A 144,179-nucleotide genomic window follows, 5' to 3' on the forward strand; every position below is an offset into this window, starting at 1 on the left:
GAGAAAATCAAAAAATTCCAAAATTCGGAAATACAATAATTTGAAAATTCGGAAATCTGAAATAAACAAACTAATAATAACTAACTATTAAATTATAGGTATTGGAATTTCCTTTCAAATTTGGCTGTTAGTGAAAGTAATAAATACAAATTTTTCTGAAGTTACGAATTATCCGAAATAACGAATGCTGCATCCAAACGAATGGAACGTAATGAATTAATAATAATAAATAATAATAATAAAATGTTTTTATTATTATTATTATTATTACTACTATTATTTATTATTATTAATTCGTTACATTCCAGGACACGACTGTGACACACTATTTGTTTTTATTGGAGGCTTTATTTATTTTTTACAAAAGGCGCTGATGCACAACCCCCCAGGGATCTTTGATTTCCTCCATGTTGTCCAGGTAGATCTCAACCTCTGATAGGTTGCCTACACCTGATTAGAAGATATTCTCCTGCCCATCAGCATACAGACCCTATACTCAAATTGCAAGCCTGATTCCAACTTTCAGTTGGCTTGTGGCTTTTCAAAATAAAAGCAGGAATCAGTTAATTCAGTTAATTTGAGTAACAGAAGTAACAGAAGAATTGTTTTTTTAGCTGTTTTAGAAATACAACATTGTACATCCAAAAACAAAAAACATGAGGCGATGTCAACCATCAGCATAGGGCATGCCTACAAAAACTTCACAAAGTTTGGAAGGCTTGGGTGAACTCACCCAAGCCTTCCAAACTTTGCAAAGTTTTTGTAGGCATCCCCTATGCAGATGGTTGACATTGCCTAATCGCCGGCTCACTGTGTGATATGACCAGACCAGACATCTGAAGTCTTTGGAGGAAAAGGCCCTGGCTGGGTATTAGCCACAAGTGTCTAAACTTGTGCAGCCAATAAGCGTGCGCTCTGTGTGGTGGTGGATTCACTTTGTTCGTTTCATAAAGTCACAAGATTTTCACTTTTGGCTGCTGGTCCGTTCTCCATTGGAGGAATCCTTAAGGCTTTCAATGCTTATTGGAGGACTTTACAGAAGTCACATGCTTCACTGTTTGGGACTTTTTTACTTTCACAAATGATTTTTTCGTTCACTTTTTATTCATTTATTTTGTTTTATGTTTGCATATTTGGCTAACATGTCACTTTAAGAGAGCAGCCAACTTTTTTATCTATTGCTATTTGTTGTGTATTTCACTTTGAGTTGCTGCTATAATTACCGTATATACTCGAATATAGGTCGACCCGAATATAAGTGAAGGCCCCTAATTTACCACAAAAAACTGGTAAAAACTTATTGACCCGAGTATAAGACGAGGGTGAGAAATGCAGCAGCTACTGTAAGTGGAAAAAGAGGGTCAACAATGCCCATCTGCAGCTGCATGCCTCCCTGTGTCCTGTGCATGTGTCCCTGTGTCCTGTGCATGTGTCCCTGTGTCCTGTGCATGTGTCCCTGTGTCCTGTGCATGTGTCCTGTGTCCTGTGCATGCCTCTGTGTGGCGATCTCCATCCTCCGCTCTGCACCAATCAGGGTGTGATAATACCATTCAGCGGCCATCATTCCACTATTCAAAAGCTGCGCCTCCTCCTCGTCTGTGATAGGCAGAACACTCCATTTCCCAGCAGTCAGCGGTCAGCCTATCACGGACATTCTCTCATCCTCATACCATGGCCGAGGATGAGAGAATGTACGTGATAGGCTGTACACTGACTGCTGGGTAATGGAGTGTTCTGCCTATCACAGATGAGGAGGAGGCGCGGCTTTTGAATAGTGGAATGGCCGCTGGATGGTAATATCACACGCTGGCCGCCGTCTGTCTGCATGACACGCTGATCATGTAGGCAGACGGCGGTGACTCGAGTATAAGTCGAGGGGGGCACTTTCAGCCTAGAAAAAAGGGCTGAAAATCTCGACTTATGCTCGAGTATATACAGTATTAGATTTGTTTCTTTTTATATTTCTAATCTTTACCTGATGCCCTGCAGTCAAAACCTGGCATGGGGTGTGTACACCGGCTTGTTTGTCTTACATTATTGCCGGTCAGGCGGCATTCAGGAATGTAGATGATTCACGCAAATTCAGAGAAATTTTGGAAAGTGAAGATTTCATACGCCAACAGCAACAGCTGATGTACCGCCAAGATACACACATGGCTCTGGTTGCTGAGTTCCGGAGAAATGAAAAATAAAATGAAAATAGAAAGTTTCCCTCAGGCAGGGTCAACGAAAATAATAACCATCTAGAGAAGCCTTCTCCAACCTTTTTAACATGGAGGAATCCTTGAAATAACTTTTAGGTCTTGGAGAACCTCTGTTAATAATTATTATAGCTACAGCTCATGAGACATTAGAGTAACAGTAACTCGTACATATAAGAATACATTAAACAGTGAGGAATGTGGCCTACTTAACGTATTGGACAGTACTAATAATGAAGTTAAACAAATAATAATAATAATGTAATAGTTATCCCCGCAGGAGCCACCAGATATGATGGATTCTCTGTTCTGTCACTCTTTAAGCTTGGTCCCTACTGACACTATTAACTGATGCAAACAGGGTTAAAAGTATCGGCATTAACTAACCCAAAGATAAATGTCCATGTGTGCACACTACATATACAACCCTAATAGTGGGTGGGTGTATGCGTTCCTGACAAAGGGGTACCCCTGGAGGTGGCTCCAAAGTACCTGGCGCTTAATTGTTAGTGTTAGCCAGCTATCATTGGGGCCCTTCTGTAAGGTGATGCACGTGAATCTGTCCCAGTAGATGGCTGATGGGCTGCTATGTAAAGAGCAGTTTCTATTGTATTAACTGTGTGCAGCAAGGGACTAAGCTTTGTGTTTCAGCTCACCACTCCTGTCATGCAGCAGGTCCGGTCACCTATTCTTGGCAGTCAGTTGTCCCAGTCCTCACAATCAGGTCCTCCCAATCAGGTCCACACAGCAATGGGTCTCTCCAGCTCTGGTCCCAAGATGGAGCAAATCTCTGTGGCTCAGTCTCTAAGCTCTTTGGGTGTTTAGAACACAGCAATAGATCTGCACACTTTGATTCCTGTACTGCTCTGTCTCTTCTGTAGCGGTCTCCCTGGTGGGCACTAGCGGGTCCAAACGGCAGGACTGTACACTCCCCACCCTAGACTGCCCCAAATTGGTAAATTGCCTGGGAAAAGTCCTGCGTCTCTCCTCCTGGGTGTCCAGGGACATTTTGGATCTTGTAGTTCAGAACCCATTAGCCTCCACTGTACAGCGCTCTTCAGGAACTACATGTCCCATGATCCCAGGTGGCTGTATAGTAAGTCCACTCCCCCTCAGGCTGAATGCTGCTGTTAAAAAGAAGGGGGAGGCTGAATGATGGATTTCGGAGACTGCCCACTCCAGCAGCACGGCAACGGTGAGGAAAGAAAAGGAGGACAGGCACAGAGCGCTGCTCTGCAATCACAGTTCACATTGGCTGGAGAAGGAGAGGAGAGGAGGAGAGTGGAGATAAGAGCGCTTAGCCTGCTTCTCTAGTTGTCTACACAAATAAAGGGCAAAAAACACAGGCTGTCAGGGAAAATTGTATTGCTCCCTTACATTCAGTTAAAGTGATTGTAAACGATCACCTTGTAACACAACCTATTCAGTTTAAATTAGAAATGAAAGACAAAACATTTGTGAATAGATATAAAAAAATTATAAATACTTTTTGTTGTCCCTTTCTTATAAGTGATCACATTCCCTCTAGTCTCAGCTGCATAAAAGCTGGGGGAGGAGAAACAGCAACACACTGAGCTTCCCAGTGAATGGCTGTGTAGCAGAGGCATATCAGGACAACTCTGATCATTGGAGAAGAGCAGGATGAGTTCCCAGCATTGCTAGAGAAATGACCATGCTGTGCTCTCCTGCTTAGTGTGGTCAGTTTGTAATAGGAAAGCAGAGGGACTGGCAGGATCACCAGGGATTTCACACAAAGGAAGCAATACAAAGAGAACAGGAAACTTTCTCATACAGCAGGCACATATCAGGAATATGAAGTGTTGGAGTAACAAATGCTTTAAGTGAAAAAGGGATCCTTTATATTGAGAGTCAGTGGAGAAGTTTAACTTAAACAAGTGGTTAGGGATCAACTGCCGCTTTGATCCAAAACAAGGTTCGGACCGAACTTAGGTTGTTTGGACATTTGAATGCCCGAACTTTAGCCTATTCAGCCCAATGCTCAGCAGAAGCTGTGCATTATGTATAGAAGTGGTATTTCCACCTCTTCTATCCTTATGACAGCTTCCCAATATCACTGGTTCCTAAGGAAGCTGCAGGTGCTCGCACCCATGGTGTCTCTATAAACTACTGACATCATGGGGAATCCCAACTTCTTTTAAGGAAACAGGTGAGAATAGCAGTGACATCACTGCCAAAATATGGCTACTGACCATGTTTTGGTCATTCATGTCACTGCCCCTTCCCTGCCCCTTCCCTTATATAGCTGATGACCTTTTTTAGGGAGCTTTCATTCGGCTTGTGTTACTGTCAGGATCGGTTGGGTGCACCAGGTCATCGGGTTGTTTTTTATTTATTTTTTGGCATCTTGATTGACTATGGATTTACAAACGAGGCACTTTTTAAGGATTTTTTTTTTTTTTAATAAAGGACTTGGCAAATGTTTGGGTGTCTTTTTTTTTGGTGAATAAGTAGGGGTACGATGTACCCCATACTCATTCACATGGTGGGTGTTATGTGGGGGCTCCTTATTAATAATGGGCACTTACAGATTCTGATAAGCCCCCCACCGGCAGACCCCCACAACCACCAGGCAAGGGTTGTAGGGAAGAGGCATTTGTCCTCATCAAACTGGGGACAAGATGCTTTGCTTTCTCAGGGTGGGTCCCAAACAAAACACCCTTAAAATGTCCTCCAAAATACTTAGTAGATTCTTGAAGAGGTCTGTGTGCTGTCTTTTTTTTTTATTCAAACAAAGAGGCTGCCAATGACATGTCATTTGCCGGAAATTTCAAACACTCCCTTACTTTGTAAATGTTGGTGCTGCTGCAGCACTTTCTGTACATCATAGAGATGTCGGCCCCTTCACGGGCAAGATTAGGACCCCCCACCCGTTGAATATTATTTAAAAAAAAAAAAACAACCCCAATCCATAATCCCCCCTTCACCAAATGATTTGGACCAGTCCACAAAGCAAGGTCCATAAAGACATGGATGAGCAAGCTTTGGGTGGAGGAACTTGACTGGCCTAAACCCGATAGAACAGCTTTGGGATGAATTCGAGCGGAGACTGCGAGCCAGACCTTCTAGTCCAACATCATTGCCTGACCTCACAAATAATCTTCTGGAAGAATGGTCAAACATTCCCATAGACACACTCCTAAACCTTGTGGACAGCCTTCCCAGAAGAGTTTAAGCTGTTATAGCTGCAAAATGTGGGCCAACTCAATATTGAACCCTATGGACTAAGACTGGGATGCCATTAAAGTTCATGCGCGTGTAAAGGAAGGTGTCCCAATACTTTTGACAATAAAGTGTATCTCTCTGTCTCTGTGGGCGGACTGATCTTGTATTTGGCTACATTTTCTGGCTTTATCAGTTCCTAGTTTTAGGAATAAATATTATTCTTCAGGGTTTTTGTTTTTTTTATCTGGAAGGTCTGGAGATGTCAAGGTTATCCTCATATTTTGGAAAGTTTAGCTCTGTATACAATGGCTCAGAGTCAGTTTGTGCTCTCTTTTCTGCCAGTAAACCTTGATTATAAGAGTAGAAAGAGCCCCGTGCAAGCTGCAAGTTGGAGCTCACACATGACTAAGGAGATGTCACCAGGGGCGGACTGATAACTCATGGGGCCCCCGGGCAATAGGAGATTATGGGGCCCCCAGGCAATCAGAGATTATGGGGCCACACAGTATACAATCACACAGTATACACATACATGTACATACAGCATACACAGACTGATGATAAAAAAAACAGATTTATACATACTGTCCCTGGTTTTACTGAGGCTGGCAACCCTGATGGGGCCCCCTAGTGGCCCAGGGCCCTCGGGCAGTGCCCGAGTGGCTCAATGGTCAGTCCGCCCCTGGATGTCACTCTTGTGACAGTAGTCAGGCCTAGAGACTGTCCAATCAGACAACCAGAGGTGATTTGTGGGAGAATGGAGAGGCAATCTCATGCTTCCCCATACTTAGAAATACAACTTATTTTTTAGGTATGCTCCATAGCAGCGAACTGGGTGTTAGGGCCGTGAGTATAAGCAAGGGATCTGGTGGGGGGGGGGGGGGAGCGTAGGCCATCAAAGTGAATCTTGCATCAAAATGCATTCCAAATCTTCCAAAAAGATACTCCAGCCCGGCATGAGCTAATTTCATTTCCCTCATCTTATTTTATACTAAAATGATTAATTTACAGACCGGCACTACAAGGTTCAGCAGCTCTCCACCCCCATGTCTGGTGCGTTATGGAAGGCCAGGCTTTTAAGGACTTTGTACAAATCCTCTTTTCATCTGCGTGGGCTGAAACTGGCGCAAGTTGCTGAGTTCACTAAACATTATCTAGTGTTCCTTTGTGTTGACCTTTTTCCTCTTTGTTTTCAATTTCTAGAATTTTTGATATCAAAACTATGGGTCATGGTGACCCATACCATAGAAGGGGCCCCTTACCTCTTTATTGCACAACTCAAAGGCTCTTCCGCTAGTTATACAAAATACTGTTTTTATAGGAATATGTATTCATATACAATATAATTATATACAGTATGTTCATTTCATCCAGATTTGTTTCCAGGATGCTACTGCTATCTTTCTTTCGCTGTATTGCTTCCCCCGGCCAGTGTATTTGGGCCCCATAGCAGTTATGTGGTCTGCTATGTCTATAACTCTGTTCTTAAAGCTGAACTCCAACCAATCAGCTAAACACACAGTTGGAATGCCTAAAAGAGTTTTTTTGCCATGGCTTGTATCTGTTGGACTTTTTACAAATAAAGGCTATATTCCGGAGTGCGGCTGTCCAGAACTTCCTTTTTGCCTCATGTTGCTATATACTTAGCTGGCACCTGGTGTTCCAGTTCCGAGAAGAGTTCTATATCCACATTTCCATCTGGAGCGGTGATCCCCTTTCCTCAGTGTGGGCTCTGGGGTGCCGGTACAAGGTACTGTTTGAGTTTTTCTTTAATCTTTTCTTTTTATATTGGAGCAAAAAAAAAAACCATTATATATATATATATATATATATATATATATATATATATATATATATATATATATACACACACACACACACACACTATATTGTCAAAAAGTATTGGAACACCTGCCTTTACAGCTCTGCTCCTCCAGAGATACAGTACAGTAAGTGACTGTTGTCTCCCTAGGCCAGCAAGTGTTACCTGCAGGATCAGCAGCTAACAAAAACAGAAAACTTCTGCTGCCAACACATCTAAGAACTGGTAACCTCAGATACACTATGTTGCCAAAAGTATTGGGACACCTGCCTTTACACGCACATGAACTTTAATAGCATCCCAGTTTTAGTCTGTAGGGTTTAATATTGAGTTGGCCCACCCTATGTAGCTAAAACAGCTTCAACTCTTCTGGGAAGGCTGTCCACAAGGTTTAGGAGTGTGTCTATTGGAATGTTTGACCATTCCTCCAGAAGTGCATTTGTGAGGTCAGACACTGATGTGGACGAGAAGGCCTGGCTCACAGTCTCCTCTTTAATTCATCAGGTTGAGGTCAGGACTCTGTGCAGGCCAGTCAAGTTCCTCCACCCCAAACTCGCTCATCTATGTCTTTATGGACCTTGCTTTGTGCACTGGTGTGCAGTCATGTTGAAACAGGAAGGGCCCATCCCCAAACTGTTCCCACAAAGTTGGGAGCATGAAATTGTCCAAAATGTCTTGGTATGCTGACACCTTAAGAGTTCCCTTCACTGGAACTAAGAGGCCAAGCCCAACCCCCGAAAAACAACCCTACACCATATTCCCCCCACCAAAAGTCCGTAGGGTTCAATATTGAGTTGGCACACTCTTTGCAGCTATAACAGCTTCAACTCTTCTGGGAAGGCTGTCTACAAGGTTTAGGAGTGTGTCTATGGGAATGTTTGATTATTCTTCCAGAAGTGCATTTGTGAGGTCAGGCTCTAATTCATCCCAAAGGTGTTCTATCAGGTTGAGGTCAGGACTCTGTGCAGTCCAGTCAAGTTCCGCCATCCCAAACTCGTTCATCCATGTCTTTATGGACCTTGCTTTGTGCACTGGTCCAAATCATTTGGTGGAGGGGGGATTATGGTGTGGGGTTGTTTTTCAGGGGTTGGGCCTGGCCCCTTAGTTCCAGTGAAGAGAACTCTTCAGGCATCAGCATACCAAGACATTTTGGACAATTTCATGCTCCCAACTTTGTGGGAACAGTTTGGGGATGGCCCCTTCCTGTTCCAACATGACTGCCCACCAGTGCACAAAGCAAGATCCATAAAGACATGGATGAGCGAGTTTGGGATGGAGGGACTTGACTGGCCTGCACAGAGTCCTGACCTCAACCAGATAGAACACCTTTGGGATGAATTAGAGCGGAGACTGCGAGACAGGCCTTCTCGTCCAGCATCAGTGCTTGACCTCACAAATGAGCTTCTGGAAGAATAGTCAAACATAGACACACTCCTAAACCTTGTGCCTTCCCAGAGGAGTTGAAGCTGTTATAGCTGCAATGGATGGGCCAACTCAATATTGACTAAAACTGGGGTGCCATTAAAGTTCATGTGTGTGTAAAGGCAGGTGTCCCAATACTTTTGGTAATATAGGGCGTATACTCGCGCACAGTATATATCTCCATAAGATTCAGGGATTTACCAGGTTGCATGCACTGAGATTAATTTGTGTCGGTGTGACCACCACCCATATAAACATGTAGCACACTGAAATGCATTGTAACATTGTTGTGTTGTGCTGTGCATTGGGCTGCTATTTTTAATGACTGGAGCAGCAACACACCACACATAGAGCAGGTGCACTTCCAAGCTTTGTGGAAACATGCGTTAATTCACGCCATTTACCGCGCACTGGCATAATGCACCAGTGTAAGTGGGACCCTCAATGTACAGTATATCTAATCTGGTAGATCTCACATGACATAATTGGTCATTCCAAAGGCTCATTCACACCAGCATCCCTGCTGAAAGTGCAGCCACTGGTGTGCACCGGAAGGAAACAGAGCTGATGCACCAACCCTGACGCATTGAACCATTTACTTTTTTTGTAAGAACTTTACTGAAACATCACAAATAGGGATGCATCAATACCATTTTTTTTTTTTTACAATTAGTACAAGTACCGATAATTTTTTTTTAGTACTTGCCGATACCAATTACCGATACCTACCGCAACTGTTTTGTTTTAACTTCAGCAGTCAGCAAAAAGCATTGAAAAGTTATTTACAAAAGGAATAAATTGTTTTTTTTAATTAATTTAGCGCTTTTTCAATGTGAAATGTGTAAATATATATGTGTAAAAATATTCACTAACAAAGCAAACAAAATAAAAAAGTTTTAATTGTTTATCGTTTATGAAATAGACGTGAACAAAAGAAAAAAAAGCAGGAAAATAATAATTAAATGGAGGAGTTTAGGGAGTTAATCCTGATTAGAGTAAATTAAGGGTTAATAAGGGGTTAAACAGAGGAACATTTGTTCATCCCTTTGATCTGCAGATGAAGAAACAGAAATATACAAAAAGAAACAATGTTTTTTTTGGCTGAGCAATGTTGTTAATAAACATTGCCGGCTGCTTTTTTTTTTTGTGACAGCTCCAATTACGGGACTTCTTTAACACTTCAGCTGTCAACAGGGGAGACCCCACTGACAGCTCAAAGAACCGAGCCTTAAAGTATTGGTTTCAGGAATCGGTGCATTTGCACGAGTACCGATACTTGTGCAAATACTCGGTATCGACATCCATACTAGTATCGCTGCAACCCTAATCACAAATGACATTCATTAGGTTCCATCAGCTACAGTGTGATCTGATGTGGTGGTTTGCTTTGCTGGGCTGAAAAAAAAAAAAGTACTTTATTTTAAGCACACCACACCGCAACACAAGGCTGTGAACTGACCCTCATAGGGATCAAGTCTTGTCTTGTCTTCCTGGGAACTGCACTGTGCAAGGCTGACTCAACCCACCGGGTGTGAATGAGCCCTTAAAGCGGATCTCCACCCAAACGTGGAAGCTCCACTTGTTCGCACCCTCCCCCCCCCCTCCTCCACCACATTTGACACTTTTTTTTTGGGGGGGGGGGGGAGCAAATACCTGTCAAAACCAGGTACCCACTCCCACTTACAGCTAAAATCGATGCGGCAACCTACAAAATTTCCGGCCCCTCCCCACACTGCCTTCTGGGAGACACACAGGTCCCAGAAGACAGCAGGACCATTCAGAAAGCGCAGTGCAACTCATGCATGCGCAGTAGGAAACAGGCTGTGAATGCTCTAATCGGTGCTTCAAGAAAACAGCTCCTCCGCATTGGAATCCATGCGCCGGTGTCCTGAAAGGGGCCGGACACATGCATGGGGGAGGCGGCGATGGATGTGGGGGCAGCGCCCGTGCGCCCTTAATGGACAGGCTGCCCCTGGTCTAAGGGCTCATTCAGAGGAGCGCTGCAACCGCCTGTTCTGCGTGTTAAGCTGCTGATTTCTGCGTCTGCATTCACCTTGGAGTTGCATGCAGGCAGCCTATAGAAGTGGATGCAGATGCAGCGGCTGCGTTGATATGCGTGCAGGAGCACGGATCTGAAACACATAACTTTCTGCATTCGGATCCATACAGACAGCGCTCTTTTGAATAATCCCTTATTGAACAATCAAATTTATTTCATACATGTGTTCCCTATGTACAAAATTCAGCATATGAATCTGCAGGCTTGTTGATAACTACTGTACAATTTTTATTTAAGAAAATAACAGAAAATAAGCAGCTCTTGTTATTGCGTAATATTCATGTTTTTTAGCAAATCCGGTATAATGTTTTGTCCATGTAGAGAAAAGTTTATATACAGCTGCCTTTGCCACCAAGAAATGGTCAGTGTGTTACCACCCACCCGAATGGGTCTTTTTAAAAAAGCAAATCAGTTCTTCCAAAAAACAAACCCTGGTTGATGTCTACCGCCCCCCCCCCCCCCCTTATCCATGCATTTGCGCTGTGGAGCCTGGAAATAAAAGAAAAACGCTGACAAAGAATAATCTCACCCATGTCTCACGCCACCTAAAACTGGCATTCTTGGGCATTGTTTTTTACTTAGGGTTTGTACAAACTTCGGTTGATATAAAAACAATGAGCTTTTTCAGTAGCTATTTGGAAGCTTTAAAGCACACTTTATCTCCTATATGGAAATATTTAAAGCAGAACTTCAGCCAATAAGAGCAACATGTAAATGAAATAACAAAACCAGCTTATGCTGCTTCAGTTTCAATCCAGAGATATTTTCCTGCAGTACCTTTTTTCTGCCACTAGGTGTTCTCAGTTTGATGGTCAGTATCATTCAACCCAGGTCATCCCGGACCAGCCCCCAACCTGTTACTGGACAGTGAATAGAGAAGCAGCACAGTGATGAGCTTGTCTCTCTGCTCTCCCCTCCTATTACTATGATTCTTGTCAGAGCAAGATCTAATTGGCTGCTTGTGCTGCTTCTTCCTCTCACACTCCAGCCCTGCTCTACAGGGACAGCAAGACACTGATAGAGAGCCAGTCACAATCTCCTGTCATGCAAATTGGATGCGAGGAAACCCACATCCAATTCGCAATAGTGTGAACCCAGCCGTAATAATTACAGAGGTACATTAATTTTTGTCTTTCATATCTGCCTGGAGTTCAGCTTTAACCGCTTGCCGACCAGCGCATGCCAATTTACATCAGCAGAATGGCACTGGTGGGCAAAAGGGCGTACAGGTACGTCCCCTTTAAGAAGCGGTTTGGGCTCCTGTTTATTTTTTATTTGTGCCCCTAGTGGGGAGATTTAGCTTTACCTACCTGCCAGGATGTAACAAGAAATCTCTCTGATAGGTACAAATACAAAAGCAAATACACATAGGGAATAGTTAAAAAATTCGGACAATGTTCTTAATGCTATCCTTGACTTTCTGTTTCATGGACAACTGCACTCCACCATTTCTTGATAGACATGATCAAAAGAAATCTATTGTTAACCTACTTAACAACTAAAACACCATTAGAAGGACTATTTTATGTAAGAACTGATATTTCATGATGATGGTAAGATCAGTCATCTGCTAGTTTCTTGCAGGTTTGGTGGACCTCAGTGACAAAATGTCCACCCAAAGTTCCTAGAGTAGCCATCATGTTGCCCCAAGCAACCAAGTTGCCCTTTCAATCAAGTTCTATCCTTCCTCTTACAACTCAATGTGTGATTTTTATCCTATAAATTTAATGCAAAACATGCAGGTTGGGGCAGCATACTGTCTATTTTGTATTTTGAGCTTCAACTGGGCTATACAGTTTAACAGTCAAGAGCCCATGGACAAAGAGCAAATAGCTGTGAGCTATCTGAGCTCCAGAAAATTAAAAAAAACTCTTTTCAGTGTTCCCTCTACTTTCATTCACTTCAAATGAGAGATGATTCCACATTCTAACTAATTTTATAGACATGCTATATAAAAACTGTCTCTACATAGATGAAAAAGTAGAAAGTTTGTTCTTGCGATTCAACCATTCTTTTATTTTGCCAAGTAGCCAACTCAATATTATCAGGGGCAATGAGAAAAGTGTTTATCAGTCAAATCCCGCAAGTCCAGGCCTACAGCCTCAGGAGGACTGGCACAGGTGATGTTGTTGTAGATGTAACTTGGAGGACTGTTGTCATCACCCTCTGACATAGACTGCACCAGCCGTGGGACAATAGTGGCATTTCTTAAGCAAAAGTTTCGGAGTTCTTTAAGGGGGCAGCTGCAATCCCAGTGATTTCCATTTAACCACAGCTGCTCCAATGGGGAGTTTGTGAGCAAGAAACTAACAGAAATGGTTATCAGGGGGTTCCGTTGTAGACTGAGATACCTCAAGTGAGACAAAGGCTGGAACACATCAGCAGCTATGGAATTCAGTTGGTTATCCGAAAGGTCAAGCCAATGAAGCCTCTTAAAATGACTGAAAGTCTCTGAAGGAATAGTTAGCATTTGATTATTGGCAAGAAGAAGGTAAGAGAGGTTGTTAAGCCCAGTGAAAGATTTGGCCGAAAGCTGGGTCAACCTATTGAGCCGAAGGTCAAGTTCAAGCAGATCTTGAAGGTCAGACAAGCTGTTATCATCTATAACCGAAATTTCATTCCGCTGGAGAAACAGCCTCCTGAGATTTGAAAGACCTGAGAACATGTGTGGTTTTATTTTGCTGAGACAACTGTTTTCTAAGTGCAAGCTGTGAAGCTTGCCAAGACCGCGAAAAGAATGTTCTTGGAGAGTTTTGAGACAGTTCCCAGAAAGGTTCATCACTGCCACATTGAGAAGTCCAGAAAATGCCCCAGGACGAATCTCTTGAATGCTGTTGTGGTTTAAAGACAGAAACTCTAGTTGACCCAAACCATCAAATGCCCTTTCTGTGAGACTTTTAATTTTATTATGCCCAAGATTTAATTCCTCTAAAAACTGGAGATCTTTGAAGACCCTAGGCCTAAGACTTGTAAGGGAATTGTTGGATAATCTCAAAACATGAAGGCTCAACAACCCAACAAAGGTATCTTCCGATAGAGCTGACATACGATTATGAGACAAATCCAGCCACCGGAGCGATTTCATGCCTACAAATGCTCTTGGAGCAATCGTAGAAATAATGTTGTGGTTAAGATACAGTTTTTGGAGCTTGTGTAGCTTTGTGAAGATGTGAGCCTTTATTCCTCTCAGAAGGTTTCCACTTAAATCCAGCTCTTTGAGCTCAACCAGACTCAGGAACAGAGGAGGATGTAAATAGGTCAAGCGATTTCCAGCCAATATAAGCTCTCGTAGATTTGGCAGGTCATGAAACACTGTGTCTGGGAGAACTACCAGTGAATTCCAGCCCAAATTCAGGTACCAAAGGTTTGAAAGTCCAGAAAACAAACCATCTTCGATTTTTGTGAAGTAATTGTTGTTAAGACTCAAAGACACCAAATTCTGAGTGTGAAGAAAAGTATTGGGAGCCAGAAACTTCAACAAGTTCCTTTCCAAGTGTAGGTGGGCCAAAGACTTCAGCCCATGGAGGGCATGTTGTTCCAAACTATTCAAGTGGCTGCTCTGCAGGTTGAGAAAATCGAGCTGAGATAAATTTTTGAATGCCTCCTTTGGCAGCATGGTGAGGTTGTTGCCATCAAGCCATAAAGATCGAACGTTAGTGGGAAGTTGATCGGGAATCCAGGAAAGATTTCGGGAGCTGCAGAAGATGTTGTACTCATCATTGTATTCATAGCTGCACAGACAGGGAGTCGGACATTTGGTCTCTGAACCTACTAAAGCTGCATCTCCAACAGAAGCCCTGGAATCAGAGGCCAAAGCATTCCTCGATATGAAGGAACAGAAAATGACCGATGTCACAAAGCCTGAATGGATGAGAAATTTGGATCATAATTAACAGGGGGGAAAAGCAGCCAAGAAAACAAGCTTATCATGTACCTGAAATCAATAAATAAAACTCTTGTGTAATATTGCCCCATGCAAAGCAAGATCACAACATTTGTAGATTAAACGGTTTGTAAAATCACTGTTTTTGCCGCGTTTATTGTAAGGTTTTAGATACAACCATTACCAGGACATGGGGCATAGCAACCACAGAAAACTGACTGAGGGTTTAATCATTTCCTTATTCCTTTTTCAACCTGGTTTCTTCCAGAGGTTTCTAGGGATTCCTCGAGCAGTGGGCAGTGGCAGGTTGATTTCTCGCCTAACCATCAATGTAAGGGAGAAGTACTTCGGCCATCAATGTATGGGAGCACGTCTTTACTGATCACCAATGTAAGGGGTTTTTCTTCACTAACCACCAATGTAAAGGGTACTTAACTGACCATCAAAGCAAGGGGAACTTCTTCACTCACAACCAAGTTGTATAAGGCCGAGTTCACACTGGTACAACAAACGCTCCAACATTGGGAGCACATGTCGCATGACTAGAGTTGCCACCTCATCCCTTTAAACCCGAACACCTTTGAATTACCCAGGTTCTGAGGCTAATTAAATGCAGATAAGGCACCAAGTGAGTTTAATTACCACCTTAATCAGCCACAGAACCTGTGTAATTAATATGTGTTCGGGTTTAAAAGGGATGAGGTGGCAACCATACGCATGACATGTGAAAATCAATGTTTCCCTATGGGTGCCGTCTTAACTGGTCCGACACAAGTTGGTCCGACTTTTCAAAAATGCTCCCTGTACTACTTTGACTTTGATCCTACTTCAGCTCATTGAATATCACTGAAGTCGGATCAAAGTCGGATCGCCGTCCTAACTGATCCGCCTTTGGCATGCGACTTGTGCTCTGATGATCTTGAAGGGGAACTCCACGCCAATTTTTTTTTTTTTTTTTGAAATGGCATGGGTTCCCCCTCCAAGAGCATACCAGGCCCTCCGGTCTGGTATGGATTTGAAAGAAAACCCCCACGCCAAAAAAAGCGAGCAAAAGGGTGAGAAGATAGCGGAGGAGACCCAGCAGAAGACAGCGGACAGAGGGAGAAGAACCAGAGAGAGAGCGGAGAAGAACCAGAGAAGGGAGAAGAACCGACAGAGGCAGAAGACATCAGTGGAAGACACAGAAGAGCTGGAGAGGGGAGAAGAACCGACAGAGGCAGTAGACATCAGTGGAAGATACAGAAGAGCCGGAGAGGGGAGAAGAGATCAGAAGAGACGAAAGAGCTGCCATAATAAATTACTTTAAAAATATGTGTATTGTGTTTCATTTTGGACTTTTTTTTTTTAGGTGAATGGGTAGGGGTAATCATTCACATAGGGTGGGGTCTGGGTGCCCCCTTGTTAAAGGGGGCTTCCAGATTCTGATAAGTCCCCCGCCCGCAGACCCCGACAATGGCCAGGGTTTTCGGGAAGAGGCCCTTGTCCTCATTAACATGGGGACAAGGTGCTTTGGGGTGAGGGGGTACACGGCCCCCTTGCCACAAAGCACCCACCCCCCCATGTTAAGGGCACGTGGCCTGGTACGGTTCAGGAGGGGGGGGGCGCTCGCTCGTCCCCACCCCCTTTCCTGACCTGCCAGGCTGTGCTCGGATAAGGGTCTGGTATGGATTTTGGGGGGACCCCCACGCCATTTTTTTATGGTGTGGGGGTTCCCCTTAAAATCTATACCAGACCGAAGGGCCTGGTATGCTCTTGGAGGGGGAAACCAATGCTGTTTTTTACTTTATATTTTGCATGGAGTTTCCCCTAAAGATTCATATCAGACACAGTGCTTGGTATTGTCGGGGATCAAAGTCGGATCCCTGTTCATTTAAGTCGGATGCATGTCAGACTTCAAGTCGCAGGGCAAAGTGGGATCCAAAGTGGTACGACTGTCGTGTCGTACCAGTGTGAACCCAGCCTTATGCCCCATACACACGGTGGAATTTTCCGATGGAAAATGTCCGATCGGAGCGTGTTGTCGGAAATTCCGACCGTGGGTGGGCTCCATCGGACATTTTCCATCGGATTTTCCGACACACAAAGTTTGAGAGCAGGATATAAAATTTTCCGACAACAAAATCCGTTGTCGGAAATTCCGATCATGTGTACACAAATCTGACAGACAAAGTGCCACGCATGCTCAGAATAAATAAAGAGATGAAAGCTATTGGCCACTTCCCCGTTTATAGTCCCGACGTATGTGTTTTACGTCACCGCGTTTAGAACGATCGGATTTTCCAACAACTTTGTGTGACCATGTGTATGCAAGACAAGTTTGAGCCAACATCTGTCGTAAAAAATCCTAGGATTTTGTTGTCGGAATGTCCGAACAAAGTCCGACCGTGTGTACGGGGCATTAGAGTTCACTATAATGTCTGTTTCTTTTTATTATTAAAGTGTATCTATAACTTTTTTTTCAGCTTTGAAAAGAGTGGAAGATGATAAGAGCGTCCGTCTGGCGGTTATATATACTCTCTTGCTTTGTCCTAATGACCATTGTCACTGGGACTGAAAGTGAAGAAGAAACCAAAATTTTAGGTTGCCACCAGAACCGGAAAAGAGGGGAAATGTTACAATCGGTTCACTTATTATTTTCTATCACTATCTGGTCAGTCCACAAAACAAGAAGAGAAGGAAAATCTTCCCAATTTGGTACAGATTTAAAAATATATATATATTCTACTCCATCTCCATCCAAAATGACAAAAAAAGTTTGGGCTTTGGTTATCCTTTTTTTTTTTTTTTTTTTTTAATTGTTATTACTGTGTACAGGGTTTTATACATAAATAATGTGAACTAATATTTTTTTCATTAATATTATTGTGTATGAGGTTTTATACGCTAATAGTGTGGGCTGAGTTTTTTTTAAAATTAATTATTATATTTTATTAATAGTACAGAGTTTATACAATTAACACAATAATATGAAAAAAGTTTTTTTTTTCACTGAAAATAGAGACAGAAAAGTGATGTCAGAAAAAGGCAGAGTATGCCCATTTTCTTTTTTGTTTGTTTTTTTGTTTTTTTCTTTAACTTTATTGAGTGTAGATCTAGGTTTGTCCCAAGCATGTTTGAAGCCATTTACTGTGGACTGTCTCACTACCTCTGCTGGTAGTTTATTCCAAGCATCAACTACTCTTTCAGTAAAATAATACTTTCTAGGATTAGTTTTGAACTTCAGTTAGTTTAAGGTCATGTCGCCATTTTTGTAAGGGTTCCCCTGGGTTGAGAAAGGCTGCCTTAACCCATCCAAAAAGAAAAAAAAAAAAAAAAAAAAAGCTTTATATATTATTTTCACAGGTATAACAGAAAACATAAAAAGATTCTCGGTCCCCTTTAATAAGTGTATTGCACTTTCTTTGGAGGTCAGATTACCTTTCAGGAATTTGCTCCCCTGCGGGTTAACAAATAGGGAACAGCTAGACACAGTTTGCCAATTTCCAGGAATTCAGAATTTAGCAAACTCATAAAATCCAAAGTGGGCAATGTTTGTCCCTTACAAAGTAAAGAAGAGAAGGACAGATGTTGTTTAAATAGCCAGGCGGCCATATGAAGAGCTACCACTAAACATATCAGTGCTAGTTATTTTTACACCAGTGAGACAAATAGATTTTATTAGCAGACAATATGACTTTTATTAAGTTTGAGTTTTGGGAAGGTTTAAAAAAAAAAAAAGCTGGCATCATGCTGCATGCTGCTGACTCAGCAAGTCATGTAAGCTTATGGGAAGGGTCATTTTAAGTCTTTTGGAAGAGAGAAAAAATTAAAAAAAACTTAATGCCCAACTAAATGTTATTTTTAAATCAGCTCAATACATCACAAGTGCATAAAAAAAAAAAAAAAAAAAACACGTAAAGTCTTATGCTGCGTACACACGAGCGGGTTTTCCGTTGCAAAAATCTTGGATTGTTTTTCCAACGGAATTCCGCTCAAGCTTGGCTTGCATACACACGGTCACACAAAAGTTCGCTGAACTTACGACCATCAAAAACGCGGTGACGTACAACTCTACTACGAGCCGAGAAAATGAAGTTCAATGCTTCCGAGCATGCGTCGAATTGTTTCCGAGCATGCGTAGGAATTTTGCGCGTCGGAATGTGTACAGACGATCGCATTTTCGGATAGGAACTTTTTCCGACCGAAAAATTGAGAACATGCTCTCAATCTTTTGCTGGCTGGAATTCGGCCAGCAAAAGTCTGATGGAGCATACACACGGTCGCATTTTCCGTCGAAAAGCTCTCATCGGTCTTTTGCTGGCCGAAATTCCGCATGCTGCACAGAAGGACCTTTGCTGTCTAAGGGGAAGCAGCGTTCTCTCTGCATAGGTCTGACATGCCCCCAGCTGAGTCAGAGCTAGAGTTCTCCAATCAGGAGGAAGCATCAGCTTTGCTGATTTCAGAGTTGTAGGTGTGACTCAGTAGAAGGTTTAAAAGGAAGGCATTTAGACTACAGAAGAGCTTCCCTTCTCTCCATAAATAGAGGGAGGTGTTCTATAGCCCACCAGAGGAGAACTGAGGCAGGGCTGACAACACTGCTCAGGATTTCAGTGCAGCAAGAACAGGGTTGTCAGCCCACTACAGGAAGCTAGCAGCTCATTAGACTTCTGGCAGTTCAGCAGTCATTTTCCTGTACTTGCAGTGTTTTTAAAAGGAATAAATCATCAGGAGAAATGTGCATGTATTGCAGAAATGTACTTTCCATCTACAAAATTTAAGAAAAAAAACATTTTCAAATTATTCATATAACAGTAACCCCCATTACCCTCACCATTACCCTCACCCACATTCGTTCTCTTAAACTTCCCCGTCCTCCACTCTTAATAATATTAAAAGGAAAAAAACTCAGTTCACACTATTTGTGTATACAACCCTATACACAATATTAATAATAATTTAAAGAAAACTCTTCACACTGTTTGTGTATACAACCCTACTGTATACATAATAATAAAAAATAAACTCAGCTCACCCTATGTGTATACAACCCTATTCATATTATTATTATTAATAAACTCAGCTCACCCTATTTGTGTATACAACCCCAAACATAATAATAATAATAATAATAATATTTATTAATATTTTTTACTTATCTTCTTTATTTAACTTTCCATTTACAAAATTTAAGAAAAAAAACAAACCTTCATATAACAAAAACCCCCATTACCCTCACCCTCCCCTCCCTCACCCTCGTTCTCTTAAACTTCCCCCCGTCCTCCACTCTGGTACTATTAATAATAATAATAATAATAATAATAATAATAATAATAAAGAAAAAAACTCAGTTCACACTATTTGTGTATACAACCCTATACATGATAATTATAAACTCAGCTCATCCTATATGTGTATACAACCCTATGCACAATATTATTATTATTAATATTAAAAATAATAAAGAGAAAAAAAAAACTGTTCATACTGTTTGTTTATGCAACCCTATACACAAAATCTAAATTCACACACTTTGTGTATAAAACAGCCAGAAGATATAACATCATAACTCATATAAAAAAAGTACATTTTATAGCGACTGCATATAGTTATATTGGCTTTTTGCAATGTAGTTCTCTGAATGCAACTATCGGTGCAAATTTAAATAAATTACTTTCTTGTCTGACCCCCAATCTTAACATGACCTTAACATTTAATCCCCCCACCCCCCTCTTCTAACGCCCGCAACCTAAAGTGTATGTCACGGTAAAATAAAAGATATATATATATATATATATATGTATATATATATATATATATATATATATATATATATATATATATATATATTTAAATATAAAGAAGTTAAGTAAAAAAATTATTATTAATAATATTATTATTATTATTATTATTATTATTATTAGGGTTGTATACACAAACAGTGTGAACAGAGTTTTTTTATTATTAATAATTTTGTGTATAGGGTTGAGTTTATTCTTTCTTTTTGTGTATGATGTTTTTAATAAAATAATAGTCTATGCTTAGCAAAAAAAAACTCCCGCAGACTAACACGAGGATCTATATGGACCATTTATTCCCCAGGCACACCTTACGTGGCGCAGCCTTAGTAACTGCAATGAGAGCATCATTAACTCTTCCCATCCTGCACTCTTCAAAGGTCACCAAGTAGGTTTTTTAAAAAATTACATTTTTTTTTCCTTGAATTTGTTTTCTAGGTATTTAAACATCTGCCTCCAGTCTGTACAGTTTTAAGCCCCCCCACCCCAGGTGTGTTATAATAGACAGAGAGGGTCTCTTACCTGCACCTATGGGTCCCATGGTGGCTGTCACATAGCAGGACTGGTGTCCCCAGCGCTGGCACTCAGGACAATGCTGGGAATAGGCTGGGTGATATCAGAGGCAGAGAGAGGAAGGCTGCACCCTGCACAGAGCTCGCCTTGTTAACCCCTGCACTGCCAGGGATCTCTAACAAAGGTTTTACATTAAACTTTGCAGAGCTGGAAGGGTCCAGCGTGACTTTTATCCCTTCACCAAACAACGATCGGTCTGAGACCTCGCTACCTCTACGGCAAATAAGGGGTAGCGGGGACACCGGACATCTACGGTGTCACCACTGGCAAAGGGATGGACCATTGTCTTTTAAAGTTATTACCTACTAGAGCGCTGGAAATGAGCCTAACCTTTTTTCTTTTTAACCCATTCCCTGGCAGAGAACAGTGCCATTGCCTTTTTTTTGCCCATTTACTACTAGGGTGGTGGCAGAGGAATACACCATTGTCTTTTTTTTTTAACCCATTAACTACTAGAGATCTGGAAAGGAGTTGGAACTATTCTCCTTTTAACACATTCACAACTAGAGAGGTGGCGTTTTTTTTTTTTTTTTTAACCTATTCACTACTAGAGGTCTGGCAGAGAACTGCACAATAATCTTTTTAACCCATTGATTTAGAAAAAGACTGGGAGAACGCTGAAATATTGTAGTTTTAACTCATTCACTACAAGAGAGATGGAACAGGGATGCATTAAGTGATTTTTCAGCTGGAGGAAGCTGGAGGAGGTTTTGTCTTTTTAACCCTTTTACTACTAGAGAGTTGTAAATGAGCTGCCCCTCCCCCCCTTTGCCTTTTTTAACCCTTCCTCTGCAGGAGAGCTGGTAGAGAAATGCACCATTGTCTTTTTTTAAGTCAATAACTACTAGAGCTGGAAATGAGCTGAGCCACTCTCTTTTTAACCCATGCACTACCAGAGAGGTAGCATTGTCTTTTTAATCTGTTCACAACTAGAGTGTTGGGGTGGGATGCGTTTGTTGTCTGTTTAACCCATTCACTACTAGAGAGGTGGCATTTTCTTTTTAACCCATTCACCACTGGAGAGCTGACAACCAGTTGCACTGCTATCTTTTTTAACCCATTCACTTCTAGAGAGCTTGGGAAGGGCTGAGATATTTGTTTTAACCCATTCACTACTAAGGGCTGGTGGAATGCTGAGTTGTTGTTTTTTTTTTTTTTTAACCCATTCACTGCTAGAGAGCTGACGGAGGACTGTGCCATTTTCATTTTAACCTATTCACCGCCAAAGATGGCTTCATCTTTGTAATTTTAAAGCCATTCAGTAATAGACAGTTGGAAGAGAATGGAACCATTTTTTTTTAAACCCATTCAGAGCTGGAATAGATATCCTCATTAAAAGTCATGTTAGGGTGTTGTCATATAGCACTTTTTAGTTGGAAAGTGATTGAGGATCTAGTCGCTTTTCTGTCTTCTTGCAGCAAAACTTATTTATTTAGCCACATGAAAATGAACTTTAAGTAGAAATTCATTACTTTTCTATGTGACTGGTTCACATCTATGTGATGCCATAGCATCTGTTACCACCACAATGCAGAGCTAAAGTGTGAATGTGCCCCAGATGTTGCACTATAATGCCAAGTAATAATTCTCTCCAGCATCCAGGCACAGGGAAGTCACTTTCAAAAAAACGAATAGCGTGCTGTGAGCTCACCTCACTTGTGATCAATAAATTTCAACATACATGCAGACATATATAGCATGACTCTAAACCTATGCACTCAATTGCACTCAAACGTATGACGAAACGCATAGTGCGGCGCCTAACATGACGTCACCACATACAGCGGCCTCCAGAAACAGCTTTATGATGCTTGTCTTTTTCATCTTAAATGCGAGTGGTTTCCTTATGCTTTCATACTTTCACATGAATATACTGCATTTTATATCCACATTTTATATGTCCCTATATATTGAGAGTGGAGTGGAGAGGCAGAGGGTTGTCTTTTCAATCATTGTGGATCTATTTGGAGTTTATCCCCTAAAGTGCTTCCGACTTTTTAATCGTTTCGAAGCCAATAATCTCTGGTAAGCGCCCATCTTTACCTTCACTTTCACTGCACTTTTGGGGAGTCTTCTTGCCTTCTTTTTTGGAACTGTGCCTTCTGGATTTTGATTGTGGGAAGCACCATACAAAGTTACCCGACCACTTTCTGATAAGCCAACCGCTCTGTGAACATGAATGCTTAGCTGAGGGTTTGTGGTGTTCTGGTGCTTCCAACACCCATAAAGCCTGACTCTGGGATAAACAAATATCACCTAAATCAATTCATTGTTTGTATTCTTCCTTGAATCTCGGTGTACTTTGTGTATTTCTTCCTGATCTGTGCAGTAATCCAGTGTGAGACTTCCTGTAATAAAGACCGCTCACTGCTGCTCTCTCTCCTTGTGCAGGGTGACTGGTCTGGTCTCCGCCCCCTCCTGTAGTTTTCTACAGACAGACTGTAGTGGGTGGAGCCTGTTGGGTCCCTCCCACAGCTCTGCTGGCTGCACAGGCTATGTACAGCACAGTAAAGTGTCCATTGGATTTCCATAACATAGAGGGGAGGTGTTCTGTAGTCCACAGAGAACACATAACACAGATATCACATATAAAGGGATGAAATAAGAGAAGTTCATCATTAAAGTTTGCATATAGTGCCTTGCAAAAGTATTCACCCCCCTTGGCTTTTTACCTATTTTGTTACATTACAGCCTTTAGTTCAGTTTTTTTTAATCTGAACTATATGTGATGGATCAGAACACAATAGTCTAAGTTGGTGAAGTAAAATTAGAAAAATATATATACATAAAACTATTTTTCAGAAATAAGATTCACCCCCTTTGTTATGAAGACCATAAAAAGCTCTGGTGCAACCAATTACCTTCAGAAGTCACATAATTAGTGAAATGATGTCCACCTGTGTGCAATCTAAGTGTCACATGATCTGTCATTACATATACACACCTTTTTGAAAGGCCCCAGAGGCTGCCACACCTAAGCAAGAGGCACCACTAACCAAACACTGCCATGAAGACTAAGGAACTCTCCAAACAAGTAAGGGATAATGTTGTTGAGAAGTACAAGTCAGGGTTAGGTTATAAAAAAATTTCCAAATCTTTGATGATCCCTAGGAGCACCATCAAATCTATCATAACCAAATGGAAAGAACATGGCACAACAGCAAACCTGCCAAGAGACGGCCGCACAAGGTAATCCTGGATGAGCTGCAGAGTTCCACAGCAGAGACTGGAGTATCTGTACATAGGACATAGAGTTGGGCTTTATGGCAGAGTGGCCAGAAGAAAGCTATTACTTTCAGCAAAAAATAAAATGGCAGGTTTTGAGTTTGCGAAAAGGCATGTGGGAGACTCCCAAAATGTATAGAGGAAGGTGCTCTGGTCTGATGAGACTAAAATGTAACTTTTTGGTCATCAAAGAAAACGCTATGTCTGGCGCAAACCCAACACATCACATCACCCAAAGAACACCATCCCCACAGTGAAACATTGCGGTGGCAGCATCATGCTGTGGGGATGTTTTTCAGCAGTCGGGACTGGGAAACTGGTCAGAGTTGAGGGAAAGATGGATGGTGCTAAATACAGGGATATTCTTGAGCAAAACCTGTACCACTCTGTATGTGATTTCCAGCAGGACAATGACCCCAAACACACTGTTAATGCAACACTTGAGTGGTTTAAGGGGAAACATTTAAATGTGCTGGAATGGCCTAGTCAAAGCCCAGACCTCAATCCAATAGAAAATCTGTGGGCAGACTTTAAGATTGCTGTTTACAAGCGCAAACCATCCAACGTGAAGGAGCTGGAGCAGTTTTGCAAGGAGGAATGGACAGAAATCCCAGTGGTAAGATGTGGCAAGCTCATAGAGACTTATCCAAAGCGACTTGGAGCTGTGATAGCAGCAAAAGGTGGCTCTACAACGTATTGACTTTAGGGGGGTGAATAGTTATGCACATTGAGTTTTTTCTGTTATTTTGTCCTATTTGTTGTTTGCTTTACAATAAAAAAACATATTTAAAGTTGTGGGCATGTTCTGTAAATTAAATGATGCAAATCCTCAAACAATCCATGTTAATTCCAGGTTGGGAGGCAACAAAACACGAAAAAATGCCAAGGGGGTGAATACTTTTGCAAGGCACTGTACACATTTATAGGCACACTAAAAGCAGTTAATGTGACTTTCACCAAACATTCACTAGTGATGAATGAATCACTGCCATTTAAAACACAGGCAGTTTACCTGTAGTGTATGTTTGATCAATTACAACAACAGAGATGGAGTCTAGATAAAAAGGCGTCATTTTTTTCATGTCACCACTCATATGGCACTGCAGATTGCTCTCATGTAAAGTACATTACCTTATACATTGCCTTATCTGTCCGTCCGGTCATTTCAGTCAAATGTTGTTTGATGTGTTGGAATTCTTGGCCCTGTCTCAGTTATTGCTGCATCTGCCAATACCTGCATGGTCATTGACCCGGGCGAACGTGATTAACCCTGAATGCTGTCCTCAATATTCACAATAGACCGCTGAAAATATTTACAGTGAATAAACACATTCTATGCCCCTTACATTGGTGATCAGTGGGAAGAATGCTCCTTACATTGGTGATCAGTGGGAAGAATGTTCCTTACATTGGTGATCAGTGGGAAGAATGCTCCTTACATTGGTGATCAGTGAGAAGAATGTTCCTTACATTGGTGATCAGTGGGAAGAATGCTCCTTACATTGGTGATCAGTGAGAAGAATGTTCCTTACATTGGTGATCAGTGGGAAGAATGCTCCTTACATTGGTGATCAGTGGGAAGAATGTTCCTTACATTGGTGATCAGTGGGAAGAATGCTCCTTACATTGGTGATCAGTGGGAAGAATGTTCCTTACATTGGTAATCAGTGAGAAGAATGCTCCTTACTTACATTGGTGATCAGTGAGAAGAATGCTCCTTACATTGGTGATCAGTGGGAAGAATGCTCCTTACATTGGTGATCAGTGGGAAGAATGTTCCTTACATTGGTGATCAGTGGGAAGAATGTTCCTTACATTGGTGATCAGTGAGAAGAATGTTCCTTACATTGGTGATCAGTGAGAAGAATGTTCCTTACATTGGTGATCAGTGGGAAGAATGTTCCTCACATTGGTGATCAGTGGGAAGAATGTTCCTTACATTGGTGAACAGTCGGAAGAATGCTCCTTACATTGGTGGTCAGTGGGAAGGAGGAGGAGGATGACACACCCAAAGAGCTCTCTGAGAACCAGTCTTTTTTCAAGCCTGGGCCTTGCCTGTTAGCCCAGGAATAATGCCTGATCCTTGGCGAAGCCCTGGGAGGGATTGCCCTGATGATACGGGGCCTAGTGAGGAGGAGGTGGAGGATCTGACTGTGGGTCCAGGCCCTGGTGAGAATGTGGATGTCTACAGTCAGAAGATAATTGATCGCTTTTGAGCAATTGGAAGAGCTGAGGAGAAACTGAAATGTTTAAAAGCTGAACATAAAAACTTCAGGGCTAAGTTTTTCCAGGCCTGGAGTAAGAATCGTTTGGCCATGAAGCCAGAGTTACAGCAGATGGAGGAGAAGGTAAAGAAACAATCTTTATTTTTGAAGAAATTGAAAGATAAAAGTGGAGCTTTTGCAGAAAAGTTTAACAATGAGAGAAGATTTGCCAGCCAGGCATTGGTAAGTTCTGAGGATAAGCAGCCGCAGGTAACAGACATCCCGGCTTCATCTGCCTCTGCACCTCTCCCCCCATGTCAGGCTGGGGAATCGCCAGTGGCAACCAGCCAGGGGGTTGAGAGTGAACATGGCACCCTAAAGTTCATCAAGCAGATGGAGTTACCCCTAAGGGCAGACAGGTCTGTTGGTGAACCATCGGAAGTCCCTGAGGATGAGCAGAGGGGTTACAGACCGGCAGAGCCAGCACTGGTGTAGAAATCCCAGCGCAACGTACTGCCTCCTTCCAACATGTCTGCCCCACTGGCTGTGGTGGATGGTGTCCCGGCTGTGGTGGATGGTGTCCCGGCTGAGGAACAGAGAGAGAAGGAGCTCTGCAAACAGCTGCCTGTTGGAGTTTGTACTACAGAGAAACCTTCTGCAGACATGGAGGGAAAACCCCTGGCAGAGGTGTCATCAGCTCACCAGAGCAATGTGGATGGATCTACATCATACACCCCGGACATGGATTTTGCTGCTCCTGCTGAGACCTGTAGTTCTACAAACAAGATGGCTGCCAACTCCAAAGAGACTGTTTCACCTTCACCTGGGCTGATTGATGCAGGTGGGGGAGGGGAGCAGCGTAGTGCAGCATGTGAAGTGGAGACAGGCATGGAGGTCTCTTGCAATGATTCACCTGTTGCTGTATTAGAACAACCTTCACTCTGCTCAGCTGATAGTCCTGTCTTGATGGAGGAGAAGAGTCTGCCTGGAGGTGACGTGTGTATGGGGACAGCAGTGAGTGAGGACATGGCAGGAACTAGGAATGTGACAGAAAATAATGACAGCAATAATATTGATAAAGCAATGAATATGGTGGGTGGTGATGGAGGGGTTAATATTGCTGGGCAAAATAAAAATGACATTCCTCCCCCTGCTCAGCAGAGGAAAGACTCATCGATTGTTCAGACCAAATCTGTACAATCGATATTTGCTAGAAATGTGTCAGATGGTTCAAAACACACAAATGTTTTTTCTGCTGGGAGAAACGTGGGAACACCTTCCCTGTTCAGCCTTTCTGGGGAGGGATAGGCTGACCATTTTTTACCAGGGTCAGCCTAAGGTCTGTAATAAATGTGGAGACAAAGGCCATTTTGCATCTACCTGTACCCGTAAGAAATGTTCACTATGCCAGGATTTGGGCCATTTGGCTAAGGATTGTACCGAAATTCGGTGTAATTTGTGCCAAAAGCTCGGTCATGCTTATAGTCAGTGCCCGGAGGCATTACATAACTTGCCAGGATTGGCGGCTGAGCTACAGAGGCTCGATAAAGAGGATGAGGCCGCTAAAGTTAGGGAGGAAACTGTTACTGCCCCTCCTGTGTCTGTTACATCTGTTCCAGATTCTGTTTCCCCTAGTGATGTGGTCCTGGAGTCTGTCCCTCTTGTGTCTGTTACATCTGTTGTTTTGGATTCTGTTTCCCCTAGTAATGTGGTCCCTGAGTCTGTCCCCGATGTGGTGGTCCCTAATCCTACTGTACGTAGATCCTCCAGACTAGCAGAAGCTGCTGGGGGGCAGTTTTAGCGGATCTTCCCTCTCGGCCTCCAGTCCCTGTCCCTCGACAGCGTAAACGTGGTCAGGGGAGTGTGGGGGTGTTGGATGGGGGAGGGGTTGAGGGAAAGGTGTCCATATCCTATGTCTCACCCTCTGTTGAGGGGGATTCGGATGATGAGGGTGGGAGAAGTTTAGGAGGAAGAAAAAGAAGAAGAGGAAGACACGTAAAGTGGTCATTTCTTCCTCAGAGTTGGACCCAGGAGGGGTTCCTCTTGGTAATACTTTTTCAGTGTTGTCGGGTGATGAGATGTCTGATATATCTTACTCTTTATCATCCATGGATGAGGGGGAGTCACGTAGTCTAAAGAGAGCTGTTTCTGGTAAAGAGAGTGTGACAAGGGTTAAGAAACGACTACCCCAATCATCCTGATGGCAGTTCCCACTCCGATAAAGATGGCGACCATTAATGTCACCAGCATTAAATCTGCAAGAGCTCGTGATATTGCCTTATTTTTGCTCAGCAAATTTGATGCCGCGATTTTATTTTTGCAAGAGACCTGGCTCAATACTTTGGCCGATGTCCATCTAGCAAAAAGAGAGTGGAGATGCGGTCCCTCCTTTTGATCTCTTGCGGCTGAGCCCTGCAGCGGAGTTGCGGTCCTTTTTAAAACCGATATGGTAACATGCCGGCGGGTAATTGAGGTAGAAATGGGGAGATGCATGGTCTTAGACATCTCTGTTAGGGGGCAGGACCTGCGCCTGATCAATATCTATGGACCGCAGTCAAAATGGGGCAGGAAATGCCTCCTCACAGAGATCAAGCCCTTCATTTTTACATCCCAGCAGGTTGTCTTTGGAGGTGATTTTAACAGCATAATTAGGCCTGAAGACAGGAGAGGCTCCATAGACAGGCTGGGTTAAGATAGCATTTTTCTCAGAGATATGGTGAGACAAGCAGGCCTGGTAGATGTGCATATTAAGCACTGCCCTGGCAGCACAGGATTCACATTTCAGAGAGGGAATAGTCAGAGTAGGATAGATAGTTTTTTTTTTAAAGGAGAACTCTGCTTTCTCGGCTCCTGAGTTGAGGGCGGTGGAGTTCTCTGACCACTGTATGCTGTCTGTGACTCTGAATGCCTCGGACACTCCACCCAGGGGAAGGGGTACCTGGAAGCTGAATTCGGCTCTCCTGGAAGGTGTAGAGGTAAGACAATCCTTTGAGGATTTTTTTCAGGCACAGGTTTCTATTCTGGACTTTTGCAGCAGTAAGTCAGAGTGGTGGGAACTTGTGAAATAAAGGGCAATTGGACTTTTCAAGGCCATAAGTAAGAAAAAGCAGCTTGGTATATACATTACCTACCAGCATTTGCGGAGGAAGCTTGATTGTCTTGTCTCGTATAGAGGAGATCCAGGGGAGATCTCTGAGGTGAAGCCTCTTCTTAGGAAGTGTCAATACGACCGGCATGCCTCCTTGGTTCTGGAGAGGGATTATGGAAAATATCACTCGCCTGATCCTTACCAGAACTGTAAGCAAGGCATAGCAGTTAAGACGGTCATAGGCCTGAGGGATAGTATGGGTTCCCTGGTGAAGTCCAGAGCAGGGATCCTGGAGATCTTCAGATCATATTACGCAGACCTTCTGGGAAGAAAGGACCTTTGTCGGGACAGGATGGAAAGCTTTCTGGATTCTACTCCAGGATTGGGAAATGGTGCGTTGCCTTTGATGGATTTGACAGAACCAATTTCATTGGATGAGGTAGTTCATGCTATAGAGAAGCTGGCTACCAAAAAATTGCCTGGGCCAGATGGGTTGACAGCTGAATTCTACAAGTGTTTTAAGTCCATTCTGGCTCCCTTTTTAGCAGCGGTTTATAACAGCTGTCTAGAAGAGGGTTCACTCCCTCCCTCCATGAGGCAATCCACTGTGATTCTTCTGTCAAAAGGTAAAGACCCCTCAATGATTGAGAACTGGCGCCCCATCAGTCTTCTCAATGTTGATAGAAAGATCCTGGTGAAGATTCTTTTTTGGCGCTTGTCAGTGGCAGGCGATTTGTTGTCGAGTACTTCTACCTTGGACCAGCACTGCTCGGTCCAAGGTAGAAATACTTTTTCAGCGGTTTTAGCTGTCCGGGAGGCTTTGGAACGATGCAGGGCTGCTGGTTGGAGAAAGTACTTGCTGGCACTAGATCAGGCGAAGGCTTTTGATAGAGTCAATCACAAGTACCTGTATTTGCTACTTGGTAGATACGGCCTGCAGGGGAGGTTTATAGATTGGCTGAAGACATTATATAGAGGGGCTGAGAGCTGGTTAATGGTTGGGTTGGACGGCCTTTTGAGGTTGGCTCTGGTGTGCGCCGGGGATGTCCTCTGAGCCCCCTGTTATATGTATTCGCAATCGACCCCTTCATAAGAAGGCTAGAGAGTGGATCTTTGTGCGGGGTGCCTTTGGGCATTGCTGGTGTGCCGCCTTTGAAGGTCGTGGCCTATGCCGATGATGTGTCTGTTATTGTCTCTGGGACGGAGGAAGCGCAGGAGGTGGTCCCTATGATAGAGCAGTACACAGAGACTTCTGGTTCTAGAGTCAACCATGAAAAGAGTGAAGTTTTCTGGATGGGTGAGGAGGGTGAAGGCTTATAATTTCCAGATGCCTTCCCAGAGCCCCAGCAGGAAATGAAAGTGTTGGGCATCAAATTTGGTCCTGGTGACTATTGCCATCTAAATTGGGAAAGCAGGTTGGTGTGTGCCAATGCCAAAGTAGCAATCTGGAAGAAATGGAAGCTTTCCTTGTGGGAGAGGGTTGACTTCAAAATGTACCTGGTCCCAATCTTTTTATATGTCAGCTTCATCTGTATCTTGCCAGCATCCCTCCATGCAAGAGTGTACAGCTGTTTTTTCCAACTGTTATGGGGAAATAGGCTGAACCTGATCAAACGCAATGTAACTTACCTGTCTAGGTGGGAGGGTGGCCTTGGAATGGTCAACCCAATAGTTTTCTTTTCTCTGCTCTTTTTAAAGTACAATCTTGGTAACATGCTAGCAGAGAACCCGCCGGGATGGTGGGCATTTTTCAATCTTGTTTTAGGCCTTTTCTGCGATGCTGGGAAGATGGCGTGCCAGTGAAAAGTCTGAGAGTCCGACATGAAAAGCTCCCGGCTTATGTTACCCCGTGTCTGAGAATACTTCGGCAGTGGCAGGTGACAGTGGAGGATATCAAGTCCCTCCCCAGGAAGCTTCTGGAGAAGAGGATTTTGAGCTCTGCTTTCAGCGTGTCACTGGCCTTAAGGGATTGCCCAGGCTCTGTAATGAGGAAGGGGTTGCGTTTAATCAATTTAGAAAGAATCCCCTTGAAGTTTAGGGATCAAGCCTGGCTTGCTTTCCATGGAAGGCTCTATGTCAGAGGGAACTTGAAGCATCGCCCTGTGAATGATCGGGATTGTCCTAGAGCGGAGTGTGTTGGTAAAGTGGAGTCTATGGACCACTTTCTGCTGCAGTGTCCCTTTTATACATGGTGTATAAAAGGGTGGGGAGGGCTCTAGGCATCCCCTTTTTCTATCGCATGAGTTATACGGAGTGGGTGTACGGGGCATTCCCGACTCGCTGGGATTTTGATTTGGATACACTGTTTTTAGTTGGTATAGTTGTCCGTTACTTTACATGGAATGCACGGTGCCAGATTACCCTGCGGAAGAAAGTCCTCTCTGTTGAGGTGGTGGTGCACGATATTCTGGGTGAGGTCGGGAAAATTCGGGGTCTTGAGAAGGGCTGGGAGCCTCGGGCAGTCTGGAAAAGGGCATGGAGGAATATCAGACCTGCCTTTGGTGAACTGCCCATCTCTGGGCGAGGAGCTCTTTTCTTTTTTTGTTTCTTTCACTCCCTTAGCTTTTGTTGGTTAGTATCTTCTTTTTGAAGAAGGGCTGCATGCATAATGGGTGCGGGTTTGTTTCTTGACCCCACAGTTTTGATGTCTGGTGTAGTGGTGTGAGTTGTAGTAAGATTATCCCCAATAATGTCATATTCATGATGAGTTTTGTTTTTGCTGTAAAGTCATTTTTTGTTTGAGAGCAGATTTGCTATATTTATTTTCATTTATGTAAATATGTATATATTTATGTATATTATATATAGTGATTTTATGCTTATTGATTGCAAGACTTTTAATAAAGAAAAATTGGGAAGAATGTCCCTTACATTGGTGATCAAAAAGAGAGAAAGTTTGGTCGGCAGGACTTTGAATCAGGCCAATCACTATATAGAGTAAGCATGTGGGATATAAAACACAGTATTGCTTTTATGGGTTCCAACAAAAAGGGGGGAGTTTTTTGGGGACTTTGAATGAGAGTTGTATACCAAAGAGCAGTCTTGGCAAAGAACATTTTATTATACCTTGTGAAATCATATACAGCATACTGAATGACACAAAAAAAAGGCATACACAGAATCGCATAAACGCAGGGGATGCTAAAAACCACATATAAATATTGACGACATGGTACTTGGCATATCATGGGGTAAAGACAAGTCCTGCACAACATTGACCACTGGAAGGGCTGGATAGTTGGAAAATCTAAAGTAAAACAATATAAGAGATATACAATCATCTGTATGGACATTATCCATTTATGTAAGGCTTACGCGTTTCGCTGGGGTATACCAACTCTTCAGGGGCGAATGCAATGGTGATGTCAACTGCATAGATGTGAACAGAGGATCAGAGCTGTTAGGAAGGTTTGGCATGGGAGCTGAGGTAGAGACACATGGACAAGCAAGTGAAAGAAGCAAAAAAAAAGAAGCAAAAGAAAGTGATGGGAATCCCTTCCATGAAATTTTGCAGATTCTTACTAACCAGTGAAGGCTAGGTGATGGGCTGGCATCTCTTAGGTTCACCCAGTGAGTTAGAGACAATGTACAAGGTAGTCACTTAGGGATCCTGGTCACGGGCAGTGGCGGCTGGTGCTCAAAATTTTTTGGGGGGCGCAAGCAAACTAAAAAATTCTGAAAAATACTGAAAAAAAAACATCAATTGCAGCCTCACTGTGCCCATCAATTGCAGCCTCACTGTGCCCATCAATTGCAGCCACTGTGCCCCATCAAATGCAGCCACTGTTCCCCCTTTAAATGCAGCCACTGTACCCATCAAATGCCACCACTGTGCCATCAAATGCCGCCCGCCACTATGCCCATCAAATGCAGCCACTGTGCCCATCAGTTGCAGCCACTGTGCCCATCAAATGCAGGCACTGTGCCATCAAATGCACCCACTGTGCCATCAATTTCAGCCACTGTCCCCATCAAATGAAGCCACTGTGCCCATCAATTGCAGCCACTGTGCCATCAATTGCAGCCACTGTGCCATCAATTGCAGCCACTGTGCCATCAATTGCAGCCACTGTGCCATCAATTGCAGACACTGAGCCATCAAATGCAGCCGCTTTGTCATCAAATGCAGCCACTGTGCGCATCAAATGCCACCATTGTGCACATTAAATGCCACCACTGTGCCGATCAAATGCGTGTGTACAGTTTCTACGACACTTCTGGTGGTGTTCACAGTACACAATACAGTGCAGCCGTAGTACAGTTTCTACTACTTTTCTGGTGGTGTACACAGTATCTAATACAGTGTGTACAGTTTCTACTACACTTCTGGTGGTGTACACAGTATCTAATACAGTGTAGTGTGGTGTTGCAAAACAAAATATACACCATGTCCAGAAGGCCACCAAGGAGAGGCAGACGCTCACAGGCCACTAAAAGAGGACAAGCAGCCTCTGTGTCTACAGTGAACAGTGCTGGTCATGGACATGGTGCATCCTCTGCAGGTGGCCGTGGGGCACATTTGAGCTTTTTTTATGCTGCTGGCCGTATTATTGAGCCAGAGCATGCAGAAGAGTTGGTGGAGTGGATAACAAAGCTGTCCTCATCCTCCTCATCCTCTGTCACCCAGGCTCAGAGTAGTTTGCCTTCCAACGCAGCTGCCAAAGCAGCTTATTCCACTGGCTCCTTGTCCACAGTCACTCCTTCCATAGCCCCACCAATATGCACGGAGGAGTCCCTTTAATTATTTGACCACAGTGTCTGGTACATGCTGTTGGAGGATGTGCAGTGAATTGAAGGCTCCGATGTTGGTTCCCAGGTTGAGGAAGGGAGTAACGTGAGCCTAGCGAGAGGGGGTGCCAAAGAAGGACAAAAAACTAGCAGTCATGTTCCCCCAGTTGCAGCATACTGCCAGGTTTGCTCCAGTGACAAGGAGGGAGGGGATGATGATGTCACTGACTGTACTTGGGTGCCTGAGAGAAGAGAGGAGGAGGAGGCACAACTCCAATGAGGCAGGATGTCCTCTAGGGGGCAGCTTAAGGGCAGCCACCCTATTACATCACACCGCAGATCTCCACAAGTGTAGGGTGCTGCTGACTCCCTGCTGACTTTTAAAAGTTCCTTGGTGTGGGCCTTTTTCGACACGTGTGCAGCAGATCACACCATTGCTGTTTGCAAACTATGTCTGAAGCGGATCAAGCGTGGCCAGAACAGCAGTCACTTGGGCACCACATGCTTGACCAGACATATGATGACCTGCCATGCAGTCCGTTGACAACAGCACTTGAAAGACCCACATCAAAGAAACAGGCGGACTTCTCCTTGCTCCTCATCTGGCATCTCCAACCCCACTATACCTCCAGTCCTCTCAAAAACCTGCACTGAGAGGAATGAAGGTATAGCAATAGGTGTCCCAAGTACTTGCAGCCAATCTGCTAGCAGTACAACACCATCTGATTTTAGCAGGCAAATTTCCCTACCCCAGTTGCTGAACCGTAAAAAGAAATTCGGTCCCATCCATCCACATACTCAGCGTCTAAATGCTAGCTTGGCCAAAATGCTAACACTGTAACTGCTGCCTTTTCAGCTGGTAGGCTCTGCCCCCTTTCGTGAATTTGTGGAATGTGCTATACCTCAGTGGCAGGTTCCAAAACGCCATTTCTTTTCATGGAAGGCCATTCCAGCTCTCTACCGGCATGTGGAAGGCAATGTTTTGGTCTTGTTGGCCAGGGCGGTCAGCAGTAAGGTGCATATTACTGCTGACTCATGGTCCAGCAGGCATGGGTAGTGACGTTACCTTTCCTTCACAGCGCACTGGGTAACTCTGCTGGCAGCTGGGAAGGATGCAGGACAGGGTTCAGTATTGTTGGAGCTTGTTCCGCCACCACGCCTCCAAAATGCTAGTGGTGATTCTGCCACAGCTCTCTCCTCCACCCCCTCCCCTTCTTCTTCCTATATGGCCTCTTCTGCAGATTTGTCCTCTGAACCAGCGGTGGTCCGTAAGCATTCAAGGGGCTACGCAAGCAGTCAGGCAAAAAGATGCCATGCGGTGCTTGAGTTGGTCTGCTTAGGGGACAGGAGCCACACTGGGGCAGAGATTCTGTCAGCTCTGCAGGGGCAGGCTCAGAGGTGGTTGACACCATGCCAGCTTCAGCCAGGAATGGTTGTATGCGACAATGGCACCAACCTTCTCTCCGCCCTCTGACAGGGATACTTGACCCATGTTCCATGTTTGGCACATGTCTTGAATTTGGTGGTGCAGCAGCTCTTGAGCAGGTACACAGGCTTACAGGATCTCCTGAGCCAGGCCAGAAAAGTCTGTGGTCATTTCCGCTGGTCATGCAATACCAGTGCTCGGCTGGCGGACATTCAAAGGGAATTCAACCTGCCCACCAACCGCCTCATTTGTGACATGCCCACCAGGTGGAACTCAACATTGGCAATGCTGCAATGGCTGCACTCGCAGCAGAGGGCCATTAATGAGTACCTGTGCGAGTATGGCACCAGGACAGGGTCAGGGGAGTTTGGCTTCTTTTCACCACGCCAGTGGCTACTGATCAATGATGCATGCACTGTCCTATCACCATTTGAGGAGGCCACAAGGATGGTGAGCAGTGACAATGCATGCATCAGTGACACTGTCCCTCTAGTCTTCCTGTTGGGGCACACGCTTCATGGAATAATGGACAGGGCACTTGAGGCAGAACAGCACGAGGAAGAGGAGCACTTCCTTACCTCTCAAGGCCCCCTTTATCCAGATAGCATTCCTACGGGCCCTCCAAACACACAGGTAGATAAGGAGGAGGATTGTGTCAGCATGGGCGTGGAGTATAACACTCAGCAGCAGTCTTCAAGGGATGGTTTTCAGTCCCCAGAAACCCAAGGAGTTGTACGTGGCTAGGAGGAGGTTGTTACGGATCATGTGATCCTTAGTGACCCAGAGGACTCAGAATCGAATGCCTCTGCAAACTTACGCTGCATGGCCTCCCTGATTCTGCAAAGCCTGCGAAAGGACCCTAGGATTCATGGTATCAAGGAGAGGGTTTATTACTGGCTGGCAACCCTTCTTGATCCACATTACAAAGGTAAGGTAGCAGAACTCATCCTGCCTTCGCAGAGAGAGAGGAGGATGAAACATCTTCAGGAAGCCTTGAAGAAAGGTTTGTGCAATGCATTTACAGACACTGGGAGGTTACAATTTCCTGGTGCTGGACAATGTGTTGCCGGGGCTTCGTTCAGTCAGAGGAAGAGCAGTGGAGAAGGTGGCCGGCTGACCGATGCCTTTAAACAATTTTTTAGTCCTCAGCGCCAAGGTCTGATCGGTTCAAGCAACCATCGCCAGCATCTGCATTACATGGTGCAGGAATATCTAGGGGCAAGAGAAGACTTGGAGACCTTTCCAACAGAGCATCCACTGGGTTATTGGGTCTTGAGGATGGACCACTGGCCAGAACCTGCTCAATATGCAATTAAACTACTGGCCTGTCCTGCATCCAGCGTTCTTTCTGAACGCACATTCAGTGCTGCTGGAGGGTTTGTAACGGATCACAGAGTGTGCCTGTCTACAGACTCCGTTGATAGGCTCACATTCATAAAAACGAATCAGTCTTGGATCAGCAGCTATCAAGCACCTAATGCTGATGTAACTGATTGAATTTTCTATGGATGTGGGATCCCTTGAAGACTGCCTATGCTGACTATCCTATTCCTCCTCAATCTTGATGATGCTAGCTTCCAACAATATTTTTGATTTAGGGCCACCACCACCCAAGGCCCAATTTTGTTGCCCCTTTTTTGATATAATATTTTGTTGCAGGGCCCGTTCCTGCGCCCAACAAGAGTAACTGTGAGGGCTTACAGTGTTGTGGCATCACCATCCAAGACCCAATTTTTCTGCTCCTGTTTAACAGGGGCATGTAATTACAATTTTTGATATAATATTTCAACACAGGGCCCGTTCATGCGCCCAATCTACGTATCTGTGAGGGGTTACAGTGTTGTGGCACCACCACCACCACCGCCCAAGGCCCAATTTTTCTTCCCCTGTTTAACAGGAGCATGTAATTCCAAATCTTGATAAAATATTTCACAGCAGGGCCCGTTCCTGCGCCCAACAAGATTAACTGTGAGGGCTTACAGTGTTCTGGTACCACCACCACCAAAGGCCCAATTTTTCTGCCCCTGTTTAACAGGGGCATGTAATTACAATTTTTGATATAGTATTTCACATCAGGGCCATTCCTGTGCCCAACAAGATTAACTGTGAGGGCTTACAGTGTTCTGGTACCACCACCACCAAAGGCCCAATTTTTCTGCCTCTGTTTAACAGGGGCATGTAATTACAATTTTTGATATAGTATTTCACAGCAGGGCCCGTTCCTGCGCTCACCAAGAGTAACTGTTAGGGCTTACAGTGTTCTGGTACCACCAACAGCTAAGGCCCAATTTTCTGCAGAGTATATAGCGCAGGCCGTATAGTATATATACTGCTACCCCACGCCATTTAAAAAAAAAAATTGGGTGTGGGGTTCCTCTTAATATCTATACCAGACCCAAAGGGCCTGTTAATGGACAGGGGGAACCCATGCCATTTTTTTCAATGATTTTCCTCGCTATTGCCAGGACCCCACAATACATTACAGCCACGAGTAGTTTTAAATGACATTTTTTCCTTTAGAAATGCAATTTTGCTGCGTAATTGTTTTAAACACAGGAAAAATGCGCTACTTTACAAGCATACTAAAGTCACCCACCAGGCACGATATTTAAAGGAATATTTCATTTTTATTGTTTCACTTTAAGCATTATTAAAATCACTGCTCCTGAAAAAAACGTGAGTTTTTAAAACTTTTTTTTGCATTGATACATGTCCCCTGGGGCAGGACCCAGGTCCCCAAACACTTTTTATGACAATAATGTGCATATAAGCCTTTGAAATTAGCACTTTTGATTTTTCATGTTTGTGTCCCATAGGCTTTAACGTGTTCGAACAAATTTTTTGCCTGTTCGCATGTTCTGCTGCGAACCGAACCGGGGGGTGTTCGGCTCATCCCTAATTTTCAACAGTTAATGATCATAACTAGAGCTAAAGTAGAAATAAAAGCAAAACTCTTTTTTCCTTTTTGGATAGAATAATTGAGTTATAACCTTTGTCAGGTTCTTTTTTTTTTTTTTTTTTTGCCATCGGTGTGCCATTGAGGAGATTTCCTTCCACTTCCTGTCTCATAGCCACAACAGGAAGTGAGAGGAAATCCCTCCAAAGTGAATGAATCACTGGGTGTCCCCATTTGGAGGATTTCTCCCCTATTCCTGTTCTGGTGACAACATGAAGTGTTGGATTTACTTCAGGCTCAGTGATAATGATCAGCAGGACATATAGAGAGGGGGAAGCTCCTATGTCCAGACAGCAATAAAAACCTGACAGGGGATCCAATCCCTCTCCACTCCATCCAACACTAAATAAAATTGCATTTAGTTATACTTTAATCTTGTAGATATTTTTGTGAAGTATAAAAAATTTCTTGTTTTATCATTACCAACCAGCTGGCAATCCTGACTGCAAAGCATGTGGCCAGTGTTAAGCCTCGTACACACGATGGCAATGATCATCTGTTTTTTTTTTTGTTTGTTTTTTTTGCATTTTAGTTTTACATTGAAAATGAAGAGGACACTAAAGTTCCGAAAATTTTCGTACGACAGAATACAACTTCGGAAGTTATGTCATGTGTTGTATTTTATTGTAATGTATTTCTTAGATTCTGAGCATGTGTTGTCTTGCTCTTTTTATTTTTTTTTTCGAACGAAAACTGTACTAATTAAATAAAAATCGCACAATCTGGTTTCGTGTGAGAAAAGTTTTCAGATAGTTTTGGATGAACTGTGTGTGATGATCAAATCTCGAAAGCGTACTAACGATGAGATTATCGCTCCGAAAGTGATATTTTTTGTCCAATTTTCTGATCGTGTGTATAGGGCATTACACTGTACAATTACACCCTGCAGTGTGACGCTGCTGCTGAGTCGCTCTTCCAGCCATTGTCCCTCCCTGTCTGCTGGGAGTCACACATGCCAGAGAAGCCTCCATAGCAACCCCTTCCTCTACAGTAAACAGATCTTCCCCAGGTGAATTGTTCCCAAACTGTCAGATTTTCCCCTCTCCTATAATCATGGACTCCTCGCAAGACAGCGACTTCCCTCTGAAGGACCAAGTCAGACAGCTGAACAATGAAAATGTGAGTAGACCACAAAAAAAAGACACACAGGGGGCAACTTTTTGGAATATTTTCCCTCTGAGGAGTCTCCAAACTGCAACATTGTCCTGGAAGATTATACAAAGTATTATACAATGTATTACGGGGTTACTTTATACTGTTCTTGTTGTCTTATTTGTATTTATATTAAGCAAACTACTTTGTTGTAACATTTTACATGTTTATGTTTTTATGTTAATTGGTATTCCCATAGGAGATTACTATCACCCTGTTACCTCCCTTCATTCCCTTCCCTATTTTGTTGTCTTTATGTATTTTTATTAATGAAACAATTTTGTACCCATTTTTTTATTTTATTTTATTGTTTGGTATTCACATGGGAGCTACCGATCACCCTGTTATCCCCTTCTCTTCCCTATTTTGTTGTCTTTTATGTATTTTTTTTATTTGTATGAAACAGTTTTTTTTTAATCTATTTATACAATAAATACATAAAAGACAACAAAATAGGGAAGGGAAGCGAAGGGGAGGGGGTAACAGGGTTATAGTTACCTCCTATGTGAATACCAAATAATAATATAAAAATGTAAACATTTTTTACAGGAGGTAACTATGTATATAAATACATAAAGGACAACAAACTAGGGTAACAGAGTGATAGTTACTAAACTATTTTGTTGTAACTTTTTTACATGTTTATGTTTTTTTTATATTAATTGGTATTCCCATAGGAGATTACTATTACCCTGTTATCTCCTTTCATTCCCTTCCCTATTTTGTTGTCTTTATGTATTTTTATTAATGAAACAATTGTAAAAAAAAAGTTGTATTTATTTATATTTTATATTATTATTTGTTATTCACATGGGCGCTACCTATCACCCTGTTATCCCCTTCCCATAGAGTGGGAGATGCCCTGGTAGCGTATCCTAATGTATGAGGACATGCAAATCAATGACCACCAGTGATGGTCCCCCACACTCACCCCTCCAAGGTGACGGTCCCCGGCACTCCGCCCTTCCACAGTGATGGTCCTCAGCAATCGGCCCATCCACGGTGATGGTCCCCTGCACTCGGCCCCTCCACAGTGACGGTCCCGGCAATTGGCCTCTCCACAGTGACGGTCCCTAGCAATCGGCCCCTCCACGGTGACGTCCCCTGCACTCGGCCCCTCCATGGTGACGTCCCCTGCATTTGGCCCCTCCATGGGGACGGTCCCTGGCACTCTGCCCCTCCACGGGGACGGTCCTTGGCACTCGGCCCCTCCATGGTGACTGTCCCTGGCACTCGGCCCCTCCATGGTGACTGTCCCCGGCACTTCTCCTCCCAGCCAACCCAATCCGCCTCCTGTGCTGATAAGCCGGGAGGAGAAGTCAGAAGACAATAGCGAATATTAATAATATTAATTTGCTATTATCAAAAGTGGGTAGGTTTGGGGAGCACTGCGCCCCGTGCCCAATCTTTTTCAAGCCAATTAGAGCCTCCGGCTCTAATCATGTGGCTTGCAAAAAAAAAAAAAAAACCTCATACAAACATATGATTCCGGCGCCCTGCAGGGGGGCGGTGCTCCTGCGCCTCTAATGAACCGGCTGCTCCTGCACCCCAACACACCTTGCTAACATGCACATAAAATCACACACAAAATGCACAGTAACAAAGTAGCATGCATTTTGGTGCTACACGAAAAAAAAAAAAAAAAAAAAGGATCTTGCACTTCTTCCTTGGATTTTCGCAGGGAAGCCCATTTGGTTCCCTATACCTTGTTGGTATACCACTTCAAATTGCATTTTAAAGCAAACTTGCCCCAGGCTCAATCACCTAGCAACTTATATTCACCTATTCTTTGCTCCCCTACTGCTCCGTTCGGCCACCAAGAAAGATGGAAATACATGGTACTTCCAGGTATGGAGGGGCATGTGACTCACTCCATGTGGCCACCCAGGTGCTTGGTGATTGGCCCAGTGCTGTCACATGGGTGGGGGGGAAACAATCAGCCCTGTGAAAGCTCCAAGTAGAAACCTTACTTACAACACAATCATAGGTTTCTCTAGGCCAGGGGCCCCCAAACTTTCTAAGGCCGGGTTCATGCCTATGCATTTTTTTGTGTGCATTTTCAGTTTTGAAAAAACACACTACAGTCCATTTAACATGGTTTCCTATGGATGTAGTTCACATCTGTGCATTTTATGGAAAGGGCCAGGGACTTTTTTCAGGTTTTTGGTTCCATAGACTTCAAAGGATCAAAAGCGTGTATTGAAAAACGCAAAATGCACATGCAAACTGCAACCTGCATAGGTGTGAATCAGGCCTAAGCAAAGGGCCAGTTTACTGTTTACTGCAAGTAGGAAATGCCCCAGCATCTATGGGAGTAAACAATTCCTCAGGCTTGGTGGTCAGTAGGAGTAAACAAATTACAAAGCATGTGTGGCTAGTAGGAGGAGGGAGGAATAGCGCCCCAATCATTGGTGTCAAGGGAAGTAATAGTGCCCTATCTTTGGTGTCAGTGGGAGGAATAATGCCCCACTACTGGTGTCAGTGGAAGGAATGGTGCTTCAACCTTGTTGATAGTGAGGAGTAATGCCTCATATCAGTTGGAGGATTTGTGACCAAAGGGTCAGCTAAAGACAAGCAAAGGGCCAAATCTGGCCTGTGGGCCGCAGTTTGGAGACCACTGCTCTATGACCGGTATGATGGTGTGTACTCAGCACTGCTTATCTGTACAGTTTGTTGATATTTATTCCTATTATTGTCTCTCTTTCCCTCTTCAGGTACAGCTGCTGGATCGCAACGAGAGATTGTATGCCAAGCTGAACGAGCTGCAGGAGAAGATGGGGAAATTGGCTGGTTCCAAGACTGATCTGTCCTCCAGGCTGGTCTTTAGCGAGGAAGAAAAGCTGAAGGTATAAATGTGATTCATCATGGGACCTTGTGTGATAGGTCACTATCCAGTGGCTGGTGCACCATGTGTGGTTATCAACTCCCTGTGTTATGGCTTGTGATGTCTACTGCAGGTTACTGGACATAATGGAGTTTCTCGGGGGTTCAGTGCCAACAAAAGTAGTAGGCAGGATCTAGGAAGGATGGTCAGAAAGAGCCTAGACCACCAGATGCGTAGCGTAGTACCTGGGCATGCAGATTTCATCTGTAGTCTAAGCAGGCTCAGTTTGTTTGAAGATACTCACTTGTCTATTCTCAAAATTTCTATCTGAAGGAGTCAAACATAAAAAGTCATGTGCTCTGAGTGTAGAAAGTTGAACTGGTTCAAGTCAAACTTCAGGAAGTAATTTTCATTTTGTTTTGGCTAGAGTGGGGAAGGTATAAAACTTCTGTTGGGCTTTTATTGAGAACCATGTTCCTATTGGAGAGATTTCCTGTCACTTCCTGTTTCAGTCCCAGGAAATCAGAAGGGTATAATGTGGTAAATGTCATTGTTGAGAACATACACAGTAAAAAAAACAACATTTTTAGTGCAATTGAGAAAGGTTAGAACAGTGGTCTCTAAACTTTCTAAACAAGAGTCCAGTTAATTGTCCTTCAGACCTTAGGGGGATGGCCATTGGGAGTAGAAAATGTCCTGGTGTCCAGTGGGAGAAAACAATCATCATATCATTGGTGTCAGTGGGAGGACTAGTGCCCCATTGTTGGTGTCAATGGAAGGAATTGTGCCCCATCTTTGGTGTCAATGGAAGGAACTGTGCCCCATTGTTGGTGTCAGTGGAAGGAATTATGCCATATCGTTGTTGTCAATGGAAGGAATTGTGCCCTTTTGACAGTGTCAGTTGGAGAAATAGTGCCCCATTGTTGGTATCAGCAACAGGAATGATGCCCCATTGTTGGTGTCAGTGAATGGAATAGTGCATCAAGGGTTGGATAAAGGCAAGCAAAGGGCCACAGTTGGAAGACCGCTGGGTTAGAACATTAATCAGGTTTTATTGCTGTCCATACTTTCGTATACTGGTAAAGGGGGGGATTCCCCTCATCTTTTTTACTGGTGTGACAGTAAGTGGAAATCTGCCTGATGGAGTCAGAAGTTCTAATTTGACTCTTTTCCAAAGTAAAATAAAAAATCTGGCTTGATTTGAGCTTTAAAAATGATTTGTTCTGGTTAAGTGAACATTTTTAGGCTCCATTTCCTCATTCTGATAGACCTCCACAGTACAGCTTTTCCTTTAGGGGTTAGGTTCAAGGTTAGCTTGAAATTAAGGGTTAATTTTAGAGTGAATTTAAGGGTTATGTTAAGACTGAGGTTTAGGATATCTTTTTTGGGGAGTAGTAATGTTGGCTTTTAAATGTGTTAAGTAATTTGCAGCCAAAACCAATACCCATAAAACAGCCATGTTCGTTATGGTGCAGATTTTTTTGACTCTCCATCATCTTTCAACACGTTCATTTTTGTAGATCTCAAAGGAGCTGATTGAACTTCAGATAGAGACCAACAAAATAAGGGAACATTATGAGGCCGAAACCTTTGAACTGAAGAACACGGTAGGCTGATTTTAAATGCATAATGGGAAGGACACCTAAGTCCACTTCAACTTCCACTTTAAACCGTTTGGGATGTTTTGATGTCTCCCCTAGGTCCTGGCACTGGAGAACCGACTGATGACTCTGGAGCTTCAGAAGGAGAAGTTGACTGGTGAGTACGAGGCTGTGCATGAACGTCTACATTCGGTGGAGATCAACCGCAAGGAGCTGGCTGATGAGTACATAGTCCTGAAGAGCAACTACCTGGCCCTGAGCAAGGAGCATGAAAGAGAGGTAGGAAGACTTTTGTAGGCAAAAAACATGGAGCACAGAATGCACTAACAAAACTGACAATACTTTGAAAAGAACCGCTAATCCATTTCCATCTTCTTATCCTGGCATTACAATGTCTTAGTCCATAAGGAAGGAAGAACTACAGTCAGGTCCATAAATATTGGAACATCGACACAATTCTAATCTTTTTGGCTCTATACACTACCACAATGGATTTGAAATGAAACGAACAAGATGTGCTTTAACTGCAGACTTTCAAAAAAATATCAAAAACATCAGGTGTGGCGAAATTAACTGTTTGTAACATCCTTAAAAAGAAAGAATGCATCGGTGAGCTCAGCAACACCAAAAGACCCGGAAGACCGCGGAAAACAACTGTGGTGGATGACCGAAGAATTCTTTCCCTGTTGAAGAAAACACCCTTCACAACAGTTGGCTAGATCTAGAACACTCTCCAGGAGGTAGGTGTATGTGTGTCAAAGTCAACAATCAAGAGAAGACTTCACCAGAGTGAATACAGAGGGTCTACCACAAGATGTAAACCATTGGTGAGCCTCAAAAACAGGAAGGCCAGATTAGAGTTTGCCAAACAACATTTAAAAAGCCTTCACAGTTCTGGAACAACATCCTATGGACAGATGAGACCAAGATCAACTTGTACCAGAGTGATGGGATGAGAAGAGTATGGAGAAGGAAAGGAACTGCTCATGATCCAAAGCATACCACCTAATCGGTGAAGCATGGTGGTGGTAGTGTCATGGCGTGGGCATGTATGGCTGTCTTTGGAACTGGTTCTCTTGTATTTATTGATGATGTGACTGCTGACAAAAGCAGCAGGATGAATTCTGAAGTGTTTCGGGAAATATTATCTGCTCATATTCAGCAAAATGCTTTAGAACTCATTGGACGGCGCTTCACAGTGCAGATGGACAATGACCCAAAGCATACTGCGAAAGCAACCAAAGGGTTTTTTAACGGAAAGAAGTGGAATGTTATGCAATGGCCAAGTCAATCACCTGACCTGAATCCGATTGAGCATGCATTTCACTTGCTGAAGACAAAACTGAAGGGAAAATGCCCCAAGAACAAGCAGGAACTGAAGACAGTTGCAGTAGAGATCTGGCAGAGCATCACCAGGGATAAAACCCAGCATCTGGTGATGTCTATGCGTTCCAGACTTCAGGCTGTAATTGACTGCAAAGGATTTGCAACCAAGTATTAAAAAGTGAAAGTTTGATGGATGATTGTTAATCTGTCCCATTACTTTTGGATCCTTAAAAAGTGGGAGGTACATATACAAACTGTTGTAATTCCTACACTGTTCACCTGATTTGGATGTAAATACCCTCAAATTAAAGCTGAAAGTCTGCAGTTAAAGCACATCTTATTAGTTTCATTTCAAATCCATTGTGGTGGTGTATAGAGCCAAAAATATTAGAATTGTGTTGATGTCCCAATATTTATGGACCCGACTGTATGAAAAACCAGCGTATCATTTAAAAATAGAAGCTGCTATTACTGAATACAACCAATTAACACCTGTATTTAAAAATTTGGTATTGGTACCCAGCCTCTTTGATACCATGCATTGCATCTGTAAGAGTTAAGGAGCAAAAATAGTCACACACATAAGGCTAAACTTCACATTTTGGCCCCTAGTACATGAAGGTTGGAGGTGCAACAGCACCATAAACTCCACATATTTCCCACAGACAGTTCTTCTAAAACGATAATGGGTAATTTTTTTTTAATATTGGATTTTCATACACAAACACTGCTGAATGGAGACCTGTCATGAGAGAATCAGGAAGACTGCTAGTTGACTGGCTGTCATTCCGTTCATTGCTTCTTGAGATTCTGACTTGGATCAGTTAGAAAAAATAGGAATTCGAAACATTCATTACCACCAGCATGCTCAAAAATTATTAATTTCAGACACATTCTAATTTCAGATGGAGGCCAGCAATGGAACCCCAATACTTCTAACATGACAGGATCACTTTAATGGAGTCCTTTTTTTGCCCACTCTGAACTTTGCTCCTCTGATCCCTTACGGACATCAAATGACCTTATCCACCCTTTACCTTCCTCCCCAGATCCCTATGTCAATTTATCAGCCTTATTCGTCAAGACAAAGTGCTGAGTGCAGTAACCAATAGCAAGCATTCAGAATTCATTATTCAGTCATCTGGATTCAGTAAACTCAAAGAGGATTAGAGGCCTTGGTTTAGGCTGTTGGCTCAGACTACATTCTATTCCTACAGGTGGCCAAAAATGACGAGTTAAGTATGGAGCTCCTGAACCTGGTGAAGAGGGAAAAAGAGGAGAACTACTCCCAGTCTCGGGCCCTCGTCAATGAGGCAACCGCAGAAATGGACAGGGTTCGGGCAATGGTGGACCGCCTGTCGGCACGTAAGATCAAGGTACAGGAACCAGAGTCTTGTATGGCACATAATAGTTAGTACTGCCTAATTCACAGTGAAACAATTTTGCTTTTCATATACCAGCCAAGAGATTTCACTTAAAGCAAATGCAAATCATTCAAACTAACGTCTTTTATTTGTTCCCTTTAAATCTTTTAAAGGCTTTTATGGTCCAGCTTGGACAAATGTAAATATTCATATGTCATACCAGTGGGACAGCCATGGAAGCAGAGAATAGTCTTTGCTGTTACAGGGATTGTCTTCCAGGTCCATTGCCAAGCAGCTGCCCTGCTGCATAGTGAACACAGGGGGTTGCTTGCTCGGCATGGGCGCCATGCACAGAACGCCTTATGTTTTTCTCAAAGAATGAAAGGTGTCCTCTGATTGGACTAGGTGGAGCTTGTGATGTCACTGCCCTGCTCTCTCCACCTGGACCAATGTATTCTTTCATTGTTCGAAGCTGAACCAATGTAACTATGCAAAAGTAATCATACCTGGAATTAATTCTTAATTATGTAAAAACCTATTATACTATGAATATACTATATCAGGGGTCTCCAAACTTTCTAAACAAGGGGCCAGTTTACTGTTCTTCAGATGTTAGCGGGGCCAGACTGTGGCCATTTGGAGTGGAAAAGGTTCTGACATCAACAGGAAAAAACAATGCCCCATCTTTGGTGCCAATGGGCAGAATTGTGCCCCATTGTTGGTGTCAGTGGAAGGGATGTGTCCCATCATTGGTGTCATTGGAAAGGATTGTGTCCCATAGTTGGTGTCATTGGGAGGATTTATGCTCCATCATTGGGGTCTTTGGGCCCAATTGTTGGTGTCATTGGGAGGACTTTTGCCCCTTCACTTGTGTTGGTGGAGATGGAAATTATGCCCCATTTTCTGGTATCAGTGGATGGAATAGTGCCCCAAGGGCAGGATAAAAGGAAACAAAGGGCCACAGTTTTGACACCACTGTACTATATGAATATACTATGGAAATGTTTTTAGATATGTATCATGTCATGTTATGTTTTTTTTTTTTTTTTAGCCTGAAGAACTTGTTGCCTCTGAACATGAAAGGAGAAAACTAGAGAGAAGTGTAAGCTGGGAATTCATATCTGCTTTTGAAATACTTTTATACTGCCCAGTTGGATTGATTTTCCTGCAAATAACAATCATTGACCAATGTAAATGTAGGATACAATTGTAAATACTGAAAACACCAATACCCATCCACTCCAATTCTTAAACTAGGTGATCAGCTAACATGGAAACCCAATGAGTGGCTGTCACAGTGATCTCGAGATTGGAAGCCCATCTCACCAGCTTCGAAACGTTACATTGTGACCTGGAGCTGTCAGTGGCAGTGCGGTCATAGTGCTGGGGGTGCCTGATTGAGCACTAAACAGCGACGTATATACAGTATATGGCAGCACGGACTAAGGCCAACCTCCATGCTGCCATATGTATAAGGTTAACAGGAAGGTGATAATATGGAGGTAGGACCTAAAGTGTATGTTACCCTAAATATTTTTTTTCTATATGTATATTCTATAAATTATAGCCTCTTTTCATGTACGTCTTCCATCTGAGTACCTGGTTGCTCCTGGAAGTCATCTTTCTTCTAAATTGACCACACAAAGCACAGAAGCTGATCTGTTCTTGTGTGGTCAGTTTTTATCTTTTCATCCCAACCACCCTGATCCCCACCCGAAACCTCCCAGGGCACATGTCCCAGGAGACTGCTGGGCCATTCAGAAAGCGAAGTGTTGCGTGGATGCACAGTGGGAAGCTGGCTGTGAAACATCAGGAAGTCAGTGTTGGCTTCTCATAAGCAAGATGGTGGTGCCGGGGACCCGAACCAGCCCAGGCGATGACAGCGCTGGATCCTTGGACTGGTATGTGTATGTATATTAAAAGTCAGCAGCTACAGTATTTGTAGTAGCTGACCTTTAATTTTTTTTGTGTAACTGACTGCAGCTCCTTTTAAAGAAAGCTACATTTTGTTACCATTACCCCAATGATTATTTTATTACAGCTTTTCGGGAATCAAGACGAAATCAAGGAGGAGCTTGAGAGCATGAAGAAGATCCACAACACTCAGCAACAGAAGCTGGAGGAAAGAGTGTAAGTCTTACTTGTGAACGTATGAGTCCCATCGAGCCCCCTATGGAAGGCTATGCACCCCATACACTGACCGTACATGTGGCAGTTTAGTGGAGCGATCAAACTTTCTTTTCTATTTTGTTTGGAAATTGCAAAGCCGTCTATCACCTATAGCTCTGTATTCATGCCCTCTACTGTTAGCGTGTTCTAGCTCTGATTCAGCAGGGGGCATGTCTGACCTCTGCAGAGAGACTACTGCTTCCACACAGAGCACAAAAGTCCTTTGCAGTATGCTGGCAGGGGATAGCATTTGCTACTCGGGCTGAGATTGCTTTCTAAAGACAATGAAATGTAAGACTTTGAACGCCTTTTGTGTTTATGCATCTGGAAAGTGTGTAACTGATTTAAACTGAAAGTTTAATTGGGCTTTATTGTGAACAGGGGCAGACATTGTCAGTGAAGGGTGAAAACTATTTTTGGTCCCCCCATATCAGTTAATGACAAGTATTCATGGTGTATATGCAGATAGGTGCAGGTGAAGAATAGCCTTTGTGTGCACTGAACTTCCTCACAGCCCATAATATCCAAATGATGCCACAAGGAAATGTATGTATCTTGTATGTATTAGTGACAATTAGGCAGGGGGAGCTCGCTGCCCAATATCACTTAGATATTGCAAACAAAAAAGAAGGAAAAAGTAAAGGTTTTTAAAGGGTTTTAAAGGTTGCCATAAATAACCCCAATGAAGGAAAACTAGAATAGTATAAAGTTTAAACAAAGTTTTATTCCATAAAAAAATGTACAAATTGCATGAGGCTATCCTTCCTACATTTATCAACCGGTTAAGTATAGCACTCAGTGTGCAAAAAGACCTGTGCCAAATGGCCCGATCAACTTATTTTTAGAGTAAGTAAGGGTCTCCACAGAGGGGGCCAGGTGCAGGAATCTGCATGTCATTACAAATGTGGATCTCTACGCGTTTCGCCAGATGGCTTCCTCCAGGGGGTCCTTCTAATGCTGGGAAATGCATTACAATCAGTATAACATCATTTACAACAATGAACAATCCTGAATACAAAAAATATATTGCAATTTATACAAAAAATATATTTGTAAACATGAGTAAATTTATGATTGTAAATTCTGTGTCACCATTAAAGGGTACTCACATTTATGCATAAAGAGTTGCAGACTTAGGCCAGAGGGGGGGCTCCACTCAAGGTGGAAGGTCAAGATGAAGACATACAGATCCAGCCACACAAAGGGAAGCAACATACTAGGGTAAAAACGACATAAGGAGGAGTCTTCCTGGAACCAGTCTATTCCTATTACAGTGCCTTGAAAAAGTATTCATACCTCTTGACCTTTTCCACATTTTGTCATGTTACAACCAAAAAACGTAAATGTATGTTATTGGGATTTTATGTGATAGACAAAAACTAAGTGGCACATCATTGTGAAGTGGAAGCAAAATGATAAATGGTTTTCAAATTGTTTTACAAATAAATATCTGAAAAGTGTGGCGTGCATTTATATTCAGCCCCCTTTACTCTGATACCCCTAACTAAAATCTAGTGGAACCAATTGCCTTCAGAAGTCACCTATTTAGTAAATAGAGTCCACCTGTGTGTAATTTAATCTCAGTATAAATACAGCTGTTCTGTAAAGCCCTCAGAGGTTTGTTGTAGAACCTTAGTGAACAAACAGCATTATGAAGGCCAAGGAACACACCAGACAGGTCAGGGATAAAGTTGTGGAGAAGTTTAAAGCAGGGTTAGGTTATAAAAAAATATCCCAAGCTTTTAACATCTCACGGAGTACTGTTCAATCCATCATTCGAAAATGGAAAGAGTATGGCAAACTGCAAACCTACCAAGACATGGCCGTCCACCTAAACTGACAGGCTGGGCAAGGAGAACATTAATCAGAGAAGCAGCCAAGAGGCCCATGGTAACTCTGGAGGAGCTGCAGAGATCCACAGCTTAGGTGGGAGAATCTGTCCACAGGACAACTATTAGTCGTGCACTCCACATATCTGGCCTTTAGAAGAATGGGCAAAAAATGTTCACTTTCTAGATGTGCAAAGCTGGTAGAGACATCCCCCAAAAGACTTGCAGCTGTAATTGCAGCGAAAGGCGGTTCTAGAAAGTATTGACTCAGGGGGGCTGAATACAAATGCACGCCACACTTTTCACATATTTATTTGTAAAATATTTTGAAGCCATTTGACATTTTCCTTCCACTTCACAATTACGTGCCACTTTGTGTTGGTCTATCACATAAAATCCCAATAAAATACATTTACATTTTTGGTTGTAACATGACAAAATGTGGAAAATTTCAAGGGATATGAATGTTTTTTCAAGGCACTGTAAGTAATAACCATATATGTAATTTTAATTCAAATTTTAAATAGGCCCCTTTTAGATAGAGCAGGATCAGGTCATTAATGAGAGTCTTTTTGCAGTGCTATACTTAGCCACTTGGGAAATTTAGGAAGGATAGACTCATGCAATTTGAACATGTTTTTACGTTTTTTTATGATGATATAAAATAAGCTTTTATATAATTTTTTATGGTTCTAGTTTCCTTCATCTGGGTTTTTTTTAATGGCAACCTTTAAATTCCTTTACTTTTTCCTTCTTTTTTGTTTGAATTCTGATATGGATGTGATGCCATATTAATCGAGACTTGTCTCTACGTATAAATGATTACTTAGTTATTGCAAACCTGGAGCACAGATATGGCATAGCATGTCCACCTGTCCTATGAATACGCAATGGCCAGGTCTATAAGACAGCATGAGAGGGCTTCAGCATTCAACTGACCAACATCAAGTGTAACCCGGTCTAATCCCAGAAGGCCCTCGTGTGGTTGCACAGTCTGCAAAAATAATGTCTGCCTTTGAACGTGGCCAACAAATATCACATTGGAGTTAAGTGGATTTCAGTTGGCGTGACTGCTAATTTTGACTAGCCATTGGTTGAAATGGTTATACTCATCATGATTTCTTTGATATTCTTTGATATTTCTTTGATATTTCATGTGTTAAAACACAAATTAGCCTGTACATATAATGTAAGCTAACTCTAACCAATCCACCAACAGGGTAGCGATGGGTAAGGAGCTACAGGAAGCAAAAAGGGCGATCCGCAACACCCAGCACAAGATGGCTGAACAGTCAGCGGTAAGTGTTCTGTCTTAAATGCAAGAAACATACCTTCTAAGACCCAGTCTGTATGGAGAATATGTCAGTTTTCTAACTTGATGAAATCCACAGGCACTGACAAGTGCATTTGACTTGCAGTTGACCTTCTGATGTTCATCTGACCTTCTGCTTTTGCATATCTATTTACTCATATGGGAAGATAAGAAAGTCGAAACAGACCCTTACTCTTTCTGCTCTAAGCACCATGCGGATGTTGGAACTATAGCTGTCCCAGTTTATTTTAAGGGATACGTTGAGGAGTTAAGGATGGGGCAACCATACGGATGTTGTTATATTATTGGTGTACCCCTATTTGGTACAAATCTTAGAAGCTGTTTCTTCATTTTGCAAAACAATTTACCAAACAATTTAATGCACAGTAAAAAAATATACGTATATAGAAATTGTTTTACTTGGTAAATAGTTAAACAATGCAAAATTTCCATGCCTAACCGTTATATAGCTGAACAGAGAGGCGACACAATTCTCAACCCACCATGCTGCACGCTTTCAGTCAATGCCCTTCTTCCAGCCACTGCAAGAATGTTTTCTGCTTTCAGCTGGTGTGTGTCATCTGATATATTTGTATATATTGGCATAAGAGTGTTGTTTACTAGCGGTACACTTTAATAAAGTCATCAATAAAGCAATATACAGTTCCAAAGTTCTATCTGATTACTACTGAAAGAGTACCGGTAACTCATACAATGGATGCAGCCAACTTATAAACCAATTTTATAAATATATACCCACAAGAAGACTGCCCTTGCTGTGGTTGGATGAATGGCACTTTCATTGACCATGGGTAGATCCAAGGAGGGACCTTTTATCTACATAACATGGACATCAGTGATTATGATTGATCATATTGTTTCTTCTCCAGGTCCTCCTGACATCCCAGAGCCAGATGAAGGAAACTGAGGCAGAAAACTCACGTCTCCAGCTGCAGCTAAAAGAACTGAATGAGGAATATCGATCCCGTCTCAACCGCTACATCCAGGACCTGGCTGTAAGTATCTGCCTTAAGGTGACCATTAGCACTGCAAGCCGGTTGTACAACCTATGTATAAGTGCCTCTTGATGTGCAGGTTTCCTTGGGGGTACAGTACGGTATTTTTCCTTTGGATTTCATTTAATGTGATAATGCTCAAATCCCAAATCCCATAACTCTCATGTGTAGGAAACACGGCATTGGTACTGATAAAGACAGTTTGTTTTGTCCTATCTGTAGGAATACGTGGATGGGAATCTGAGAAACGGTACATCCGGTAGACCACAGCTGGAGCCCGCTCGGTTGAAGCAGTATGTGGACAGCATGCTGAGTGACATGAAAGCCTCACACAGATCTAGAGAGGAGCAGCTCGCCAGCGCCGCCCGGCAATACAAAAAAAGAATGCAGAATCTGGTCAAAAAACATGAGAGTCTCCTCATTGCCTATCGGTGAGAGGGGGTGATGAGCAATCAGACACATTGGGATATTTCTACAGTATAGACAGTATAGATGAGAACCAACATCTCCATTAATGTCTGGTGGACCACACCATTATGACAGCACTAGATCATGTGGTCTGTAGTTGCAACTTGAAACCTGCTAATAAGGCCTCCCTGATTTGTTTTAATATCATTAAAGAAAGAACTGAAGTCTCACAACTTTTTATCCCTTTAAGAGAGAATTTTTTTTTCATTTTTTTTTTCAAAATCATACTAACCCATGCTGCATCTGAAAGCTTGGTTCTCAGAGCTCCATAAGCAGAGATCTGGTGACGGTCAGGCACCGTCTCTCTGCTCTGCTCTCATTGGAGAGCTGGGCTGTGGAGGGTGCGGGAGCGGCTGGCTCAGGCTCTCAGCGGCTCACTAAGAAACTGAGCCAGGTGCCAGTCTAGGGTTGTGGGCAGATCCCGACTTTATTGTCACGATCCCAGTCTGGCTCTATGACATCAGCCAACAGCGAGCTTCAGCCCGCTGTCTGCTGAACACGAGCCACATGTGTGCAGAACGAACTGCACTCCTGTGATCCACAGGAGAAGTACAGCCAAACAAGCTTTGTGACTGATTTTTGCTTGGCCTTAAGATACCCTTTCAGCAGTGAAATGTATACCTCCTGTCCTCCCAATACAGTGCTCTGTGCTGACAGAGCTGACTAATAGCCACACCCCTTAGCACAAGTGTCCTTACACAGATCTGTATTGCAGAGAGAGAAAGAAAAGGGGCGTATCTGACCAGGTCTGTTACTGAGCGCTGATTACTGAGTGCATTGGGTCTAAGGCTGATTATACACTGTTAGTTTTTTATCATTCAGCCAAAAATGAGTTGGATTGATGAATCCAACCCCCCATCCCCAGGACATTGTATTCTGACATTAGCACCCATCAGAGTACACTGATCAGCAACTGCAGCTGATTGGCTGCAGCCACTGATCAAAGAAAACATTTCCAGAATATCTCTTTGATAGAAGTCGATCAAATGATCAACTTGTGCTCATCATTTGGATAGGATCCACACTGATTGAAATTCAGCTGGTCGTGGCTGAACTGGCCTAATTTCGATTAGTGTTTGGCAAGTTTAACCGCTAAGCCACCGCCCACCATCATATGACGGCTGGACGAGGCTTCTATTGTTCTGGGAGGACGTCATATGACGTCCTCGCCTTCCGAGCCACTAGGGGGCGCGCGCGCGCCGCCGGCGGCGCGCACGCGTGCCCGCTGCGTCGCTCGGGACCCGGTGCGCGTGCCCGGCGGCCGCGATGTCCGCCGGGCACCCGCGATTGCCGGGTAACAGAGCAGGAGCGTGGATCTGTGCATGTAAACACAGATCCACGTCCTGTCAGAGAGGAGAGGAGACCGATGGCGTGTCCCTTGTACATAGGGACAGCGATCGGTCACCTCCCCCAGTCAGTCCCCTCCCCCCACAGTTAGAATCACCTCCTTAGGTCACACATTAACCCCTCGAGCGCCCCCTAGTGTTAACCCCTTCCCTGCCAGTCACATTTACACAGTAATCAATGCAATTTTATAGCATTGATCGCTGTATAAATGTGAATGGTCCCAAAAATGTGTCAAAAGTGTCCGATATGTCCGCCGCAATATCGCAGTCACAATAAAAATTGCAGATCGCCGCCATTACTAGTAAAAAATAAATAAATAATAAAAATGCTATAAATCTATCCCCTATTTTGTAGACGCTATAACTTTTGCGCAAACCAATCAATATACGCTTAGCGCAATTTTTTTTTACCAAAAATATGTAGAAGAATACGTATCGGCCTAAACTGAGGAAAAAATTTGTTAAAATAAAAAAAAAAATTGGATATTTATTATAGCAAAAAGTAAAAAATATTGTGTTTTTTTCAAAATTGTCCCTCTTCTTTTGTTTATAGCGCAATAAATAAAAACCGCAGAGGTGATCAAATACCACCAAAAGAAAGCTCTATTTGTGGGGAAAAAATTATAAAAATTTCATTAGGGTACAGTGTAACATGACCGCGCAATTGTCATTCAAAATGCGACAGCGCTGAAAACTGAAAAATGGCTTGGGCAGGAAGGGGGTGAAAGTGCCCTGTATTGAGGTGGTTAAAGGGGTTGTAAAGGTAAAAATTTTTTCACCTTAATGCATTCTATGCATTAAGGTGAAAAAACTTTTGACAGTACCGCCGCCCCCAGCCCCCCCGTTTTACTTACCTGACGCCTCGAATCTTCGCTCCTCGTCCTCGTCAGCTTCATTGCAGCTCAGCCTGGTCGCTGATTGGCTGCAGTGGATGGATTGAAAGCAGCGCAGCCATTGGCTCGCGCTGCTGTCAATCACATCCGATGACGCGGCGCGCCGGGGGGCGGGGCCGAGTGATACAGCGAGCGGCTATAGCCGCCAGCTGTATCACGGGAGCGCGCCCGCAAGCACTCACCACCGTGCGAGGGAGCTCGCATGAAGGTGGTAAATGCTTGCGGGGAGGAGCTGAAACAGCCGCCGAGGGACCCCAGAAGACCAGGTTCGGGGCCACTCTGTGCAGAACGAGCTGCACAGTGAAGGTAAGTATAACATGTTTGTTATTTTAAAAAAAAAAAAAAAACAACTTTACAACCCCTTGAACTCTGATGCCTATTGGATTGTACAGTCATATTTAGGGGTTGTAAGTATAATGTCCATCTGACTGGATATCTAAGTAGGGCTTTAAGCTGTGTCACTAAAGGAGTTCTTTTGAGACCACATACCTCAGATCTCCCATGGAGCCTATTTTGAGGTGCTACAAACAGCCTTCGAACAGAGATGTAGACCATTCTGTTAGATATGAAAAAGAGAGGGGCAGGTGGGACTTTAAATGAAGCATGTCAATTGAAAGTATAATAATGAATACATGTGAGTAGGTAAAATGATTGGATTTAATTTATAGTCAAGTCCATGATTTTGATGCATACAGTACCAATAAAGTAGTATAGATACAGACATAGTCGCATGAATTGATATATAAGCATATTTAGCAGTAACAATCATTGAAGACTCAGTAGTGTAAACAAATCAATGGACATACATATATGCAATTCATAACAGAAATACATGAATTAAAATCGCCAATCAAAATCACAAAATCGCATGAAATGAGAAAACTCGATAAAATTGATAAATGTCAGGGATATGATTTAGGCTTGGTAGGGCATCCTTAGTTTGCGAACCCGACGCGTTTCTTGGCTTCTTGCCAGTCATCAGGGGTGGGATGCATAATTTAAAAAATAGCCCAAAAGTCAAGAAGAGTCACCAGCAATGGGATCTGTTAGGGTGTGAGATATAACCGTCTCAACCGGGGTTGAGGCAGGGCACCGACCATCCTCCCAAAGTAATTGGAGGGTGGGCCAGGAGAAACCACAGCCGACTGATTCCTGAGCCCTCAATATACTGGTCAATGAGTTGTAAATGGGAAAATCCATGTGTTGAATAGTGGCTGCTTAACAGAGCGGTCCCTTCCTAGCGAAGCACAGCCATTGATATTCAGTTATGCGACTGGTCACTTTCTTTTGTTTGTTTCTTTTGTTTACATACTGTTAGATATGTTTAGGAAGGGTCTTCTCCCCTCCAGTAGAAACCATACATGTGCACTCTTCTCTTACAGCATGCAGAGGGAGCAGATCATGGCTCTGGGAAGCAGTGACGTGGACCCGGGACCTCCTGAACACCATTTCTCTATCACTGACCCCGAGCTGCAAAGTCAGTCCACATTGGAATTAAGTAGACTGCGAGAGGACAAGGCTCGGCTGGAGAACATGATCCAGGATTTAAAGGAGAAGGTCGGTATAAGATGTAGTCATGATCAACGAAAATAGCTTTTGAAAAAGACTACTGTATATATTTTAGAATTGATTTTTTTTTGTTATATTCAGGACTAAGAAACCTTTGTTTATTGTTTTCTTTTTGGGGTATAAGGTGTGACAATTTAATTCCTGGAATGGGCTGTAAAAAAAAAAAAAAAGTTTGTGCAGGAGCATTGTCGTAGTGGAGAAACCACGTGACTGGCCAGAGTTCCGGTCTTTTCCTCCAAAAAGATTCCCGTAGCCTTTTCAGAATTCCAACAAACAATGTTGGTTGACTGTTGTAACATGTTCTATGAACTCGCAGTGAACTATCCCCTTGTGATCAAAAAAACACATCCGTACTTTGTGTTTTTGGCTGTCCACTTCTTGCATCATCGTGAACATCTTCCAGCTCCTCCTCAATCCTCCTATGCCATTCAAATATCCCTAATTTCTTCAATGAATGTTCACCATTAGCCTGTTGCGACAGATTTAAAGTTTGGCAATTCTCGCGCAAAATTTTATTCGCTGCTCCAGACTCCCGCTGCACATTTTCAGCTGACAGCGCAACGCACACACGTGTTATTTCTTCTACTACTCCATAAAGACCGAGTCAACTGGTCTGTGACCCAGGCGAGTGCAAGTTGGAATATGTTAGAACATGACCTATTGCGAATGGCTGCATTACTCACCACCATAGAGATAAACCGTGGGCATACTGGGAATTAAATTGTCACAGCTTGTATATGCATAAAGGCTCCTGTACACAGGCGTACAGATTTGCTGCATACAGATCCACAACCATCCATTATCCAATATGAATACAGCAGTATTTCATGTCATGGGCTCATGCACACTGCTCTGTTTTGTCCTACAGCGTTTACCTGTGTAAACCAAAACTATGAAAATCTGCATTCACAGCCTTGTGTATGGACCATAATTAATGCTGTACGCATGTGAACCTTTGCGCTGACATTTACATGCCTGCAGAGTACACAGAGCTTAACCACTTGACAACTGGGCACTTAAACCCCCTTCCTAACCAGACCAATTTTCAGCTTTCGGTGCTCTCACACTTTGAATGACAATTACTCAGTCATGCAACACTGCACCCATATGAAATTTATGTCCTTTTTTTCACACAAATAGAGCTTTCTTTTGGTGGTATTTAATCACCGCTGGGTTTTTTATTTTTTGCGCTATGAATCAAAAAAGACTGAAAATTCGGTTAAAAAAAAAAAAATTCTTTGTTTCTGTTAAAATTTATTGCAGAGTATTGGCTAGTATTGGCAGCGTATTGGCTAGTATTGGCAGCATATTGGCTAGTATTGGCAGAGTATTGGCGAGTATTGGCAGAGTATTGGCGAGTATTGGCAGAGTATTGGCGAGTATTGGCAGAGTATTGACGCTGGTTTGTTTACATGTGATTGCTCCGTCATTTGACGGAACAATCACGTGGTAAACAGCCGCGATCAGCGGCTATTTACCATGATCCGTGATCCGGAGGACCCGGCAGTCACGGATGTTCCCGAGTGCGCGCCCCAGGGGGCGCGCGGGAGCAACATTCTGGAATGACGTCCATGGACGTCCACCCAGAACTAGCCGACCGCGCTGTTGCCGTCTTTCGGCAATGGCCCGGTCAGCAAGTGGTTAATGGACGCAGTTGCCACATGGGGCCGACTAGTAAAAATGAAAAATGTGTAGCCAATGGTGCTGCCGCTGCTACACTACTACTGATGTTTACATCATCCCCTTAAAGAGGATGTAAACATTAATGGGTTTTACTTCCTCTTTTGTTTCCTACAAAGTAACAGCATAATGGGCTAGTATGCATTATGTGGCACTTACCTGCAAGCGAAGCCCGTAATGCCCCCGCTGGAGGCCGCATCCATCTTCGCCCCCCTTCCTTCCGGGGGTCGCGGACTCCGGCTCTGTGACTGGCCGGAGCCGCGTGACGTCACTCCCGCGCATGCGTGTGGGGGCCACCAGTCATGGCACTCACTAGTGAAGAAACGGCACTAACAGGCTGTAAATGCAGGTTTTCTGCACAGTAGTTAGTAGTTGTGAATAGCCTGTAAAGCAGACTGCCTCTATACACTGATATGACTTGTCCCTTGAAAACCATTTCCATACAATCATGGTCAAGTTATTTTTAAGAAATGTTCTCCTTGTAGTTACTCAGTTTGGTAACTGTATAATATCTCACTTGCAGAGACGCATCAATGAAAATACAGCATCCAATCAAAAGTAAGTATTAAAGTCAAACTCTGGGCTAAACTGTATTTTTGTAAAAGTCCCTCATGAAGTTAAAAAAAGAGCAGGTCTAGCTGCAAAACTCACCTCATCTCCTTTGCTGTCTCCTGTAGTAATTCATTTTCACCACAAGATGTCCTCAGTCTTCTAGGATAAATGACGCCCAGCATCATACAACATTATCATGGGCACATATCCCAACAATACAGCAGCCTTGACCACCACTGATATTGGGATAGTGCAGACAAATCATTGTACACAGCAGTACTAATAGATGTGTCTTCTTTACTGTACAGATTACAAGGACAGATGAGTGAGGAGAACTGGGCAGAGATCAGGAAACAGCTGAGAGAATTCACACACAATACACAGGTCAGTACTATACAAACTATATGATCAATTAAAGGGTCGTTCGCCCAGGACTGGGTATTTCAGTATTTGGTAGATACTGGAGAGTGACCATTATGAGGGGTCCCCACCATCCCTGTGCTGAGTTCCCACGTCTGTACACCTGCTGTGTCCTTTATGAGAGGTTCCCACCATCCCTGTGCTGAGTTCCCAAGTCTGTACACCTGCTGTGCCCATTGTGTGGAGTTCCCACCATCCCTCTGCCAAGTTCCTGGGTCTGTACATCTGCTGTGCCAATTATGAGGGGTTCCCAGCATCCCTGTGATGAGTTCCCAAGTCTGCACATCTGTTGTGCCCATTATGAGGGTTTTCCACAATCCCTATGCCGAGTTCCAGGGTCTGGACACATGCTGTGCCCATTATAATGGGTTCCTACCAACTTTGTGATGAGTTCTCAGGTCTGTACACCTGCTGTGCCCATTATGAGGGGTTCCCACCATCCCTGGGCTAAGTTCCCAAGTCTGCACACCTGTTGTGCCCATTATGAGGGGTTCCCACCATCCCTGTGGTGAGTTCCCAGGTCTATTATGAGAGGTTCCTATCAGCCCTGCGAAGAGTTCCTGGGTCTGTACACATGCTGTGCCCATTATGAGAGGTTCTCACCATCCCTGTGATGAGTTCCCAGGTCTACACACCTGCTAAGCCCATTGAGGGGTTCCCACCATCCCTGTGCTGAGTTCCTGGGTCTGTACACCTGCTGTGCCCATTATGAGGAGTTTCTACCATCCCTGTCCTGCGATCAGTGTATCACAGGTGCAGTGCACAGGCTCTTTCTATGTATTCCCCCAAGCTCAGATCTGTATAGAGGGAAGGAGCTACTGTAAAGGAGGCTGAACTAAGTGCAGCTTTAAGGGGGATGGATCACTAGTGGCTCTGTTATAGTCCTTGGTGGGAGATGACACTTGTAGTAATTTCCATTGAGCGATTCTGGACTTTAATAAAGCGGAATGCATGCAGAAGCACCCCCTAATTCAGGTAAGGGGTTTGGGTTTGAGGGATGTTGCATGCAACCGTACTTCAACGCTACATCCTAAATATGTAAGGTGCGACATGAAACATGGTCTAAAAAGTGGATTTGTCCTTTAAATAAGTTTGTCTAAGATATTGCTGCCACCTATTGGTAATACTTAGTAAAGCCACCTCGTTAGTACTGCCCTGACTATATACTGTTTGTGATTTACATTCTTATTTTTACCTCTAGGAGGATCTGGAGAGAGAGAGGAGTCAGCTGCTATCGCGGGCCTTGGTGGCAGAAGAGCAGGTGACAGAGCTGCAAGAATATGTGGATAAACACTTAGGAAGGTGGGCTCACATTCGCATGGACTGGAATATGTCTGTCCCTCTGACAGAGCGGGAAATAAAAATTCACGCCATACTGACCTAGTTATAAAGATGAATTCATTATGACCCATTTTTTTTTCTATTTCTGCAGGTATAAACAGGAGATAATGCGCTTACGTAAGCTTCTCGGCAGCGAAGGCCCACGAGCATTCAGCGCTGACCGCCCTCACTCCTATCAATCCAGAGGGGCGAGGAGAAGCACCCACGACATTTGACCGGCCTGCCGAAGTGACTACCTTCAGTACTGCACACCGGACAACAGAACCGTGGACTGAAAACACAGCCATGTGCCGACCTGGTTAACGCTCCACCATTTATGTTAAAACCGGGAGATCTGTGTTTGGGAAGATGGCCTTTCTTCATTAATGTTTCTGCAGGCAATATAGCAAACACCATAAGAAAAATCAACAGGTTTCAGATCTTCAGAAGAATTTATTGATAGTATAAAAATATCATTATTTAAGGCGGATATATTAGAGATAATATATAAAACAATAAAATGGATAAAACCGCTTGTACATTTTAAATATATAAATATATATATATATATATATATATATATATATATATATATATATATATATATATATAATTTTTTTTAAACAAACATTAAAAAAAAAAAAAACAATATATGATTCAAATAAATAATTATAGTTTTATGATCACATTGTGCCCCCTTTTGCCCCACGGCTTTGGCACTGATACCCGAGGTATACCAAATGTTTATCCGAATAGCTGTAATCACTCTAATTCCCTGTACACACGGTCGGACATTCCGACAACAAAATCCATCGAATTTTTTCTGACGGATGTTGGCTCAAACTTGTCTTGCATACACACGGTCGCACAAAGTTGTCGGAAAATCCGATCATTCTGAACACAGTGACGTAAAACGCGTACGTCGGGGACTATAAACGGGGCAGTAGCCAATAGCTTTCGTCTCTTAATTTATTCAGAGCATGCGTGGCACTTTGTGCGTCGGATTTGTGTACACACGATCGGAATTTCCGACAACGGATTTTGTTGTGGGAAAATTTTATATCCTGCTCTCAAACTTTGTGTGTCGGAAATTCCGACGGAAAAAGTCAGATGGAGCCCACACACGATCGTAATTTCCAACAACACAATCCGATCGCACTTTTTCCGTCGGAAAATCCGACCGTGTGTACGGGGCATTACACTGATGCTCGGATTATTACTGAACACTTTGAAAATACTTTTGGTTGTATTCTAAAGCCCAACTGAACTTTCAGTTTAAATCAGCTAAATACATATGAGGTGCATCAAACCAAAAGGTGTGCAAAGTCTTAGGGCACTTTCACACTGGGGCGAGGGGAGGGAGGCATCGGCGGTAAAACGCCGCTAGTTTTAGCGCTGCTTTACCGTAGTTTTAGCTGCTCTTTTCGGACAATAGCAGGGCACTTTTAACCCCCACTAGCGGCCGAAAAAGGGTTAAAAGCGCCCACAAAGCACCGCTGCCAAGGGTTTTGCAGGCGCTTGCCATTGATTTCAATGGCAGGGGCATTTTAGGAGCGGTATATTCACTGCCCCTGCAATGCCCCAAAGATGCTGCTTGCAGGACTTTTTTTCCCGTCCTGCAAGAGCACCGCCCCGGTGTGAAAACACTCGGGCTCTCACACTGGAGCTGCAGGGGAGGCATTTTTCAGGGGCTTTACAGGCACTTTTTTTTAGCCTTTTAGCACTTGAAAAATGCCTCATTGTGAAAGTAGTCTTAGGGCTCATTCACAGGGGCGCAGAGGCCTGTACAGGGTGCAAGAACCAGTTCAGTGTGGAGCTGCATGCAGGCGGTCTATGTTGAAAACCGCTAAAAATTTGAGGCAACTAGCACTTTCATGGTACGGTATAGACTTACACTGCTGAATACAGCTTTATAGAAAAAGTATATGCGAGCATAATTTGTTCCGGAAACATGCTTGTAATCCAAAACACTTGTGTATCAAAGCACATTTCCCCATAAAAAATAATGGAAACTCAGATGATTCGTTCCACAACCATTTATTCATAAGTCCTTCAGTTTATAGTCCATATAAGAAGATTATAGCAATGTGATAGGTTGTGTAACCATAAAATGTCCATCAACAAATGGAAGCCTCCACAAGGGGATTAGAAGCAAAATCCAGCAGGAGCTCCAGAGTATAAAAGAGAAGAGAGGCGCCTCTAAGTGTAGCAATATGGTTACATTTAATGAAGGTACAACATTTAGCAACTCACATGGTTGATGATTAAAAGAGACGCATCTAAGTATGCAGGGATCTGGGGTAAAGCTGTCCACATAGACCATCTCCCGCACCGCCGGCTCTCACCACTGTCAGTCTGCAATCGTGACTGGGAAGACTACCCTGCAGTAGAGCGATCTGAAAGCGAGGCTTGAAGCGCTCGTTGAGCACAGCGTGGAAGGGATGTCGTCAATGGTGGTGCGGAGGATAGTCTATGTGGACATCAACCATGTGAGTTGCTAAATGTTGTACCTTCATTAAGAGCCCTTTCACACCGAGCCGCCCATAGCATCGGCGGTAAAACGCCGCTATTTTTAGCGGCGTTTTACCGTCGGATTAGCGGCGCATTTCGTCCGCTAGCGGGGCGCTTTTACCCCCGCTAGCGGCCGAGAAAGGGTTAAAACCGGCCGCAATGCGCCACAATAGCGGCGTTTTGCCGGCGGTATCCCAGCGCTGCCCCATTGATTTCAATGGGGAGCAGCGGTGGAGGAGAGGTAAACACACTGCTCCAAAGAAGCTGCTGGCAGGACTTTTCCTGACGTCCTGCCAGCGCAGCGCTCCAGTGTGAAAGCCCTCGGGCTTTCACACTGGAGACAATGCTGCAGCTGTTTGAGGGCAGATTGCAGGCGCTATTTTTAAAGCTATAGCGCCTGCAAAACGCCCTTGGTGTGAAAGGGGTCTAAATGTAACCATATTGCTACACTTAGAGGCGCCTCTCTTCATCATTTATACTCACTTGTGACATGACGCTACTTGTATATGAAGACATTGCTTGTATATCAAGTCAAAATTTATGAAAACATTTTGCTTGTCTTCCAAAAAGCTCTCAAACTAAGTTACTCTCAAACCAAGGTCTTACTGTAAATACTTTTTATATAAAGCTGTTTTCAGCAGTGTAAATTTTTAGTGGTTTCCAATATATTTACAGGATGAAGGTGAAATATTTTTCATATTTCAGTAGTGCAAAAACACTCTTTGATATTTAGGGCGGTCTATGTTAGTTGATATAGACACAGCAGCTGACCAGACTCACCTGCTTATCCAAATCTGACAGGCATGCAAGGACGGGTGCCTGGCCTCATATGCATATTGTCTGCCTTTAGTGCCGTGCACCCATCCCGGTCAAACTCAGATGAGCAGGTCGGTCCATACAGCCGCTGTGTCTCCATTGATCAAGACAGGCAGACTGCATGCAACTCCACGCAGCTCTGGATGCATAAACAAATGGCTCTTGCATGCTGTCGGCCCTCTGTGCCCTCATGACTATGCCCCTACAGTTCATTTTCTTTAGAAAGCAGCCACAACTTGAGTGGAAAAGCCTCCCCCAAGCTGCAGAGAAGGACTCTTTCTCTCTGTGCGGAAGCAGCGGTCTCTCTGCAGGTGACTGACACCCCTCCTGCTGAGTCACAGCTACAGATCTAAAAATCAGCAAACCCCATGCTCAATGCTGATTGAAGAGTTTTAGCTATTTATATTCTGATTCAGCAGGGGGCATGGCAGAACTCTGCAGAGAGACCACTGCTTCCTCAGACAGCAAGGATTTGACTCTGTAGCATGTTGGCAGGGGACAGGCTTTTCTACTCAGGATGTGACTGCTTTTAAGAAAAAAAAAAAAAAAAAACTGTAAAACTTTGCACACATTTTTTAATGCACCTGAAATTTATTTAGCCATTTAAAGCAGAAAATTTAATCGGGATTTAAAATGTTGGTCCACTATAAAGTGATAGTTCGGCTACAGGTAGAATGTGGCTCTCTTTTATCAGCTGTGAGATTGTCCTACTCTGTTCCTACCCACCTTGAATATTTGGATGTCCCCTCCTGTTTGCATATTGTATATATTAAATCACATACAGTATCCAACAAGAAGAGAGGGACAATGATCAGGGTAGATCTGCAGACTCCAGTGAAGGGATTGTGGAATCCCTGAGAGATAATATACAATCGTTACATGCTTAGACGACTTTCTGGCATCCACCAAATGCTGACATCTCAGTTTTGTTTCACCTAGTTCTTTAACTTTATCCTTAGATATATGCAAGCGCAAGTCGCTCCAGAGCTTAGTAAATGAGGTGAAGCTTCACTTTGCAAATAATACCCAATCACATGCAAAAGAAAATAAAAAAACAGCATCTTTGCTTGCACATGATTGGATGATGGAAGTCAGCAGAGCTTCACCTCATTTACTAAGCTTCGGAGCAACTGCACTTGCAATGTGCATAGTCTATTTGCCTTTAGTAAATCAACCCCCATAGTAACTCACCCTTGAGGCCCCGTTCACATACAGCGCTTAGAAATTCCACTTTGAGAATCCAAATCACGACAGAATACACAACACTTGTTTGGGTGCAGAAATGTCATCAGCACACCAAGGATTCCTTAGAAGGGTCCAAAGCTTTATTCACATGATCACACGGTACGCATATGGCAACGTTTCGGAGCCACGCAGGGCCCCCTTTGTCAGACATGTGACGTTTGGGTGCCATTATTTTTTACTGGCACCCTAAACCCGATGTGATTCTACTGCAATTGTCGCACAACAGCTTCGCCCAGTAATCATGGCAAAACGTGCTGTTAAAATTCTTGGTTGGCCTGTCACCCAAAAAGGAGCAGGAGCTTCCTTTAGGCGACAAGTGCGCACAAGCCAGCCCATTGAAGTGAATGGGCTGCCCTTTTGCTCGACACACATTCCTGCAAGCAAATTGTGCATTAAAAATGACAAGCAGGAACACTCATTCCCGCTACGCAAAATCTGAACGGGGTCTCAGAAAGTTATCTATCTTCTTCAGGAGATGAATGTATACTGTAGCTATATGCTGAAAATTTAAAGCGGTAGTAAACCGCTGAAAAAAACCCTGCAAGACAATGGCATAATGTGCTAGTATGCATCACAAACTAGCACATTATGAAATACCTTAGAACGAAGGTCACTGCTGAGGGAGCTGACATGTTCCCCCCGGTGTTTCTTCTGGGTTCGTGGGCTCCGGCTCTGTGAGTGGCCGGAGCCGCAATGACGTCACTCCCGCGCATGTGGGAGCCCTTGGTTTCGGCAAGAAACGCTGAAGTTCCAGCACAACATGCCGGACCTTCAGAGCGCATGTGCCGCTGATGTCAGTGGCTGCATGCAGGGTGAAAATCTCTTCAACGGTGCATGTTTAGGAGATATTCATTTTGCCTAGAGGTAAGCCTTATTATAGGCTTACCTGTAGGTAAAAATCACCAAGAGGGGTATACAACTGCTTTAATGTAGTAGCAATCCATTTGCCCAGAAGAATAAACAAATAGTAGCATTGCAGCAATGATCTGAAGGCACTTTGTGGATTGTTACTATTGCAAAAAGATGTTCCTGTATAAGAAGGCACGGTGGTGCCCCCTCTCTCCAGCCACCCCTCTATTACCAATAGATAGATTCATGCATTGCATGAATCTATCTATGGCCGCCGCTGCCACCCCCTGTTCAGGCGCCCGGTCCCTTTTCGGGCGCAGGGTGCCTGAATTACAACGGCAGGGGGGGTTTTGAAGCACCTGATTAGAGCCATAGGCTTCATAAAAAGTGACCTGTGAGCGCCATGCTGGCCGCTTGCAGGTCACTCAGCTGTGTTAGAATAGTGAATAAATATTCGCTTTCCTAACACTAAACCGCCTCCCTGCCAATCAGGTGCCCGAGTTTGTTACCTGTCACCTGATTGGCTGAAACGACAGGCGCCGCTATTAGACGCCTATCAGGAGGAGAAGGCAGGAGATGCATGGAGGACCCCGGTGGGGGTCACATTGGGGGCATTCAAGGGCACACTGGCAGCATTTAATGGGCACACTGGCAGCATATGACGAGCACGCTGGCAGCATTTGATGGGCACAGTGGCAGCGTTTGGCACAGTGGCAGCATTTGATGGCACAGTGGCAGCATTTGATGGCACAGTGGCAGCAATTGATGGCACAGTGTCAGCGTTTGATGGCACAGTGTCAGCGTTTGATGGCACAGTGGCAGCATTTGATGGCACAGTGGCAGCATTTGATGGCACAGTGGCTGCAATTGATGGCACAGTGGCAGCGTTTGATGGCACAGTAGCTGCGTTTGAGGGCACTGTGGCTGCAATTGATGATTATTTTTCAAAAGGTTTTGCGCCCCCCCAAAACTTTTGACCATCAGCCGCCACTGAGCCACACCCAAATATGTATTACCTGTAATAGGGGGATATGAGCTTTTAAGTGATCTCGCTCCCCCATAATATAAAGTCCCGGGATTAATGAGCCAGTCTGGGGATTTAAAGAAGTGAAAGTGTGACCGCTGCAGATGTAGCTAAAGTGCTGCTATTTTGCAGCACGGGTCTAAAAAGTCCTTCAATGAGCATGCACATCATTAATCTACAGTATACATTTGCCTCCTGGAGGAAATAGGTGAGGTTTTAAAAATATAGTACTAAATGCCAATTAGTACTTGTATAGTATAGTACAGTACTATAGTACTAAGTATAGTACTAAATAGTATAATTATTATAATAGTATAATTAGTATAGTACTAAATGCCAAAAAATATAGTACTAAATGCCAATTTCTTCTGTGAATCACACTGACACACAGATTTAATTTGTTGGTAATAAATTCGATTAACAGGAAAGTGCAGAGTTCCCCTTATTGGTGTTTTTTAGTGTCCTTCGAAAGGTACAGCCACTCGTGGTCATCACCCCATTAAACAACATCGGTGGAGTTTCTGCAGTTAATTCTTTTAAAAGCAATTACAAAATATTATTGCACAATGTGTGCAATGATGTCACTTGAAGTAACCAATCATATTCTAGCTTTCAATATCTAAGAAGCCTAGAAAGTAAAAGTCAGCATCTGATTTTTTTCAAGGTCAGTTTGTGATGTCAGATGCACACAGAGATATGCACACATACAGTATACTCACATAAATAAAATATTAGTAAAACTGGTGCACACAGAATCTGGTGCAGCTCTGCATAGTAACCAATCAGCTTCCAGGTTTTATTGTCAAAGCTTAACTGAACAAGCTGAAGTTAGAAGCTGATTGGATACCATGCACAGCTGCTCCAGATTCCATGTGTACCAGTTTTAGTAAATCTCCCCCAATATGTCCACCACAGATAAAATACACCCATACTATCACCGCCCCCCCCAGCATGTCCATAATTATCCAAGTCATGTCATTTTTGTGGCCTTGACCTCAAAGGTGTTGTTAACTGGTAAAAATCATTTGGGCTTATCCACAGTCACACCTCAGTCCCATGCTGATTGGCTGTCATGGCTTGTCGGATAGTCCTAAGATCATAGGCCCATGCTCTGTCCTTGCCCTCTCCAATGATGGTGCTGGGTGCCCATGTCGGTAAGGGAAAGCGTCCTGTCACCACACGGGCATCATCAGGAAGCTCCTCCAGCATCTTATTCTCCAACAATGTGAGCTGTAAAAATAGACAGACATGTAAACTGATCTCTAGAAAATGACATTGGATGACAAGAAAAAAAAAAAGGCACTGAAGCCTTGAATCTACTGACAGGGCCAGAATACAAGTGAATAACAGAAAACACACATAGTCCTAAGGCATGAGACTGCATTCCTGACTGGATGTAATCCCTTTTTTTGGGGAAGGTTACATATAATCTGTCACCTTCACAGATATTCACCCCCACTGTGCTCTGTTCCCCTGTCAAATTCCTTGTATAAACCTATAAAAAAGAATTGAGAAACTCAAAAAAATAGGTGGACTTTGTGGGCACACATGAGAGGAGAACTTAGTAAAAAATATAATTTTATTACAACATAAATAAAAAAAAACATGAATAACATACAATCAACACCCCATATGGGCACAGGTTACCAGCACCTACCCAGTATTTGTCCTGAGGAAGCTAATATCTAGTGAAACGCGTCGACGAGCAAGTGTGGAGGTATCTTATATCATATATATCAAGTAGAAGAATTTGATCCAATAACACCTCCACACTAGCTCGTCGACGAGTTTCAATAGTTATTAGCTTCCTCAGGACAAATACTGGGTAGGTTCTGGTGAATCTGTGTCCAAGGATATGGGAGACTTCGCAAAAGTGGACAGACATTCAACGATCTATAATTTCGGGTGTAACAAAACGATGCAAATGCATGAAAGGTTGTTTGTAATGAACCCGGTAAATAAAGTGCAAGAAAGTCTATATATATATTTATACCTAGATCCAACCTTCATAACTGCATTATTGGTAACTGGTAACCTGTGCCCATATGGGGTGTTGATTGTATGTTTTTCATGTTTTTAATTATGTTGTAATAAAATTATATTTTTTACTAAGTTCTCCTCTCATGCGTGCCCACAAAGTCCACCTATTTTTTGAGTTTCTCAATCCTTTTTTATATACATTTTGGATGTTGGCTTGGTGAGGGTCCTCCCTTCTTATATCTTTACCTTGTATAGACCTAGGTTTTTGTGTATGGGCAAGCATGTGACCTCTTCCTCCCAACATGCAGTGCTCAAGACTGGGCAGCAAACCACCTGACCAGAATACGTTCATATGAGGATTGTTGTTTGGGGGATTGTAGAAGGTCATTAACTCTGTAAGCTTAAGGGGTTGTAAACCCTTGTGTTTTTTTGCATTAAGGTGAAAAAACTTCTGACAGTGACCGGCCCACCAGCCCCCCGTTTTACTCACCTGAGCCCGTTCGTTCCCTCAGCGGTTCTCGGCTCTTGATTGGATAGATTGATAGCAGAGCAGCCATTGGCTCCTGCTGCTGTCAATCAAATCCAATGACGCGGGCGCCAGGGGCCGAGTCCGGCATTCTGTGTCTATGCACGCAAATGCTGGACTCAGGAAGCACGCCCGCAAGGTAACCCCCAGGGAGAGCGCTTCTCCTAGGGGGTTACCGATGCGAGGAGGAGCCGCGCGCGCCGTTCAAAACGAAGATCGGGGACACTGTGCAAAACGAAGTGCACAGTGGAGGTAAGTATGATATGTTTGTTAGTTTGTTATTTAAAAAAAAAAAAAAAACGAGGGTTTACAATCACTTTACAACATGGAGCTTATCCACAGATCAAACCCAGGGCGATGAAGATAAGCATGTCCAAGGTGAATATCAGTGGGTGGTTTGACCTGTAACTTTGCTCATTAAAACCTTTCACTGAAAAAATAAAAACACTGAAAATAAGACTCTGTGGGGTTGATTTACTAAAACTGGAGAATGCACAATCTGGTGCAGCTGTGCAGGGCTAGTGCAAGGTTTTTTGACACCCCAGGCAAAACCTCATTTTGCCGCCCACCCCTTGGCTCCGCCCCTGAATCCACCCTCTTTGCCCGCGCATCAGTGTGACAGAAGCCAGCGCTAGGGGAAGCATGTGGCTGCAGTAGAGAGCACTGATCATAGAGGCACGCAGGGGATGTTTGCTTCCGTTCCATCAGGACATGTCCTCCAGTGCTGCGCCTCTATAATGACACTACAGAGCGGCTGCCTCTGTAACACGCAGCAGGGGCATCCCCTATGTCCCCCTATGTCCCCCTAGATATGCATGCTTTATCCCAGCAGCGCCCACTAGAGGTTATAACATTTTTTACAGAGGTATTTAAAATACAGCACCAAAAACGTACATAGTGTGGAGACGGAGAGTAGGGAAACCAGCAGCCGGGGACCCTAGGCAACAGTGCGCCATAGGCGGCCGCCTAGTTTGCCTAGTGGTAGCACCGGCCCTGCAGCTGTGCATTGTAGCCAATCAGCTTCTAACTTCAGCTGATTCAGTTAAGCTTTGACAAAAAAAAACTGGAAACTCATTGGTTTCAATGCACAGATGCACCAGATTTTGCACTCTCAGTTTTAGTAAATCAACCCCTGTATAGTTACCTGTCTTGGGCCCCTAAAATCTTTGCCCTTTGCTATTAAATGACAGTAGCCAAATTTAGCTTTAACCAATAATGTTGTACATGGATACTGTATAGCTAGCTTAGGGTCCCCATCAGAGTTCCCCCTTACATTAGGGTCCCCATCAGAGTTCCCCCTTACATTAGGGTCCCCATCAGAGTCCCCCCCTTACATTAGGGTTCCCATTAGAGTCTCCCTTACATCAGGGTCCCCATCAGAGTTCCCCCTTACATTAGGGTCCCCATCAGAGTCCCCCCTTACATTAGAGTTCCCATTAAAGTCTCTCTTACATCAGGGTCCTCATCAGAGTTCCCCCTTACATCAGGGTCCCCATCAGAGTTCCCCCTTACATTAGGGTCCCCATCAGTGTCCCCCCTTACATTAGGGTTCCCATCAGAGTCCCCCCTTACAACAGTCTCTATCAGACTAACCCCTTAGATTAGGTTTCCCATCAGAGTCTCCCCTTACATCAGTGTCTCCATTATACTGGCCACTCCAACATTAGAGGAAAAGAGGTTTAACCTTAAACTACGTAGAGGGTTCTTCACTGTAAGAGCGGCAAGGATGTGGAATTCCCTTCCACAGACGGTGGTCTCAGCGGGGGGCATCGATAGTTTCAAGAAACTATTAGATAAGCACCTGAATGACCACAACATACAGGGATATACAATGTAATACTGACATATAATCACACACATAGGTTGGACTTGATGGACTTGTGTCTTTTTTTTCAACCTCACCTACTATGTAACTATGTAACTCCCCTCTTATCTTAAGCCTCATACACACGATCAGATTTTCAGATGACCGAACGTCCGTTTTTTGTGGCATGCTAGTCTCATGTTGAAAGTGAAGAGGTTACTCACAATACGAAAATTTTCGGACGACAGAATACAACTTCAGAAGGGACGCAATGTGTTGAATAGTTTTGTATGTATTCTCTCGTTTCTGAGCATGTGCAGTCTTGCTCTTACGATTTTTTTCGGACGGAAACCGTACTATTGAAACGAAAATCAGATGTTGAGTTCACATCCGACAAAAAAAATTATAGTCCGTACATCCAGCTTTTGTCTGATGAAAAAAAGCGAAAATCGGCTGTCGAAAGCACCGTACTAACAACCCAAAAATCGGCAGACAGCTTGTGGTTGAATTTTTCCACCTGATTTTCGTATTGTGTGTACGGGCCTTTAGTGTGCCCTCCAGACTTTCACTGGAGACTGTGTGGAACGGGGGCGGGGGGGGGGGGGGAGAGACCAACTGATCTGAATCCTCTGACCCTAGCTGTGGGCCAGGTAAAATCTGGTAGCGGGTTGGATGTGAGCTGCGGTAGTGTGGAAACCCATGTATTAAAGTACTGAAGCTGGTGATTCTATAGCAAAGTGCCATTACATACCTGAGAAACTGTGAACCAGGGGTGCACGCAAAATGCAAAAATAAACTTTACATCATCTGGAACACCACCCATACACTCACATTCATCCCACTACAAAATATGGATAACTAGGGAGACTACTCTAAGGTGCAGAGGATATAAATACTAAGGTACGACACACAGAAGGCACTCACCACACTTGGGGCCAGAAATATGGAGATGTTTTTGCATTCCTGTAGTCTCACCTGTGTGTGAATAAGATTCATAAAATTATAAATGGGATATGCACAAATCACCAAACGAAACTATATACTATACATGTCTATACCTCTTCTTGGATGTCTCTCTGCTGTTCTGGGTCACATTTCCTGTTTTCTAAAAACAGCTTTTATACTTGTTGCCACAGAAAAGTCTCTGCTCCTAACTCCCCGACCTTTCCCCCCCCCTCCCGCCTGTGATAGACAAACAATTCATCAGTGAGCGAAACCATCAAATGTGTGGTCTGTCCAGCTGAATGACACATTCTGTACTGCATAGTGTGCAAGCAGATGAGCTTTAAGAGAGCTCTGCCTATTCAGGTAGGGACCCCCCACCCACCCACTGATACTCACCTTCACCGTGCTCCCCCTCCGCAGCTCTGTTTGTCTTCTGGAACTTACACAGAGTTAATGATCTCTTTCCCTCCATCATGTGACTGTGTGTGGGCCTGGCAGTGCCCAAGGAAAATATGCCAAATTGCGCCCCCCCAAAAAGAGCACAGTCCACACCTCCTCCTCTCCTCGCCATTTCCAGCGCTGGGCTAACAGAAGTAGTGATGCCACCGTCCCCACTCCTGTCAGGGTTAAAATAGAAGAAACTTACGGCGTCCCCATCCCTACAATACATGCTGAACCCAGGGCAGCTACCTCTTCTGCCCACCCCTTATCCCGACCCTGGGGCCTGGCAATTGGCTTCTGAAGCATTACATCCTGGGAGGAAGAGGAGAAGGTCACATGATCTTACTTTAAAGCACCGTGTATTTCTGAGGGCTTCGGCAGGGGGTGGTAAGGTTAATGGGTGCTCTATCAAGAGAACATGTCACTTTGCCCAATCTCTTTAAAGCGGAGTTCCACCCAAAAGTGGAACTTCCGCTTTAAGCACTCCTCGCCCCCTGACATGCCACATTTGGCATGTCATTTTTTTTTGGTGGGGGGGGGGGAGTGTGTACCCTCTTTTTAGTGGGACTTCCTGTCCCACTTCCTCCTTCCAGTTCGCGACCGCTTAGGCGACTCCTCCTCTCGCCCAAGGCGGCCCCTCCCTGCCAGCGATCTTCTGGGACACAACACAGGTCCCAGAAGATCGGCTGGCCAATAGCAGAGCGCAGCGCGACTCGCGCATGCGCAGTGCGCGCCCGGCCGCGAAGCCCTAAGCTGTCATGGCCGGGTGGCCACAGTATCAATGGAGGCGCCGAGGAGAGGAGGGGGAGAGGAGCAAGGCTCCGGGCAGCCGCTTCGCTGGACCATGGGACAGGTAAGTGTCAGTTTATTAAAAGTCAGCAGCTATGCTTTTTGTAAACTAAAAAACGTGTGGAAATCCGCTTTAATGCAGTGTGTTGTGGTGCGTTGCCACATGCATATTAATGTGCAGTATGCCATACATTAATGTGCATTGCTATAGAGTGTCATTAAACCCAGACTATGATAAACTCTCATTACATGCTATATATTAGTGTGTGCATATTCAAAAAGCCACTAAAGCATTTGTTTTGTGTAGAGTGAAATATACCTGGTTGATCCTGCCTTCAGCTGTCCCTCCCATCTTCTCTGTATCCCCATTGAAGGCTTAGATTGTCTAGACCAGCTGGTGTCCTCTACAGAGAATGCTCATATTTCAGTTCCCTACCAAGCTCCTCATTTCCTCCTTTTTCTTATCTGTGCAGCCTATGTGACTATAGAGTCACACATGTGGGTATATACACAGTGGTAAATGACACTCCACTCCCTCCTTTCTTCATGTCCTCCTGTTGCTTAACACTATGGGGGCAGGATATAGTATGCTGTTTGACTACACTCACTAAAAAGCTTTGTTTTAATATAAATCAGTATTAAATATATCTAATGTAATTACTAATACTTGGAAAGTAAAAACAAAAGAGCCTTGAGTGCAGATGCCGTCTGAAAAAAAAAAAAAAAAAGCTCGTGTCGGCCATCTCTGACTCCGCCTATACCATATTAATGCACAAAAAAATACACATTTGATGTTCAATAAATATTTAGGCCAGGTTCACATCCGCGGTTCACAGCCTGAGGTCCGGTGCGTCCCTGTTCACCAGTTCAGGTGAGAATCAGGTCCAAACTTTTGCCTGAATTTAGCCATGAACCGGACCCAAAGACGCACAGGACCCTTTTGGAATGCGGACCCTGAACATGTGTGAACCGGCTCCATTGCGAGCCAGGCACACTCGCATGTCATGCGAATTGGATGCAGAGAAACCCGCATCCAATTCACACATATGTGAACCCAGCCTCATAGGGATCTGTAAAAGTTATTTGATATTTATAATCTAATTTAAATTGTTCTTCTAAAACTGTTTTTTTTTTTTTTTAGCCATGTGACCGGAACAGCACCAATCAGGGCTGGCCAGACACAGAATACACTGGCATGATATATATATATATGATTTATGTGAATGAATTATGGCATCTAACACTTCTCTGTTTAGTATCTTTATGCAGCTCCTACTGTACATTTTAAATGGGCTGCCAGCCAAACTAAAACCAGGTAAGTCTCATGTTTTTAAATTACACAATGCAACAATGCATAGATGATTCCCATTACAACTATAAAATATACCAAAAGTCAAAACTTTTTGGATATACAGTAAAACCTTGGTTTGAGAGCGTTTTGCAAGACAAGCAAAGTTTTTTAATAAAGTTTGACTTGATATACAAGCGATGTCTTGATATACAAGTAGCATCACATCACAACTTAGTATAAGAAAGAAGAGAGGCGCCTCCAAGTGTAGCAAAATGGTTACATTTAATAAAGGTACAACATTTAGCAACATATTGCTACACTTAGAGGCGCCTCTCTTCTCTTTTATACTTTGTAGATCCTGCTGGATTTTGCTTCTAATCCTCTTGTGGAGGCTTCCATTTGTGGATGGACATTTTATGGTTACACAACCTATCACATTGCTATAATCTTTTTATATGGACTATAAACTGAAGGACTTATGAATAAATGGTTGTGGAACGAATCATTTGAGTTTCCATTATTTCTTATGGGAAAATTTGCTTTGATATACAAGTGCTTTGGATTACAAGCATGTTTCTGGAATTACCATATTTATCGGCGTATAACACGCTCCGGCGTATAACACGCACCCCAAGTTTAGGAGGGAATTTTAAGGAAAAAAACTTACATTTAAATGCCCATCAATGCAGCCTTATCAGTGTCCATCTGCAGCCTTGTCCATCATTGCAGCCTTGCCCAGTGTCTTTGCAGCCTTGTGTCATTGCAGCCTTGCCCAGGCAGGCTGATTATTTAAAATTGGCGTCGATCTCCGCTGATTGCGAGAGGAGAGGAGCGAGCACCGCCGACTTAAACAAAGATGAGTGTACTCGGCTAGGCTCGGCTCCTCTCGCAGTCCCGCCCCTATGATGGACATAACACAGGTCCAATGGCGGGACTGGACGTGACTGCGAGCGGAGCCGAGCCTAGCAGAGTACACTCGGCTATGTGTATATCGGCGGCGCTCGCTCCTCTCCCCTCAGCGGAGCGAAGATAGGCGGGGATCGGTGTATAACACGCACCCACGATTTTCCCCTGATTTTAAGGGGAAAAAAGTGCGTGTTATACGCTGATAATTACGGTAATTATACTCGCAATCCAAGGTTTTACTGTAGTAGGGGAGGGTTCAATTCCTGGTTCGATTTTTCTTTTTTTTTTTAATCAATGTCTCATAGGGGAGATTTTCCTTCACTTTCTGTACTGTAGACACAACAGAAAGTGAAAGAAAATCTCTCTAAAGTTATAGAAAATCACTTTTCAGCAGAAAAAGTGTCCCCATTGAAAGATTCATCTTCTTTTTCCTGTTCTGGTGACAACTGCAGATTATGGATTCCTCTCACTTGCAGTCCCAATGAAAATGTTCACCAGGAGAAATAGAGGGTGGAACTACCTAGTTGGGGGGGGGTCACAGACCACAATAATTACCTGTCTGAGGTCCTAATCCTTCTACACTCTAACCAAAACTAGAAGAGTAAATGAACATCAAACTTTCATGAATTGAAGAAAGAACAGGCAAAGTTTAGCAGCATATGGGACCCGGGCAGAAGTGAAGGGACAGTGTGGCTTTAAGTCTGAAGTCGTTTACCTTCCATAAATCCTCTCGCAGGTAAGACACCCGGCAGTGATAATCTGACTTCCAGGCGTAGAAATATGACAGACGCACTAGCCAGGGGTTCAGCTCGTACCCCACCGCTGGACTGAAGCCTCGCCTGGCCGCCTCCAGCACCTGCAAAACAATTATACCAAACATGGCTTACAGAATGCGGGAATAGTGGTGCAGTAATGTGATGTGAAGTTATAAATAGAGGTTGCAGGTTCAGATCCCAACCCTGACACCCATACTGCTCTAGAGCAAATACAAATCTTAATCTTCCACCTGCAAAAAACTCTTAGTGCCCCCCTTTCTGTCTGAATGGTAAGCAGTTGTGATCAGGCTAATTTTTTACGACCTGTATTATCAAAGTCTACATATTATCCACAGGCTCTAACTTTGCTGCACTGAGCCTGTGCAAGAAGCAGAGTTGTGGGAGGGATCCAGCAGGCTCCACCCCTCTACAGGCTGCCTGTAGTAAACTGCAGGAGGGGGCGGAGACAAGACCAGTCCCCCTACACAAGAAGTGAGAAGAGCAGTGACTGGTCTTTATTACAGGAAGTCTTACACTTAATTACTGCAAAGATCTGGAAGAAATACACAGAGCACACCGAGATCCAAAGAGGATTGCACATGATGAATGGATTTAAATAATATTTGGCCTGGATGTCAGCTTTAAGTTGATTGTACAATCAAGCTGCAAGGTGTGTGGTAAGCTAAACTCAATGGTGAGCCGTCTACCAGCAATTTTAGACATAGAAGAGTGACGGCAGAAAAAAATACCAACTGGTCCATCAAGTCTGCCCCAATTTTTTTTTTTTTTCTTGTAAATCTTCCTTTTTTTTTTTTTATTGTTCTTTTTTTTTTTTTTTATTAAAATAACAAACACGTTTAACTTACCTGGTCTGTGTAATGGTTTTGCACAGAGCAGCCCCGATCCTCCTCTTCTCAGGTCCCCAACTGGCGCTCCAGGCTCTCTCCCCCCCCCCCCTGCAAGCTGCTTGCGATAGGGACACTCGTGCCTACTTGTTCCCGATCCCTGCTCTGTGTGTCCATAAAGCCCACACATTAAACAACTTTCTGGTACAATTTTCCTTAAGATTTACCAAAACCATATAATATGAGGTCAAACCTAAACACTTTGAAATTGTATGCACTCAGGCAGGCCCTTGTACTACATAGTTGAAGGTAAATCTAAAGGATATTGAACAAAAAAAAATGTGTAATGTGTAGCCAGCTTAAGACACAGAACGGGGCTCAATCCATTTTTATTTGTTTTTTTGCTTTTTTTTTTATCCCAGCATTACATTAAACCCGTTCTGTATTTCTCTGCTCCAGAAGGCAGATATTTACAATCTAAGAAAAGAGTCCAAGAATCCAAGAAAGAGCAATGATAGAAAAGGAACATAAACAGTGTTATTTCACCCAAAAGGGGAAGTTCCGCTCTTCCTCCCCCCCCTTGCCATATTTGGTATATATATTTTTTTTTTTGGGGGGGGGGGGGTACCCGCTTTCATTTGGATTACCTAGGCCAGGGATGTCAAACTCAATTTTATCACGGGCAGCATCAACATTTTGGTTGCCCTTTAGAGACTAGATGTTCAGAGCACCCCACTCCCCCTTACATCAGATGTCAAAATCCCCCTTACCATCAGAAGCCAAGAGCCCCCCCCCCTTTCTTTTTTTCTTTTTTTTTTAATCAATGATTTTTATTTATTTTATCAATCAAAAACATATCAATTAAAGTTGCTGTATATATTACACAACATTTGTAATACAATAAACTGTGAAGACATATAGTATAGAACTAATTTAAACCTTGATGGCCTAGTCCAGCTTACCCCAGATGGGTTCAAGCTGTAGTTCTGGAAGGTCACCACTTTAACTATGCTTCATTCAATACAAACTTTGAGTATGGAAATAATATTGGGAAAGGGGAAATTAAAAATAACGAATCCCCCCCCCCACCCTCTATCATCACACTGCACCCCACTTACCTTGTGATGCTGCTAGGAAGAAGCTGGTGGGGGAGCTGGGAAGCAGAAAGTGCAGGGTCTGGAGAAGGACCAAAAGAGGGCTGAAGTCATTTGCCAGAGTCTGCTGAATGCTGAGACCAGGGGAGACGGAGATGATGGGGGGGGGGGGCTGTGGCTGCACGGAGAGGCGCAAGATCTGTAGGAGAAGTTCTGTCCTCCTCTCTGCTGCAACTGCTGAGACAAAGTGAGGGCGGAGACAAAGAGGGTGCCCCAGATGCAGGTGATGTGCGGGGACCACATGAAATGGATTAGTGGGCCGGATTTGGACCGTGGGTCTTGTGTTTGACACAAGGTCTAGGCGATCCAAATGGAAGTTCAGCCACAACCCCTACCCCCCCTCCGCCTGCCCAAAGCCTTCTGACACACGTCACGGGTCCCAGCAGGCTGCAGGACCATTCACAAAGCACAGCACGGCTCATACATAGTGGTCAGCCGGCTGCGAAGCCGCCAGAACTCACAACCGACTGTCCACAGTTAACATGCCGTCGCCGTGGACCCCCATGACCAGTGAGGAACCAGCGATGGATCGTGGGGCAGGTAAATGGCTGTTCATTAAACATCAGCAGCTACAGTTTTTGTAGCTGATTTAGCTGATGAGAGATGTGACCATTTGCAAACCAATCAGAATTCATGTACTGGTATTACTTTTGCAGAGAGCATTCTGTGGAGCTTCTATGGGTTACAGCATTTGTGTTTCCTAAAAAAATGTTTACTGAATAAAGCAATATAAAAGATATTATCTCACTATTCTGCCGTCGCCGGAGCCCAGGTCCACCATTTTTCCTGACCGTCCCTTCAGCAGCGTCATTACATTATCCACTTGCCTGGCACTGGCTGGCATGTAAGGAACCTAGGGAGACAAAGCAACAATAACGAAATAAAACATACAAGAGATTGCCTATACCAAGCTATAGCAGCCGCCTTGCTGCTGGGTAAACGCTGACAAAAACCTAGCTTATCAAGCTACAAAGGTATGGTGACATTACACTGACTGTAATCCGACATCCCAGCCTTTCTCATACAGGGTTCCTCTACAGCAGGGATATGCAATTAGCTGACCTCCAGCTGTTGCAAAACTACAAGTCCTATCATGCCTCTGCCTCTGGGTGTCATGCTTGTGGCTGTCAGAGTCTTGCTATGCCTCATGGGACTTGTAGTTCTGGAACAGCTGGAGGTCCGCTAATTGCATATCCCTGCTCTAGAGCAAGGATCTCCAAACTACGGCCCTCCAGCTGTTAGTTTGGAGACCCCTGCTCTAGAGGTTGCTAGAGGTTCCTTGAGCAATAAGTAGTGGATTCAATTCCCTTCCTGATGTTGCCTACGCAGTTCCAGGGCCAACATTGAGGGGCAGAGGCACTGGCCGGGAGGGGAACTCTCCACATCGACTGTCCACGTTGGAGAAGCGCTCTCCTTGGTGGACACACCCGTGCGGGCGCGCTCCCAAGTCCCGAATCTGTGTCCATTCACACAGAATGCAGGACTCGGCCCCAGCGCCGCTTCATTGGATTTGATTGACAGCAGCGGGAGCCAATGGCTGCGCTGCTATCAATCTATCCAATCAGGACAGGATGACACCAGGTAGAGCTGGTGTGCTTGTTCCCGGCTGGAGAAAGATCGGGGTCAGGTAAGTAAAACGGGGGGCTCGGGGGTGGCTGGAGCACCACAGAGGTTTTTTCACCTTAATCCATAGACATACCTCCCAACTTTTTGAGATGGGAATGAGGGACACCTATTAGCAAAAGTATGCAGGCATAGGACACACCCCCTGCCACACCCCCTTAAAGGAGAATTGTACAGAAAAACAAGATTGATTAAACCCACAAGTGCTTTTTTTTTTACCACTACTATTCCCTTATATTGGCTTTTGGAATTTTCAAATGCAGCAATTTAGAAATCAGATGAAAGGTTTAGCTCTGGGAAACACTTTTTGATGGATAAAAAGTGGATTTTATATACAACTTTATAGATCAGACCAAAATGAGGGACAAATGAGGAGGACAGAGGGACTTTGCTCCAAATCAGGGACAGTCCCTCCAAATCAGGGACAGTTGGGAGCTATGCATAGAATGCATTAAGGTGAAAACCATGAGGGTTTACAACCCCTTTAAAGTGGTGTTCCACCCAAAAAAAACAAAATGTCATTAATGTACTTGAAAAAAAAAAAAAAAAAATGAGGAAAAAAATGTTTTTTTTACTAACCTTTTTTTCCCTTTGCTATGTGGTCCCTCGAAATCTTCCTCCTCCAGTGCCTGGGCTCCTGACGTCACTTCCCTCGGCGCAGGAAAGGAGGTTGCCTCTTTCCCCTCCCTCTGTCAATCATCTGGGACACGTGACAGGTCCCAGATGATTGCGCGGCCAGTCGCGGCGTGGCTCGCGCATGCACAGTGGTTGCCCGGCTGTGAAGCCACAGCCGGGCGTCCACAGTTAAAATGCCGGCGCCGCCAAACAGAGGGGGAGACGAGCGGGGCTTTGATCCCCCGCATCGCTGGACCCTGGGACAAGTAAGTGCCCGATTATTAAAAGTCAGGAGCTGCTGTATTTGTAGCTGCTGACTTTTAATTATTTTTTTTTTTATAGTGGGAACACCGCTTTAAGTTTCATATTCTTATATGAGAGGAGATGACTTATGTTCATTATTTATAAAGACATTATTACTACATGATTAATACAGCTTAAAAAGACTTACCTGTAATTTTAATGGCACTTTCCTGAAGCCAGGCATCAGCACCAATGCCCACACAGAATAAGCAGTCAATCCTGTGCATCCTGCAATCTGCAGCAGCCCCCAGACCCCCAGAGGTTTGCCTTCTAACGCCGACACCACCTCCTGCGCTCCATCTTCATCCATTCCTGCAAACAGAAAGACTCTACTAGTCATTACAACACACCCTGACCTTCCCGGCATTCCTGAACATCTCTACATACAAGTGGACACTCGCTCAGGGCTTTGCATGCTCCCCCCCCCATCCCCACAATTATTAGAGTTCAGACCTGGCTGTCAGGCTGTTGGCGATCAAGCACTGCATTGTGGGAAGTAGGGTGGAGAATCATTTACTGGGTTATTGAACATCTCCTGAGGAGGGTAAAGGGAAGGGGGATGCACTGTAATGCCCCGTACACACGAGCGGAATTTCCGTTGGAAAAATCTTGGGATGGTTTTCCCGACAGAGGAATTCCGCTCAAGCTTGGCTTGCATACACACGGTCACACAAAAGTTCTCTGAACTTTCGACCACCAAGAACACGGTGATGTACAACACTACGACGAGCTGAGAAAATGAAGTTCAATGCTTCCGAGCATGCGTCGAATTGTTTCCGAGCATGCGTGGTTTTTTGCACGTCAGAATTGCATACAGACGAACGGAATTTCCGTCAAGAACTTTTTCCGTCGGAAAAATAGAGAACCAGCGCTCAATCTTTTGCTGGCGGAAATTCAGGCAGAAAAAGTTGGATGGAGCATACACACGACCGGAATATCCGACCAAAAGCTCCCATGAGGCATGTGCAATTCGTTTTGTTCCGAATTCGTTTTTTAACGAATTTCGACAAATTTGTTAATTCGGGAATATCCGGATTAACGAAAACCCGTTTAACGATTTTTTTCCGAATATTCGTAAATTCGATAAAATTGGACATTCGTAAATTCGGGCATTCGTACATTCGCAATTTACGAATGTACATTCGTACATTAGTAAATTAGTGAATTTGTAAATTCGAAAATACGGAAATCTGAAATAATAGTTAACTACCGTATATACTCGAGTATAAGTCGAGTTTTTCAGCACATTTTTTTGTGCTGAAAGTGCCCCCCTCGACTTATACCCGAGTCAAGCACTTTTCTGCAGCAAAAAATTTCATTTTCCGAACCGACTTTGGGGCCCCGTATCTCAGGGCCACTTGGTGCTAGGAACCCCAAATTTGGTGTGCAAACCCAGTGGCACTGGTACTATAACATATCCAAAGAAGGAGTTCCTAGCACCAAGTGGCCCAGAGATACAGGGCCCCAAATCCGGTTCGGAAAATGTCATTCTCTGCTATAGAAAAGTGCTTGACATTTTCTGAACCGATTTTTGGGGCCCTGTATCTCGGGGCCACTTGGTGATATATTGGATATTTTATGGTACCAGTTCCACTGAGTTTGCACACCAAATTTGGGGTTCTTAGCACTAAGTGGCCCCAAGATACGGGGCCCCAAATTCGGTCAACTGTGTCCATCTGCAGCAATGTAATTTCGGGACCCTTTAGGTTCAGAGACCCCAAATTTTGGCTGCAGCTAGGGGGCATCTAGGAGCCCTTAACTACCGAGTTTGAAGTTCAGGGGACCTATGGCTGCAAATGGGCACAGTGAGGCTGCACATGGGCATTGTTGACCCTCTTTTCCACTTACAGTAGCTGTGCATTTCTCACCCTCGTCTTATACTCGGGTCAATAATTTTTTCTCATTTTTTTGTGGTAAATTAGGGCCTCGACTTATACTCGAGTATATACGGTAATAATAACTTAACTATTAGTGATTACTAGTAACTTTTAAATTATAGGTATTGTAATTGCCTTTCAAATTTGGCTGTTAGTGAACGTAACACATACAAATTGATCCGAAGTTATGAATGATCCGAAAAAACGGAATGGAACGTAATGAATTAATAATAATAAATAACAATAATAATAATAACAACGTTTTATTATTATTATTTATTATTAATTTGTTCCGTTCCATTTGTTTAGATGCAGCATTCATTTTGGATAATTCGTAACTTCGGATAAATTCGTATTTGTTACGTCCACTGACAGTCAAATTTGAAAGGAAATTACAATACCTATAATTTAATAGTTAGTTACTATTTCAGATTTTTGAATTTTCGGGTTTTTGGATTTTCAAACTTCGAATTTACAAATTTCTGAATTTTTGAATTTACAAATGTACGATTTTACGAATTTACGAATGCACAAATGTAAAAATGTACTAATGTACGAATGAACGAATGTACAAATGTAAAAATGTACGAATGTACGAATGAACAAATGTACAAATGTAAAAATGTACGAATGTACAAATGTACGAATGAACGAATGTTCGAATGTACGAATGAACGCATTTACGAATCGCGATCATAACGAATGACCCGAAAAACGAAAAAAAATAATAAACTAATGAGACGAAAATGAAAATTAACAAATTTTTTGGCGCACATGTCTAGCTCCCATCACACTTTTTTGATGGAAATTGCGACCGTGTGTATGCAGCATAAGTACTAAAGCCCTACTCTAATAAAAAACATCTTTGGCTGTAATACTCACCTCCTCTCCAGTGCTGTGCCCTGCAGTCATCCATTTCTGCCATCAGATGTCACCAAGTCCTCTAAGCTGAATGATGCCCAAATGAAGTAGGTCCAGGGTTGCCAACCTCCCACAGCATTTTTTACTGACAAAACATGGACAATTTACTGGCGGAGCACATTTTTTACTGGTGACCTGAAAAATTACAGAACTCTTATTGAAAACTAACACAGTGAATATTTGAACAGTATAAACATGACATGGAAACACTGACAATACCCAGAACAAAGTCATTTGCTTTATTTACACTTAAAAAGTCAACACGGAATGAAATTATCAGCCCCCGATATTTACTGGCAGTTGTAAAAAAAAAAAATCACAGATTTTTACAAAACTGTCAGTAAATTTAATAGTAAGTAAGTTGGTAACCCCGAGTAGGTCCACAACTGGAAGTCAGCTGTCATTCCTGGTCCAATTTCGTCCGGAGGGGGGCCCTGTCAGATAGGCTGTATGGGCCCCCCCCCGTGATTTCTAACAGCAGCCCTGGGTGGAGGAACATGCCTGTCCTGACCTCATCCTGGTAGAACACCTTTGGGATGAATTAGAGTGGAGACTGTGAGCCAGACCTTCTTGTCCAACATCAGTGCCTGACCTCCCAAATGCTCTTCTGGAAGAATGGTCAAACATTCCCATAGACACACTCCTAAACCTTGTGGACAGCCTTCCCAGAAGAGTTGGAGCTGTTATAGCTGGAAAGGGTGGGCCAGCTCAATATTGAACCCTACGGACTAAGACTGGGGGGCCATTAACCACTTCAGCCCCGGAAGGATTTGCCCCCTTAATGACCAGGCCATTGTTTGCGAATACGGCACTACGTCGCTTTAACTGACAATCGCGCGGTCGTGCGACGTTGTACCAAAACAACATTTGATGTTCCTTTTTCCCCACAAACAGAGCTTTCTTTTGGTGGTATTTGATTTATTTTTTGCGCTATTAACGAAAAAAGACTGATAATTTTGAAAAAAAAAAAAAAAAAATATTTTTTACTTTCTGTTATAATACATATCCAAAAAAAATATAAAAAACAAATTTATTCATCAGTTTAGGTCAATATGTATTCTGCTACATATTTTTGATAAAAAAAAAAAAAAATCGCAATAAGCATATATTGATTGGTTTGCGCAAAAGTTATAGCGTCTACAAAATAGGGGAAAAATTTTAAGTGGTGTTCTGCTTAAAAAAAAAAAAAAAAAAAAAAGAAAAGTTAATAATCGGAGACTTAGCTGTCCCAGGGTCCAGCGACACGGGGGATCAAAGCCCCGCTCGTCTCCCCCTCCGCTCGGCGGCACCGGTATTCTAACTGTGGGCGCACCGGCTGTGGCTTCACAGCCAGGCACCCACTGCGCATGCGCGAGCGGCGCCGCGTGCCGTGATTGGCCGCGCAATCGTCTGGGACCCGTGACGGGTCCCAGATAATTGACAAGAGGGAGGGGGCAGAGCTGATCTCCCTTCCTGCACCGAGGGAAGTGATGTCAAGAGCCCAGGCCCTGCAGGAGGCAGACTAGAGGGACCTCCTAGCAACAGCCATTTAGAGGTGAGTAAAAAAAAAATTTTCTCCAAATATTTAAAAAAAAAATTTTTTTTTATGCACATAAATGATTTTTTTTTTTTGGGGTGGAACGCCACTTTAAGGACTTTTTATTTATATATTTTTTTGTTTTTACTAGTAATGGCGGGGATCAGCGATTTTTAGCAGGACTGCGACATTCCGGCAGACAAATCTGACCCTAAGTGACACTTTTGGTGACCAGTGACAGCAATACAGTGATCAGTGCTTTAAAAATGCAATGATTACTGTATAAATAACACTGGCAGGGAAGGGGTTAAACACTAGGGGGTGATCAAGGAGTTAAGTGTTCCCTAGGGAGGTGATTTCTAACTGTCAGGGGGATGGGCTGACTGGGGGTAGAGAGAGATCACTGTTCCTGATCACTAGGAACAGCTGATCTCTCTCCTCCCCTGTCAGAACAGGGATCCGCCTTGTTCACATTGGCAGATTCCCGTTCTGCTTCTCTTCACCGCGATCGCGGGTGGCCGGCGGACATCCAGTCCGTCAGACCCACAGAGGAGGTCCCACATCGCGCGCACGCCCGCAGTACCATATGCACAGTGGTTAAAGTTCTCATGCGTATAAAGGCAGGCGTCTCAATACTTTTGGTAATATAGCGTATGATCACATGGATATATTAGGTCAATGACGTCACAGCTACTGGGGATTCAGCACCACTGTCAGATAGACATGTGCAAATTCGTTTATTTCCGAATTCGATTTTCAATTAATTTTGACAAATTCGTTAATTCTGAAATTTGAATTTCGGGTTTCTGAATTTCCGAATTTCGAATTTCTGACTTTCGAATTTCTAAAATATGAATTTTCGAATTTTTGGATTTTCGGAATTCGAAAATTCGAAAATCTGAAAAAAAGAAAGAAAATCAGTAAAATTTGAAATAATAACTAACTATTACATTTCCTTTCAAATTTGGCTGTTTGTTAATGTAACGAGTACGAATTTATCTGAAATAACGAAAGCCGCATCTAAACGAATGGAACGTAACGATCTAATAATAATAAATACTAATAATAATAATAAAATGTTTTTATTATTATTATTTATTATTTATTGGTTCCATTCCATTTGTTTAGATACGGCATTCATTATTTCGGATAATTCGTAACTTCAGATAAATTAGAATTCGTTACGTTCACTAACGGCCACATTTGAAAGGAAATTCCAATACTTATAATTTAATAGTTAGTTACTATTTCGAATTTTACTGATTTTTTTTTCTTTTTTTCAGATTTTCGAATTTCCGAAATACGAATTTTCAAATTTCCGAAATACGAATTTTCAAATTTCGACAATTCAAAATTCGAAAATTCGGAAATTGAAAAATTTGAAAATTCGGAAATCCGAAAATTTTAAATTTGGAAATCCGAGAATTTGAAAATTCAAAATTTCAGAAATTTGGAAATGTGAAAATCCGAATTTTCGCATTTCTGAAAAAAGCAAAAAAAAAATGAATGAAACGAAAACGAAAGAATTTTTTTGTCAGTGCTCATGTCTACGGTCAGGAATATCCCAGAGCTTTGTGTTCATGAATAGAAAAGCTAAAAAAAAACCCCACTATTTAGGAAGCGATTTATTCGAAAATGAATACATGGAGGAGGATCAGAGCAAAGCAGGAGCAACATGTAATTAGTGAGCAGGTCCTAGGGTTACCACCCGTCCGGGATTCACCCGGACAGTCCGGGTTTTGAATCATGTGTCCGGGTTTCAGACCTCCGGAAACCCAGACACAATATTCATAATGGACTGTGGCTCCCCAAGTACCACAACCACTGAGTGCATTGGGGTGTGCACGGGACCCATTCCCATACACGGACAGGTGAGGAGAGAGGGCTTGACCTGCTCCTCCTCCTCCTCCCACCTCTACTCCTCTGTGTGCCCTCCTACACTCCAATCCCCGGTGTTCTGTACTGCAGGAAAGGGAAGTATGGGCTGGAAATCTGAAGTACAGCAACTGGCAGATACATTGTGAATGAAAGGTGTCCATTCCTGAGCCTCCATCCTTGGGTGAGTGAGCTCACCATCCAATGTCTGTGACTGTCTCCCCCCTACCCTCCCTTCTTCTCTCTCCTTCCTCTGAGCGAGTGAATACACTAAGGTAAGAGGGACTCAGACATGAGGGATGCCCTGTGGACTCTGATTTAAGGGGGTCTTTGGGAACTTTAACCACTTGCCGACCAGCCGCCGTAGTTGTACTGCAGCAAAATGGCACGGCTGGGTGCATCAATGTTATGTGGCCACTAGGGGCGCGCGGCCGCTGCTCGCTCCCCGGAGCCGATGCAAGTGCCCGGTGGTCACGATTACCGCCGGGCTCCCACGATCACTGCCGACACACCGAGAACCGGGATCTGTGGGTGTAAACACACAGTTTCCGGTTCTCTGAGGGGAGAAGAGACAGATCGTCTGTTCATACAGAGTATGAACAGCGATCTGTCATCTCCCCTACACAGTCCCCTCCCCCCTTCAGTTAGAACACACACTAGGGAACACAATTAACCCCTTCACTGCCCCCTAGTGGTAACCCCTCCCCTGCCAGTGACATTTACACAGTATTCAATGCATTTTTATAGCACTGATCGCTGTATAAATGCCAATGGTCCCAAAAATGTGTCAAAAGTGTCCGATGTGTCCGCCATAATGTCGCAGTCCCGATAAAAATCGCGGATCACCTCTATTACTAGTAAAAAAAATAATAAAAATGCCATAAAATTAATCCCTATTTTGTAGACACTATAACTTTTGCGCAAACCAATCAATATACGCTTATTGCGATTTTTTTTTTTAACCAAAAATATGTAGAAGAATACGTATCGGCCTAAACTGAGGAAAACAATTTTTTTTTATATATTTTTGGGGGATATTTATTATAGCAAAAATTAAAATTAATGCATTTTTTTTTTCAAAATTGTCGCTCTTTTTTTTGTTTATAGCGCCAAAAAAAACGCAGAGGGGATCAAATACCACCAAAAGAAAGCTCTACTTGTGGGGAAAAAAGGGACGTCAATTTTGTTTGGGTGCAACGTCGCACGACCACGCAATAGTCAGTTAAAGGGACGCAGTGCCGAATCACAAAAAGTGCTCTGGTCAGGAAGGGGGTAAAATCTTCCGGGGCTGAAGCGGTTAATTTAAGGGGAAATGCTGGGAACTCTGATGTAAGTGGGAGGTTTGGTGAGCAGAGTTCCCCTTTACACCAGAGTCCACAGCATTCCTCCTTAAAAAAAAAATTAAAATTTGCCGTGTTCAGGTTTGGCTTGAACAAAAGGTGGCAACCCTAGATGGGACTGGGGGCATGCTGTGACAGGAACCCGTGCACAGGTGTCAAAACCCGGACTGTCCGACTGTCCGGGTCATTCCCGTTCAGGTGGCAACCCTAGGCGGTGCACTTGCGGGTCGTTAGGAAAAGTCCTGCAAGCAGCATCTTTGGGGCGGTTTGGGAGCGCCGTATTTAACGCTCACAAAACGCCCTGCATATTGAAATGAATGAGCAGCGCTTCCAAAGTGCCTGAGCTCTTAGGAAGCGCCGCAATACGGGTGCTTTTAACCCCTTTTTTGGGGTTAAAAGTGCGCCGCTTAAACAGCGCTAAAACGCTGCTATAACGAGCGCCGCTTTAGCGATAACACAGCCCCAGTGTGAGAGGTCTGAGTCATTGTAAAGCCTATTCTTCCCTTCAGCACCATGGCAGGTGCTCTTCACTCCCGGTCCACCACCCCGTAAATATAAATCGCTTCAAAAGCCCATTCAAAAATAAAGTTTGCAGTTAAAATACTTTCACATATTTTTATTTTAATACCGTGTTCTGGTTTGGGTGACGCCACAGTTGCCTCCTAAGTTAGACGTGACGCCACCTGCACCCACAAAGAGCTGGGCCAGGTAGGTATTTTTTTTACAAACTTTATTTTTAAGGCCCATTTCACACTGAGGCTCTTCTAAATCGCCAGTCAAACACTGAGCGCTTTTGAAGAGCTTTTCAGGTGCTTTTGAAGAGCTTTCCATTAATTTCAATGGAGAGGGGCGTTTTTTCACTGCCCTGCCAGCGCACTGCCGTAGTGTGAAAGCATTCATTGATTTAAATGGAAATAGGTTTTCGTGAGATTTTCAGGCGCTTTTTTTTTTAGCGTGAAAGCGCCTGAAAAGCACCTCAGTGTGAAAGGGGTCTTAATGGCTTTGCTTCGGTGTGGCCTGTGAGTGACGCGGACCTTCTATTTTATTTTTAAAGGTTTAGCCATGTTTGTGGAAAAATTGTTCCAGGTTCCAGTGGGGCACGAGTTAAAGCCCCTAGTTTTATGTGTGGAGGTATTTTACACACACTCAGAGACATTATTTCCCTGTGACTGGCAGGGCGCACAGCGTCTGTCACTAACATCTGTGGAGGTCAAGGGGCGCCGCCATTTTATTTCTACCCGCGCTCTTTTTTTTCTTCCCCCTCTTTTCCCAGACTCCCCCGCGCGAGTGACAATAGCCTGTGTATCACTCTGCGGGAGATAGCTCCCCAGCGTTCTGTCACCATGGCAACTACTCAGCGTCTCTCCCCCCCTTGCTTACCTGAGCTGGCACAGGCTGCTGTGTGCACCGGAAATCCGCGCCGGGTGGAAACTTTATTGCAGCTTTATAGTTCCACACAGAACAAGTGCTGCACAGTCACACTGAGCCTGGGAATACTTTTTTTTTTTAAATGATGGAATATAATTATTATTTTTATTATATTTAGCTCACAGTGTAAAACTTTTGCCCTAAATCTTATGTCCCCTATTAGAAGAGCGCATTGCATTACATCAACCTTGTCATTGGGTGTTTTGGTTCAATATTCTTTACTGACGCCAATGATGGGGCACTATTCCTTCCAGTGATAACAATAATGGGGCACTAATCCTCCAAATGACAACGATGGGACACTATTCCTCCCACTGACACCAATGATGGGGTATTATTCCTCCCACTGACAACAATGATGGGACACTATTCCTCCCACTGACGCCAATGATGGGGTACTATTCCTCCCACTGACAACAATGATGGGGTATTATTCCTCCCACTGACAACAATGATGGGGTATTATTCCTCCCACTGACAACAATGATGGGGAACTATTCATCCCACTGACAACAATGATGGGGCTCTATTCATGCCACTGACAACAATCATGGGGCACTATTCCTCCCACTGATAACAATGATGGAGCACTATTCCTCCCACTGATAACAATGATGGGGCACTATTCCTCCCACTGATAAAAATGATGGGGCACTATTTATTCCACTGACAACAATGATGGAGCACTATTCCTCCCACTGATAACAATGATGGGGCAGTATTCTTCTCACTAACACCAATGATGGGGGGCACTATTTCTTCCACTGACACCAACGATGGGGCACTATTTCCCTCACTAATACCAATGATGGGGCAATATTCCTCCCATTGACACCAATGACGAGGCACTATTCCTCCCACTGATAACAATGATGGGGCATTGTTTATTCCCATTGATTGCTGTGCTTTTTTATACCCACACTGGCCACAGTCTGACCCCTTCAAAGTCTGGAGGGCAGTAAACTGGCCTTTTATTTAGAAAGTTTGGAGACCTCTGCTCTAGTCCATAATATGTAAAGGTTGCTGAATACAGCTCCGTACGTAAAAAAAAATATATAAAGGAAACAAGGGTGGTCTTACTGCAATCATGGAGGTCTTTTACAAACTGAGTTTGGACCACACCTGCAGGAAACTGCCGAAGGATAGCATGCCACCTGCCCAATCATTCGTGGTGGCCACATGGACCATATTAGATCAATGTGGCCACCAGCAACCCCGCCCCTCTGTTACACACGAATGGGAAACAAGGAACCTACTGTGTCCTCATTCATATGAACCATGCAAAAAAAAATTGAGGCTTACGTAATTAATTCTGCTGTATACAAACATTTCAAGGATAACTGCACATTCAGGAAAAAAGTAATCCCGCCTTTTCCACCCAGAAACATGCTTACCTTAATTGGATGGTGGTAGCCTGCAGGAATTTTTGAAGCCTCCAAGCAAATTCTTCCTTTACACTGGCCACACCTGTTCAGTCACCCCTTATAGAAGCCTTGATCAACCTTTTTTTACCCTGGAAAAACCCTTGAGATAGTTTCAAGGTCTTATGCCGCGTACACACGAGCGGACTTTACGGCAGACTTTGCCCGGCGGACGGGATTTTGTCGGACAATTCGATCGTGTGTGGGCTCCAGCAGACTTTGTTTTCTCAAAAGTTGGACGGACTTAGATTTGAAACATGTTTCAAATCTATCCGACGGACTCGAGTCTGGTCGAAAAGTCCGCTCGTCTGTATGCTAGTTCGACGGACAAAAAGCCACGCTAGGGCAGATATTGGCTACTGGCTATGAACTTCCTTATTTTAGTCCGGTCGTATGTCATCACGTACGAATTCGACGGACTTTGGTTGATTGTGTGTAGGCAAGTCCGTTCATTCAGAAAGTCCGTCGAAAAGTCCGCCGGGCAAAGTCTGCCGTAAAGTCCGACCATGTGTACGCGGCATTAGGGTACCCCTGCTAAAAAATCTACCTAGTTTGCAGGACATTAGTGTGATCCCTAAATTTCAGAATAATCTAAATATAAGAATAAATAATAATGTATAAATAGCATATACAGTATGACCCTGGGCAGGTAATTTTTTTATACCCTTCTGCTCTTTTCAACAGCATTTTTAGTAATAATCTTTAAAATAATAATAATAATGATAATAATAATAATAATTATTATTATATTAACAGAAAAAAATGCACATTAGTGGTAATTACAGAAGTGCCCCCTTGCATTAGTGGTCAGTATAGGTAGGAGATAAGTTCTCGATTGCTCATTGCTCAAGGAACCCCTAGCAATCTTAGGAGGATCTCTTCCATTGAATCATGGATGAGAAATGATGCCTGTAATCCCGCGTACACACGAGCGGAAATTCCATCAGAAAGAGTCCAATGGGAGCTCTTCATCGTATATTCCGACCGTGTGTGTGCCCCATCGGACTTTTTCTGTCGAAAATTCAGACGGACTTAGATAGAGAACATGTTCTATATTTTTTCTGACAGAACAAATTACTATCGGAAAAACCGCTTGTCTGTATGCTGTTTTGATGCACCAAAAACGACGCATGCTCTGAAGCAAGTACGAGACGGAAGCTATTGGCTACTGGCTATTGAACTTCCGTTTTCTAGTCCCGTCATAGGTTTAGTACGTCACCGCGTTCTGGACGGTCAGAATTTGGTGTGACCATGTGTAGGCAAGACAGCTTGAGCTGAATTCCGTCGGGAAAAACCTTCAGAGTTTATTCCGACGGCAAAACCGGTCGTGTGTACAGGGTATTAGACTTCTAATGGGCCTTATCTGAATTCAGAGGGGATTTAGGAATCAGCCTTATAGAATTATATGGATAGCAACTGCGTAATAAAAAAAAAAGGATAACTGTACTATCTCTGGAAGTCAGGTTGGCTTAACCACTTCCCGCCCGCCCTATAGCGGATTGACGTCCGGGAAGTGATTCTGTTATCCTGACTGGACGTCATATGACGTCCAGCAGGATAACATGCCGCAGCGCGCCCCTGGGGGCGCGCATCGCGGCGATCGGTGGAGCGGTGTGTCAGCCTGACACACCGCTACACTGATCTTGGTAAAAAGCCTCCGGCGGAGGCTCTTTACCACGTGATCAGCCGTGTCCAATCACGGCTGATCACGCTGTCAATAGGAAGAGCCGTTGATCGGCTCTTCCTCACTCGCGTCTGACAGACGCGATTAGAGGAGAGCCGATCGGCGGCTCTCCTGGCAGGGGGGGGTCTGTGCTGATTGTATATCAGCGCAGCCCCCCCGTAGATCACCACACTGGACCACCAGGGATCGCCACTAGGACCACCAGGGAAGGGGCAACATGTGGATGGCCAGGTATGTACCCCATGGCCATCCACATGTGCCCAGTGTGCCAAATCTGTGCCAATCAGTGCCCACAAATGGGCACTGATTGGCACCATTATGTTGCAGTGATGCCCAGCAATGCCACCCTTAGGGGCATCACTGCAAACAAGCAGTGCCATCAGTGCCACCTATCAGTGTCCATTCATGCCACCTGTCAGTGCCCATCCGTGCCCATCAGTGCCCATCTATCAGTGCCCATCCATGCCCATCTGTGCCAACTATCAGTGCCACCCATAAGTAACCATCAATGTCACCTATGAGTGCCCATCAATGCCACCTATGAGTGCCCATCAGTGCCGCCTATAAGTGCCCATCTGTGCCACCTATGAGTGCCCATCAGTGCCGCATACCAGTGCCGCCTATCAGTGCCCATCAGTGCCGCCTATCAGTGCCCATCAGTGCCGCCTATCAGTGCCCATCATCAGTGCCCGTCAGTGCCACCTCATCAGTGCCACCTCATCGGTGCCCATCAGTGCCGCCGTATCAGTGCCCGTCAGTGCCCGTCAGTGCAGCCATATCAGTGCCCGTCACTGAAGAAGAAAACGTACTTATTTACAAAAACGTTTTAACAGAAACAAAGAAAAACTTGTTTTTTTTCAAAATTTTCGGTCTTTTTTTATTTGTTGCGCAAAAAATAAAAAACGCAGAGGTGATCAAATACCACCAAAAGAAAGCTCTATTTGTGGGAACAAAATGATAAAAAATTTGTTTTGGTACAGTGTAGCATGACCGCGCAATTGTCATTCAAATTGCGACAGCGCTGAAAGCTGAAAATTGGTCTGGGCGGGAAGGTGTCTAAGTGCCTGGTATTGAAGTGGTTAACAAATGCAATCATTTAGTATCTCTGTGAAAATTATAATGCATTGTAACACTTTTGGTAGTCAAATTGTATATTTATTCATTGAGGTCTTCACATCACACCAAAGACAGGGACAATTAAGGATAAAGGAGAGGACACAAGGGGGGTTATTTACGAAAGGCAAATCCACTTTGCACTACAAGTGCACTTGGAAGTGCAGTCGCTGTAAATCTGAAGGGTAGATCTGAAATGAGTGGAAGCTCTGCTGATTTTATCATCCAATCATGTGCAAGCTAAAATGCTGTTTTTTTATTTTTTTATTTTTTTATTTTATTTTATGTCCCCCTTGGACTTTGTAGTGCAAAGTGGATTTGCCTTTTGTAAATAACCCCCAAGGATTTCCTTCGCATAGACCAAGTGTCCTTCTATAAAAGAGAAAGTTGAGATCTATGTCTTAGAGTACACCTGTTAGTTCATGAAACATGTTCAAGTGATATCAGGCAAGCAGAAAAGAAGCAATGCCTATCCAAATTCCCCCGAAAAAGTGAGTAGTCAGTGCTCTGGCTACTGGTGTCTTCCTAAAACCCAGGTGCAATATGAAGTCAAGATGTATAGCCGGAAACTCATCATCCAAAGACAGATATGTTTATTGTTGCAGGTGGAGTACAGTGATACAACGGCTTACGCGTTTCAGCTATGAAGCCTTAGTAGTATCCATATTTTATGGTTATGACTATGACTAAGGCTTTGTAGCTGAAACGCCTAAGATATTGAATAACTGTACTCAACCTGCAACAATAAAGATATCTGTCTTTGACGAGTTGCCGGCTATACATCTTGACTTCATGTTCAAGTGATATGTTGCTAAACTAAAGTTCCCCATAAAAGCTATACCTGTAAAAATAGATAGTGAATACTGACCTTTCCTGCTGCCTGTGCTGCTGAACACTATCACCATTCATTAGAGATCATCCCTTGAAGTCTACTGGGAAACCAGCAGTTCTGGGAGTGTCAGTCCTACTGGTTCCTCCTGCTGACCTTGCAATACTGGTGTTTTGGTTTCCCTACAAGACTTTAGGGGATGATTTCTACTGAATGGAGCACTGTGCAGTGATGTAGTTGGCAGAAAAGTTACGTATAGACCAGGGGTCTCCAAACTGCAGCCTGAGAGCCAGATGCAGCCCTCTGCTTGCCTTTATTTGACCTTTGAGGCACTGTTGGATCCGCTAATATGAGACACTATTCTGCCCACTGACACCAACAATGGGGCACTATTTCTCCGCCTAATAACAAAGGTGGGGTACTCCCACTGATGCCAGAAAAATGTTCTGTTCCTGCTGGTTACAGTCCGGCCCCCCCTAAAGTCTGAAGAACAGTAAACTGGTACTTTGTTTAGAAAGTTTGGAGACCCCTGATATAGACTATAAACCAGCCTTTCTCAGCCATGGTTCCGTGGAACCCTAGAGTTCCTCCAGAGATTGCATAATTTGGGTAAAAGGCAGTAGCCTGAGACCAGTGGAGCTCCTCTTTTTTTTTTTTTTTTTTTTACATTGCATTTACATGGCATTCTTCCCAATGATGGGGTATTCCTTCTCTCATTGACCATCAAGGCAGCCCACAAAATGACCCACCTGTGACAAATACTCTAGGAAACACTACATTCCTTATTATTGTATCTATTATATATACCGTATATACTCAAGTATAAGTCGAGGCCCTAATTTACCACAAAAAAAAATGAGAAAAACTTAGTGACCCGAGTATAAGACAAGGATGAGAAATGCACAGCTACTGTAAGTGGAAAAGAGGGTCAACAATGCCCATTTGCTGCCTCACTGTGCCCATTTGCATGCCTCACCGTGCCCATTTGCAGCCATAGGTCCCCCGAACTTCAAACTTGGTAGTTAAGGGGTCCTAGATGCCCCCTAGCTGCAGCCAAAATTTGGGGTCTCTGAACCCAAACGGTCCCGAAATGACATTGCTGCAGATGGACACAGTTGACCGACTTTTGGGCCCCGTATCTTGGGGCCACTTAGTGCTAGGAACCCCAAATTTGGTGTGCAAACTCAGTGGAACTAGCACCATAAAATATCCAAAGCTGGGGTTTTGTAGCACCAAGTGTCTCCGAGATACAGGGCCCCAAAAATCGGTTCAGAAAATGTCAAGCACTTTTCTGCAGCAGAGAATGACATTTTCCGAACCGGCTTTAGGGCCCCATATCTCGGGGGCCACTTGGTCCTAGAAACCCCATGGATATGTTGTGGTACCAGTTCCACTGGGTTTGCACACCAAATTTAGGGTTCCTAGCACAAAGTGGCCCTGAGATACAGGGCCCCAAAGTCGGTTCGGAAAATGAAATTTTTTGCTGCAGAAAAGTGCTTGACTCGAGTATAAGTCGAGGGGGGCACTTTCAGCACAAAAAAATGTGTTGAAAAACTCGACTTATACTCGAGTATATATGGTAGTAGTGTTTCTCAACTCCAGTCCTCAAGGCGCCCCAACAGGTCATGTTTTCAGGATTTCCCGCAGATGAAACAGCTGTGGTAATTACTAAGGCAGTGAAACTGATCAAATCACCTGTGCAAAATAATGGAAAGCCTAAAAACATGACCTGTTGAGGACTGGAGTTGAGAAACACTGATATATAGCACTTACTGATGAAGCTAATGTATTGTCTGCTGTTCATGTATTCATTCATAGCAAGTGTTCCCTAAGATCTTAATATTATTTCAAGGGTTGGAGTTAAAGTATAGCTTGGCTAATTACATATAGTATAACAACAGGGTCGCTTTAATGAGTCATAGTTAGACCTGAAAGCGCAGTCGGCCAAAAAACCCAATGCCAAAACAAATCTATTGAAATCCACCCATTGCCCTGGCCTCCTGGATGAGAATACGTATTCCCATCCTTGTGAGGTTACCAACCTCTGTCATTCACATGTTCCACTTTCCCCAGATATCTTTATTTTACCATCTTTTCCTATAGCTAAAATAGCATGTAGGGGCTCAGTGAAGATGGCAGTGAAGGTGTGCAAGTGTCGGACTGGGTAACACAGATCATAGAAGGAGAGTTGCCCTTCCTCGTAATCCAGATAAATCTTGACTCGATCACTAGAGACGTTGTCAGGCAACTGTATCACTTTACTGTCATGTATAACTGAATACCGGCTATCCCACCTTTCCAAACACCAGGATTTGTTATTATTTCCAATCAATGACTGATCACCGTTTCTGGCTATACTTGGGTAACACATCCCAACTATCCACCTCTGTGACCCACTGACATCCACCTCCCAGTAATGTCGCCCTGAGAAAAAAGACCAACTGCTTAAAACCTGAGGCTGATCCTGAAATCTTTCAGCTTTTTCTGGGTAATTCTGGTTTGGTGTCCAGGAAGCAGTTTTCCCATCATCTGAAACATGTACATAACTACCAGCAGTATTTATATCCAGTGATATGTCTTTATTCTTCAGCAGTCCAGATATTTTCCGTACCGACTCAGTAGTTGGTCTTCCTTCTTCCATATCGGTTGAGATGGGTTGAGAGAACGGCCTGGATGGTCCAGTGGCCTTGGTGTGAACTGTGTCCTCGATATTAGAACATGGATAGCCACATGTGCCTGTATGTTTCTTCACCATCATCCCAGACATAATATCAGACAAACCTGTGTGTAATGTGGCTGAAACGAGAGCCACATCCAGGTCACCTCCATCACTGAGGTATTTATCAGTTCTCCATCTTTCCTCATCATCTACTATCATTTTGTCACACATGAGACCCAAGTCTGATTCCTGCAAGACAGTTATTGGATCAGAAATGTAACACAGTTCCTCAATGTAACATATCTTACTGAACAGCTCATCCTTCTTTACTTCTAGTAGTTGGATCATATCAGAAAACGAGAACGAGATCTGCTCCACCTGCCTGGAGATTTCGCTCAGGACTCTCTTCTCCAGGTCCTCGAGCTGTGCCCTGATGTCTCTGAACATCGAAGTGACTCTCATGGTTTCATCAGCGGCTTTCTCTTGTACATGTTTCCTGCTTTCCTGCAGACTCTGAACTCTCCTCTCAGTCTCCATTTTCTCTGTCTTCACTTTCTGTAGAATGTTTCTCAATTTCTCTTTTTTCTTTTCTGAAGCCTCATCCAGCTTCACCACCTTGTGTCCCTGGTGTTCTCCATCTTGCCTGCAAGACGTGCATATGCAGGCAGCGTCCTCAGTGCAGTAATACTCCAGGATCTTCTTGTGAACGGAGCATGTCCTACTCTCCAGGAACGTGTTGGGGTCAGATAAGACATGTTCTGATGACTTGGTGTGGACCTTTAGGTGTTTTTCACAGAGGAAGGCTTCACATAACTGACAGAATTTAACAGCAGATGCTGGAATATCAACACAATATGTACAGCAGGCCCCTGTTTCCTGTTGGTTTGGTGGGGCAGACAAAAAACGTTCTGCTATGTTACACAAGGTTATGTTTTTCTGCAGTACAGGACGTTCCTTAAACTCTTCTCGGCATTCAGGACAGGAATATCCTCCAGACTTCTCTTGTTTGTCCAGCACACAATCAATGCATGCTCGGCAGAAGTTGTGTCCACATTTCAGGTTTACAGGATCCGTATAAATGCTCAGACAGACGGAACATTCCAGCTCCTCTCTAAGATCAGCAGATGCCATTGCTGACGCGTCAGAAGAAATGAAACTGAAAGTATATTTTTTTCTGCATTCATAATTTTTGTTTAGAGGATCTTGTGATCTAATCTTTATTCATCTAAAAACTTTTAAATGAGTAAGCAAAGTTCATACTCTATGACAGGGGTAGGCAACCTTTTGAGCACAGTGTGCCGAAAAATGTTTTCAAAGAAATTGAGTGTGCCGATTTTATAACAAAAAAATGTCAACTGCATACTCTCAATCAAGAAAATAATTTTTTATAAAGTAAATGCTGTAAACTACTTTAGTAGTGAGAAATTAACATCCTGTACTCTCACGCCTCAGATGAGCCCCAATTCATGCAACTCCACACCTCAGATCACTGTCACCTGCAAATCTGTTTCACCATTGTACCCCCCTGCTCATCTGCCCCACCACTATAACCTGCTGCACATCTGCCCCACCATTGTACATCTGCCCCACCACTAACCCCCTGCACATCTGCCCCACCACTGTACCTCCCTGCTTATCTGCCCCACCACTGTACCCCCCTGCTCATCTGCCCCACCACTATAACCTGCTGCACATCTGCCCCACCATTGTACATCTGCCCCACCACTGTACCTCCCTGCTCATCTGCCCCACCACTGTACCTCCCTGCTCATCTGCCCCACCACTGTACCACCCTGCTCATCTGCCCCACTACTGTACCTCCCTGCTCATCTGCCCCACCAATATACCCCCTTTTTCATCTGCCCCACCAATGTATCCCCTTTCTCATCTGCCCCACCACTGTACCACCCCGCACATCTGCCCCACCACTGTACTATCCTGCACATCTGCACCACCTCTGTACCCCCCTGCTCATCTGTCCCACCACTGCAACCCGCTGTACATCTGCCCCACCACTGCAACGGAGGAGGAGAGCTGGCAAAAGGTCGGTGCTACGTAGATAAACTACAAGTCTCAGCATGTCCTGTAAGGTTCCTGTTCATTAGCCCGCTGGCCCGCTCTCTCCTGAGATCCAAACCTCTGCCCTTTTATATATCACAGGACAGACCGCCTGTCCTGTGATATAAGCCTGCAAACGTGACCAGAGGATGCAAAGCAACTTCTAACCTGGGCAACCATACTAGTCTAGCTAACATGAACACAGTAGGCAACCTGCCTACAGACTTCAGAACAGAAATAGAGGGGAAATCTTCCAACAGGAAGGAACACTAGTTCTGGTGACCCTGGTGACACACCAGGATTCCATAACTTTGGAGGGATTTCCTCTCACTTCCTGTTTTGGCTTTGGAACAGGAAGTAAAGGAAACTTCCCAAATAGGACACAGATGGCAATATATATATATATATATATATATATATATATATATATATATATATATATATATATATATATATATATATATATATATATATTATATGCCTTTATTGACACTTTAAGGCTAATTTGGATTAAGCTGGAATTCCACTTTACCATTTAGCGACTGCCCAGGCTGCAATGTACTGTGGATGGCGGTCAGTGTAGGCAAAGCAACATACCCGTACGCCGCTGCCTACTTCCAAGTTTAGGGTGTGCGCATGCATGCCCCCCAACTAGGACCTGCTGTGATTGCACACATCAGGAGCCTGTCAGCAAGTCCCAGCCATTGATTCACGGCTGGGAACTGCTGATCGGCTGTGTGCAATTACAGCCCAGAGTTCTGTGTTGAAAATCAACACAGAGCTCTGTACAGAGAGAATAATCTCTCTGTTTCTCACCTCTGCAAAGCAGGGATGAGAAACTAAGAGATCTATTAATAAAGCAGCACACATTACACATAGCCCTAGATGTTAACTCCTTTCCCATCTTGCGTCAGTAAAGTGGTTGTAAACCCATATATTAACCACTTGACGACCGCCTCACGCCGATTTATGTCGGCAAGGTGGCACGGACAGGCAAAATCACGTATATATACGTGATTTGCCTTCCGCAGGTGGGGGGTCCGATCGGACCCCCCCCCGGTGCCCGAGGCGGTCGTCTTTGGTCCCCCGGCGATCGGAGGTGAGGGGGAGGCCATCCGTTCGTGGCCCCCCCCTCGCGATCGCTGCCGGCCAATCAGATAACTTCCTTTGCTGCTGTATGCTAAACAGCAGCAAAGGAAATTATGTCATCTCTCCTCGGCTCGGTATTCCGTTGCAGCGCCGAGGAGAGAAGACTTCACTGTGAGTGCACTAACACTACACACACAGTAGAACATGCCAGGCACACAAAACACCCCGATCCCCCCCCCCGATCTCCCCCCGATCCCCCCCCAATCACCCCCCCCCTCCCTGTCACAAACTGACACCAGCAGTTTTTTTTTTTTTTTTTTTTTTTTTTCTGATTACTGCATTGGTGTCAGTTTGTGACAGTTACAGTGTTGGGACAGTTAGTATTACCCCCCTTTAGGTCTAGGATACCCCCCTAACCCCCCCTAATAAAGTTTTAACCCCTTGATCACCCCCTGTCACCAGTGTCGCTAAGCGATCATTTTTCTGATCGCTGTATTAGTGTCGCTGGTGACGCTAGTTAGTGAGGTAAATATTTAGGTTCGCCGTCAACGTTTTATAGCGACAGGGACCCCCATATACTATCTAATAAATGTTTTAACCCCTTGATGGCCCCCTAGTTAACCCTTTCACCACTGATCACCGTATAAGTGTTACGGGTGACGCTGGTTAGTTTGTTTATTTTTTTTAGTGTGAGGGCACCCGCCGTTTATTACCGAATAAAGGTTTAGCCCCCTGATCGCCCGGCGGTGATATGCGTCGCCCCAGGCAGCGTCAGATTAGCGCCAGTACCGCTAACACCCACGCACGCAGCATACGCCTCCCTTAGTGGTATAGTATCTGATCGGATCAATATCTGATCTAATCAGATCTATACTAGCGTCCCCAGCAGTTTAGGGTTCCCAAAAACACAGTGTTAGCGGGATCAGCCCAGATACCTGCTAGCACCTGCGTTTTGCCCCTCCGCCCGGCCCAGCTCAGCCCACCCAAGTGCAGTATCGATCGATCACTGTCACTTACAAAACACTAAACGCATAACTGCAGCGTTCGCAGAGTCAGGCCTGATCCCTGCGATCGCTAACAGTTTTTTTGGTAGTATTTTGGTGAACTGGCAAGCACCAGCCCCAAGCAGCGTCAGATTAGCGCCAGTACAGCTAACACCCACGCATGCAGCATACGCCTCCCTTAGTGGTATAGTATCTGAACGGATCAATATCTGATCCGATCAGATCTATACTAGCGTCCCCAGCAGTTTAGGGTTCCCAAAAACGCAGTGTTAGCGGGATCAGCCCAGATACCTGCTAGCACCTGCATTTTGCCCCTCCGCCCGGCCCGGCCCAGCCCACCCAAGTGCAGTATCGATCGATCACTGTCACTTACAAAACACTAAACTAAACTGCAGCATTCGCAGAGTCAGGCCTGATCCCTGCGATCGCTAACAGTTTTTTTGGTAGCTTTTTATTGAACTGGCAAGCACCAGCGGCCTAGTACACCCCGGTCGTAGTCAAACCAGCACTGCAGTAACACTTGGTGACGTGGCGAGTCCCATAAGTGCAGTTCAAGCTAGTGAGGTGGCAAGCACAAGTAGTGTCCCGCTGCCACCAAGAAGACAAACACAGGCCCGTTGTGCCCATAATGCCCTTCCTGCTGCATTCGCCAATCCTAATTGGGAACCCACCACTTCTGCAGCGCCCGTACTTCTCCCATTCACATCCCCAACCAAATGCAGTCGGCTGCATGAGAGGCATTTTCTTTATGTCCTCCCGAGTACCCCTACCCAGCGGACCCCCCCAAAAAAGATGTTGTGTCTGCAGCAAGCGCGGATATAGACGTGACACCCGCTATTATTGTCCCTCCTGTCCTGACAATCCAGGTCTTTGCATTGGTGAATGTTTTGAACGCTACCATTCATTAGTTGAGTATTAGCGTAGGGTACAGCATTGCACAGACTAGGACACACTTTCACAGGGTCTCCCAAGATGCCATCGCATTTTGAGAGACCCGAACCTGGAACCGGTTACCGTTATAAAAGTTAGTTACAAAAAAAGTGTAAAAAAAAAAAATATATATATAAAATTAAAAAAAATAGTTGTCGTTTTATTGTTCTCTCTCTCTCTATTCTCTCTCTCTTGTTCTGCTCTTTTTTACTGTATTCTATTCTGCAATGTTTTATTGTTATTATGTTTTATCATGTTTGTTTTTAAGGTATGTAATTATTTATACTTTACCGTTTACTGTGCTTTATTGTTAACCATTTTTTTGTCTTCAGGTACGCCATTCACGACTTTGAATGGTTATACCAGAATGATGCCTGCAGGTTTAGGTATCATCTTGGTATCATTCTTTTCAGCCAGCGGTCGGCTTTCATGTAAAAGCAATCCTAGCGGCTAATTAGCCTCTAGACTGCTTTTACAAGCCGTGGGAGGGAATGCCCCCCCCCCCCACCGTCTTCCGTGTTTTTCTCTGGCTCTCCTGTCTCAACAGGGAACCTGAGAATGCAGCCGGTGATTCAGCCAGCTGACCATAGAGCTGATCAGAGACCAGAGTGGCTCCAAACATCTCTATGGCCTAAGAAACCGGAAGCTACGAGCATTTTATGACTTAGATTTCGCCAGATGTAAATAGCGCCATTGGGAAATTGGGGAAGCATTTTATCACACCGATCTTGGTGTCATCAGATGCTTTGAGGGCAGAGGAGAGATCTAGGGTCTAATAAAACCCCAATTTTTTCAAAAAAGAGTACCTGTCACTACCTATTGCTATCATAGGGGATATTTACATTCCCCGAGATAACAATAAAAATGATTTAAAAAAAAAAAAATGAAAGGAACAGTTTAAAAATAAGATAAAAAAGCAAAAAAATAATAAAGAAAAAAAAAAAAAAAAAAAAAAAGCACCCCTGTCGCCCCCTGCTCTCGCGCTAAGGCGAACGCAAGCAGCGGTCTGTCGTCAAACGTAAACAGCAATTGCACCATGCATGTGAGGTATCGCCGCGAAGGTCAGATCGAGGGCAGTAATTTTTGCAGTAGACCTCCTCTGTAAATCTAAAGTGGTAACCTGTAAAGGCTTTTAAAGGCTTTTAAAAATGTATTTATTTTGTTGCCACTGCACGTTTGTGCGCAATTTTAAAGCATGTCATGTTTGGTATCCATGTACTCGACCTAAGATCATCTTTTTTATTTCATCAAACATTTGGGCAATATAGTGTGTTTTAGTGCATTAAAATTTAAAAAAGTGTGTTTTTTCCCCCAAAAATGCGTTTGAAAAATCGCTGCGCAAATACTGTGTGAAAAAAAAAAATGAAACACCCACCATTTAAATCTGTAGGGCATTTGCTTTAAAAAAATATATAATGTTTGGGGGTTCAAAGTAATTTTTTTGGAAAAAAAAATATCTTTTTCATGTAAACAAAAAGTGTCAGAAAGGGCTTTGTCTTCAAGTGGTTAGAAGAGTGAGTGATGTGTGACATAAGCTTCTAAATGTTGTGCATAAAATGCCAGGACAGTTCAAACCCCCCCCAAATGACCCAATTTTGGAAAGTAGACACCCCAAGCTATTTGCTGAGAGGCATGTCGAGTCCATGGAATATTTTATATTGTGACACAAGTTGCGGGAAAGAGACAAATTTTTTTTTTTTTTTTTTGCACAAAGTTGTCACTAAATGATATATTGCTCAAACATGCCATGGGAATATGTGAAATTACACCCCAAAATACATTCTGTTGCTTCTCCTGAGTACGGGGATACCACATGTGTGAGACTTTTTGGGAGCCTAGCCGCGTACGGGACCCTGAAAACCAAGCACCGCCTTCAGGCTTTCTAAGGGCGTGAATTTTTGATTTCACTCTTCACTGCCTATCACAGTTTCGGAGGCCATGGAAAGCCCAGGTGGCACAAAACCCCCCCAAATGACCCCATTTTGGAAAGTAGACACCCCAAGCTATTTGCTGAGAGGTATAGTGAGTATTTTGCAGACCTCACTTTTTGTCACAAAGTTTTGAAAATTGAAAAAAGAAAAAAAAAAAAGTTTTTTCTTGTCTTTCTTCATTTTCAAAAACAAATGAGAGCTGCAAAATACTCACCATGCCTCTCAGCAAATAGCTTGGGGTGTCTACTTTCCAAAATGGGGTCATTTGGGGGGGTTTTGTGCCACCTGGGCATTCCATGGCCTCCGAAACTGTGATAGGCAGTGAAGAGTGAAATCAAAAATTTTCACCCTTAGAAATCCTGAAGGCGGTGCTTGGTTTTCGGGGCCCCGTACGCGGCTAGGCTCCCAAAAAGTCCCACACATGTGGTATCCCCATACTCAGGAGAAGCAGCTAAATGTATTTTGGGGTGCAATTCCACATATGCCCATGGCCTGTGTGAGCAATATATCATTTAGTGACAACTTTGTGCAAAAAAAAAAAAAAAAAAAAAAAAAGTGTCACTTTCCCGCAACTTGTGTCAAAATATAAAATATTCCATGGACTCAATATGCCTCTCAGCAAATAGCTTGGGGTGTCTACTTTCCAAAATGGGGTAATTTGGGGGGGTCTTGTGCCACCTGGGCATTCCATGGCCTCCGAAACTGTGATAGGCAGTGAAGAGTGAAATCAAAAATTTACACCCTTAGAAATCCTGAAGGCGGTGATTGGTTTTCGGGGCCCCGTACGCGGCTAAGCTCCCAAAAAGTCCCACACATGTGGTATCCCCATACTCAGGAGAAGCAGCTAAATGTATTTTGGGGTGCAATTCCACATAGGCCCATGGCCTGTGTGAGCAATATATCATTTAGTGACAACTTTTTGTAAATATTTTTTTTTTTGTCATTATTCAATCACTTGGGACAAAAAAAATAAAATATTCAATGGGTTCAACATGCCTCTCAGCAATTTCCTTGGGGTGTCTACTTTCCAAAATGGGGTCATTTGGGGGGGTTTTGTACTGCCCTGCCATTTTAGCACCTCAAGAAATGACATAGGCAGTCATAAACTAAAAGCTGTGTAAATTACAGAAAATGTACCCTAGTTTGTAGACACTATAACTTTTGCGCAAACCAATAAATATATGCTTATTGACATTTTTTTTACCAAAGACATGTGGCCGAATACATTTTGGCCTAAATGTATGACTAAAATTTAGTTTATTGGATTTTTTTTATAACAAAAAGTAGAAAATATCATTTTTTTTCAAAATTTTCTGTATTTTTCCGTTTATAGCGCAAAAAATAAAAACTGCAGAGGTGATCAAATACCATCAAAAGAAAGCTCTATTTGTGGGAAGAAAAGGACGCAAATTTCGTTTGGGTACAGCATTGCATGACCGCGCAATTAGCAGTTAAAGCGACGCAGTGCCAAATTGGAAAAAGACCTCTGGTCCTTAGGCAGCATAATGGTCCGGGGCTCAAGTGGTTAAAAAACAAAACAAAAAAACCTGTAAGACAAAGGCATAATGAGCTAGTATGCATCGCATACTAGCTCATTATGAAATACTTACCTTAGATTGAAGCTGTTGCAGTGGTCCCCGTACACCAACGCGCCCGGCGTCATGTCTTCCAGAGTTATCTCTGGGTTCGTGGGTTCCGGTGCTGTGATTGGCCGGAGCCGCAATGAGGTCAATCCCGCGCATGCGCACTGGAGCCGCTGGTCATGGCTAAGGCCCTTTAGAAAGGGCACGATCGAGCCGTTTCTTCAGTGCGCATGCGCCGATGATGTCGGTGCAAGCGTATATGGTAAATATCTCCTAAGCCGTGCAGGTTTAGAAGATATTTACAGTACCTACAGGTAAGCCTTATTATAGGCTTACCTGTAGGTACAATTGGTGTAACAGGGTTTACAACCACTTTATTACAGTGACAGTGTATAATATTATCACTGATCACTGTAATAATGTCACTGGTAATGTCAGTGCCAGTTAGTTCCCCCCAATGTGTCAGTTAGTGTCAGACTGTCCGCCGCACTATCGCAGTCCCATTATAAGTCACTGATCACCGCCATTAGTAGAAAAAAAAAAAATAAATAAAAAAATTCCAGTATCCATAACATAGTTTGTAGACGCTATAAATTTCATGCAAAGTAATCAATATACACTTACTGGGATTTTTGTTTATCAAAGACATGTAGCAGAAAACATTTTGGCCAAAGATTGTGAAGAAATTTGTTTTATTTATTTTTTTATTGAATACGTTTTACAGCAGAAAGTATTGGGGGGAGTTCTTTTCTAAATTTTTGGTCTTTTTTCATATAATATTGCAAAAAATAAAAACTGCAGTGGTGATAAAATAACAATAAAAGAAAGCTCTATTTGTGTGAAAAAAAATTATAAAAATTTTGTTTGGGTACAGTGTTGCATGACCGCACAATTACCAGTTAAAGTAAGGCAGTGCTAAATAGCAAGAAAACGGCTTCTGGAGGTGAAGTGGTTAAGCAAAAACTGGTCAGAATTTGTGACGGCTGGGTGAATGCTTGTGACAATTGTCCAGCAAATTGTTTCTCAATAGGCTGCTTTACTGGAGAGTTAAAATTCTACTTTAAGCAAAACTTTAAGTCACTTTAACCACTTGCCTACTGGGCACTTTTACCCCCTTCCGGCCCAGGCCAATTTTCAGCTTTGCGCTGTCACACTTTAGATGACAGTTGCGCGGTCATGCAGCACTGCACCCATATGAAATTTTTATCATTTTTTTTAACACAAATTAAGCTTTCTTTTGGTGGTATTTAATCACCACTGGGGTTTATTTTTTATTTTTTGCTAAACAAACGATAATGCCCCTTTCACACGGACGGATAGAATTGTGCTTTTAGCTGTGGATTTTCTAGTTTTCTACCGCAGCTAAAAGCACACAATGCTTTCCTATGGCCCTATTCACACACGGCGTTTAGCTGCGATTTAGTTACATGCAGTTTGGTGTGGATAGAAAAAATAGAATTGACTGCGTCCAGGAGCGATTTAGCGCAGCTATCCGCACATAACCGCAGGTAATCACAGTGTGCTATTTCTCCTGCGGATAGCAGCGGCAGCAAGGAAAGAAAAGCAACAGGAAGCACATCAGAAATGGCAGGAATGTTCCAAATGCAGCTAAACGCAGCTAAACGCACGTAAACGCAGGTAATCTCACTGTGCAAATGCAGCTGATCGCAGTGCCTGGAGTCTTGAATTTCACAGAACATATTATATGCTTTTAACTGTGGCAGAACAGCCGTCCGTGTGAAAGGCGCCTAAAAAGACCAAAAATTTGGCAAAAACGAAGGTTTTTCTTACTTTCCATTATAAAATTTTGTAAACAGGTAATTTTTCATTGATGTGCGCTGATGAGGCTGCATTGATAGGCACTGATAGGCTGCACCGATGAGCACTGATAAGGCGGCACTGATAGGCAGCACTGATGAGAAGGCACTGGTGGGCACTGATGAGGCTGGACTGATATGCGGCGCTAATGGGCGCTGATAAGGAGGCACTGGTGGGCACTGATGAGGCTGGACTGATATGCGGCGCTAATGGGCACTGATAGGTGGCGCTGATGAGGAGGCCCTGGTGGGCACTGATGAGGCTGGACTGATATGTGACGCTAATGGGCACTGATAGGCGGCGCTGATGAGGAGGCATTGGTGGGCACTGATGAAGCTGGAGTTATATGCGGCACTAATGGGCACTGATAGGCGGCACTGATGAGGAGACACTGATTGGAATCCCTAATGGGCACTGATAGGCAGCACTGAAGGGCACTGTTGGGGCTGCACTGATTATCAGGATGCTGATGATCAGTGCCCTGATTATCAGTGCAGATGTCCCCTTTTTTACACTAGCCGGTTACTGGCTCTCTCCTCTCCTCGGGCTGTGACAGCGTGAGGAAAGGAAGGCTGATAACTGGCAAGTGTGTTTTCATCATGATCACCTGTGATTGGACACAGCTGATCACGTGGTAAAGAGCCGCTCTGATTGGCTCTTTACCCTGATCTGTGATCATCTGTGTCTAAAGGACACATCGATCAAAGAGCCACAGCGGGCATGCAGGGGGTGCGATCACAGGAGGATGACACCCTCCCAGAATTGGCTGACCTCGCTGTAGCCGTCATTCTGCGCGGTCAGCAAGTGGTTAAAACAATCCTGCACTTTGCCCATGCTTTGAAATGCACTTACTCTTTAGGCTTGCTTGTCTGGCTTCTGTCCTCCATAGACTTGTATACTTGGCAATAGTTATTTTATTATTCAAGGAAGAATCATTGGAAATGATAATTGTTTGGTGATTTGATCGTGCCCGGCATCCAACCCTCCTATAATGTCTTTGTCCAGTCTGACTAATACTGTACAAGCTCTGTCGCCTTTCAGAAGCTTTTTGCTGATTCTTTAGCACATCTTTTGGTCTTTTCATCTTCTGTCTCTTTGTCATGTATGCGGTAATTGCTTTGTGTAAATGCACAAGAAAAGCCGTAATTCCAAAAATACTATGTCAATGAAGATTGAGCCATCCTAATCCTCCTTCTGAGAGAGCCACAACAGAGGGATTTGGGTGATAATGGACGGAGCTGGATGTCCCCAGGGATGAGCAGAGAAGACAGGGCCATGCGTTGGGACATGTCACCTACAGATGGGACGGCTCCTCAAAGCGTTCCCTGAAATCCCAGCATATAATTAGGGGGTCCCAGCTTCATTTCTAGAGGTCAATGAAAGCTCATGTTTAAACTCATCTGGAAAAAAAAAAATGTCACTTTCCATTGACGAGGGGGAAAATGTCACTTCTTGCCCCCAAACAGCAATTCTTTACCTAATTAAAAAGCAGAATACGAAATTGGAAAGCTGTTGAAATCATTGATTGCTTCTAATAGACACCTTCATTTCAAGGTGCCGTGAAGGAAGCGGCATATGCTTGTCGGACCCTTAACCACCCTTCTTGTTCGGCATTGATGTGGCATTGATGAGCACTGATAGCGACATTGATGAGCACTGATAGCAGAATTCTTGATCGCAATATAGCCAAAAGACGGCTACAGCGTGGTTGTCTAGTTCTGGGACGTCATCCGAACGTGAGCATCTGGTGTGCTGTATGATCGCTGTATCCTTCGGACACAGCTGATCACAGATTGTGGCAAAGGGCAAATCGCAGATGATCATTTGTAAACAAACTTGCAGCTTTTCGGCATTCCTTTCATCACACCCTATCACAGCGTAAGGAGAGGAGAGCCGGTAACTGGAAATTCTGACAGGACATTTACACGGATATCAGAAGACATTTACGCAGATAATCAGTGCCTTAATTATCAGTGCAGCCCCATCAGGGCCCATCAATGCCACCTATCAGTGCCCATTAATGCCGCCTATCAGTGCCCATCTATGCTGCCTATCAGTACCCATCAGTGCAGCCTATCAGTGCCATCGGTGCAGCCTATCAGTGGCATTCCTTTCCTCACACCCTGTCAAAGCGTGAGGAGAGGAGAGCCAGTAACTGGCGATTCTGACGGGACATTTACACAGATATCAGGGGACATTTACATGGATAATTAGTGCCCTAATTATCAGTGCAGCCCCATCAGGGCCCATCAGTGCGCCTATCAGTGCCTATCAATGCTGCCTATCAGTGCCCATCAATGCCGCCTATCAGTGCCCATCAATGCCGCCTATCAGTGCACATCAATGCTGCCTATCAGTTCCCATCAATGCCGCCTATCAGTGCCCATCAATGCCGCCTATCAGTGCCCATCAATGCCGCCTATCAGTGCTCATTAATGCCGCCTATCAGTACCCATCAATGCCACCTATCAGTGCTCATCAATGCCGCCTATCAGTGCCCATCAATGCCGCCTATCAGTGCCCATCAATGCAGCCTATCAGTGCCCATCAATGCCGCCTATCAGTGCTCATTAATGCCGCCTATCAGTGCCGATCAATGCCACCTATCAGTGCTCATCAATGGCATCTATCAGTGCTCATCAATGCCGCCTATCAGTGCCCATCAGTGCTGCCTATCAGTGCTCATCAATGCCGCCTATCAGTGCCCATCAATGCCACCTATCAGTGCCCATCAATGTAGCTTATCAGTGCCCATCAATGCCACCTATCAGTGCTCATCAATGCCGCCTATCAGTGCCCATCAATGCCGCCTATCAGTGCCCATCAATGCCGCCTATCAGTGCCCATCAATGCCGCCTATCAGTGCTCATTAATGCCGCCTATCAGTGCCCATCAATGCCACCTATCAGTACTCATCAATGCCGCCTATCAGTGCCCATCAATGCCGCCTATCAGTGCCCATCAATGCAGCCTATCAGTGCCCATCAATGCCGCCTATCAGTGCTCATTAATGCCGCCTATCAGTGCCAATCAATGCCACCTATCAGTGCTCATCAATGGCATGTATCAGTGCTCATCAATGCCGCCTATCAGTGCCCATCAATGCCACCTATCAGTGCTCATCAATGCCACTTATCAGTGCTCATAAATGCTGCCAATCAGTGCCCATCAATGCCGCCTATCAGTGCTCATCAATGCCGTCTATCAGTGCCCATCAATGCCGCCTATCAGTGCTCATCAATGCCGCCTATCAGTGCCCATTAATGCCGCCTAGCAGTGCTCATAAATGCCGCCTATCAGTGCCCATCAATGCCACCTATCAGTGCCCAGGCAGTTCATCAGGCAATTCATGAAGGTCTGGCTGAGTTTGTGTCAGGCCTAACCATGCGGTGCTAGCTAGTCTGGAGGAGAAACAGTCTGCAGCAAGTGAAGTGCTGGAGAAGTGAAGGATAGTGCCGTGTACACACGGACCGTCTTTTCAACCGAACTGGTCCGACGGAACGAATCCGTCGGACAATTCGATCGTGTGTGGGCTTCATCGTACCTTTTCTGTTGAAAAATCTTTTGGACTTTAGAAATAGAACAAGTTTCAAATCTTTCCGACGGACTCGAGTCCGATCGAAAAATCCGTTCCTCTGTATGCTAGTCCGACGGACAAAAAAGGACGAAAAGTCAGTCGAAAAGTCCTTCGGAGTTCAGTCCGATGAAAAGTCAGGTCGTGTGTACACAGCATTAGAGGTCTTAAGCAAGAATAAGTGCTGGAGAGAAGACCGGAGTGTATATACTGGAGAGTATAAAGAAGTCCCAAGCAAGTTTGCACTCAATATTTCTGGACATCCCATAATTCTCAATTTCTCATCCAAGTTTAATCCCCTCAATTAAAAAAAACAAACAAAAACAAAGCTTATGGACTGTTCTATGTTGGAGTGATTAAGAAATGGATGTCTGGCTTGGCAGGGTGACGGGTGAACCACTACATTCAGTAACCCCTATGGGGGCGTGGCTACACTTACATATTATTAGCATTGATACACTAAAAGTAAAACATATATCTGATACTAATTTTACTTTGATGTTAAGTAATAGCGAAGCGGTTGAACTGGTGGTCCAAGGAACTGACACCAATAAGAATGATATGCCTGTACCAAGAGAAATAAAAAAAAGTATTTTTCTGCTGTGATCTGACTTACAGTGGAACCTCGGATTACGAGCATTATCCCTTCCAGGAGTATGCTCATAATCCAAAGTACTCGCATATCAAAAGCGAGTTTTCCCATTGAAGTCAATGGAAACGAAAATAATTTGTTTTGCATTGACTTCAATGGGATGCAATACCGCATGTGGCCAGAGGCGGGGGGTGCCGGAGAGCCTCGGAAACGGCCGAAAAGGCCCAAGCACACTTCATCTGACCTCTGCAAACCCAGGAAAGACTCCATTCACAAGCCTTTCCGAGGTTTGCCGAGGTCAGCCGAACTGTCCTCGGGCCTTTCCGTGCATTTCTGAACGCCGATGATTGGTGCTGTTCGGCTCCGGCGCCCCCACCTCAGGCCAAAAGCGGTACTGCTCACCACTTTTGGCCTTAATCCTGCTCGTTTTGCGAGACAACACTCACAAACCGAGTTAGGATTTTTAGAAATACAGTGCTCGTTTTGCGAAACGCTCGTTAGCCGCGTTACTCGCAAACCGAGGTTCCACTGTACTTTTAAAGGGTGGCTGTATTCGTCTCCATGGCCTCACTGTATGTAGGAATGTAGCCATCCTCTTTTTCTCATTCCTGAGTTGGACTATGGGATTTTTAGTGTGCATAGAGCAGTGTACATGACCGCAACTAACATGTACTGCTTGCTCCAAACAAAAAGAAGTGAGGAAGGAAAGGAGAGATTCAGGAGCTCACGGACGGAGGCAGAAAAACACAATAAGAAACAATGACAACAATCATGAAAAATATACTATATTGATAAAAGTATTGGGACACCCCTCCAAATCATTGGATTCAGGTGTTCCGATCACCCCTATGGCCACAGGTGTATAAAATCAAGCACCTAGGCATGCAGACTGCTTCTACAAACATTTGTGAAAGAATGGGTCACTCTCAGGAGCTCAGTGAATTCAAGCGTGGTACCGTGATAGGTTGCCGCCATCCGTGAAATTTCCTTGCTACTAAATATTCCACAGTCAACTGTTAGTAGTACTGCTACTCTAGGCTCCCACAGATCCATCCTGTGATGGAGCTTTTCTAGCTTGTTTGATTCAACTTTTATTAGTATTATAACAAAGTGGAAGCAACTGGGAACAACAGCAACTAAGCAACAACGTGGTAGGTCACGTAAAATGACAGAGCGGGGTCAGCGCATGCTGAAGCTCACAGTGCGCAGAAGTCGCCAAGTGTCTGCAGAGTCAATAGCTACAGACCTCCAAACTTCGTGTGGCCTTCAGATTAGCTTTACAGTGTGTAGACAGCTTCATGGATTGGGTTTCGATGGATGAGCAGCTGCATCCAAGCCTTACATCGCCAAGTGCAATGCAAAGCGTCGGATGTAGTGGTGTAAAGCACACCGCCACTGGACTCTAGAGCAGTGGGGATGTGTTCTCTGGAGTGACAAATCACGCTTCTCTGTCTGGCAATCCGATAGAGGTGTCTGGGTTTGGCGGTTGCCAGGAGAACGGCACTTGTCTGACTGCATTGTGCCAAGTGTAAAGTTTGGTGGAGGGGGGATTATGGTGTGGGGTTGTTTTTCAGGGGTTGGGCTTGGCCCCTTAGCTCCAGTGAAGGGAACTCTTAAGACGTCAGCATACCAAGACATTTTGGACAATTTCATGCTCCCAACTTTGTGGGAACAGTTTGGGGATGGCCCCTTCCTGTTCCAACATGAGTTCCAGTGCACAAAGCAAGGTCCATAAAGACATGGATAAGCGAGTTTGGGGTGGAGGAACTTGACTGGCCTGCACAGAGTCCTGACCTCAACCCAACAGAACACCTTTGGGATGAATTAGAGCGGAGCCTACAAGCCAGACCTTCTCGTCCCACATCAGTGCCTGACCTCACAAATACACTTCTGGAAGAATGGTCAAACATTCCCATAGACACAGTCCTAAACCTTGCGGACAGACTTTCCAGAAGAGTTGAAGCTTTTAAAGCTGCAAAGAGTGGGCCAACTCAATATTGAACCCTACGGACTAAGACTGGGATGCCATTAAAGTTCATGTGTGTGTAAAGGCAGGTGTCCCAATACTTTTGGCAATTTATTGTAGATTACAGGGCCAAGCAATGAATGTGTATGGATTATTTTGATAAAATCCCTCATAGGACGGAAAGTGAGCTGTAGTATATGTGTGGGGAGGGGCATATATGGAACCCCCAGAAAGAACATGTTTTCCATCATTTGTTGTATCTCAGTACTGCTAAGGGGTCTTTGCAACCTCTTCCCATCTACATGCACCCTCTCCAGAAACAGTTGCATAGCAAAGAATGAAGGGTAGGATTCCCCATGACGATAACTGAGCATTGGCACAGCCGCTTATAGTGTCCACTGGAAGCCGGTGTGGCAGGGTGACAATGCAGGAGGTCAATTAGAAGACAGGGACAGCTCGTTGTCACCCTATAACAGGAACATGGACCTTCATGGCAGGATCACCAGGTATTATTAAAATTAGCGCTTTTTGAGATTTAGTTGAATGTGATGATTTAATTGAAAATGACCTCTGAAATTACAATAACATGATAATGGTTCACGTTGTTTTGCGTTTTTTTTTTACACTACAACACAGGATCACAGCTTTACTGCTCCCTGAACTGTGACAGCATGCCGATTTCAGCTGGTTTTCCTGCCCTTGAACGTTACTAATGCAGATATATGGAGTCGCAATTGCGGCGTGTTAGTGCGGCATTTAAAGAGTTTATTTAAGCCCCCCGAGAAGGCAACATTTTACCTCCTCACTGCTGGTCAAATGCCTCTGAAAAACAATCTGAGCGTAGATCACCTTCAGAGAAACAGCAGTCCCTGACCCACGTCTGAACAAGCCCTTACAGACACAATATCAAGTCTCAAAATTTGCATTACTTGAAAAAAAATTTTCATTAACTGTTTGGCCGGACAAAAACTTCTCTCCAGAACATTACCATGTGAAAGACTCCATGTAGATGAATTGACCTGCCATGACCATCTGCCCAGCAAGAAGTGGACATGTGAAGACGTGTCTGACCATTACCTGGAGACATTCACTAATGACATAGGCTGACTTGTGACCTTTTCTTGGTTTATTTGTTAGAGTGCTGGTTACTTATTTCTGAAGTGCAGAGTCTAGTATGCCAAAAAGATTCCTGTATGTGCTACCACAATACATACAATGGATCACAGGGTCTGTGAAGGTTCTCATTTATCCAGGACAGGTCATGGTATATCTAGTAGGAGTCACTTTCAACTGGACTTGTTGAAGAAGTTTCATAGCTTATTCAAGCCTCTTCTTCCATACTAAGATGTTTCATAGATTACCCAAGTCACATCCTTCGTTCAAAGATATTTCATAGTTTGTCCAAGCCACTTTGTTTGTTCTTAGACATTTCATAGCTTATCCAAGCCACTATTTCCATTCAAAGATGTTTTATAGCTTATACAAGCCATGTCTTCCATTCTAGGATGTTTCATAGCTTATCTAAGGCACTTCTTCCATTCTAAGATGTTTCATAGTTTATCCAAACCAATTCTCATTTATTCAGGTCATGAAAAATCTAGTAGTAGTCAGTCACTTTCAACTGGACTTGTTCTGTAATATTGAAAGTGTTTCCAAGCTTCTCCAAGCTATTTATTCAGTTTTAAAACATTTATTAGCTTCTCCAAGCCACTTCTTCCATTCTAAGATGTTTCATAAGAAGCTATGAAACATTTTTAGAACAGAAGAAATGCCTTGAATAAGCTATGAAACATCTTAGTATGGAAGAAATGACTTGGATGAGCTGTGAAACATTTTAGAACAGAGGAAGTGTCTTAGATAAGCAATAAAACATCTTAGAACTAGTGAATCGATAAACTATGGAACCCTTGGTACAGAAAATAAGTCCTGGTCATAAGGGGGAAAATCTTCCGGCTCCTAAGTGATTAAACATCTTAGGACTAGAGAATTGGCTTGGATAAGCTATGAAACATCTCTGGAATGGAAAAAGTGGCTTGGATAAGCTATGAAATGTCTTAGTATAAAAAAAAGTGGCTTGGATAAGCAATGAAACGTCTTTGAACAGGAGAAGTGGCTTGGTTAAGCTCAGGGGTGTAACTAGAAATAGCAGGGCTCCATAGCAAAATGTTGTATGGGGCCCCCCTGCAAACAGCCCCCCACAGCTGCCCTAGTGTCAATGCAGCGTGACCTGTGCCACATAAAGCGTGACCTGTGCCCAATACAGCGTGACCTGTGCCCCATACAGCGTGACCTGTGCCCCATACAGCCCCACCTATGCAGAGGAAGAGGCAAGCCACCCGGATCAGCAGAGAGCGGGATTGCCCGCTGTAATAGCTTTCATTTGAATTTCCTGTCTTCCCGGGGCTCATCGTCACATAGCCCCATCTCTTGGCCCGACGCCTTTGATGACGTCACATGTCCTGCATTGGATCGGCGTTCTGTCTATCAAAGGCACCGGGCCAAAAGGTGGAGCTATGTGACGTGAGCCCCGGGAACACTGGAAGTTCTAATGAAAGCTCTTACATCGGGCAATTCAGCTCTCTGCTGATACGGACAGCTCGCCTCTTCCTTTCCTCTCTCTTCCCCTGGCTGGGAGACTGTGCCGGCGGTGCTCTTATCCTCACTGGGCCCCACTCAGCTGCGGGCCCCATAGCGCCCGCATGGGTCGCTATGGTGGTAGTTACGCCCCTGGTTAAGCTATAAAACATATCTCAACTGGAAGAAGTGGCTTGGATAAGCTATGAAACTTCTTAGAATGGACGAATGACTTGGATAGGCCTTGGATAGGCTATAAAACATCTTAGAACAGAAGAAAAGGTTTGGATAAGCTATGAAACACCTTTGAATGCAAAAAGTGACTTGGATAAGCAATGAAACATCTTAGTACGGAAGAAGTGACTAGGATAAGCTATGAAAAGTCCTAGAATGGAGAAAGTGGCTTGGATAAGCTATTAAATGTCTTAGTATAGAAGAAGTGATTTAGATAAGCTATAAAACGTCTTTGCATGGAAGAATTGGCTTGGGTGAGCTCTGAAATGTCTTAGTATAGAAGAAGTGGCTTGGATAAGCTATGAAACATCTCTTGAAAGGAAGAAGTGACTTGGATAGGCTATGAAATATCTTAGAACAGAAGAAATGGCTTGGATAAGCTATGATGTGTCTTGGAATATACAAAGTGGCTTGGATAAGCTATGAATTATCTTTAAATGGACAAAGTGACTTGGATGAGCTATAAAACAACTTAGAATGGAAGAAATGGATAAGCTCTGAAACATCTTAGTATGAAAGTAATGGCTTGAATAAGCTATGAAATGTCTTAGAACATACAGAGTGACTTGGATAAACAATGAAATATCTTTGAACGGAAGAAGTGGCTTGCATAATCTATGAAACATCTTAGTATGGAACAAGTGGCTTGAGTAAGCTATGAAACATATTTAACAAGTCAAAATGTGACTAACTATTACTAGATATACCATGACCTGGATAAATGAGAACCTTCACAGACCCTGTGACCTATTGTGTGTGTTGTGGTAGCACAATGAGGAATTGACTTGGCAGCCTAGACCCCGTACTCCAGAAATAAGTAACCAGTACTCTAACAAATGAAACCAAGAAAAGGTCACAAGTCAGCCCAATAAAACAGCAGAATCTCCTGGCTCCCAGGGTTGTAGGGAAGAGTCCTTTTTCTTCATTAACATGGGAACAAGGTGCTTTGCCAGGGGGTGTCCCTGGCAAAGTACCCCCCACCCCATGCTGAGGGCATATGGCCTGGTATGGTTTAGGAGGGGGTGGAGCATGTTCGTCCCTCCTTTCTTGCCAGTTAGGTTACATGTTCAGATAAGGGTATAGATTTGGGGAGGGAGAGTTCATGTTTTTTTTTTGCATAGGGTTCCCCTTTAAAATTCATACTAGAACCAAAGGGTCTAGTAGAGAATTTGGAGTATTTAGATATGCTTTTATTTAACGTATAACTAAAGGCAAACCTTCTTTTTTTTTTGTTTTGGATAGAGTGGGGAGCGGGTTTTACTGATGTCTGTTCCCATATTAAGGAGATTCACCCTCTCTATTTGTCCTGTTTTACCATTATCATCTAAACTGAAAGTAAAATAAGTTCCCAAATTTTGGGTTGTCCCCAGAACAGGAATAGAGGGGAAATCTTCCAATGGGGACGCTAGTTCTGGTGACAACCAGGGATTCCCTCACTTTGGAGGAATTACCTCTCACTTCCTGTTTGGCTATGGGAGAGGAAGTGAAAGGAATTCTCCCCAATGGGACACAGATGGCAAAAAAATAGAACCTGACAGGGGTTATAACCCTCCTCTACTCTATCCAAAAATTGCCTTTAGTAACACTTTAAGGCTAGTTTGGACTAAGCTGGAATTCTACTTTAAGCAAAATATAAGACTAAATAAAATGTAGGCTTAAGGAATGGAGACAGGTAATACAGGTAGAGGGGGGTACCATCATCCTAACACTTGAAATCTAGAGAGGGAGTTGGGAGCATTCCTTGTATGCCCCCAACTGACGGGATGACTGCAGTCCTGTGATGTTTCTTATTGTTATGGACATATGTCATTGTTTTTAATCATGGATAAATAAAACTTTATATATTTCTTAAAACTTTATTGTAATCCCTGGGTACCGAGGGAGAGTCCATTTATCCTTCAGTCGGGGGGGCATATGAGGGATGCTCCCAACTCCCCCTTTTGATATTAGGCAAAATATGGGCAGAATTTGTGACGGCTGGGTGAATGCTTGTGACATTTTTCCAGCAATTTTATTTTATAACTAGACCCATTTGTGTTTTTTGTGTTTTGCCTTTAGTTCTACTTAAATTAGGAGTATATGTATTTGGAGGCATTGGGGTGTGTAGCAATTGGCATAAGCAGAATGTACTAATTGTGGTTACAACAGCTGCATCACTTCCTTTTTTTTTTTTTTTTTATGCAAATATAATTTTTAGTAAATTCCAAGAAAGGGCGAGGCCCAATTATTACAGCGTTAACATTCAAACAGATGAGGTCACAGTCTCATATCAGCATAACGCATTAAGTGGAGGATGCACAATATAGCAAGTATTACGTGTAGATGATTCCTCAAATAAAATTCTCGGTCATCTCATATTTTCACGTCCCCTGTGCTGTAAATAACTTATGTATCACTTCCTTTTAATGTGCTGTATGTGGTCACCTATAGGGGAAGTACTCTTAGTGCCTGCTATTGCATCGTTTATGCACTTCTGTGCTTAAACAGCATGCATCTTCAGTGCAGTGTTCATATCTGCTAGTATCTGTGTTATAGTCTGTTTTATATGCTTTTTGATGCTGCTGTTTTCTATTTTATTGGATAAGCCCCAAGGTGTTCTACTGTATCTGTTATTCAAATATAATGTACTTCTGCATTATTCCCTCTGGGGGGCGATAAAGACCACTTTCTGTGCCATAAACTGCTGTAACAAATACAGCCCAATGTTAATGATAAAGAAGCAACTTTGTAGCTGTATTGTCATTTATTTGTATGGAATGTTATACTTTGAAGTCATTGTTAATGTTTGCTGATCAGGTTATGGTGAACTTTACATACAACCTATTTTTGCCCATTGCAGCCAATATCTGAGTTTCAGATTTTATTGCAGTACTTCAACCACTTCAGCCCCGGAAGGATTTACCCCCTTCCTGACCAGAGAACTTTTTGCGATTCGGCACTGTATCGCTTTAACTGACAATTGCGATGTCGTACCCAAACAAAATTGACGTCCTTTTTTCCCACAAATAGAGATTTCTTCTGGTGGTATTTGATCACCTGCAGTTTTTATTTTTTGCCCTATAAAACAAAAAAAGAGCAACAATTTTGAAAAAAAAGCAATATTTTTTACTTTTTGCTATAATCAATATCCCCAAAAAAGATATAAAAAATCAAATTTCTTTCTCAGTTTAGGCCGATATGTATTCTTCTACATATTTTTAATAAAAAAAAAATCGCAATAAGCGTGTATTGATTGGTTTGCGCAAAAGTTATAGCATCTACAAAATAGGGGATTTAAGGCATTTTTATTATTAATTTTTTTTTATAGTACTGGTGACGATCTGCGATTTTTTTAAAAATTTTTTATCATGACTGTGACATTATGGCAGACACATCGGACACTTTTGACACTATTTTAGGACCATTGGCATTTATATAGCGATCAGTGCTATAAAAATGCACTGATTACTGTGTAAACGACACTGGCAGAGAAGGGGTTAAACACTAGGGGGCGATCAAGGGATTAAGTGTGTCTTAGGGAGTAATTCTAACTGTGGGGGGGATGGGCTACCACTGACATGACAGAGATCACTGCTCCCACAGACAGGGAGAAGTAGATCCCCGTCATATTGCTAGGCAGAACAGGGAAATGCCTTGTTTACATAGTAGCAGTAGCGTCCACCGGTTTGCCGCTCCGTGACACGATCGCGAGCCCCCGTCGGACATCGATTCCACGGGACCCGCGGGCGCAGTCACGGAGTACGCGGCAGAGGATTTAAAGGGGATGTACCTGTACACCCATTTGCCCAGCTGTGCCATTGTGCCGACGTACATTGTCGTACATTGTCATGCATTGGTTGGCATGTGGTTAAAGTTTCGGCAGCACTAAGTCACATGGTCTGTAGGTATCGCACATTCATTTTGCATTGACTTTTGTTCAATTTATGGTTTAATTGGCAAGCTATTGATAAGCAGTTTTTTCATCAACGCCTTTTATGCTTTCTAGATTCAATCCAAACCATGAAAAGTTTAACTAAACCTAATTATGTTTTGTATATTTTGGCAGCAAATTTCGATTTCATTTTGGTTAGTCTTTTGACTAAAATGGCATTTTGGTTTTAGTCCAATTTTAGTCTTCTGCAATTGTTTTAGCATTAGTAATATTTAGTCGACTAAATCTCCAGTACATTTTAGTCATCTAAAATCTAATGGGTGTAGTTAAATTGTAATGCGTTATTTAAGCCTTTCTCTACAATTTCCAAACTCATTATATACTAGACATGCGTGATTAGTTTCGTACGAATCGAAAATTCGTACGAATTTCCAGAAATTCGTACATTCGCGAGGATCCGAAATACAAATTTTTATGCATAGGAATTTTGTACGAAATTTTGTTTACGAACTTCAGATCCAAATTCTGTTACAACAGAATCGGACAAAATAAGAATGTTCATTAATTACGATTATCCGTTATGATGAAGTTAAAAACCCCAGGAAGTCAGCACAGCACAGAGATGGTGGAAACCCCTATAATGGGCACAGTGGGTGTACAGACTTGGGAATTCAGCACAGGGATGGTAGGAGCCCCTCATAATGGGCACAGCGGGTGTACAGACCCGGAAACTCAGCACAGGGATGGTGGGAACCCCTCATAATGGGCACAGCGGGTGTACAGACCCAGGAACTCAGCACAGGGATGGTAGGAGCCCCTCATAATGGGCACAGCGGGTGTACAGACCCGGAAACTCAGCACAGGGATGGTAGGAGCCCCTCATAATGGGCACAGCGGGTGTACACTCAGACCTGGGAACTCAGCACAGGTATGGTGGGAACCCCTCATAATGGACACAGCGGGTGTACAGACCTGGGAATTCAGCACAGGGATGCTGGGAACCCCTCATAAAATGGGCACAGTGGGTGTAAAGACCTGGGAACTCAGCACAGGGATGGTGGGAGCCCCTCATAATGGGCACAGCGGGTGTACAGACCTGGGAACTCAGCACAGGGATGGTGGGAGCCCCTCATAATGGGCACAGCGGGTGTACAGGCCCGGGAACTGAGCACAGAGATGGTGGGAGCCCCTCATAATGGGCACAGTGGGTGTATAGACCCGGGCACTCAGCACAGGGATGGTGGAAACCCCTCATAATGGGCACAGTGGGTGTACAGACCTAGGAACTCTGCACAGGGATGGTGGGAACCCTTTTAATATAGAGGTGTACAAGAGGGTTGGGAGGGCTCTGAGTATACCCTTCCTCCCCCATATGAGTTATGCAGAGTGGGTGTATGGGGCATTCCAGACTCGTCGGGATTATGATTTGGAAACACTTTTTTTAGTTAGTCTAGTAGTCCATTATTTCACGTGGAGTGCACGGTGTCAGGTATCCTTACGGAGTAAAATCCTCCCTGTCGAAGTGGTGATGCAGGACATTCTGGGTGAGGTTGGGAAGATTCGGGGTCTTGAGAAAGGCAGGTGGCAGCAGGAGGCCTGGATAAGGGCGTGGAGGAATATCAGGACTCTGTAGCTGCTGCCTGTTGTATTCTTGATTCACTCCCCTAGATTTTCAAGATGAAATATATTTTTGATAAAAGGCTACATGCATGGTGACGGTGATGTTCCTTAGTCTGGCTCTCCCGTAGGGATTGTGTTGTGCGCAATTTGGTTTGTACCATTTATAATGTTCTTGTTTTGTATTATCATATTCAATTATTTTGTAAATATGTTTTATTTATTTATTATGGTTTTATTGTATATAAGTTTTTGTTTGTAAGATTTTTCAATAAACAAAATTAACCCCTCATAATGATAAATTCATTATAACAAACATTCCTAATTGTTACGAAAAGTTAACGAACCTAAAAGTTAAAAACCCAGGAAGTCAGCACAACACAGGGATGGTGGGAACCCCTCATAATGATAAATTCATCATAACGAACATTCATAATTGTTACGAAAAGTTAACAAATCTAATGAAAATTCGTATTTCGTACGAATCCAAATTGAATTTCGGACTCGAATTACGAAATACAAATTAATTCGAATACGAAACGGAACGGAACGAAACAAATTTATTGACGGCGCACATGTCTATTATATACTGCTGGAGTGAAAAATCACATATGGGGTGGCATGACAAAGGGGGCGTCCTTAATGGATAAAAATAGCCACAAGTCGATCCAATTAATGTAGTACAATTCCAACGTGAACAAAGTGAGTCTTCATAAAACAGTTTGTGAAACGTTGGAACTGTATTACATTAATTGGATCAACTTGTGGCTATTTTTATAGCGTTTCTTCACTTTTTTGCACTTTATGTGATTTTTGTTATTGCATGCGACTTTTTTTTATCTCATGCGATTTTTTCTACATTTTTTCTAAATTTGCACATTAGTTTTCTTCTTTGTTTCTTAGCGTTGTCAGCCTGCTGCATGTGTAGCTTCGGTTGGCTGTTGAGCTGCCTATTGAGTTTATAGACACAATGGATCTGGTAGCCTTGATAGGAAGCCCAACAGCTAATTTCCCAAAAGGGCCCCCTATCAGTGCCTCCTCATCAGTGCCGCCTCATCAGTGCCTATCAGTGCCCCTTATCATTGCCCATCAATGCCCCCTATCATTGCCCATCAGTGCCACCTAGCAGTGCCCTTCAGTGTTGCCTATCAGTGCCCATTAGCACCACATGTCAGTGCAGCCTCATCAGTGCCGCCTCATCAGTGCAGCCTATCAGTGCTGCCTCATCAGCGCACATTAGTGAAGGAGAAAAATTACTTATTTACAAAATTTTCTGACAGAAACTAAGAAAAACTTTAATGCCCCATACACACGATCAGAAATTCCATCAGAAAAAACTTGGATGGTTTTTCTGACGAAATTCCGCTCAAGCTTGCCTTGAATACACACGGTCATACAAAAGTTCTCTGAACTTTCGACCGTCAAGAACGCGGTGACGTACTACACTACAACGAGCCGAGAAAATGAAGTTCAATGCTTCCGAGCATGCATCGAATTGTGTCCGAGCATGCGTGATTTTTTTGCGCATCCGAATTGCATACAGACGATTGCATTTTCGGATAGGAACTTTTTCCGACCGAAAAATAGAGAACCTGCTCTCAATCTTTTGCTGGCTGGAATTCTGCCAGCAAAAGTCCGATGGAGCATACACACGGTCGGAATTTCTGACCAAAAGCTCACATCCGACTTTTTCTGGCAGAATTTCTGATCGTGTGCATGGGGCATTAGGCTCGGTTCACACTGGAACCCGCTGCAGATCGCACAGGAGCGCTGTGCATCCCTGTTCCCCATATCAGGGCCGAATCTTAGCCTGAATTCGGCCCTGAAACGGAGCTAAAGATGCACAGCGTTTCTGAGCAGTGTGCTCCGCAGCTGCAACAAAGATATGTGAACCGGCTCCATAGGGAGCCAGTCACATTCTCTTGCTATGCAAATTAGATGCAGGGAAAGCCGCATCTAATTCGAATAGGTGTGAACCCGGCCTTAAAATTTTCTGTCTTTTTCATATTTTTTTAGCAAAAAATAAAAAAACCAGCAGTGATTAAATACTGCCAAAAGAAAGCTCTATTTGTGGGGAAAAAATGATAAAAATTGTATTTGGGTACAGTGTAGCATGACCACGCAATTGTCATTCAAATTGTGACAGCGCTGAAAGCTGAATATTGGCCTGGGCAGGAAGGGGGTAAAAGTGCCCAGTAGGCAAGTGGTTAAATCTCATTGCTATTTGCATATTGTACCTGTTTGTAGCCTAAATACTGAAATTTGCACTTAAAACCGTAATTATGTAATGACCAATAATGTAATATACCTTTGCTGCGGGAGCTCCAGGAGAATAATCCAGATGATTTTCGGAATTATCTCCTGATGACGGACCCCTGCTTTCACCAACTCTTGGCATTGTTGACCCCCTATATTAAGAAGCAGGACACATGCATGAGGCTTTTATTTTATTTTTTGGTTGAATAATAATGATTTGATTTGGTATATTTTCTATATTTTTGGATGCATAGAATGCAGTTTTTGGTTAAGTTCAATTGGCAGATAGCATGTCTAATTTTATTTGTTTTCTTTTTTTAATGCACAATAAAAACATTGTGTAGAATAATACTTGGCTATGTGTTTTACTTCAAATAACAGTTTGGGAGTCGGCAGTTACATTTAAAAAAATACAATGTAAAATTGACAAGGGACACCAACATAGTTGTATCTTTGATCTTAAAAACTACAGGAGAATGGTGTTGTGGTAACTTGCTAAAAAAACAAAAAAAAAAAACAAAAAAAGCATAATAATATTATTCTTGATATCACTAGAAAAAAAAAAAAAGCCTTTGAAAATTCGTTTGAAATAACTCCAACAGTATCACCAGCAAAGCAGCTTCATTATTATTTCATTAAAGAAGAGAATTGTGCGCTGCATTTCGAGGTTTTATAATTTGCCGCGTCATGAATGTTAATTCTCCATTACGAACGCTAGTTTACAAGACCGACCACTTCTGGCTCGTCCTTGCTTCAGAGCATGCGTGTTTGTACTTTGGACTTTTGTCCGACGGACTTGTGTACACACACTCAGAAAATCTGTCAACAGACACATGGCAAATTTTAAAATCCAACATTTGTCCGCAGAAAATCCGACAACAATTGTCCGATGGAGCGTACAGACGGTCGGATTTTCCAGCCTGTCATCGAACATTTCCCGTCGGAAAATCCGATCGTGTGTACGAGGCTTTAGACATGATGACACACACTGGAAAATAGATTTTGAGCTTACATGCACATTCATTTAACCAAGGAGAAATCTGATTGGTTGGCTATGGTATTATTTCCCATCATTGCTGCTCATATGGCTGCACCGGGGTCCTGTCCATGTGCCGTGGTAATGAGTGGCAGAGCGCAGGCCTGTGACTTGTACATCTCCTGCTGCTCTCATTCCTCTTCTAATGAAAGCCATTCTCCCAGGGAGAGGGGCCCCGGGACTGTGGGAAAGTTATGAACGGAGACAAAGGTGGGTCTCACTGCCAAGGAGGGGGTCTGGGATGCCGGGAAGGGGGCCCGATTTCACCTCCCCGCCTGGCCTGTCTTAGATTAAAGCCCCCCTCTCCCTCTTATCTCTGTACAACACGTCGTTCTCCAGTCATTTCCCACACCTCTGGATCTAAGCTTAGGCAACAGGTGCAAGTTTCTGGGGGCCTTCTGCGGCCCTGGAGGACTAAGAGGTCCGGGGGCCAACAGGTGCAAGGAAATAATGGATACCACCTCATGGACAAGGCAGCTGGTGGGTAGAGGCGTAGGGGTTAGGGGACCGTCACCTCTGGGGTGCATTGGGCTGGCAGTGAAGGGGTTTATGGGGTTTTATAGATGGTTTTACCCATAATCCCCTGCTCAGCACATCTGTCTGTCTGCAGGGGCACGGCGTGGAGTCTACAGCCGGTAGGCACGGGGAGGTGTAATGTCAGACCCCGCGCCAGCTGTGTGAACGTTATGGGTTATAAGATACAGTCTGCTGCCCCTAATCCGGAGTCTGCTTCTATTCTTCGGTTGGGAAGTTAACCCCAAGAGGCCCAGTGACTGGATTGGATGCCAGTCCAGGAGGCGCATGGCCATCATGGGGCCTAAGAGAATTGTAGGGATCAAAGCTGAACAAAGCCATGATCTTTATTCCATACTTACATTGCTCCAGCTTGAACCAATCTACGTATGGATATCTCATACCTGATGGACCACTGGAGAAACTAACAACTGTAATAGTCGGCTCTACTACAGTGATCACTGTGGTCCTGGGTGGCTGCCCCACTCCACAATGACCACAGGGGGCGCTGCCAGCACTGCCCAGCTCAACAAACGTTGAAAAATTACATGAGCTGGGTAGAAAATTGGCGGCCACACAGTTACAGCAACCAATCAGATGCAGTCACTGTTTGGGTATTCTGACAACCATGCAACTGTCTGAATACAATAGCCTGCGGGGGGGGGGGGGGGGGGGGGGGTACTCCATCCAACCTGTTTATCAAAAAATCGAAGTGTGTAAGGCTAGCTTTAAAAGGGATGTAGGGAGACCAAATATGGTTGCACTGATGTATAAAAAGGACTGCAATGAGATCAAGACTTACAAGAGATCTCTAGCAGTTTCTTGTAAGATGCCCCCAGTCCCTTTCTGCATTTTTCAGCTTGTCTTTATTCTCCAACCAGGCATGTATCATGTTTGTAGCCTTGGGCCATCTCTTGTATCACATCTGCAGTCTCTTACCATCTCTTGTATCATGTCTGCAGTCTCAGACCATCACCTGTAGTATGTCTGCTGTCTCTGACCATCTATTGTACCATGTTCGCAGTTTTTGACCATCTCTTGTATTATGCCCACAATCTCTGACCATCTCTTGTATCATGTCTGCAGTCTCTGGCCATCTCCTGTATCATGTCTGCAGTCTCTGACCATCTCCTGTATCATGTCTGCAGTCTCTGATCATCTATTGTTACATGTCTGCAGTCTCTGATCTTCTCTGGTATCATGTCTGCAGTCTCTGACCATCTCCTGTATCATGTCTGCAGTCTCTGACCATCTCCTGTATCATGTCTGCAGTCTCTGACCATCTCCTGTATCATGTCTGCAGTCTCTGACCATCTCCTGTATCATGTCTGCAGTCTCTGACCATCTGCTGTAGTATGTATGCCGTCTCTGAACATCTCTTGTATTATGTCTGCAGTCTCTGACCATCTCTTGTATTATGCCCACAATCTCTGACCATCTCTTGTATCATGTCTGCAGTCTCCGACCCTCTCTTGTATCATGTCTGCAGTCTCTGATCATCTCCTATATCATGTCTGCAGTCTCTGATCATCTATTGTTTCATGTCTGCAGTCTCTGATCTTCTCTAGTAGCATGTCTGCAGTCTCTGCCCGTCTCTTGTATCATGTCTGCAGTCTCTGCCCGTCTCTTGTATCATGTCTGTAGTCTCTGACCATCTGCTGTAGTATGTATGCAGTCTCTGATCATCTCTTGTATCATGTCTGCAGTCTCTGACCATCTATTGTATCATGCCCACAATCTCTGATCATCTCTTGTATCGTATCTGCAGTCTCTGGCCATCTCCTTTGGTATGTCTGCGGTCTCAAACCATACCCTGTAATGTGCCTGTAGTCTCTGACCCTCTGCTGTAATATATCCACAGTCTCAGGTCATCTACTGTAGCAAGTCTGCAGTCCACTAGATGGAGCTGACATAAATATCGATTTACTATAATCATCAGTTCCATTGAGTGGTCATAGTTAGTTATTCTCCTGATTCATGCTGTTCTTATGAATGAAGAACATTCGACCTGGAGATAACGTTTGATTTTACCAGCATTCAAACAGAATGAAAGTACAAGCAGGTTCACCGGATGAACTGTTCTGCAAATTTTTGATAAATATATAGATTTTGATCTATGAAATTTGCCAACAATTATGTACTGTGAGGGCCACACTGGATGTTATTTGTATGGATGGTTCAGGTAAACCTTCACGCTACATGTTTCATTCATTTGACAGATAAATATCTGTGTGTGACCAGATCTAAAAGCTTAAAGACTTGAGATTGAAGTGGGATGAACATAAGTGATCTGACTGCTCTCGGGTATTGGTCTCATAGTGGTCCTGTGTTTGCCAGGTGATGGGCTTTACCTGGAACCAGGTCTACCCCTCCGTCTTCTACATGGAACTCCTGTAAGTACAATTTGGATATCTCTGGGTTTGCACAGAAGACTGTTGCCGGTCCTTACATGTGTCCTGGGAGCCCCTTATACCGAGTAGATATAATTGGGCCTGCAGCATGTGGAGGATGGGGTCCAGAGAAGGACGGATGATGTTTGTAAATGGCTGTTGGGATAATGGGCTCCGGGCCCTCAGAGGCCGATAAGTGGTAGTGAATGTTAGGAATTTGTCACTATGCGCTGGGAACTCTGGTCTACCTCCAGCTGTCGATGGGCACCACTTTTCCCGAGACATCGCCGAGAGACCAGAGATAGAATGGCAGAATGGGGAAAATCGATTATCAAGGACCTCACCGAGTACCCATAATATGTCAAAACTTCACAGCTCAATTAGAACTTTATTTTTTTTAAAAAACAGTCTGTACAAGCCTGAGGAAGCAAAATAGGGAATTAACACTACATTACATCTGACCTCCGGCCTTCCCTTCAGTCTTGCACAGTTGTACCTCTTCTGGACTGAAGTTTCTCGCTCTGATTTCACTAGACATGTGCAATTTGTTTCGTTCACGAATTCAAATTCAGACAAATTTCTCATTTTTTGGAAGTTTGAATGTATCCGAATTTTGAATCACATTAGTAACAAATGTAAACTTAAAATTACTCTGAAGTAACAAAGAGAAATTTGTCCGAAATAACAAAATTCAAAATCAAATTGAATTCAAATCTGGGAACAAATATAACATGTAAACATATTGCAATGCTTAGATGTGAAAAATTTGCATTCGAATCGAAAAAAAAAATATTTGAATTTGAATTATCCAAATTCAGTCAAACTCGGAAAATTCAAATCGAATTGGAAAATGATTTAAACAAATTTAACTAAATAAAATTAGTTAATTACCAGTCAAAACAAAACAAATGTTTTTGTTCTGCACATGTCTCAATTTCGCTGCACACTGTGAACTTCTCACAATGTACATTAGAAGCTGCAGCAAGTCATACAGAGCCCACCTCATTTCCTGGCTGGAGGACATCCAGCATCCTTTAGCCCTTTCGTCTCCAGCCTGACTATCCCGCCTTAGTTCTTTCGATCATGGAGGCTCAGCATCTCATGTGGGTGTTACCGAGGGTGGGCTGCATGCAAATACAGCCTGCCTAGGAACATCCACTCCTGCAGACTTGCATGTGCCCATAACTCCTCCCACTGCAGGGCTGACGGCTCTTGAGAAGAGGGCAGAGGCAGGGTGCTGTATTGTCTTCAGACGGCTATTTACAGCACCCTGATTACTCCTCCCACCAATCATGATCTGCCTGCATTTTATAGAGAACAATAGAGACCACAAGGACTTCACATGAGTTTTGGGACCCACACCCATATGTCTGTGCCACAGGGATGGTGGGAACCCCTCATAATGGGCACAACAGGGATGAAGACCAGGCAACTCAGCACAGGGATGGTGGGAACCCCTCATAATGGGCACAACGGGTGTGAAGTCCAGGGAACTCAGCACAGGGATGGTGGGAACACCTCATAATGGGCACAGCAGGCGTACAGACCTGGGAACTCAATTTGATTTAGGTCTGGACTTTGACTCGGCCATTCTAACACATGAATATGCTTTGATCTAAACCATTCCATTGTAGCTCTGGCTGTATGTTTAGGGTCGTTGTCCTGCTGGAAGGTGAACCTCCGCCCCAGTCTCAAGTCTTTTGCACACTCTAACAGGTTTTCTTCTAAGATTGCCCTGTATTTGGCTCCATCCATCTTCCCATCAACTCTGACCAGTTTCCCTGTTCCTGCTGAAGAAAAGCATCCCCACAACATGATGCTGCCACCACCATGTTTCACAGTGGGGATGATGTGTTCAGGGTGATGTGCAGTGTTAGTTTTCCGCCACACATAGCGTTTTGCTTTTAGGCCAAAAGGCCAATTTTGGTCTCATCTGATCAGAGCAACTTCTTCCACATGTTTACTGTGTCCCCTACATGGCTTCTTGCAAACTGTAAATGGGACTTTTTATGGCTTTTTTACAACAATGGCTTTCTCTTCTTGCCACTCTTCCATAAAGGCCAGATTTGTGGAGTGCATGACTAATTATTCTCATGTGGACAGATTCCCCACCTGAGCTGTGGATCTCTGAAGCTCCTCCAGAGTTAGTATGGGACTCTTGGCTCTTCTCTGATGAATGCTCTCCTTGCCCGGCCTGTCAGTTTAGGTGGATGGCCATGTCTTGGTAGGTTTGCAGTTGTGCCATACTCTTTCCATTTTCAGATGATGGATTAAACAGTGCTGCGTGAGATGTACAAAGCTTGAGATATTTTTTTTTATAACCTAACCCTGCTTTAACCCTTTCATGACTAAGCCTATTTTTGAAATTTGGTGTTTACAAGTTAAAATCCATATTTTTTGCTAGAAAATTACTTAGAACCCCCAAACATTATATATATTTTTTTAGCAAAGAATCTAGAGAATAAAATGACGATTGTTGCAATATTTTTTATCACACGGTATTTGTGCAGCGGTGTTTTAAACGCAAATTTTTGGAAAAGTGACACTTTCATGAATTTTAAAAAATCCAAACAGTAAAGTTACCCCAATTTTTTTGTATAATGTGAAAGATGATGTTACGCCGAGTAAATAGATACCAAACATGTCACCCTTTATAATTGCACGCACTCGTGGAATGGCGACGAACTACGGTACCTTTGAATTTCCATAGGCGACGCTTTAAAAAAATTTTACGGTTACCAGGTTTGAGCTACAGAGGAGGTCTAGGGCTAGAATTATTGCTCTCGCTCTGACGATCGCGGCGATACCTCACATGTGTGGTTTGAACACCGTTTACATATGCGGGCGCGACTTCCGTATGCGTTTTCTTCGCTGCGCGAGCTCGCGGGGACAGGGGCACTTTAAAAAAATTTTTTTTTTTTTTTTTTTATTTAATTTATTTATTTTTGTACTTTATAAATTGTGTTTACATTTTTTTTTTTTTTTTTTTACTTTTATTGCTGTCACAAGCAATGTAAACATCCCTTGTGACAGTAATATGTGGTGACAGGTACTCTTTATGGAGGGATGGGGGGTCTAAAAGACCCCCCATCCCTCCTTTACACTTCAAAGTATTCAGATCGCCGAAAACGGCGATTCTGAATACTGTGTACTTTTTTAAATTCGGCGCCATTGGCAGCCGAGTAAACGGGAAGTGACGTCATGACGTCGCTTCCGCATTTACAAGAAGAAGGCTGGAACGAAGCCGCTCGCAGCTTCGTTCCAGTCCGCCCCCAGCCGCCGAAGGCAGCGGACCGGACACCGGGACTCCCGATCGCACGGGAGGCCCGGTAACAGCGGCGGGAGGCGGCGGGAGGGGGGGGATGTCCCCTCCCGCTCCTCCGGTATAACAACCGAGCGGCTTTTAGCCGCATCGGTTGTTATATTCGGGTAGCCGATCGCCCGCTGAAAACAACGGTACCGGGATGATGCCTGCAGCTGCGGGCATCATCCCGGTATAACCCCGGAAAGCCGAGGACGCATATATGCGTTCGGTCGGCGGGAAGGGGTTAAACTTCTCTACAACTTTATCCCTGACCTGTCTGGTGTGTTCCTTGGCCTTCATGATGCTGTTTGTACACTAAGGTTCTCTAACAAACCTCTGAGGGCTTCTGAGAACAGCTGTATTTATACTGAGATTTAATTACACACAGGTGGTCTCTATTTAATAATTAGGTGACTTCTGAAGACAATTACCGTATTTATCAGCGTATAACACTCACTTTTTCCCCCTGAAAACAGAGGGTAAACCATGCCTGCGTGTTATACGCCGATATATATTTTTTGCTTACAAAGGGGGGGGGCAGGGATCGGGCGGTGCGCCCCGGGTCCCACCCATTGGGGGGGTGTCAGGCCGGCTGCCCCACCTCTCCTGGCCCTGGGACAGCGCTGCCATACTTTAAAGTTAAGAAAACATTACTGCCAGCCCTTTCTCATAAAACGTTCCTCCTGTGTCACTCTCAATGTAAATGGAAGCCTGTAATAACTCAAGTAAAGCCGCTCGTTCTGGCCGCTCTCCTCCTCCCGCTCCACCTCCTCCTCGAGTGTAGCTTTTGATTGGAGGAGGAGAGCGGTCGTGTGACCATCAATGAAGCAAGCAGAGGAGAGTCACATGACCGGGTCCACGAGAGAGCGGCGTTACTTGAGATATTACAGACTTCCATTTACATTGAGAGTGACACAGGAGGAACGTTGTAAGAGAAAGGGCTGTAAATAATGATTTACAATGTGGATCACAAAGAAGGAGCGGCGTATGAGAAGAGGCTGACAGTGATGTTTTACAACATGAGTCAAAAACAGTGGCGGCTGGTGCTCAAAATTTTTGGGGGGCACAAACAAACTGAAAAATTCTGAAAAAAAAACATCAATTGCAGCCTCACTGTACCATCAATCTCAGCCACTGTGCCCATCAATTGCCTCTACTGTGCCATCAAACACAGCCACCGTGCCATCAAACACAGCCACTGTACCATCAATCGCAGCCACTGTGCCCATCAAATGCCGCCCCTGTGCCATCAAACGCAGCCACTGTGCCATCAAACACAGCCACTGTTGTGCCCATCAATTGCCGCTACTGTGCCATCAAACGCAGCCACTGTGCCATCAAACGCAGCCACTGTGCCATCAAACACAGCCACTGTTGTGCCCATCAATTGCCGCTACTGTGCCATCAAACGCAGCCACTGTGCCATCAAACGCAGCCACTGTGCCATCAAACGCAGCCACTGTGCCCATCAATTGCCGCCACTGTGCCATCAAATGCAGCCACTGTGCCCATCAAATGCTGCCACTGTGCCATATCAAATGCTGCCAGTGTTCCATATTAAATGCTGCCAGTGTGCCCCCTGCCCCCTGTCTACACTTACCCTGTCTCGGTGGGACAGCTCCTCGATGCTCCTCAATGTCTTTTCAGGTCCTCTCTTCCCGTCCTCTGCTATGATTGGACACCTGATAGGCGTCCAATCACAGCGCCTGTCGCTTCAGACAATCAGGTGACGAGTGACAGATCCGAGTACCTGATTGGCGGAGAGGCGGAGAGTTTAGTGTTAGGAAAGGGAATATTCATTCGCTTTTCTAGCACAGCTGAGTGACCTGCGAGTGCCCAGCATGGCGCTCGCAGGTCACCTTCTTTGACGCCTATTAGAGCATATGGCGCCCGGCCCCTTTTCGGGCCTGAATGGAGGGTGGCAGCGGTGGCCATAGATAGATTTATGCAATGCACGAATCTATCTATTGGTGCTAGAGGGGGTGGCAGGAGAGAGGGGGCGGCTCCCGTGCGCCCTTATGGACGCACTGCCACTGGTCACAAAGGAGGAGCGGTGTATGAGAAGGGGCTGACAGTGATGTTTTCTCAACTTTCGAGTATGCTGGCAGGAGACTATGAGACTGGGGTCTCCTGGGAGTGCAGGGGGGCTTTATAATGAAAGCAGTCCGTGTGCTGTGCAGGGAAAGGGCTCTGCGAATCTGCTGTGCAGGGGGTTCTTTTGCTGTGCAGGGGGCTGTGGAAAGTTTTTTTCCTGAAACTTCCCTCTTAAAATTAAGTGTTATAAGTGTCATACGCCAATAAATACGGTAGTTCCACTAGATTTTAGTTAGGGGTACCAGAGTAAAGGGGGCTGAATACAAATGTACCCCACACTTTTCACATATTCATTTGTAAAAAATGTGAAAACCATTTATCATTTTCCTTCCACTTCACAATTATGTGCCACTTTGTGTTGGTCTATCACATAATCCCAATAAAACTTACGTTTTTGGTTGTAACATGACAAAATGTCAAAAATTTCAAGGGGTATGAATACTTTTTCAAGGCAGTTGCCTGAGTGATCTGACTTGCTAATCATACCAAGAAAAAAGTACCCCCTAGATGGGACTTTATTAGACCACCAAACACTGGATAAATGTAAACAAAGTTTATTGCACAAATATGGAACAATAAGACAGGTGAGTATATATACATTAAAAAAAGACGTATAGCGTCTAGTAGTGCATAGAACAAAGCAAAACACAAAAAGCAAACAAAATACAAAAATGACCCTGGTACTCTTCAATGGGTGAAGTGCCCTAATAACCGACGCGTTTCCGGTTTTTAACACATTCGTCAGGGGTACAAGATGGAGAATGGTCACATGTATAAGCTCAATTGAAGCGATTCCATATCAGGAGTTGAAACAAGTCAAAAAATAAGTCAGAATGTCAGGAGAGGCACAGGACGCCCTTCAGGAAAATAGTTGGTTTGGAGAAATCTATTCCCACATCGGTGTGAGGATAGGTATATGATAATAATTAGATTCCGGCTGTAAGCAATGTGTGCTTTATAAGGGCAGTAAGCCGGAGGCAGACCAGAGCCTTAAATAAGGCTGCACGGTTAGCATGTGCCAGCCAATGGTCCCAGACTCCCTATGCCCTGTAGAAGCATGATCTGTGTAAATAAACGTAACCCCTGTGTGACTGTGCCTGCCAAACTTTGTTTACATTTATCTAGTGTTTGGTGGTCTATTCTAGTCCCATCTAGGGGGTACTTTTTTTTTTATTGGTATATCTAACTAGGGATGGGACCACCCAGGGCCGTCTTTAAGGCAGGGCAAAAGGGGCAGCTGCCCTAGGCCCTGTCATTGTTGTGGGGCCCAAAGCAGCTACCTCATACTTGCCAACTATCCCAGTTTAAATTCCCTCGTCCCTTGAGGTTTTACTCCCGTGCTGTGTCCTAATATCTCAATGTGAAGTGTGGTACTAATGCTGCCCAGCTCTGCCCTATTGTTGTGTACAGATGACTCACCTGCAGACCCTGTGTTTACATGTAAATACCAACATTGATATGTAAATAGCAGCAGCATTCATATGTAAATAGTGGTGGACCGGCAGCATTCTATGTAAACAGAGGTGGTATTCATATGTATATCATGCCCCTCTGAGGTCATATCCACCATCACCTATACTGAATGCTACCAACTGGGGAGTTAAAGGGGCATGCTTGAAAATCCTGCCTACAACAGGCCTACCATCCGCCTGTTCTGCAAAGGTAAGCAAATTAGTGGGGGGGGAGAGTAGTGTGGGATGTGCAGAGGTAGGCAGAGAAGGAATTACAGTTTGGGGTGCACAGGTGAGCAAGGTCCAGTCCATGGTGTGCAGGCAGTGAGGAGATGATGTGCTGTAACCTCTAGCAACCAATCAGTAAGCAGTAATGATGTGCAGTAACCAATCAGAGAGCAGTACTGATGTACAGTAATCTCTAGCAACCAATCAACAAGCAGAAATCATGTGCTGTAACCTCTAGCAACTAGTCAGTGAGCCGAAATGTTTGCTGTAACCTCTAGCAACCAGTCAGTGAGCGGTAATGATACACTGTAACCTCTGGCAACCAATCGCAATCGCTGTCTGATCTGATTCAGTATATTGATTTTGAGTCTAGCTGCTATTTATTGTATGTCTCAGAGCAGGTGGAAAGCAAAACTGCATGGGGGGGGGGCCCAAGAAAATTTGCCCAGGGTCCAATCAATATTAAAGATGGCCCTGGGACCACCACACTCTTTCTGACATGTTGGAAGTCTCTCTTTTTTCTGACTTGCTAATCAATTCACTCATCACTAGAAGAGAGTGTCATTTTTTGCCGGTGACCCTGGCAGGCAGTGTGTGTTGTGTTTGTAACTCCTGACATCTGTCAGACTCATTTTATCCTCTATATCTATCCCTGCCAAGTATGAGCTCAGAATGACCCATGCAAGAATTCTGGCCGTCTCTTCCCCTCACTGTCCCCAGCCTTTTCTGGATTTTATCTGCATATCAAGTTCCCAAAATTGCCTGTGGATTATGAACACACATACGGATCCGAGTGTATATATCAATCTGTACCCCACCAAATCCCGACCTCTGAAATAATTGATTGACTTTAACCTTATCACTGTCATTGTCTTCATTATGTGTAACTGATGTAAAGAGGATGAGTTGGGCCCAGTAGCTATTTAGAGGGTCCAGCTACAACTTTCATGTAAACAAGGGGGGATAGTACAGGTCTGTACCAGGATAGGGTTGTCCCGAGCCCAGGGCAAGGATCCAGAACTGCACCCCCTCCAACACTGTTAATACATGCCATAGAATGGGTGTACCACCCTGCACCTAGGGTTCCCTGAAAGTTTGGCAGTTGGCTTAAATGGTGAGGAACAATGCAAGTGAGGTAGGTTGTCTGTGTCGGCTGCCATCCCCATCAATGTAAAATGAAGATGATCCAATCAGTCTCCGGGTGCCCCGATGATGAGTGAGGGGCTTTACTGGGAAGCACTAATCACTCCTTGAGGGCCCTTTTTGAGAAAAGAGGCACATTTGGGTTTCCCTGAAGGTTTGGCAGTTTGTGTCTGATGACAAAGAACAATGTGAGTCGGGTAGATTCCCTGTGCCCATTGCAATCCTTATCAATATAAATTGAAGATGCTTATTTGCCTAGGCCCCCATCAGTTCATCTATTCATCAGCCACATTACCAGCTTCTATGAATGAAACATGATCCATGCAGGGGCGGATCCAGAGTCTAGTCTCGGGAGGGGCACTGCCAGAAAAGTTTGCGGGCAATTTGTCGGGACAATGGCTGGTGTTTGCGCTTCAATCATCACGGCACCATGGTTGATATGGTGTCAGGATGATTGAAGCGCATTTTTTCTATTATTGCATTGTAATATAGAGAATTAAATAGTTCAACTCACCATAATGCAGAATCAGTGGGAGCCCTGAGTGTGTTACTTGCCACCGTTGCCTGCCACCAGATGCGGATTGTCACTTGCCAACGTCGCCTGTCACAAGATGCGGATTGTCACTTGCCAGTGGCTGTGTCCCAGAGTGAGGGCGGGCAGTGAGAGATGATGTAATCTCTCTGCTGCCCGCGCCTGCACAGTGATGGCGTTGTTCTGTCAGAAGTTGAGCTGCGGTGGTGCAGGGTGAGTGGGCGGGCGGGCGGTGAGAGATGATGTCAGAAAGCCACTACCCATCAGAATATGCAACCAAAGTTACATTGCATTGCGGCCATCTTGGTACACCCGCACTTGTCCGCAGTAAGCCTAGAGTTTGAAATCGGCAAGCGGACATCTTTATACACTCACCGGAGTCTTGCTTTTCACAGTTATTTTTAACAGTAAACTCAGCTAGTATAAAGATGTCCGCTTGCCGACTTATAACTCTAGGCTTACTGCGGACGAGTGCGGGTGTACCAAGATGGCCGTGATGCAACGTCACTTCAGTTTCATATTCAGATGGGTAGCGGCTTCCTGACAGAACACCTGCCTGCTCGCTCAGTCACGCGCCAGCCTGCTCACCAGCCTGACCTCCCGCCGGCCTGCTCACTCACCAGCCTGCCGTCCGCTCGCTCACCCGCCGGCCTGCTCATTCATCTGCCGGCTCACCCGCTCGCTATTTTCCCGGGGGGGGGGGAGCAATTGTCCTGTCGTGGTCGGAGGTACAGGGGAAGCTGTCACCACTAAGGGACCAACCACCTTTTTACCAGGGACCACAGTGAGTAGCTGAAGCAAGTACCTGAGCAGTATTCTCACCAACCAGGGACGGTGAAGAATTGGGAAACTTCAGCAGGGGTCAAGCCAGGGACCCAGCCAGTGGAGGTGACGCTTGCAGAGCAGTCTTGTGTGTCAAGCCAGGGATGGAGCAGGCCAGTGGGGTGACGCTTGTGGAGTATCTGTGAATGCCAAGCTAGGGACCCAGCAAGGACACGGGGGTGACGCTTGAGGACGATACTCAGTGAGAAGTTTGGAAGAGCTCAGGGGATCCGATGGCAGTGGATCAGCAAGTCTAGTGAGAGAGAATGGGAGCTCAGTTGAGTGAAGATATACAAGAAATGATTGTAGAAGAAGTTTGTTACAACTTGTGTTAGAAACTGTTACAAGACTGTTGCCATAGGAGACAGCGGTCCTACTCATGCAGATGTGGTGTCTTGCTGGATACCTTTCCCTGCATAGCTGTCTACCTGTAGAAGTCTCCGAGTCTGCCAATTAACATTGCAACTGCTAAATGGTGTTCTGGCTCTAACCCTCTCTCCCACAGTTCTGTTTAAAAAACAATAAATCTCATTGCATTCAAGAAGTGCCTGGCGCCCATTCATCTACCTAGCATTGCACCCACCATGCCTCGTAACTCACTCTGCATAGAAGGATGTCAGCTATCCCTAACTCTGGAGGTCACCATTAGGCCTCAGGGGTCCCGGGCCTTGGCTACATTTCAATTGGAATTAATAAAGTATTCTGAAGCTGAATTTAATAGAGAGTGCATCCATGACAAAGGTTTCACAAAGCACTATCCATCGCTTTCTATCCATTTTTCAAAGAGCACAGCAGGATCTGTTTACTTTTAGACCATCGCTCTCTATCCATTTTTCAAAGAGCATAGCAGGATCTGTTTACTTTTAGACCATTGCTCTCTAACTGAAACTCCATACAGTCTCATCTGAACAGGCAGGCTAAGAATGGGGAGGAGAGGGGATGAGATGCAAAGAGACCGGAGGAGATCAGCAGCACTGAGATGTAAAAGAGAAAGTGTAAATGGTATTTTATTAAAAAAAAAAAATAATACCAGTAAATTGGTCTACATTAACTGTTCCTTTAAGCCTCTTGTTTGGTTTTGCTTATTTAACAGAAGAATGTCTTATCAGATGATTTCCTCTTGATCTCAGTGTTTTAATACACTAATTAATTTCTTTTTTTTTTTTTTTTCTGTAGCGGTTGCTGTTCTCACCCCGTCTGTTATTCTTGGCCGTCTCCTACATCCGCTTCTACATCCCAGTCACTTTATAATCTACACTATTCCCTCCAACAAGATCAAATGTAAACTTTGTTTTGGGAAAAAAATATCCCTCTTCTCCAAAAAAAAAAAACTGTGAGAATCTGCATTCTCTGAGCCGAGAATTGGTAGCGCACACACGGGGTCAGCGGGTTTTATTAACAGGAAATAAATGTATTTTTAGTAGGGGAAATGCTTTTTTTTTATCACAGCAAAATAAATAAACTGGAAAAGTGCGGTGAAATCTACTCTCTACGCTGCCTGGGAACCGCTGGAGAGGAAAAAAAAAAAGTAAAAAAAAAAAAAGTACAAAAAAAAAAAAAAAGGCCACCCCCCCCCGAGTCCGTGAAAACTGTTTTATATTTACAGTAGAAGCGGCTGTCATGTGTCAGAGGACTGTGAGAAAAAGGAGTGTGGGAGCGGCCTTGTGAAGGATGTGATGGAATGTGGAACATATGGAGGTTATCCGTGTGCTGACTGTGATTGGGACTGTGATTGGGACAATCCATCACCCCCAATCATACATTTCTTAAAGAGGAAGTTTAGAGGAAAGACCACGGAGAGATTTATTTATAGAGGAAGGGTTTGTGACATCTTAAAATGTGTTATCTGTAAAAAAATAAAAAAATAAAAAAGTTATTAAAGTGGTATTAAACCCATAAATATAATATATTGCAGCTTAGCAATCATTAGATTTGGTTTCTGCATTAGTTTTCCTTTTTTGGGTGCCCCCACTCTGGAAGAAGGCGCACAGGAGGCACAGCATTGTCAGTCTGGGGGAAGGGGAGTGTAAAGCCTCGCACACACGTTACGATTGTTGGCCAACCGAGCGTTTGATTTTTGTCAAAAGGGCGTGTGCCAGGAACTTGTCTTGCCTACTAACCGTACACAATTGTCGTGCCACAAACACGAACACTAGTGACGTACTGCGAGGAATTTCAGCTCTTGAGCGCCACCCTTTGGGCCCCTTCTGCTAATTTCGTGTTTGGTGAGCATTGATTCCGAGCATGTGTGTTTGTACTTTTGACTTTTGTGTGACGGATTTGTGTACTGGCCATACGAAAATCTGACGACAAACTGTTGTCCGCCGAAAATGTACTAGCCTGCCATCCAACATTTGTTGGCCGAAAGTTGGACAACAATTGTCAAAAGGAGCGTACTAACGGTAAGATTTTAGGACAACAGTCAGCCAACAGACAATCCCCTGCCAACAATCGTACCGTGTGTACGAGGCTTTAGATTGACTAAAAGATTTAAATACACTAGCAAATTGTATTTATTACAGGTACTTATATACAGTAGCTCTGTCAATTTTACGCAGAGCTTTACTCATTCACATCAGTCCCTGCCCTCAAAGAGCTTACAATCTAATGTTCCTAACTCACATTCATACATTCATACATACACATACTCAGTGGCGGCTGGTGCTCAAAATTTTTGGAGGGGTGGTGCAAACGAACTGAAAAATTCTGAAACAAAAACATCAATTGCAGCCTCACTCTGTCCATCAATTGCAGCCAACTGTGCCCATCATATGCAGCCAACTGTGCCCATCATATGCAGCCAACTGTGCCCATCATATGCAGCCAACTGTGCCCATCAAATGCAGCCAACTGTGCCCAGAAAATGCAGCCAACTGCGCCCATCATATGCAGCAAACTATGCCCGTCATATGCAGCCAACTGCGCCCATCAAACGCAGCCAACTGTGCCCATCATATGCAGCCAACTGTGCCCATCATATGCAGCCAACTGCGCCCATCATATGCAGCCAACTGCGCCCATCATATGCAGCCAACTGCGCCCACCTTATGCAGCCAACTGTGCCCATCATATGCAGCCAACTGTGCCCATCATATGCAGCCAACTGTGCCCAGAAAATGCAGCCAATTGCACCCATCATATGCAGCCAACTGCGCCCATCATATGCAGCCAACTGCGCCCATCATATGCAGCCAACTGTGCCCATCATATGCAGCCAACTGTGCCCAGAAAATACAGCCAACTGTGCCCATCATATGCAGCCAACTGTGCCCATCATATGCAGCCAACTGTGCCCAGAAAATGCAGCCAACTGCGACCAGAAAATGCAGCCAAATGTGCCCAGCAAATGCAGCCACTGTGACACCTCCCGCCTCTGCCTGCCCGCTGTCTGACCGGCACTTACCCCATCGTGGTGGTTGGGTCTGACCACGGGTGACAGTGGCGAGCTGTGGGACGGGTAGCGCAGGTCAGGCAACAGCTCTTGTGTCCTCAATGCATCTCTTCTTGCCTTCTGTTAGGCGGCCAATAGGATCGCCTGTGCCTTCAGCCAATCAGTTAACGGGTATTAGACCCGTGCCTCCTGATTGGCTGAGAGGCAGTTCAGTGTTAGAAAAGCAAATATTCATTTTCTTTTCTAACACACCTGGGTGGTCTGCGAGCGCAATGCTTTGTGCTCCAAGTTCACCTTTTTTGAAGCCTATTAGAGCCTACTGGATGAGTGAGTTTGGCGTGGAGGAACTTGACTGGCCTGAACAGAGTCCTGACCTCAACCCGATAGAACACCTTTAGGATGAATTAGAGCGGAGACTGCAAGCCAGGCCTTCTCGTCCAACATCAGTGCCTGACCTCACAAATGCGCTTCTGGAAGAATGGTCAAACATTCCCATAGGGACACTCCTAAACCTTGTGGACAGCCTTCCCAGAAGAGTTGAAGCTGTTATAGCTGCAAAGGGTGGGCCAACTCAATATTGAACCCTACGGACTAAGACTGGGATGCCATTAAAGTTCATGTGTGCATAAAGGCAGGTGTCCCAATACTTTTGGTAAAATAGTGTATATTGCACATGCACATCAGTCCCTGCCCTTAAGGAGCTTCCAATCTAAGGTCCCTAACATTCATACACATACAAGGACCAATTTAGACAGGAGCCAATTAACTGGCGGCGGCCCGTCCATTGGGGTGCCCGGGCACCGCCCCCCTCTCTCCAGGCCACCCCCTATATGCAATGGATAGATTTATGCATAGCATGAATCTATACACGGCCGCAGCCACCCCTTATTCATGCGTCTGATACCCTTTGGTATACTGTTTGCCGCCCCCCCCAAAAAATGTTTCCACCAGCCACCCCTGCAATTAACCTACAGTACCAGCATGACTTCGGAGTGTGAGAGGAAACCCACACAGGCACAGGGAGAACATGCAAACTCCAGGCAGGTAATGCCATGCGTTGGGGTTCAGACCAACAACCCCATTGCTGCCATGCGGAAGTGCTGACCACTTAGCCACTGAAGCTGAATTACATTCACTATATACAGTTGCAGCAAAACATTTTTCTTTTCCTTTTTGGGATAAAGTTTTTCCATAAATAAATAAATAAAAGTTGATCATTGTAAGCACCCCCAGACAGTGTTAAATGGTTTGTCTCATCTCTCTAACTGCTACATTCTACAGACTTGCTAAGAACTAAGATAAAAAAGCCCAAAAAAAGAAAACAAATGCCGCCATTACATCTTATGCCCTGTACACACGGTCGGATTTTCCAACGGAAAATGTGTGATAGGACCTTGTTGTCGGAAATTCCAACCATGTGGGGGCTCCATCACACATTTTCCATCGGAATTTCCGACACACAAAGTTTGAAAGCTTGCTATAAAATTTTCCGACAACAAAATCCGTTCTCGGAAATTCCGATCGTGTGTACACAAATCCGACGCACAAAGTGCCACGCATGCTCAGAATGAATTAAGAGACAAAAGCAATTGGCTATTGCCCTGTTTACAGTCCCGACGTACGTGTTTTACGTCACCGCGTTCAGAACGATCGGATTTTCCGACAACTTTGTGTGACCGTGTGTATGCAAAACAAGTTTGAGCCAACA

The 144,179-nt window shown here is 44.0% G+C and overlaps 4 protein-coding genes across 7 annotated transcripts; 1 reads left to right on the top strand and 3 right to left on the bottom strand.

The window, feature by feature from the left end:
• Positions 1 to 10,891: 10,891 nt before the first annotated feature.
• IGFALS (insulin like growth factor binding protein acid labile subunit) lies at positions 10,892 to 21,104 on the bottom strand. Its single transcript, XM_073636268.1, has 2 exons — positions 20,867 to 21,104; positions 10,892 to 14,548 (listed from the first exon to the last, which is right to left on the bottom strand). The coding sequence occupies exons 1-2, from the start codon at positions 20,883 to 20,885 to the stop codon at positions 12,732 to 12,734; spliced, it is 1,836 nt and encodes a 611-aa protein (XP_073492369.1). The 5' UTR covers positions 20,886 to 21,104; the 3' UTR covers positions 10,892 to 12,731.
• Positions 21,105 to 39,496: 18,392 nt separating this feature from the next.
• On the top strand, positions 39,497 to 62,034 carry CCDC78 (coiled-coil domain containing 78). The gene is made up of 15 exons (XM_073636269.1): positions 39,497 to 39,663; positions 42,411 to 42,542; positions 44,041 to 44,127; positions 44,221 to 44,400; positions 46,665 to 46,823; positions 47,863 to 47,913; positions 48,853 to 48,941; positions 52,029 to 52,107; positions 53,012 to 53,137; positions 53,360 to 53,568; positions 57,227 to 57,401; positions 59,617 to 59,651; positions 59,954 to 60,029; positions 61,267 to 61,367; positions 61,498 to 62,034. The coding sequence occupies exons 1-15, from the start codon at positions 39,598 to 39,600 to the stop codon at positions 61,619 to 61,621; spliced, it is 1,689 nt and encodes a 562-aa protein (XP_073492370.1). The 5' UTR covers positions 39,497 to 39,597; the 3' UTR covers positions 61,622 to 62,034.
• On the bottom strand, positions 61,996 to 90,799 carry ANTKMT (adenine nucleotide translocase lysine methyltransferase). Of its 4 annotated transcripts, none has more exons than XM_073636270.1 (7): positions 90,717 to 90,790; positions 84,567 to 84,740; positions 81,956 to 82,119; positions 80,015 to 80,119; positions 77,228 to 77,368; positions 73,065 to 73,115; positions 61,996 to 69,060 (listed from the first exon to the last, which is right to left on the bottom strand). In XM_073636270.1, the coding sequence occupies exons 2-7, from the start codon at positions 84,607 to 84,609 to the stop codon at positions 68,872 to 68,874; spliced, it is 693 nt and encodes a 230-aa protein (XP_073492371.1). In that variant the 5' UTR covers positions 84,610 to 84,740; positions 90,717 to 90,790; the 3' UTR covers positions 61,996 to 68,871. The 4 variants fall into 4 exon arrangements, with proteins under 4 accessions (XP_073492371.1, XP_073492373.1, XP_073492372.1 ...); XM_073636272.1 differs by having other exon boundaries at positions 81,956 to 82,136; XM_073636271.1 differs by having other exon boundaries at positions 84,567 to 84,690; positions 90,717 to 90,783.
• Positions 90,800 to 95,002: 4,203 nt separating this feature from the next.
• LOC141148646 (E3 ubiquitin/ISG15 ligase TRIM25-like) lies at positions 95,003 to 99,621 on the bottom strand. Its single transcript, XM_073636274.1, has one exon. The coding sequence runs from the start codon at positions 99,599 to 99,601 to the stop codon at positions 97,859 to 97,861; it is 1,743 nt and encodes a 580-aa protein (XP_073492375.1). The 5' UTR covers positions 99,602 to 99,621; the 3' UTR covers positions 95,003 to 97,858.
• Positions 99,622 to 144,179: the final 44,558 nt, after the last annotated feature.

Source organism: Aquarana catesbeiana, linkage group LG06 (assembly GCF_042186555.1).
Source record: "Aquarana catesbeiana isolate 2022-GZ linkage group LG06, ASM4218655v1, whole genome shotgun sequence".
Classification (NCBI taxonomy): Eukaryota; Metazoa; Chordata; class Amphibia; order Anura; family Ranidae; genus Aquarana; species Aquarana catesbeiana.

Coding starts and splice junctions, on each gene's coding strand:
- CCDC78 (XM_073636269.1), top strand. CDS start 39,598: ATGGACTCCTCGCAAGACAGCGACTTCCCTCTGAAGGACCAAGTCAGA. Junction 48,942..52,028: donor CAGAAGCTGGAGGAAAGAGT/GTAAGTCTTACT, acceptor ATCCACCAACAG/GGTAGCGATGGGTAAGGAGC. Junction 59,652..59,953: donor AATACAGCATCCAATCAAAA/GTAAGTATTAAA, acceptor TTTACTGTACAG/ATTACAAGGACAGATGAGTG.
- ANTKMT (XM_073636270.1), bottom strand. CDS start 84,609: ATGGCAGAAATGGATGACTGCAGGGCACAGCACTGGAGAGGAG. Junction 82,120..84,566: donor GGCACAGCACTGGAGAGGAG/GTGAGTATTACA, acceptor TTCTGTTTGCAG/GAATGGATGAAGATGGAGCG. Junction 80,120..81,955: donor AAGTGCCATTAAAATTACAG/GTAAGTCTTTTT, acceptor TTGTCTCCCTAG/GTTCCTTACATGCCAGCCAG.
- LOC141148646 (XM_073636274.1), bottom strand. CDS start 99,601: ATGGCATCTGCTGATCTTAGAGAGGAGCTGGAATGTTCCGTCTGTCTG.